This window comes from Gigantopelta aegis, chromosome 7, assembly GCF_016097555.1.
Source record: "Gigantopelta aegis isolate Gae_Host chromosome 7, Gae_host_genome, whole genome shotgun sequence".
Classification (NCBI taxonomy): Eukaryota; Metazoa; Mollusca; class Gastropoda; order Neomphalida; family Peltospiridae; genus Gigantopelta; species Gigantopelta aegis.
Window position 1 is genome coordinate 27223755 of NC_054705.1, and position 131715 is coordinate 27355469.

General features: G+C 35.6%; 4 protein-coding genes across 5 annotated transcripts; 1 reads left to right on the top strand and 3 right to left on the bottom strand.

The window, feature by feature from the left end:
• Nucleotides 1-5934: 5934 nt before the first annotated feature.
• Nucleotides 5935-45553, bottom strand: LOC121378133 (serine/threonine-protein kinase 3-like). 2 transcript variants are annotated; one of them, XM_041506234.1, is made up of 13 exons: nt 45454-45553; nt 35322-35405; nt 33100-33280; nt 30493-30555; nt 28304-28468; nt 25877-25982; nt 24985-25046; nt 23562-23699; nt 16247-16357; nt 14688-14772; nt 13729-13851; nt 10633-10835; nt 5935-10268 (listed from the first exon to the last, which is right to left on the bottom strand). In XM_041506234.1, exons 1-13 carry the CDS (start codon nt 45465-45467, stop codon nt 10110-10112), a joined length of 1494 nt encoding a protein of 497 aa, XP_041362168.1. In that variant the 5' UTR covers nt 45468-45553; the 3' UTR covers nt 5935-10109. The 2 variants fall into 2 exon arrangements, with proteins under 2 accessions (XP_041362168.1, XP_041362169.1); XM_041506235.1 differs by lacking the exon at nt 35322-35405 and adding an exon at nt 37078-37158 and having other exon boundaries at nt 45454-45549.
• Nucleotides 45554-55001: 9448 nt separating this feature from the next.
• LOC121377301 (tRNA-splicing endonuclease subunit Sen34-like) lies at nt 55002-75357 on the top strand. The gene is made up of 6 exons (XM_041505238.1): nt 55002-55140; nt 59278-59415; nt 61857-61957; nt 64755-64971; nt 72800-72961; nt 74529-75357. Exons 1-6 carry the CDS (start codon nt 55080-55082, stop codon nt 74714-74716), a joined length of 867 nt encoding a protein of 288 aa, XP_041361172.1. The 5' UTR covers nt 55002-55079; the 3' UTR covers nt 74717-75357.
• A 9467-nt stretch (nt 75358-84824) lies between these two features.
• Nucleotides 84825-85154, bottom strand: LOC121378010 (merozoite surface protein CMZ-8-like). The gene has a single exon (XM_041506107.1). It carries the CDS (start codon nt 85152-85154, stop codon nt 84825-84827), a length of 330 nt encoding a protein of 109 aa, XP_041362041.1.
• Nucleotides 85155-87539: 2385 nt separating this feature from the next.
• LOC121376798 (F-box only protein 5-like) lies at nt 87540-100592 on the bottom strand. The gene is made up of 5 exons (XM_041504573.1): nt 100316-100592; nt 97709-98427; nt 97209-97317; nt 93099-93248; nt 87540-90794 (listed from the first exon to the last, which is right to left on the bottom strand). The coding sequence occupies exons 2-5, from the start codon at nt 98425-98427 to the stop codon at nt 90558-90560; spliced, it is 1215 nt and encodes a 404-aa protein (XP_041360507.1). The 5' UTR covers nt 100316-100592; the 3' UTR covers nt 87540-90557.
• Between the last annotated feature and the right edge of the window lie 31123 nt (nt 100593-131715).

Genomic DNA, 131715 nt, shown 5'->3' on the forward strand with positions numbered 1-131715 from the left:
ATACAGAGCCAAAAAGGAGACGAAAACAAGAAATAATGTTCCTACATAAATGAGCAAGTAAGATGACTGGAATAACCTCCTAAAGTCATCAGCGAACTTCTAAAATGATGTGTTAGATCACTTTTGGACCAATTCAATAATAAACCAAACTTTAAATGCTTTTCACTATAATGAACTTCTGTTTTGGTCCAGGACATTATTGAATGAGCTGTAGGATGCTCTGCTTTTTGGTTGTGGAAATTCCACGAGGTCCGTGCAAATTGTTTGCATGAGTTTGAATGTTAAATTTTGGTCTCAAAAAGTCAACTTCAGTTGGATCATCATCGAAGGAGTGTTTGCACCACATTGATCTTGAACCCTTAACAAAGTGAACCTCACACAGGTCAGTCAAATATGCTAATGTTACCTTCTTTGATTGTCGTGACCTGTGTCCATCTTCCACTGCATAAAAATCACAATGATGCATTACCACAGTTTTAATGTTTTGGCTCCCTTTTTGGCACAATTCAACAAAATCGTCGAAAGTGTGGATTTCCTTACACTTTTTCATTTTTGATCCAATATTGCCATGTATGCTATCTGTTCGCATAAAGGTAGGTCCACTTTCAAGGTACCTCACAGTGATTTTCTTTGGACCCCATTCCTGATTTGTACACCAGACAAGAGCAGAAAACAGAGTCCAATTTTTGTTTTGCCCAGAACAATTATTTGCCCAGAAAACCACCGTGTCTTTCCCTGATAAGTTAATACACTTATGTAGGCAGATGCAACATTTGACGCAAGCCTTCCTGCCAAAGCACAACAAAATCTACATCTTCCTTCAAAGAGGCAAATGTTTCATTAAAAACAACTAAACGTGAAAAAAAGTTCTTTGGCAATAAAATTGCTTTTTGCATGTCAGCGGTGAACAAACTTTGGTTGTCATTGTTAGACTTAACATCCTCCTGATATTTTATCCTGGCATTGGTGTATCTGGCTCTGTGTTTTCGGGCATCCTCACAAACCACACACGTTGCTTCATTTATTCATTTATTTCAACTTATTTTCGTGCTTATATCCAATTACGTTTCAAGCACGCTGTCCTGGGCACACACCTCAGCTATCTGGGCTGTCTGTCTAGGACAGTGGGTTAGTTGATAGTTGGTTAGTCATTATTGAGAGAGAAGAGAGCGTAGTGGCCTTACACCTACCCATTGAGCTCTTAAGAACTCGCTCTGGGTTGGAGCCGGTACCGGGCTGCGAACCCTGTACCTAACTTCATAACTTCTGGCAGCAATGTGTTTCGCAGTCAAATGTGGGGTAACGTAGGGTTGACATGCGTGGATGTTATTTTTATGCAGTCTGTTACAAATAGTCTGACCAGACACTGTAACGCCAGTTGTAACACGGAGTTCTCTTGCGATTTGATTGGATGATTTACCTCGATTCCTCAACGTGTAAGTCCTAATGAAGCGATCGTGAACCGGATGTGTGACCCACATGAACGAGGCCGATCATCCACAATCGGCTAATGACTGATTGACACATTAAGTCTACGGGCCTCAATTCGCTGGGTGGTGCCAACTTGGAGCATGCCTACAGCCCTGAGATTTTGAATTGCTACATACATTATTAATTATAACCAGCATATTTAGTGAATATAAATTCAATGTAAGTACATTAGAAATTTACACAATCTTGCAACCACTTAAATGTATTTTCTAGTAGTAGATAAAATTATTTCCAATAATCATTTATGGGCATATAGTTAAAGATGTAGTCTTTAAATGTTAAAAGCAAAATTTAATAAAAACATGATTTGCAATAGCTGTCATTATGCAACTTTGAGATAGCACATTTAATACCGGTATAATAGATCACAAACTCAAAATGGTTCTTGACAGTTTTGCTCAAAAGTTACTTATAAATGTCTACAAATATTTTGTTTTCGAGAGGAATAGCGGTAAACCATCATCAGAAACAGTCCCTCACATATTGTAACAGCAATGGAATTGACATGTTGACCAAAATTTGTTAGTCTGTTCCAATAAAGTGCACAAATCACCTGTTTACCGACATATTTCTTTTTATTTCAAGAGTAAACACCACCTTGTACATCAATGAGAGCCAAAACAAGTTAATACTAAATTAGGTAAGCTATCATTAAATAGATATTTACAAAATATTTACTTGTCTGTTTAATATGTAAGACATAATCGAAGAAAATAATTTTTATTCTATTTCCGACAGCACTATAGTGTGTTTCGATATCGTCAATATCATATGCGAACCTCTACTGACGATACTGAAACACACAAGGGTAATAATCTCTTTATCATAATCTCAAGCATAATACAACTTCTTCTTTTTTTTAAACTGTATATAGTACGCAACTTTAATTCCAATCGGATATAACACGATATCCAAATGACGTGAGAATATGTGATGCGGTGTCAAGCTTGAATGACATCATTTTGGACATCCTTACATAAAAATAAAATAGTGCTTAACGTTTTTTCTTTTCTGAACGCTGACCATCTTTCAGTGTAAAGTTCCTATTGAAATGTTTTTGTTTGATAACTATGAAATCATACGTCAGTTACGGAGTGTCGCCGTAGTATGTTTGTTTAAATGCCAATAAATGTAGTGTCGTGATCTCGATTAATTTACATCTCATTTGCAAAGTTATTAAACAGTGAATCACGCCTTCAATATATATGGTAAAAAGAAAATTAAGTTTGGCCTTTTAAAAAAAAAAATTATGTGGCCTAATTAACCTAATGAAGCTCGGTGTCGGAGATGTTAGGTGATCGTCTAGTATTGCACACACACATAACCACAACACACAGTGAACTTTAGCCACCCAGTCTAAGTCATGTTCTTAAATTATTGTCAAGGTTGTAGATCTTTGGGACCAGACCACAATTGTATTTACTAAATAACTTATTTTAATGACCATACACAAATAAAAATGCGTAGACCCAGCCAAATCACTGTGTTTTGTCCATAATGTCCCTTAAGAAGCCACAGACAACAGGATGCAGTCGATTCGTCCACTGGACGATTCGTCCAGTGAAAATTCGTCCACTGAGGAACTCGAGACGATTCGTCCACTACACAAAATCAGTTCCGGATGATTCGTCCACTGGGTTTTTATTTCCCCAGTAGATTTCGTGCACGGCCTAAATAATGTGTACTACATGTACGTGGGGGCTAAATAAATTATTAGATATATTATACCCCGTATTTTATTTGCTGTGTCATAAATTTACAAAGGTGAAAATAAATTATATTGCATTAGATTACGCTTGGTAGATGTTTTTGTAACAATGCTCTGCAGACATAATTCACAGTTCGTGAACATTTTCAGTAACAATAAAGTTCAGACAAGTAAGTATCTCAATACAAAACGTTACAAACCCTTAAAACCAATAATTTTGCTAAGTCCTACGATATCTGGAGAGGGGATACAACCAGGACAGAACAGTTGGAACAAGTCCAGGAGAGGTGAAAAGAACGCACCCCAAGTCTGTGAAATTTGTCGTGACGTAGTCATTGTTGTGCTTCGAGCGACATCTACCGGTGACATCAGAATACAAACTTTCAAAATTATTTCAAGCAATTGGGGCATGGGGATTCCCATGGTATTTATCGATATAAAACCTCCTTTTTCACTCCATTTGATAAAAACGTGATCTAAGTGTGTTACAGGTTTGTAGATTAACCAAATTATAATTTATTTAATGTTGAATTCTAACTCTATTTTACTTTTTTGGTTATAGTATACCACAAAATAATGTTAAGAAACGATTACAATGTCAAAGAAATAACTATTAATATGTTTGAAAAAAAATGCAGTCATCGAGTGGACGAATTGTCCGAGGTGAGTGGACGAATTGTCCGAGGTGAGTGGACGAATCGTCCGGTGGACGAATTGTCTGTGGACGAATTGTCCAGTGGACGAACCGTCTGGGAAGCCAAACAATCTACTCTACTAGAAAAACGACGACATACGGCCCTCAATATTGACGTCCTTTGGAGCTTGACTCATAGAATCACCCCACCCCGTTTACATCAATGAATTCCACAGTATTAAACTTGGGAAGGGTACCCAGGGCAGTTGTATACCTGAGCTGTCATTATCAGCAGACAGGAGTCTTTTATATGCACTTTCCCAGAAAGGATAACACACAGCACTGAAGGTTGTACTATTCCAAATAAAATCTCAATGGCGACAATGTTAACATACGTCGCTAAAATACTAAATGTAATATATCTACCAAACTATGAACCCTACAACAGGGCGAAATCTTTCGTGGCTCATCTTGTAATATTTAGTTCTACATGTACACCATACATGATGAAATAAAAACTGCATTATCTTAGAACAACAAATACTGACACATTTATCCATTGGCAGGACTGTTAGTATTAACTGCAGTATGAAACGTTAGGTGCACTTCGAAATACAACTATAACAAAATGAATGTGAAAACCCCCAAAACAAACGACTGTTTTTTTTTAATAATATACATTATTTTATTAAACAATCCCATACATTTTATGGATACACTTGTACAAGTAGAATCATTCAAATATCTACATATCTACAAACAGTCATAATGGGTTTTATAAGTGCCATGAATATAACTTAGAAATATCATTCAATTAGTAATTATCACCTCAATGCTGAATATACATATTAATATATTCTACAAAATGCATTACACAGGATAAACGTTTTATAACTTGGACAACAATATAATTGTTAATTTGTAAAGGAAGAGTTACACCACATGAACTAATAAAGTTGTGTAGCACAAATTACATGAAATATAATCTGTATGCTCCTCTTCAGCTAACCATTTGCCATTTTCCAAACATTTTAACAGCTACCCGGTACATGAAACACTGAAAATGATCATAGTTCTTGTTCCGATTTATAACTAGTCGTAATTCAATTGGGTACAAAACTATGGATCAAATGCTGAATATCATGATTATGTAGCTGGCTGAATAAAATGTACTTTGAGGCAATATTTTGTTGGACCAACTACATTGTGACCCCATCTCAAATTTTTTGGCACACACACACATGCACACATGCAAACAAACATACAATAATCTATTTATTATTTGAACACTGTCATGGAAGTGCCCAAACACAGAGAAATACTGTTTTCTTTTTTATTTATCTTAAAAACCTATAGAAAGCAAATGATAGATTGCTGAAGTGTTTTCACCATGGTGCTGCATGGACCGTGGTAGAAAAAACCACAAACAAAAACGTGACTCTCTGTAACAAAACTGAGGTGTAAAGTACTAACTGAATGATGTTTCCATTAGTGTAAACCATCCTTTAAAAAAACTTTGTTTTGCTGTAACCCGACAAACAATTTTAACTATAAGTATATTTTGTACGTGGATCAGAAGAGAAAAATTGTTGTGGCATTTTTATTTACACCTCTGTCGGATTACAGTAAATATTTTTCTTTTTAAGGTTGGCCTTATAAAGTTGAATTGATGCTGTGCAATAAATACATAAGAGTTAGTAGGAAAAATATTCATCTGTATATAACTTATCACATACACCATCATCATCTGACAAAACATTTACATACAATATAAATACTAAACTGAACTATTACACTTTGTAATGCTCTACAATACACTGTATATTAGATGCCTAACAGTTGCTTTAAACAATGTCCTGGAGTGTTGTTTAACAAATATACATGTATCTCTTTCAGGACAGAATTTAAATACTTAATAATTAATTTTCACACCACACTAAAATAAGAAATTCCTCTCTTTGTCTGAAACAAACATCCACATACCTATATTAATAAATTTAGACAGCTTGATTCCAGACAAAGCACAATGCTGGAGTCTAGCATACTTGATTGCCCCCCCCCCCCCCCCCCCCCCACCACCACCACCCACAAAGCAGAGAGAGAGAGAGAGAGAGAGAGAGAGAGAGAGAGAGAGAGAGAGAGAGAGAGAGAGAGAGAGAGATTGTGCACTAATTACAAAGTTGACTACAAACCAGTGAGCAAGGCAAAATATAAGAACCTTCTCACAAAGATGAGACATTTAAAACAGTGTCTTCTATTTGTTGGCAGCCTCACAAATACTACACATAGTATCATTATATAATATCACATTCAAGTTTACATTCAGACTTGATCTAAATTTATACATCAACCAAAAGAAATGATAAATAAATCCAGCTTAAACCCAAATACACAATCACATGAATTAACAAACTTTCTGTGTAGCTTAGAAGCAAATAATTAATTATTCTCCAAAAGTATGTGAATTATTAATGTACTGTAATGAAACTACGGCTCCTGCAAACTAGATAGCATTTCTTATGGTGTTCAGTATATATGAAAATCATCATACACTATCATCCACATTTCCTGATTACAATTTGATGATACATGACGTGATAATACTGTTCAAAATAAGTCGGAGTCAGTTAAACATTAGTCAATATAATAGGAAGAGTTTAATATTGATACTAATACATGTAGTAGTGCATGGTAAAGGTGGAACAATGCTGTTACATGGCATGGCCATTTGTTTATGTCAGAATATAGAGGTATCCCACATGAGAGACCCAGATAGGCAAGAAAGATGAAACGTGTAAAATTCAAGTAAATGAATTAAAAAACATTCTGAGAGTACTGGTAAAGCAATACACATCTACTACCGGGCACAACACATTTTCATATCTTCTAAGGTAAAGGACCATAACTATGTGAAAATTGGATAAACTGCAATGAAAGTTAAAATTGATTTGTAAAAATACATACCCAAAATTTCAGATAAATATCTTGAGGCATTCCGAAAAAACAACACAAGAGACTGACAGACAGAACCTGGTTGGACCAGTAGGGGACTATTAATGAACAGAACCTCTGTAGTTCTCTAAACATGCATGATCTGTTGTGGCAAACTCAATCTGTGGTACAGCACTTAACCGTCAAATTCCTTGGACCCACTAATGTTGGTGTCACCCCATGATGTCACACATGTTCGATGGGAGTAAGGTCTGAAATCAGGGCTGGCCATAGAATTAAATTTTCACTGCATACTTATTCATATTGTAATTCACATAATCCCTACTTATTTTGAACAGAATATAACTGCTATCTGATGAAGACTAATAAGAGATTAATAGCACATTGTAAAATGAGACAACAAAATGGATAAATGGTGATTTTGATTAATACTTTCAACACAAAATTAAAATGTTTTGCAGTTTTACAGCAAAACTTATGAACTCACATGTTTTGAGAAAAACGACAAGTAGTTAAGTTGTGCCCAACTAAGGACTGGTTCATTGCAACAACAAGGTTATTACTTCAAAAAGACAATTTTAACATTTATTGTTTGTGCAAAATTGACTTGATTACTGGATGTCATGGGTTCTGGTTTCATGCTAATGAAGTTTCCATGGCCTTGCATGGTTTTGCCAATGGTAAACACACTAGCTGCAAATCAATTGTGCAATAATTCATTCAAAGATGACCTTCATTACATAGTACATTTGACGAAAAAGTGAGTTACAAGTCTGACGAAAAAGTGAGTTACTATGTTTTGCCATTGGGCAATGTCGCCGTCCACAAACAACGTAGAAGACCTGACACCAAACACCAGCCCAACAAATGATATATAAAAAGCTTCAAGTAAAATGATATGCTGGGTAACATTGAGATTTGAATTAAACTGAAAACATGTTGAAATAATGTCATGAGATTACTATTTTGTCCTTAGTTAATATGCAATTATAAAGTATACTACTGGGGTTTTTTATAATATATTTAAACAAATATATTTTCTATTAATGGCTAAATTGTTAATTTTACAAAGCAATTTCTTATGTTATTTTAAATTATTTTCCACATTATTTTAAATGTTGTGCGATATATCTTTTGCAAGCAAGCCTCTGAGAACTGAAAATTGGAGTTAACCTTTTATGAGCTACACAAAAAACAAATTCACATAACATGTGCAACCCATCAGAATGTCCTAAATTTAATATACAAACAAATAAATGTGTTTCACAAAAATAGACTTGCACTAGTGATACACAAACAAAATGATCATTCTTGTAATTTTCAGATCCGAATTTTAGTTTTAATATAACTAGATTTAGGGTTTTATTTTCATTATTAATTCACATCTTGCATTTCACTTCTTGTCATTGACACGACATGTAAGACTAAAATGTCATAACCAGTGACAGATTGAAAACAGTATGTACAAGTTGACAAAAACCTCTACACTGTTCACTGCATCATAACTTTAAATAAATTTTTAAAAAATGAAAGTAAACTTCTTTCCAAATTCATTATAATAATTAACTCATAAAGATAAATATCACCAAACACATTCCTTTTATCAAATCAAATATTTGTATCAAAGTAATATATTTCTAAACTTAGCCACTGTACCAACAAAATAACAGATGACAATTTTTTTGTTATGTATTAACTTTAGCTAACAATGTTAATGAAGTATGTCAAGAGTTAAAACTGCAACTCTTACACCAAGAGCAAATGTGTCCATCTTTATTGTGGGTTACTTTTCTGAATACCTGGTCATTTGTTTAAATGTCATAATCTAAAAAATATTGTATATAACTGTCTACTCTGTAACCAGCTGAAACCAACACATTTATCCACCATGGATAAGGTGTGTAAAGTGGGTCAGGGGTCGAAACTGGCTGAAATTCTTGCCAGATATTTAGTCCAGCAAGCTACAAATTACGCCACCCCAAACAAAACTCAGCCGGACGAGACATGATTAAATATTATAATAAAAAGAAAATTAACCTATTTGTGAGAAAAAATGCACAAAAACTACTACAGGGATGGGGGGTTAAAATATCGTCCAGCCCTTGGTGATGTTACATGGCAAAAACCGGTTTGCACAGCAGTATTTCAACCACTGTGGATCAGGTGTGTACACTGGTTACAATAATTATGGAATATGCCTACCATAATCCACCATCATTATTATGTAATAAGCCTTGCTTATCTCTTGTGAAACCACCTTGATCCGGATAACTGATGGAGATGCACATGCACAAGAGACAGTGATGTTTCTTTGTGAAGTTTTTGCTTATCTGCCACTTCCATTTACATAAACAGTGGTACCAAATGAAAAAAAAAATCAAACATTCTTTTTAATTTTCAGCTTGAAGCCAGTTAAATTGTTTTCTGTCCTACCATTTTCCAATATATTTGATACAATTTTAGTAGAATGCAAGGTTCGACCAGGTGGGTATGCCTTCTTCCGTTACTACTTTGCCATGTACTTTATTTTAAAACAAAAAGTCTGGACACTTTCACTTTACTCCGCAGAACTATTAACCACAAGCTAGACCACTTAGCCCGTGTGAAAACACCAGTTAAGGTGCAGTACTATATGTTCTTTGGTTATCAGAGCTAAAGAGGGGTGGGATGTAGCTCAGTGCTACATTGCTAGACTGATGTACAACAGGTCACAGGAATGACTGCCCTCAGTGGACCAGTCTCAGTCCCATGACTGATACAGCAAAGGCTGTGGTATGTGCTGTCCTGTCTGGGAGAAGAGCATCTTGATAAAAATCAATTGTTATTATTTGGTCGGAGCAGACCATCTGGCAGGATTAAATGCAGGGGTCGAAATTGGCCGACATTCCTGCCACTTATTTGGTCTGGCAAACTACCCATTTTACAGCCGGGCTAAATATGATTGATTCATACTAATGTTTGAATATAAGTCTGAAATAATCGCCAATTTTGAATATGTTGGATATGGAAGAATACTAGCGAGGCCAGTTTGTTGTGTGTTAAGATGATGTGGGACACATTAATAAGCTGGTTTTATTGCCACAAACAAGTACCAGCAGCGATATATTATACTGTTTCTTCTCCTGATGACAACAAGGCATACAAGTTTCTGTTGCTACAGGCCAGTCAGTGCTTCCACATTACTGCAGCCCACAAAACGAGCTGAAAACCGTAGACGACTCATGTCCAGCAGGAGACAGGGAAACCAGTAAGTGATTGTCTTCTTCCAGAATGTACCAGGTTCATCGCGAAGTAAAGAGATTTCCATAAACTATGATTTAACTATCAAATTGTCTGTTGTCTTTTCTTTTTGGCATCGATTGCTTCCAGTATGGGCTGTCTCTTGGCCTGGTACCGGGCGCGGAGTTCCTCGATCTCACGCTCCATTTCAGGTTCAAGGTCAACCAGCCTGGATTCCAGCTCCTCATAGGCTAAATTCCTCAGCTGAACAAGAGTGAACGAAACAAAATGTTATTATATAGTAATACTATGAATGATTTTGATAGGATTTTGGGTTTTTTAACTTAATAAAAGAAAATGTTAAATTCATGATTTACAGAAACTTACAAATTCAAAGCCTCCCATCCACGAAAGATCTCTGGAAATGGTGAGGTGAATAATATATTTCATGATTTACAGAAACTTACAAATTCAAAGCCTCCATCCACGAAAGATCTCTGGAAATGGTGAGGTGAATAATATTTTTCATGATTTACAGAAACTTACAAATTCAAAGTCTCCATCCACGAAAGATTTCTGGAAGTGGTGAGGTGAATAATATTATATTTCATGATTTACAGAAACTTACGAATTCAAAGTCTCCATCCATGAAAGATCTCTGGAAGTGGTGAGGGGGGGTGATCTGCTTCTGTTGTTGTTGTTGTAGAGGTCTGAGTGCGGCCTGCTGCTGCGAATGTGACGCGCGCGATTTCTCCTCCTGTTCCTTACGCTCAAAGTGATCGAGGTAGGCAGGACGGTATTTTTCTTTACCTGCAGTTGATGTGTTGTGTCCTGCATAAAACAAAGGAAAAGAATCTTAAGATATCTCAACACCAGGGCATATTTAAATTACGGCTATTTGGTGTCTAACATATGGTTATCTCAACACCTCGGCATATTTAAATTACAGCTATTTGGTGTCTAACATATGGTTATCTCAACACCAGGGCATATTTAAATTACGGCTATTTGGTGTCTAACATATGGTTATCTCAACACCAGGGTATATTTAAACTATGGCTATTTGGTGTCTAACATATGGTTATCTCAACACCTCGGCATATTTAAATTACAGCTATTTGGTGTCTAACATATGGTTATCTCAACACCAGGGCATATTTAAATTACAGCTATTTGGTGTCTAACATATGGTTATCTCAACACCTCGGCATATTTAAATTACAGCTATTTGGTGTCTAACATATGGTTATCTCAACACCAGGGCATATTTAAATTACAGCTATTTGGTGTCTAACATATGGTTATCTCAACACCAGGGCATATTTAAATTACAGCTATTTGGTGTCTAACATATGGTTATCTCAACACCAGGGCATATTTAAATTACAGCTATTTGGTGTCTAACATATGGTTATCTCAACACCAGGGCATATTTAAATTACAGCTATTTGGTGTCTAACATATGGTTATCTCAACACCAGGGCATATTTAAATTACAGCTATTTGGTGTCTACATATGGTTATCTCAACACCTCGGCATATTTAAATTACAGCTATTTGGTGTCTAACATATGGTTATCTCAACACCAGGGCATATTTAAATTACAGCTATTTGGTGTCTAACATATGGTTATCTCAACACCTCGGCATATTTAAATTACAGCTATTTGGTGTCTAACATATGGTTATCTCAACACCAGGGCATATTTAAATTACAGCTATTTGGTGTCTAACATATGGTTATCTCAACACCTCGGCATATTTAAATTACAGCTATTTGGTGTCTAACATATGGTTATCTCAACACCAGGGCATATTTAAATTTTGGCTATTTGGTGTCTAATATATGGTTATCTCAACACCTCGCATTATTTAAATTACAGCTATTTGGTGTCTAACATATGGTTATCTCAACACCTCGCATTATTTAAATTACAGCTATTTGGTGTCTAACATATGGTTATCTCAACACATGGTCAAGATAAAAGAAAAACAGAAGAAGATGAGTACATACATGTACATATACCATAACTTTTGGTGTACCAATTGTGGGGTACTGGTTTGAATGGGGAAAACCCAGGTCCATAGAGATGGATGACCCAAAGACTTATTGCACCTCAGGGGAGTGCGTTACCACTAGAGCTGGGTGGTATTGAAATTTGAGGTTTGGTATCGATATCAGTATTTTTGGAGTGATTTACCTCGGTATTGGTACGGTATTCCGTATCGACACGATACCGATATCGAGCGCTATTTTTGGTATACTTGGCTTTAAATGCATGCCTGTTAAGGACACCCGCTAATTTCATCTAAATACAATTAAATTCCATACACAAGGCTCTCGTCCGATTTATACCAACCCATTTTGCGTTCATCAGCTATATTATCAATGCTTTCCGGAAAATATTTTGCAATACCAAAATTTCGGTATTTTGAAATTTGCTCGGTACGGTAAATCGGTATTGACATAATACCGATACCAAAGGCATATACGGTATACCGCCCAGCTCTAATTACCACTGAGATATCTCCCACCCCAGCTATAAAACCAAATAAAACTGGGACCAATTTCACAAAATTTTATAAGCCTAGTTTTGCAAATAAAAGTAAATCTACAGTAATAATTTTTTTAAAAGAAGAAATTCTTACATTTACAAATATATAAACCATTTTTCTCTTATCCTCAGGTATATGGGACAGAGCTATATAACAACAATAGTTTTTTCGCATGAGTCCTTTTGTAAAAAAAAATCTGACAAGTCTCAAGAAAATCAAATCTTGAAGTGAGCCTTAGCGAGCTTCAAGGATTGATTGTCTTGAGATGAGTGTTGGAAAAATCATCTACAAAAGGACGAATGCCAGAACCATTTTTCTAGTTCAATGATTCTTATAATTTTAGTATATTATTATGAAATTCACTGCATTTTAGTTTTGTACCTTGACGTCATGACCCTTCTCTTAGCTGATATATATTACGTTACTAGAATGAATGCATGCAGTGTTACATATTACATGACGTCAAGTATTACCTTTGATTATGAAATGACAAGGTAGCAACGGCCGTCTATCTCCTAAACGACAAGACCAATTAACCAACGAAAAAGGCGCATTACCGTCGAGGGACGTGTGCTAGGTGGTTTTTCTACCACAGTTTTCTACTGGTCAATTGAGCTAGAAATTCCTATCCCATATGGGATATCACACGCTTGTGTTTAACGTGACGTCATTGGTAATATATGATATCATATTAATCTGAGATGGTGACATGAGGTCATTAGACACAGTTTTAATAGTTTGTTATTAAAACCTTCATTATTATAATATAAAAGCTATCTTGTTAATTTGTAGGGTTAAATTTAAGCCTCATCCCAGGTCAAAGTTTCCACCACCTCAGGTGTACTTTTTCTATCCCACAGTCTTATATTCTTCATCCTTACTATGATTAATCTTCCATAAAATATCACAAGTATTGTAACTGCTTAATATTGTCACAGTCCACACTAAACGGCTTCACAACTTATCTCAGTATTGTCATCTGTATATGTCCTCAGAGAATGTGTTTGTGTCTATGTTACGTATTTGCGGTACAACACACTATTTTACCAGTTTCATAGTTTTCTTAGACTTCTTAAAACTTACGGTACAGTGCTTTAAACATGCAAACAAACTGAGCAGCAAGAGACAGGTTAGTCCCAAACTGTCTGAAATGAGCACAGTGACCTACTTTTCATTGTACCATCATCACTGTCTTCATCTTCATTGATCACCATGGTACCCAGTTCCGACTGCAGCGTACTCGCTTCACTGTTCACAACCACCGTTCCACTCTCACTCGACACAAGCGTATCTAGAAGTAGAGAAAAATGATATATATGTATAACATTTTATTTGTTTTGTTTAACGACACCACCAGAGCACATTGATTTATTAATCATTAGCTATTGGAAGTCAAACATTTGGTAATTCTAACATATAGTCTCAAAGAGGAAACCCACTACATTTTTCCATTAGTAGCAAGGGATCTTTTATATGCACCATCCTACAGACAGGATAGCACACACCAGTCTTTGATAAACCAGTCGTGGTGCACTGCCTGGAACAAGAAATTGCCCAATGGGCCCATCAACGGGAGTCGATCCTAGACCGACCGAGCATTAAGCAAGTGCTTTAACACAGGGCTACATCCCACCAATGGGTTTATTTAAAAACATGGGCCTATTTCCAGTCAAATGTGTTAAAGGGAACAATAACATGTAAAAATCACAATAGGCAAAACATCACAGCATACCAGTATATGGTTTATTATTGCAGCACTAGCATGTATTAAAATTGAGGTGTCTTAAATTGTAATTTGTATTGGAAGTTGTGAGTGCAGAGTGTGGCTTTAAAGTATGTCATGCGATGAGTTTATTAAATAGAGATTATTAAACGAGCCTGTGTTGTACTGATTTTACTAAACAAGTGTCGGGATCCTTGTATTATTACACGTGTGCTTCATATGATTATTATTGACTCGGTTATGTTGCACCATGTTGCACTGTAGGTGTATTTGTAATTTGTATTAGTAGCTTTAAAGTTGGTCATGTGATAGAGTTTATTAAAATTGTAGATGTCTTTGTAATTTGTAATATAGAAGTTGAGACTGCAGCTTTAAAACTCATCATGTGATGTGTTTATCCTGACCTGTGTCACTGAGAGGTTTCATTGTCCCGGAATCTGGGTCATCTGTCTTCTTCACCATCGTTCCATCAGCTTCATCTTCATCACCCTGCAACAACCACCAAAATATCACATTTGAAGTTCAGTTTTAGTTTGTGTAGTCTCATGTTTGTCATGTCATGACTGTATCATCTAACCTAAAACAAGGTGTGGAAAATATTAAACATCACAGGTAAGCAAATTTAACATTTGGGATACAATTCAGTTAACTCTTAAACCATTTTGACAAAAGTTCAGGTTGGAATCAAAATTATTCCATATTTAATATTTTGAAGGATATATTCTTCACTAATAATTGATCATACAGACTTTGAAGAAGATGATGGTTGGGATTACTCATCGATGAGTCAAAGTGAAAATAAACTGGGTGAAAGTGTCATAAACAATGACGTCAATGATCATTATGATGTAGGGTTTTAAACAAAATATTATGTTTTTGTGTAAATTTTAATTGGGGTAATTAAGACTCACTAGGACAACAAAAACAGCCAATGATTAACAAATCAATGTGCTCTAGTGATGTTAAACAAAACAAAATTTAAGTTTAATTTATTATCTGCATTTGGAGTGTACTGCAAACTTTATAAACGCTCAGATGAAACGTATAGGTAAATGTAGCTACAACTGTTTTCATTGTTGCTATGGTCACCACCTTAGAGCATTTAAATAAATCAATATGCTCTAGTGATGCTGTTAAACAAAATAAACTTTTAGATGTTAAATCAAAGGAGAAAGAATGAAGAGATTAGCATGTGACCATATGGACGCAATGGAAGGTTATAGTCTTTTTCATTAGCTGTTCGGATGTCTCAATTATACAAGTCACAAGTTAATGGCCAGTATAAAATGTTACGTAACTTTTATAAAAATTAAAAAACAATTCATAGTCAGCGATAAGTAATGAAAAGTAGGTTACAGATGTGGTTAAAGTATTCCAGATTGCATATATATCATTCAATATTTTCATATACTTACCATTTTGACACCCAATAGCCGATGTGTATTTTTGTGCTGGGGTGTTATTAAAAATTCATTCATTCATTCATTCATGTATATCATTCTTTTACTCACAGCTTGTTTGGTTGCAGGTAGGAAGCTTGTGGCAAATGTATAAAAAATGCAGTATTGTTTGACTTTTTAAAACTTTTTTCTTATGACTAAGGAGAACACCAGCCTGAAAATGGCGTGTGTAACTCCTTTTTCATGTTTGATTACGGTTGGGAGGGTATAAATATCTTTACAATCTGGCTATGGAGCTCTGCCATGTCTGAATGATGGTGTTTTATTGAAAGACAAGTAGTGAGATGTCTGCAAGTGAGCTATTCCGTCATTCAGCTGTAAGCATGTTTCCATACCACTGGCACAACAAATTAGCTACCCCACTCCAGACACAGAATTCATGTAGCCTTTAACTTGTATGTGTCTAGTATTAGAACACTGGAAGGGGGACAATGCAATACGCGAGAAGTCAGGTTACACTACAGAAAGAAATGGAGTGACTCTGTTGTTAAAAAGCAGGTTACCGAATCATCTCCATTGAGGGACACCATGGCCTGCGCATCTTGTATCTCCTTCGCCTCCACAATCATCTTCTGCAGCACCGCACAGTTCTCTGACTGCTTGATAAACTCGTGCTGAAACCACAAGTAACCAAACAAGTTTTGACTCATTCTTTTGTGCTAAAATTACAATCCATACATTTCAGTATTCATTACTGACAAGTCAAATTATTCACAGTAAAACTGCTTTTTTAAAGAAATTTCTTTTATTAGTTATTCCAATAGAGAAAAAAATTAAGTCATTTTAATAATTAAAGCAAAAATCTTGTTGTTCTGTTAATATGTCCGATCATTGGGGAGAGAATTATGAATGTATGAATGCACAGCATGCAGTATATACATGTAGGGTTTGAACGTGTGTAATGCTAGTGAGATACCTTGTCTGCAGTACACTGAATATTTACAAGTGACAGTAACAATTCAATTCAACTCAATTCAATTTATTGCACAATACCAAACAAACTTGTGTCCGCAAACAGGAAAAAAAACCCAAAAACATACAACATAAATAACAACAACAATTAGTAATAATAACAATATTACTGTATAGGCCAGACGGAGACACACAAAATTTCTATTATATTTATAGGAATAAAATGACTATATAAATATAAAGTATATTATAAAAATAAAATGGTTAAAGTACTTGGAAATAATTAAATTAAATTACTGCTCCACTGATAGCTGGAACAAGAACTTTACACTTAGAAATACAGCTGTCAATAAATGTTAATACATGGTTAAGAATTTCAATGTCACCATTATTATATGGCATAATAATTGCTATTTACAGTAGAGAAGTCGGAAAAGGAGTAAACTTAACTTATCAAATAGTTGTTACCTTTCAACATAATAGATATGGTAGTCTAAAAAAATATGTTTTTCATCTTCCACAGCTTGGGAATTACAAAAAAGTCCTCTGTTCAATTAGTTTTTTAGGTTTACAGAATCTTCTAAGTTCCACATGAAGATTGTGTGCACTAATTCTCATTTTAGTAAATTGTCTGCGTTGTTCTAAGTTTGGTGTGTAGAGCAGGTAGTTTTCTAATTTAAACTCCGATTTAAATACACTGTATGTTCTGAGTTTAGAATCATTGTTTTGAATAGTATCTGACCAGAATTTTATATAGTTTGACTTGAGTTCTTGTTTCTACTTACGTGTATAAAGAGCCTTGACTGTCCCATATTTGACTAAAGCCGAAATTGATACACGTCATTTTTATATAAAATGTCCAGTTTAAATTAGATGAGTTATTAGAATAATATGACTATCACTATTGACGAACAATCATGTGTTCCCAATCTAAACCAGTATTTTGCTGCAAGGGGTAAGCATGTAACAAGAAGTGGGTGCGGGCCAAGTTCACCGCTTATAGCATCATGGGTGCTTTTTTTGTTAACACCAAGCAGGTATTTATAGAAGTTTATTTGAACACTTTCGAATAGAGTATTGTTACATAATAAGTTTGCTGTGAAAATATTTGGTAGATCACGAACATACAGGTTGTATAGTATTGGACTCAATACCCAACCTTGTTTAACACCCACATTAGATTGGAAACTGTTGCTGTAATGATTATTAACTTTAATAGAGTACTGGATAAACTTTTTAAAGTATTTAAAAAGCGACCACCTACATGTGTATGTCTGCAAGTAAACGTTTGTACATCAACGCATCCCTTGATATAGAATCAAATGCAGCTTTAAAGTCAACAAAGCAACAGAATAAATATTTCTTTGGTCCTTTAGTATATTTTTCAAACAAGGTCTTTAATGCACATATGTGATCAGCTGTACAACTTTGTTTTTTTAAACCAATTATCTGAGAAGTTGGAATTAGATTGTGCAACTCTGCAAAATCATGGAGCCTATAAATAGTATTATGTAAGATACTGCAAAACAGCTTACAAAGATTGCTTCCTACAGCGATACCTCTGTAATTACCTGGGTTGTATTTGTCTCCTTTTTTTATGAAGGGGTGTTAAGATGTTACATCTCCTTGAATTTGGGAAAATGCCGTTCACCAAAATGAGGTTGTAGATCTTACACAGTACATGGACCATTTGTGATTGACCAGTTTTTAGCATTTCATTTAAAATAAGATCTGGACCACATGCTTTGTTGTATTTTAAGTTTGAAATAGCCTTTACAATTTCCTGTTTAGATATAGATTTATTTAATCATTGAATATTTTATCCTTAGTTGAACTGACGTATTGATCCATATGTGAAGAAAGGTCACTGTCAAGAGTTGGTTTCTTCTCTATAAGTTGAGTAAAATGAGTAACCAACCCATTTATAGATAGGAATTGGATTTAAATTAGTGCTGGTTTTTTATTCTTTTAGGCCCGATTTCTCGTTGACCGCTCAAAGCAGCTAGGTTTAAACCTTCGGTCAAGATCAACTAAGCCTAGTTCATAATAAACCATGATTTATTTCACATCCTATTTCACGTGCGAAATCATTATCTCGCTCAACTAAACCAGGCCGTTCCATGAAGCGGACATTCCATGTACCCCTTCATATGTTCATGTTTTGTTTCTTTTTGCCAGTAATGACAGCTCATAGTAACAATTATACCTTATATGAATGAGAAATACTTATTTCTATTATTAGTGAACATAGGGATGTTGTCGAGGATAAAAAAACACACCCAACAAACAGCAGAAGTAACAGGGAAATAGAACGTGCGTGGACAACAATAACCACTAAATTCAATGTAATTCAAGGCACCCGAAATCGTACAACTAAACAATTAAAAGGATGCTGGAAAAAAGTCGCCGAGTCTTGCGTCAAAACAGCAAAGATGTATAATATTGTTAGAAAAGAGAACTGATTCATATTCTGCAGTTATAGTTGGATACTCTAGAAAACATACCGACTTTCAGACTTGCAGACAATCTGTATATTCAATATTGTCCAGATATAAAAAAAAATGTTTTGTTTAACAAACCACTAGAACACACTGATTAATTAATCATCGGCTGTTGGATGTCAAACGTTTGGTAATTCTAACACGTTTTCAGACGAAAGTTGGTACAGTTTCCATTAGTAGCAAGATATGTTTATATGCACTTTCCCACAAACAGGACAGCACATACCATGGCCTTTGTCTATACCAGTCGTGGGACAGAAAAACCCTAACATTTTAGTAACTCATTAAAGCATGTTCAAGTAATAAAAAACACTTTATAACAAGATGTTAAAACATTTATGACCAATTTACAAATTACGAATTGTTATAAACCTACATGTGACCTTGGGAGGGGTAAAAAAATGATGCTAAACGCATGTGTTATAGATCTTTGGAAAGGTATTCTAAAGCATAACATGACAGGAATATTTTCGTATTGAATTTCAAAAATAATATTTTATCACCCCCCCAACCCCCCACACTGCTGTTGAAAAATGCTTGTTTCGTAACATCTATCTCGTCTCCAGATAATGTTTTCCCTGTGTCATACTGCAATGACTAAAATGGAGGAACAGATAGCACGGTTTGCATTTGCTATACTCATCAAAGTTAAATCCGCACATACTATTTGAAATGACCCTGTTGCAAGAAACCTGAACGTGACCAATAGTTATTGCATAAGTGTAATGTTATGGCCCCTCTTTATATGTTGTAATTGATTACAAAAGATAATTTCAAAGTTATGCACACCTCCTTTGGTAAACCGGAACCGCTGCAGAAATTCTTCGTCACTGTATACATCAAATGGGTTAAACTGTAATCTAAAAACACGCGGTATGTTGAATATACGCCTATTTTCTAGCATTATTTCCATATCGTCAACGTCAGAGTCTGCCATATTTCCATGGATCAAGGCCTTAAACGCCCGATTTGGAGGTTTAACTTGAACCTGGTTCAAGAAGATTTTGGTCCAAGATTCAAATTTGATTTGCAACGAGAAATGAGAATTTTAGTTGAGCCAAGTTTGAACCGAGTTTAAACCGTGAATCAGGTTTAAACCGGCGACGAGAAATCAGCCCTTATTTCCAGAAAGAATGAGGGTTTACATCGTGCAAAGTTTCAAGTGGATTTAGTATACCTTGTCGATATAAATTCTTTTTATTAATCATTTTTTTATATTTAGAGCAAATATTTTTAAATTCAGGCAATAATTGAGGAGAGAATGGGTCTCTATGCAATTTGGAGCAAAATAATTTCACTCTTCTTAAGGATTGCACAATCTGAATTGTACCAATATTTAGATTTTCTGCTTTGTTTGTTTGAGCGCTCTCTGAAATTGTTCCTACATTGGCATTGCTTCTTTCATTTTCAGCCACTAATATTAGCAGCGTTTATATATACTCTTCAAAAAAAGTAGGGGAACCTGAAATATTAAGACATACGTTTTGACCACAGACATCCTAGTAAAGAGCGTTCAGGACTGTTTATCAATACACCGAAACACATTCCATAGTTTGCACATTTCCGTATTTTGTAATGTGTTTTTCAGTTAATGATATTCCTTATTAACAAGTGATAAATCAGTTGAAAGTTCTTTAATCTGCCATTTCATGGTAGATAGTTCATCATGCAGGCTTCTGTTTGAGTCTCGAAGCTTAGAACATTCTCGTTTTGTTTTACTCCATCTCAGCTTTAAATTGACTGCAAATGTTACAAGAAACATGTTCAGGCGTCACCGTGACCAGTTGAGTGAATAATGATGAAAGTTTGCATTCAAGAGATTCAGTTGAGACTTTTAGGCATTGATTTCCTTGTTAGCTGTTATGATATCCTTATCTGACAGCTCTAATTTCATTCAGATGTTTTCTTCATTTGCCTGATCTAAGCGACCCAGAAGCTTTCCTTTAATATCACAAACAGCAGATTTGACGTCACAAAGATTCTGCAGCTGTTTGTTTATATTAATCAGTCTCTGATAGGGAATCAACTTTATTTGAGTTGACAGGTAGTAAGTCCATTTGAATCAGCCTACTTTGCACAGCAACAGGCAAGACTGAGACACTGAGCAGTTGGAATAAATGCTTGATGGAGTTTGTGTACTAGCTGTATTATTACCTGAAACATGCGTCTCTTTATGGACACTATTGTCGACAATTGGGACATTAGCACCAAGCTCTGGGTCAACGTCTTTTGTGGTACAGGTAATAGAAGCTTTGGAAGCTGTACCCAAATTCGATGGAACGTGTGTGCAGTTCAAACACTGATATTTTCTTCCAGTACTACAAAAGTTGTACAGCTGATAAGTAGGTAAGCCAGTACATTGATAATGGGTCCAGCAGGAACAAATACTGCATTTTATCATGTGAGCATCATCCGACAACGTGGATTGAGGACAGTTTAATGTTGTTGCTTTACGACTTGTGTCGTTCTAGCTGGTAATTTGAATGCTGATCTTATTTATACTGCATGCAGCTGAAGGTAGGCTGTTTAACAGACTTGGGGGGGGGGGGGGGGGGGGGGGGGGGGAGTGGTGGTATTTGACCTATTCACGTTGTCGTGACTGAGCACAGCTGCTCCTTTATTAGCTATTGCATCTGCGGCTTCGTTACCGTGATCACTCGAATGACCATCTACATGTTGCCATTCAATTTGAATGTTGTTGGACCTGTCTGCAAGTTTACGCAATAAATAATTATTCTTTCTTGACTTCATTTCGCCAGATCTTGACCAATCACGTGAAAGGCTGTTGGCAGCTTGAATTACATATTCACTGTCAGTCTGTATGATAAGACTGGATAAGTTAGCACATGTAGCTTGTTTAATAGCTTTAATAGCTGCATAAAGTTCTGTTTGAGTACAGCTAGTAGAGAGAGTAGGGTTGTGAGTACATGTTTCAGGAGGTACAGAGAGGTCAATAGATTTGCAGTAATCTACAAGTGATAGATAGGCCCAGTAGTACTCCTGATGATATATGAACAAATATTTTCTCACAGAGGAAATTATTGACATTCATATTCTGTGATGTTTCATCAAGAGTAGAGTAACTTTTATAATTTATACATGCAAATTTGATCAACAAAATCTTTGCAACTATATTCAAAAATATTCCACAGATCTGGTGGCTAGAAATTTTCCTTCCCCCCACCCCCCGAGACTTTTGATAAAAGTTTATCTTCAACAATTGTTTGTAATGTCCCTCCATAGTACACACTATTATAGTATGTATTCCTCTATAGTACACAGTATTACAGTATGTGTTGTAAAATTTCAATATTGTGTTACATGTTACACTGTTTACATTTTTATATTGTAATTATTGTTATAATTTAAAACATCTTAATAGTGAAGTCTGATGGAATGGGTTTAACTGTCATATCACAAAAAGTAGGTTGCAGTGACCTAGTTATGGTAAGGTGACAACACCACCATCCCAAGAAACATGCATGCAAGGTTTAATGATCTTATATGCATTGATAAAGAAGATATGTCCCAGATAAGGATTTCCTATAGGTAGTACTAAACCAAATAACTTCCGGCTGGGTCAAAGTTCGAGGTGCACCGAACTTTTGATAGAGAAGTGAACACCACAAGTCCTGTGATTGGTTATAAATGTGAGTGTGTTGGTTGTAAAAAATAATAGTTTCATCTGGGTAAAACAAATTAGCAATTTTATTTCATCTAGTACCAATGTGTCAAGTAGCCTTGTGCTTGAAACATGTATGGGGTACCTGTAAAAAAAAGTACTCGAATTTTGTGCAAAACTAGGGTAGTCATAGACGCTACCCGTTATCTCAGAAACGAGCAGCTTGACTCCCATTTTTTTCTGATTCACTTTAAGTGTAAGGGGTGGTAGTATTTATATCCGTGGCGTTTATGTCGGTTGATACGTTGCAGGTAGGAGTTTTAGCCACATATGTTACTATTGTCGTCTATAGGATTTGATTTGGTAGTATACACCCTATAGCACATATTCAGTGCATAATAAAAAATATTATGATTTTGTCATTTTATTTAATTAAACTATACTGTTTGATTAATTAGCCATCACTCGATCATGCAAGTTCACAATGACCTTGACCTTGACAATAATCTCTGTACATGGCTCTGAATGGAGTTTGAATCAGTTTTAGCCACATATGTTACTATTGTCGTCTATGGGATTTGATTTGGTAGTATACACCCTATAATATGCAGTAATGCATGAAAAATAGGTCGTGGTGATCTAGTTATGGTACGTGATACACCATCATCCCGAGCTGTATTTGCATGCAAGGTTTGATGATCCTATATGAATTGATAACAAAAATATGCTTCAGAAATGAAAGGTTTACAGACAATGCCATGCATATAAAACATTGAGGCTCACCTCCAATAGTTCTGCAGCTGTTACCCGGTTCTCCGGGTTCTTCACCAAGCACTTGGAGACAAAATCAATGAACTTTGGCGACCACTTGTCAGGATTTCTGAATGATGGAGGCGGCTTTGTCGGGATCATAAATATTGCCTAAGACAAAAACAGATAAATTATGACTATTCAGAAGGACAACCAGAAGAGTAGCATTCCAAACAAAATGAGAGTAACAAATGATATCTGATTTATCAGCCCTCGATTTTAACTTTTCCATCTAGGTGCCTACTTGTATTTTCATATAGATAGTATGAAATGATTTAGTCGCTAAATGAAAAAAATGGTTGCACATATGACCAAATCGGTCAAAGTATAGCATGCCCATGCACCATAAAGTACAGCAAAACAGAGAAATATTATTAATTCTGCTAATTATCAAACTGATCTCCACTGTCAGTTTTTCTTTTCAGTATCAAGGTGTGTAGCAAGTTTTTAAGGAACAGCTGTTAAACTTTCCAGAAACATCCTAAGATGTTGAATCTTCTTTCAAATGCAAACACTCATTAGTCAATAGACGAGGCTATAACATAAAAGATAAAGACTGGGCCATGCTATTTGTAGTACTGGCCATGCTATTTGTAGTATGTTGCAAGCAAAGATGAAAAATATTTACTGAACATTTTCTGTGGCTGAACCTGAGGGTCGTCCATATAGTACATAGGCAAAAAACTAAATATTTTGTACCTCTGTACACATGGCATATGCAGTGGGCCCGACCCCCCCACCCTCCCTTCCCCTCCCTGTACGCATACACATCCAATAGCAATAAAATTGTGAACATACTCATATTTAAACCTCCTCACAATTAGAAATTTCATAAAAAGTATGACAGGCAAGTTTGTTTAGTAATTTATATTTGATTTTTTCATCAAGGTAGTCGTTTAACAAACATCAACTAGGCGTACTAAATTCTGCTCAAGGACAGATCAAAGGGACGTGTGCTGGGCATGCCCATCACCTCACTGAACATCAGTGTCCTAACAACCCAGTGTTTAACACATTAAGTGTGGAAAATAAAATCAAGAATTCTAAACATTGTGGGTGCACTGTGATGAACATCCATAGGTGCAACTATAAACAAATATATCAATATGCTGGTCAGTATGGGTGTCTTTGTGGACTGCATATTTATAATGCATGTTTCTGTACTTTGAAATACTTTAAAAGTTGACCTGTTTCTCTAGTAGAAACCTGCATCTGCCCCTGTTAGTTAAATTTTCTCTTTAATTTGGAACCATATAATATATTTAAACAATTAATAAGGAAACCTAACCTTTAGTAGGACTCACCCTCGATATCCAATAACTACATATTGACTAAACAGAAATTAATTAATCTGTATTGACTGTCTAGGAAATCAAAGAATAAAATACAGACATACCCTCATGGGATGAATATCACCATATGGCGGTTTACCCTCGGCCATTTCTAAAGCTGTAATACCTGAAAAAATAAAACATTTAAAGTCAGGGGGTTTAACAATTCCTGTAGATACCGATTAATTAATGACCAGCTACTGGATGTCAAACATTTGGACATTGTCACAGTCGTAAAAAAAACCTTCGTTTTTTCTTTTGCAGGTTTATATGCAATTTACCATAGACAGGACAACACCTACCAATCTTGAGGCAATGCATGGAATGGGGAAGAGCCTAATTAGTACACACAGGGGGATCAATCACTACTGACTAATATAGATCCTGCCCTCTCTAAAAAAAGACCTAATAAAAATAATTATAACATGAATTCACAATTTAATAATAATTCTTACATACCTATTGGTAAGAACATCATTTGTGTATTTTTGATAATACATATACACATGTGACAACATTGTAAAGACATTCGACTGGCTGCTCCTAGGTGATAACCAGGTCACCAATGCCATACCATCCAATAAACAAAAAAGGTAGCCCAAATAGATAATTCTGTGATGTACAAGTTAACCAGAAATTGACTTGTCTGTGATGCATATGTTAACTATAAGAGCTAGGGCCGTACATAGGTTTTAGTTGGAAATGGAGTTTAAAATTATTTTAAAACTGTTCTTGAATATATGTAAGAAATAGAATACTACATTCGTGTCCAACAGATACCATTTATATTACCACTCGCTTAAAAACATATCCATCTCGTTTTCACTCATTATATACATTTTAAAACAACTCGTAAGATAAATGGTATCTTACAGCCACTTAAATATGTAGTATTCTCTATCTACCTAAGTTTCACATAACTTCTACACAATATTTTGAAGTAAATTATGAACAAACCTAAACTCCATATATCTGCAACACAGTCATAGCCTATTTCTTGTATCACCTCAGGGGCCATCCAGTATGGTGTGCCTATCACAGTGTTTCGTTTTGCCATGGTATCCTGCAATGACAGAAATATAGCATTGGTATTCAGCAAGATATTAACATATTATGATTGTGAAATAACATGCTTATAACCATTGGCGTAGAGTGGCTTGCCAGTGCCCAGGGCAAGGCAAGTATTGCACCCCCTAACCAGTGGACCAATAGCACTCCCCGAGTCTCTTCTACCAGTCCAGAATTTTGCCCACGCTACGCCACTGCTTATAACAGGAAAAGAAATAAACATTTTATTTAAGTACAGACTCAACACATTTTAATTTACAGATACCCAATGTATATGGCATCTTAAACATAATTAAGGAACACACAGATAATGAGAGGAAACCCTCTGCCACTATGGCTTACTCTTTGTCGTTAGCAGCAATGGGTGTTTTATATGCACCATCGCACAGACAGGATAGTACACCAGGGCTTCCAGATTATGGTAGTCCCACTCTCGTGGCTAATGATATTCAATATTGGGCTAGTAAATAACTTTTACTACCATTCCCAATGGCTAGTGAAAAAAAAGTTGTCAAATACTTCATTTAAGTCTTATTTTGTAAATATGAATATCCTGCCCCCACTCATCCCCCCCCCCCCCCCCCCCAACCAATCTTGGGTGTTTTTTAAGTTCTATCTCCCTCTAGGTGATGTATCCGATTATTACTATAAGTAAAATTGTATTTTCTTAAAGTAAAGTAGGGTTAGTGAATTTTTAATCGTGGCTAGTATATTTTTTTAATTACTGATCTCAAGGCTAGTGGATGTTATAAAAATTCTGGAAGCCCTGAGTACACACCAAGGCATTTATTACATACCTATTCAATCTTACTATAGTGATAAAGGCCTTTTGAAACTGTGTAACTTTTAAATGGGGAATTCCCTTTTTCTTTTTACTGCAGTTAGTGCCTTTTATTTACTTACTTCATATATGATTTATAAATGACGTCAAATCGTATTTGAAACATTACACAAGGCTGCTGCAGAGTATGATTCTTAATGTTAAATGAATCCATGAAAGGAGTTTTGATCATAGATTTAACAAAGTGTTGTTATGACGTTAAATTAAAAACAGTTTTTGTAAAACATAAAAAAAGGTACCGGTATGTAATAAATACATAACTTCACATACGTTGTTTTTGCGTCCTATTTATTGCACTTGTTTATTTTGCGAAAGAACATACCACTCAACCGCTACGCGGTCTCGTGGTAATATTCTTGCAAAATAAACTCATACAATAAATAGGATGCGAAAACAACGTATGTGAAGTTCTGTATATTTGTTACACAAGTTATGGAGGACTGGTTGGAATAACAAATAACCTAATAGGCACACTGTTAGTTGAGTGCTTTGCCACTGGGCTATGCCTCACATATAATAAGAAGCACATGGAAAGTAATACATTTTATACAGCACACTTTTTGACAGACAGTATAGAGCCTAGCTGGTTTCAGTGATGTAAGGTTAAGCCAATCAACAGGATATAGCCCAGTGGTAAAGCGCTAGCTCGAGGCACAGTCGGTCTAGGATCGACGTCCGTCGGTGGGCCCATTTCTCGTTCTAACCAGTGCACCACGAATGGTATATCAAAAGCTGTGGTATGTGCTATCCTGTCTGTGGGATGATGCATATAAAAGATCCCTTGCTATTAAAGAAAAAATGTAGCAGGTTTCCTCTCTAAGACTTATATATGTCAAAATTACCAAGTGTTTCACATCCAATAGCCGATGATTAATAAATCAGTGAGCTCTAGTAGTGGTGTCGTAACAAATGTTTTGGTTTAGTCATCAGCCTTAAGATTAGTAATAGTAGGCACTGGGGCTCCCACTCGGATATAGTTCTAACACCTCAATGGGGAGTTGTACGTTCCACAACACTGACTTCTCTCCCAAGCACTACAAAATACTAGATAGCTTGCCATGGGCTAATAAAATATGTCCTGCTTCAACAAACTGGTGCGAATGAAATTTAACATCTAGGGATATGAAAACTGAAGTCAATGTTACTTTTCATCCAACAACTTGTTTCTGATTTTGGTTTTCGTGGATGAGAACAAAAAGTTAATGACACTACCAAAGCACATTGATTAATTATCACATACTGGATGTCAAACATTTGGTAATTTTGACATATAGTCTTAGAGGGGAAACCTGCTAAAAAAATTCATTAGTGGCAAGGAATCTTTTATATGCACCATCCCACAGACAGGATAGCACATACCAAGGCATTTAAATATGTCAGTCGAAGTGCACTGGCTGAAATGAGAAACAGCCCAATGGGTCCACCAACAAGGATCGATCCTGAGCGTTATCACACAGGGATGTCAACACACTTACTGTGAGTTGTCCGGCCACTCCAAAATCAGCCAGCTTTGCATGACCTTCCGTGTTCAGCAAAATGTTACCAGCTTTTATATCACGGTGGATCTTCCGTCTCGAATGGAGGTACTCGAGACCCTTTAATGTGTAGGACAGGATTGTTGATATTTCTTCTTCACTTAGCTGAAATCAATTATTATTTCATACATTACAGCTCAAATTAGTCTTCAGTTAACACATATTTTTGAGCCTTATTTCATGCCTGGTCACCACTTCAATAAACCATGTATCTACCCCTGAAAATAGTAGGGAAGCATAAAAAATGGAACTACATTTCTACATTACTAATAATTACTATCATGATTCCGACAAGTGTACAGAGTTCTATTTATATAGCCTTTGTATTCATTGAAGGCGGTAGTCTCCTAAGACTGAGCAATGTCCTTGATAGTATACACAATTCTAATACAACTGTGACATAAGCTTTTTTGCCATTGGTTAATTTTCATGATAAATTGGACAATAGGTGTACGCTGTCATGAGCAACCAGGATTTATCACGATGACAAAATTCCGAAAACTTGTACGATGTGCTGTCACTTGGCCGCATGTGTTGTGTCTTCGTTAGTATATTAATTCCACGCCATCCATTATATTTAAACATTGTCATAAATAAATAAAAATAATATTACCAACTTTAGATCAAAATGATGTTATTGTTCTTATTTTATTATTATTTCGTGCTATTGTAATTTTTAACACTTAGTTAGCAGCAATGAACACCCACCCTCCCCGAGTAAAGTCCGGTCCCTGATCGATCGCTGCAATAAATTCTATCATGTGTTCCCAAAATGGCACAAGCAGGTTCAGCAGAAATAATTGTATCACAATCTGAAGTACACCATTTTTGTTTAGAACAATAAAATTGATAAAGACGACAAAATGAAAATGACTTGATTTTGTGAACACAATTTTAAACAACATTAACTGCTTTAAAATATTGTAACATTTTGAAAAACTCGCGAAAATAATGCTTACCATTTCGTAAATGAATATTATTTTACGTATTTATAAAAACAATAAGTGTAAATATGTTGTAAAAGTTATAAATCTGTAGACCTACCCCATCAATGTGGTTTTTGGTCAAAATTAATCCAGGCAAATTCCTCAAAATAATTCAATATGAGGTTGAAACACCACTTCACAAACATAAATTCAAATCTTATGCATACGTTTTGCAACACAAATTAACAGCAAATAAAAAAATATTTTAGTGTATCCTGTATTACAATAAATCATGTTCAAAATACAGACTACAGTACTAATAAATTTGCCTTTGCTTCGCTCCTAAGTCAATGATGCCATGTCAAAGAAAAGAAAAAATATATTATGTCATAATTTTATATACTACAAACGTTTTCATTGAATATCGTAAGTAAGGTGAATAATTAATTAGATTTTAAAAATTTGTGGGATTTCTTTAATAAAAATACAATAAAATTGCTTACAAATGCTCCTAATAGGTGTAGTATTAGTCTCGTCCTAAATCTAAATTTTGTGATAAATCCGTATAGTTAACAACGAAACACAGTGATATTATCCCCTAATTACACTGGGATAGTACTATATATGGCAAAAAATAAAATCGCTTCTAAAAAAAATTCCCCAATGTGGATTTTAGCGGATTTTGGACATGATGTTCTACCAGAAAATATGCTTCGAATGATATCAAAATAATTTCTACACCACTTTTTTCCGGGTCAAACCCTTCAATGACCAGACTACTCTGGCAGAAACCCTGAATGGATAGATAAGATTCAAAGGCTTTACAATGGATAGATAAGGTTCATAGACTTTACAATGGATAGATAAGGTTCATAGACTATACAATGGATATGGTTCAAGACTTTACAATGGATAGATAAGGTTCATAGACTACACAATGGACATAGTTCAAAGACTTTACAATGGATAAGGTTCAAAGATTATACAATGGATAAGGTTCAAAGACTTTATAATGGATAAGGTTCAGACTTTACAATGGATAAGGTTCAAGACTTTAAAATGGATACGGTTCAAAGACTTTACAATGGATAAGGTTTAAAGACTTTACAATGGATAAAGTTCAATGCCTTTACAACATGATTTCTTTATTGCATGTAAAATGTGTTGACTAAGTGGAGATAACTCTACATGCAGCTTACTTACAGTTTTGTTTCGTAGTCTCATGATATCGGACACTGAACCTGCTCCACAATACTCCATGACGATCTAAGAAACAACAAAACACATCATTTCAATACCTAATGAATATATACAGAATACTACACTTGTTATGTCTAGATATAATTTTTATTAAATGAGTGAATTTCCCCATGTTACTGACCGAACAAAACTGAGGTCAAATACCATGGGAAGTTCACGAGTTTTGTAAAAATTATATCTAGGAAAAACTAGTGTGATATTTTATTTATTACCCATCTTCAAATATTTTTTTTTTAAAAGTCTGATAAAATTTTACTTCAAACTAGCAACGAGACATGTGAATGACCAGTGCTAAGACCAGGGAAGATGACACCGTCTCTTACCAGAATGACGTCACTTAAAAACTAATACGCACTTGGTGGTGCGTAGACATGTGTACAACACCCCCAGACATTCAACAAGTCAGTAATAGATCTATGTACATTATGTGGTCCGACACGAACAGGGCTCTACAATGTTTTCAGTCAGTCAGAAGATGGAAGAGAATTATTATATCTCTTCAATGGCAACTCAGCAGCTTTAAACCGTCTGCTTGGTGTCTAACATGATAATTTCGACAGAACTTAAAAAGAGGCTCAAATTAAATGTAGGCTGCTACAATATAGGCTACTTCTGTTTTCCCTAGATAGGACAGGACATACAACATGTTTGCTAAACCAGTCATGGGGCACTAGATGGGATAGTTAAAAACCAGATGAGTCCATCAATGGAGATTGACTTATGATCCATCACAGCTCTGGCGAACACACAATACTGGGTTACATTGTACCTGTACATCAGCCGCTTAGTAAGTAATGAGAAAGTAATAATACACACCAAGTGAAAACAAAAATTCCATGCAGGTCCTATACTACATTAACCTGAACCCGTACTTAAAAATCATTAAAGGTCCACAATCATAGCACATTATTAATACACAGTATATAAAACAAATACATAAACATTACAGTAGTGAAAATAAAAAACAAAAATACCATCCCAGTTATTAATAAAGTGACTTTTTGTAAAACGCTTGGGGAAAAAAAACTCACTGCTCAGTCAATTTGACCTCATCAGACCTGTGACAAAGCATCCGGCGGTCTGTTAGTAAGTCAACATGCCGACAGCAGAGAATAATTTTTGGAAAAACAGCTGATTCTTAATGAACGCTAGTTTGGACATTTTGGTCTCATAACATTTGTACATCTACTCGAATGGTATCTCGATTGGTGAGGAAGTGGTATATATACCTAGTTACCTAACTACACCTGAGAAGGACACAAGTTCAGTCCCGACTTTTGAAAGTGGGATATTAACATTTGACTGTAATAAAAATATGTGTTCAGATCAGAACGCATTTAAAACTACAAGCAGAATAAATAACATTATTTTATTGATCGATTAATATAACATAAAATAGGGATGTGAATTTATTGTTTTAGACAGATTGGACAACCCACACTATGTACATGTGTATGTATGATTTTATAAAATTTAATAGTTTAAAAAAAAAAAAAAGTTTGATGGGGGTGGGGGCGTTCTCGTGGGGCCCCTCCATACGGGACTGTGCATAGCTGTAACACTTTTCAAAGAAGCACTTTTGTGGGTTATATTTGTTGTATCTGTGAAATAGGTGTCATATTTATCGACCACCTTAAATAATTGTCATAATCCTCAGGGATGAAGTGGTCACTGCAGATCCTATCCATTATGCACGGTTCTGTTTAAGAACCACTTCCATGCAAACCTTGTGATTGTCGGTTTGTTTAAAATTTGGAAAAACTTTGATACATCCAAACACTAAACAATGGTTCACCATATTTTACATTTGAAAACTATCTCCAAAAGAACATTCCATCCATACAATTCAATTCAATAGAATAAAATTTTCGCGTTTTAAAAATACACATGTTCCACCTTCCCAGTAAAATGTCTGAAAGGCTACAAATCACACTTTTATGTTATGCCGGTTAGCGCGTCACGGGGTCATATGACTCAACTCTTGGATTTGACAGGTGTTTTGGCAAGTGATGGGAAAAACATGACTTTTTATTGCGAATATATTAAAAATGGGTAAATAAATCCAGGTAACCCATTTCCTTTTTACATAACCCAGTAATATCAAGTAAATGGTGCGGCTCCAAATTCCATTGCGAAATAATAATAGGTTGCACAAGTAAATGGTGCGGCTCCAAATTCCACTGCGAAATAATAATAGGTTGCACAAGTAAATGGTGCGGCTCCAAATTCCACTGCGAAATAATAATAGGTTGCACAAGTAAATGGTGCGGCTCCAAATTCCACTGCGAAATAATAATAGGTTGCACAAGTAAATGGTGCGGCTCCAAATTCCACTGCGAAATAATAATAGGTTGCACAAGTAAATGGTGCGGCTCCAAATTCCACTGCGAAATAATAATAGGTTGCACAAGTAAATGGTGCGGCTCCAAATTCCACTGCGAAAAAATAATACGTTGCACAAGTAACGCGCGAACGAAACGATCGGTCTCATAATTTTTAGAGGCTTGCATACATGTACTTTCATGAAATACAAAACTTTAAAAAACATACCCATAAGTCAGTGTTCTTGAAATAACTCCCGTAGTACTTGACGATATACGGACTGTCACACTGTTGCATGATGGATATTTCCTTGATGATTTCCTGCAGATCGGTATCCACGGGAACCTGTTTGATCGCCAACACCTGCCCAGACTCTTTGTGCAGAGATTTGAACACACTGCCATAGGAACTACAAGGACAATGCTTACAATTCAACTTATCATCCAAGTCTTACACACTGCCACACTACAAGGACAATGCTTACAATTCAACTTATTTATTCAAGTCTTACACACTGCCATAGGAATTACAATGACAATGCTTACAATTCAGTTTATCATCCAAGTCTTACACACTGCCACACTACAAGGACAATGTTTACAATTCAACTTATTTATTCAAGTCTTACACACTGCCATAGGAATTACAATGACAATGCTTACAATTCAGTTTATCATCCAAGTCTTACACACTGCCACACTACAAGAACAATGCTTACAATTCAGTTTATCATTCAAGTCTAACACACTGTCATACTACAAGGACAATGCTTACAATTCAGTTTATCATTCAAGTCTTACACACTGCCATAGGAACTAAAAGGACAATGCTTACAATTCAGTTTATCATTCAAGTCTTACACACTGCCACACTACAAGGACAATGCTTACAATTCAGTTTATCATTCAAGTCTTACACACTGTCATAGGAACTATAAGGACAATGCTTACGATTCAATTTATCATTCATATCTTACACACTGTCATACTACAAGGACAATGCTTACAATTCAGTTTATCATTCAAGTCTTACACACTGCCATAGGAACTAAAAGGACAATGCTTACAATTCAGTTTATCATTCAAGTCTTACACACTGTCATACTACAAGGACAATGCTTACAATTCAGTTTATCATTCAAGTCTAACACACTGCCATAGGAACTAAAAGGACAATGCTTACAATTCAGTTTATCATTCAAGTCTTACACACTGTCATACTACAAGGACAATGCTTACAATTCAGTTTATCATTCAAGTCTAACACACTGCCATAGGAACTAAAAGGACAATGCTTACAATTCAGTTTATCATTCAAGTCTTACACACTGTCATACTACAAGGACAATGCTTACAATTCAGTTTATCATTCAAGTCTTACACACTGCCATAGGAACTACAATGACAATGCTTACAATTCAGTTTATCATTCAAGTCTTACACACTGTCATACTACAAGGACCATGTACATACATGTATATATATTATATATGGATGGTGATAATAATAATATTAGGTGTTAAACAATAGAAACATTTATTCAAATTGTGCAAGAAAAAAGTGACTAAATTTATGCAGCTACATATACATGTACTAATAAATCAACAAACAATTACACTTCATATACAAGGTTCAAATAATACCGGTATATAAAATTATAAAATAAATCCTGGATTTTCATCACCTCCTACCCCAAGAATAAGGCCTGCCCCACTCCCCATCCCCACATTTTTATTAGCAAAAAAAAAGAAAGACAATGCTCGATATTAAATCTAGCATTTAATTTACAGCAGTCTAAAGTTGTTACTAATAAATGCAAAATGAAATTTACCTGTAGAAATATTAATTTCCATGCACTAGATGCTATCATGCACAGGCTATACACACATGCTTCTGACAATTTATAATGGTGCACATGGTGGACTGATTAGAATAATTCATCAGTGATTAATTTCAGTTCAGAAAATGAAAAGTAGATTAATTTGGGCATTAGACAAAATTTTCATACAGATTTCATTGAGTTGGCAACAATTAAAATATAAATCTGAGTGTAGGGAAAAACTTATCAACCAAGGAAAGGAGTATTTTATTTATGACAACTCAGTACATATTATATATGGCCGTTTGGTTTAACAATATATATTATGTTTATTTCAGACACACACAGAGAGTGCGAGAGAGAAAAGCAGAGAGGATGGATGGATGCTACTCCTTCCGAATGTATGTATTTTGCCATAAACAGGACAGCCCATACCACAGCCTTTAATACATACACTGGGTACCAGTTGTGGGGCACTGAATGGAACAGAGAAAAATAAAAAATAAAAGATGGTCAATCCTACATCAGTAGAGAAATTCTCATAATACTCAGCTCTAATATGGTTTAATATAAAAATGACGACGACAGAACACAGAATGTTTCCACCACCAGGGCACTTTCTTCCACCTTACCCTTCTCCGAGCTTGCCAACAATGTCGAAAACTTCATCTGGCGGACGAGTGAGGCACTCCTCACTCAAGCGGTACAAGCGTGCACTAGCAAATGACAAAAATAGGACGTCAAGCGAAAACAAACAACCAGGCAAAGCAAGCATGTCGTGGGTGTGACACAAGCGATCATGCAGCGCTAGCTGGGACTGGGGTGTCCATGGTACATCCATCAACTACAGGTATATGTGAGGTCATCCACAAACACTTGTTTGCTGTGGCCTACAGGTAGACTCTGAAAAATACATGCTGATTTATTCAGAACTCGATACTAATAAATAATATAATATAATTATTACTGGGCTCACATTGAAATGTTTTTTGGTTTAGCCAATTTTTAAATACATTGTTTAGTAATTACTTAAAAATTATTAAAATGTGGTTCATTTACTTAATATTTTATTAGCCAAATGTTAAATGTTGTAGTCACTTTATATACAAAATAGCAGTTGGCTAATTTGGCAATGAACAGGGTGAGGCCTGCAAAATGTGGACATGAAAATTATCTTTTCTAATAAATGTTGATATGGGAATCTGCCTGTACTTGGATGCCAGCAAACTGCCTGTTTTACAGGATGAGCTACATGTACCTGTGCACTGCAGGTTGGTGGATCAAGCTTTCAGCAGCAATAATAAGGATCATGCTCCACTACTGGATAAAAGAAGTCAAGCAGGTGATGTTGTGCAATAAATATAATTATGAAATATGCCATTGGATGTTTTAGTCATGTTCACTACTTGCAGTTATTCATGTACCTGCATGTGGATGTTCCTCACAGCTAGTTTAGAACATACGCATAAATGTATGTATGTCCAGTAACAGAATCTGACAACCAACACACGTATATGTGTTCAAAACATAAACAAATGAGAATGACTTTACAACAGAAAAGTGCATGCATGTCTAATATAGCTTTTTGTGTATACACTGGTAATTATTTTTCAATTCTGTGGTATAAATGTGGTAATTTTGTGATGAAGTCTTATAAACCTACACTGTACACACGTGTATCCATTGTATGACCTTTAAATTGCAGAATGACTGAATAAGTAGTGAAAATGATAAAAGACACAATAACATATACCGAGTCTTTGGAATTTATCCCAGCAATGCAATCACCAAATCTATAAGGTATTTATAAACTGAATATTGAATTACATGTATAAACTGAAACATGCATATTATAAATGTATCTCAAAACCAGATATATCTGATCCATGTTAAACATTATACAAAAGATAACAGTTAATTCTTCTTTATATACAGTAAAAGATTGGTTTAACAAATTATTTACTCGAACCATACCAAAAAGCATAATGGGATAAATTATTTGACTCAGTTGGCAGGGTGACTAAGTACTGAAGCTTAGAGAAATCTAAAATGTATATATAATTTACATTAACATACATAATGTAATTGCTTGTAAATATTTAGAACCTGACTTTATATAAATGTACACGTATAAATTATATATATCTTTCCAGTATTGAATTTAATATCAGATTATAAATTCACATATCTGTTTCAAAGTAAATTAGACTTTTAAAGCTTCTGGTATGAGTTAGTCACCCATAAATACATTAAATGTACAAATAAAACAAAATATGCCAGCACACTTTTCAGCTACCATGGTTACTGCAGGAGCTAAAAGAAAACATTTGGGAAGAAGTCTGGGAAACATGCCTAAAAAGGTGCGTAGCAGGGAGTCTACACACTTACCCTCGTCCTATTTTACAAATAATATCAAACACCTCATCAGGCTGCCTGGCCAGGTTCTCATCACTCAGCTTCACTAACTCACTGTCCAGGGGAGAGAAAACAACAATCACATACAGAAATTAATGTACATTTGGTGAAAAACACAACTACATGTGCAGGGTTCACAGACGTAAAGACCAAGCAAATTAAGACTTTCTAAACCTTTTACCTGCCACTTTCAAAGACGTTCAAAGACTTTTACACAGCGGTCAGACAACAGAATGTGATAAAAATACCAAATCAGTTTATGTTGCTGTCCATAGCAAGAAATTGGGCTTTTTTAAATGTATCATGACAGGTTAAACCTTGTAACTGGAAAATATCATGTGCATGCAGCTGTAAAAGTTATCATAATTGTTTTGGCTATGATTTGTCCATGACAGAATAATCATGTTGATTAAAGACAAATTGACAATAAAATAAAAGAATGAACACAAACCAAGAATTCAAAGAGTTTTATTTCAATTCAACGACCAGTAGGAACTCTGATGTGTGTATAAACTTGTATGTGCAGGTACACATGTATTAGATTTACTAACCAGCACAAATTATAAACTTGTATGTACAGGTACACATGTATTAGATTTACTAACCAGCACAAATTATAAACTTGTATGTACAGGTACACATGTATTAGATTTACTAACCAGCACAAATTATAAACTTGTATGTGTACAGGTACACATGTATTAGATTTACTAACCAGCACAAATTATAACACACATTGTTTTCAATTTTAATCTTGCCATGAGCAATACAGGCACAGCGGAAGCAAGTAGTCTCTAGACATTGGGGGGATGTGAGAGGCTGACTAAGATTGAGTGTGCAAATCGCCTGAGTTTGGCAATGGACTGTCAGGTTAATTATATTATTTTGCATTTGTAACCAGTGAGTTACCTAGCCCAATTTGCACTACAGTTCTGTTCTATAACAACATTAGAAATGTAGTTTTAAAAACAAACACAGTTTGCAATGTGGTATAATGTAGTACTTAGTACTACTAGTAGTGTATACATTTTTCATTGTCACTACTGACAAGCTAGGCACCATCGGAAAACAAGTTTGGAATACAACAGAAATTAGGGGCAGGACGTAGCCCAGTGGTAAAGTGCTCACTTGATGTGCGGTTGATTTGGGATCGATCCCCTGTGTCTACTGTTAATGCTAATTAGGCAAATACCTTATTCTGATTGGCTATGAACAATTGCAATGACCTAGACTGATAACTACATGTACATGTATAGCTAGCTAAAGAGAGTAAGTTGGCGGTCTATGTCATAAACATGTATATACTAATGTGTCTGTTGTTAATTGCTGTTTTAAGTCTTCTCAGCATTAAATTTTGGATGTAAATAAACAGCACCACGGTTGAAAATTAACATGAAAACCATGGTCACTAGCAGGGCCAGTTGAAGACAAATCTTACTGGCCCTTCTCAAATTCAAGTAGCCCTCCAATTATCACATTGTAATTTAAATGCACAGCCAAAATAAAAATCTTAATATTCTTTGTTGAATAATAATCATACGCTCACCGTATATAGTCTGTTTCCTTGAAAAGGAAGAAGAAGAAGAAAATGTTTATTTAACGACGCACACATTTTATTGACGGTTATATGGCATCAGACATATGGTTAAGGCCTTGAAAAGGAAACCGATCAGGGCTCACCCTGGATCAAAAATACCTGTAGCCAAAATATTAGCCAAATGGAATTTTTATTAGCCATATTGAAAATGTTTTAGCTAAAATTGTTTTATGCAGTACTGTATAGAGTATTTATATATGAATATGAAAATGCATCTTTTTCAGCTAATTGTATACAAACTGGAATAAATCTGAATAACAAAACCTCAATGGGGGTAGGGGCAGTTAATATATTACTTCAATTTTTCAGTGTGGGTGTGGGTGGGGTGATGCATTATCTTCAGAGTTGGAAGCCAGTACCCCGTACACACACACTTCTAAGGCCTATGACATTAACAAACATACAGAAATATTGGCATGGGTGTTGTTTTCTCTTTCTTCCTTTTTTTCCCAAATAAAAATTTAAGAATTTTGTTTTTTTTTAAATATAGAGCTCATTATTTCTTTAAATAGCAATCTTTGTTAGTTTGAATTGCTTTTTTTAATTAACCCATCAATTCCCCACCCCAAACAATTTCATAATTTGTGCCATGTTGTTGTTGTTGTTGATTTCAGCATCGTGCACAATACTTGTTGTAATTTCTGCTTGCAAAATACCTAGGCTAAGAATGCCGACTTCACAGTATACTCCATTTATTAAGTACCGGCCTCGGTGGCGTCATGGTAGGCCATCGGTCTACAGGCTGGTAGGTACTAGGTTCGGATCCCAGTCGAGGCATGGGATTTTTAATCCAGATACCAACTCCAAACCCTGAGTGAGTGCTCCGCAAGGCTCAATGGGTAGGTGTAAACCACTTGCATCGACCAGTGATCCATAACGGGTTCAACAAAGGCCATGGTTTGTGCTATCCTGCCTGTGGGAAGCGCAAATAAAAGATCCCTTGCTGCTAATCGGAAGAGTAGCCCATGTAGTGGCGACAGCGGGTTTCCTCTCAAAATCTGTGTGGTCCTTAACCATATGTCTGACACCATATAACCGTAAATAAAATGTGTTGAGTGCGTCGTTAAATAAAACACTTCTTTCTTTCTTTCCATTTATTAAAAAAATAATAATAATAAATAAAATTTATGGTCTTTTTAAAATCCAGCTAACTTATTAAATGTCACCTCACAGTCTTACAAATTTATATCTAAAATTATCTAACAAGTATGGTTATTGTAAACTAATTTTATTCAGTGTACATTTAACTGCAATTTGTATAAATACTGCATGTTCATTTCCCGCGATTGCGATCTGAATGCATGCTCTCAACCATGGATACGAAATTAACAAAGACAAAGGAAATAAACAAAAACTGCAGTTATCGGTAGGTATTCATTGATGCGAACAACTATTGTTTTTCTACAAATTTACATCAAGATTTACTTCTGTATAATCGTATTGTTTAAATCGCATTGTAAGATTCTTCCGACTAATAAAACATTTCTAAATTTAAACTTACATATTAAATATATTTTCTTGTTTAGAATATCAGTGTCTGTATATTCAATGCGTTTCTGGTCGTCTTGATATTTGTAAGAAGCCCAAACTGGATTTTGTCTTCAAATAATTTTGTACATATGAAAAAATATCTTTTCGGAAATAAAATTAAAATTAACCTAGTACAAATATTAGAACGATCAGAAACTAGTTTAATATACAGCTACTAATATTCTAAACAAGAAAATATGTTTAATATGTAAGTTTAATCACAGAAACATTTTATTAGTCGATAACATCTTAAAAATTATAGCAAACTCAGGAATGTCCCTTTAATGTCCACAACGATGTTTCTTGACATTTGGGTATCAGCCGACTCTGAAGCGTGACGTATATTCGCACCGAGAGCTGTCCTTAGTTCAGCCAACGTACATTCTTCTTGACGTTCATGAACTATTTGATTGGTGTTCGTCGTGTCCATTTTGGTTTAACGTGAAGCACACAAACCAGTCTAGTGAACGTTTTGTTTTTGCTCAGTTTGGCTGAACTGGCATGTATATTCAAATTGACACGCATTGTCGGTCTGTTTTTATTACTTTGGTTCAAAGACTTTACAAAGTTAAAATAATAAGTTACAGATCTTCCAGACATTGCTGTCATACATGTTCAATGCATGCCGTTAAAATTAATAACCGTGATTATTAAAATAAGCAAACATCATAAGGCCTACGCTGTATTCTTTGATGACACCGTTTCTTGTTACCGGTCGCGAGATCGCTATTATATTTAGTATTATTATTATGTTTGAGGTGTCGAATAGATTATGTAACCATTTGTTTACATCAGAAGACAGAAAATGGCGTAGCCAAAATTTTAGCCACTTACAAATTTTATTAGCCATTTTTTGTGCGAGCTCTGACCGATGAATTGGCATGTAACTTCATAATGAATACAGTTAAAATTCATATAATTAAAACATGTTATTAAAGGAAACATGACACGAGACCATATTATAGCTCATTTTAAAAGAAAAATGATATAAAAATAATATACAAATAACTTTATAACAATAAAATACGTGTAGTTAACTTAAAATGAAGAAATTACGCTAATCAGTATCAAAGTACGATTTATGCATATTTCTTCGTGAGCGTTCGGAAAAAAAGGGAAGTGACGTCAGAGCCGCTGTACTCTTCCATTGTTGTTAACTGTTTATATATGGAGTAAGGGGCTTACGATCTTTTCAGTCCAACAGTGCCGTACTGCGCGGCCTTTGGGTGTAAAAATAAACACTTTAAACGATCGGGATTGTCTTTTTATGGTTTTCCAAAGGATTGTATCTGAAGAAAGACGCGTGTATTTTATCGCAAAAGAAAAGATTGGACACCAACACCACATAGTACTTTGGTGTCAGCCTATTTACAGCCCGGAGCCCGAACGTTACCCGGAGACAAATACAGTACTCGGTTGCGAATGCCGAGGTGTACATTGTACATATTTGGCACAAAGATACACCTCAGCATGATGTATTTATATATGTTAAAACAAAAATGTAGAATTTTTTATTTATTTATTTTTTTTTGAAAAAAAAAAAAATGATTTTTCATGTTAGGGCTGTAGGCCTACATAACAAAATCTGTATTCACCGTCCGAAGAAGGAAACGTCAATAAGTAATTAAATATGGCATATACAAACATGGGATTTGGCATGAGGATACATCTCAGTACGATGTATTTAAATATGTTTTTAAAAAACGTGTAGTAAACAATAATAATTTTAAATAATGTTTTTAATCTTCGGGCGGAATACGTCACAAAAACGTTCCTCATCGCCCGAAGCCCCAAAGCAACACGAAGTTCAATACAAAATAAACCACTACTGTCGGTGTCGAAATAACTATTATGTTTCATCCACGGGCTGACTTGAGAATCGGAGTGTTGTTTTAGTTAATTGGTCCTTTCTTTCCGTGGCCTGCACATGTGATTCCTGATTGGCAGGTGTATATTGATGGGTATGAACCAGGTAAGTGATTACCACGGTCTAGACATACGTACAAAATACGTGCCAGTTTTTTTAAGATCACACGGTATTGTGGCGTAACCTGTCGCGACTATAGTACAATGTTAATGGACATTATCAGCCGCCCTGCTTCATTACTGTAAATAATGCTGTAAAACCCTTGATTAAGTAGACTTTCCCATCTAAAATTACAAAACTGACCAATTACGTAGTACCAAAGAAAAGAAAATTATCACTTGGGTATCGTGAGTGGTCGTTTTTACTCTAACGCACCCAACCAATAGGCCTAATAATATGCTACTTTTTTTTTATGAGAGAAAAATACTATAACCCCATTTCGTTCTATTGATGCAAATAGAAATATATTTAGTTTAAAAGTTGATTATACTCTCAAGTCATTTATGTTGTTTTACAAGCCAGGTTAATTAAAGTGAAGCGCCTTGTCGTAAATTAGAGCGTTTGTTTACACTGTGCATACAGATTTCATTATGTACAGCCCGAACATAAAAAATGCGATATTTTCTAAAAAAACCCACCCAAAAATGTTTGTCCTACATTTATATTTTTTTACATATTTAAATACATCATATCGAGGTGTATCTTTATGCTAAATATGAACAGTATACACCTCGGCATTAGCATCCGAGTTTTGGTTTTGTCTCCGGGTTACTTTCGGGCTCCGGGCTGTAAATTGGTCGACCGGTCTAGTCTGGCACCATCAGTTTCTCCACCCTCCGACTCGCTATCAGTTTTTTCTTCAGTATCACTGTTGTAAGTAAATGTGTGTCTTTCTTCATTTACTAACAGCTCATATTGATACAGCAAAACGTTTTGCGAACGAACACTCATTGTTTTGGTAAGCTGTGCAAGTCTTAGATTCTTTATGCGTGGTACGGACTAATGCTTTTAAGTGTAAGGTGTCAGATCAAGCGACGCGTCTCTGACGTCACGGACCTCGTGATTGCCCTGCTCATTAAAGATCGGCAATTTCCGCTAAGAGCTCGTATCTGGGGTTCTTTTATGGAGATATTTTAAGTAATTAATTTTTTATAATTTTTTTTTTTAGGTGATTCAATTTATAATTAATTGTACATGGTTGGTGCCAAATATGGTTTACGTGACATGTTTCCTTTAAGTTTTAAACCCATACCAACTAAAATAAAAAAAATTGAAAAAAAGAAAGAAATCCAGTATAAATAAAAAGAATTCTTTACAAATTACCATTAAATTATGATAATTAAATCTTATTTTTAATACGGGTGAAAAAATGCTAGAACAGCCGAGGTATACAGCCTGACTTGCACCGTCTCTGAAGTAAAAACAAATAATGCAATATAAAGAAAATAAAGGTAGAACTGCGCGTATACCGATTTACCATACCATCAAAATACCAATTTTTTTATATTGAAAAACATTATCCGCCATTTAGTAAAGCACTAATAATATATCTGACGCACACAAAATAGTTGACAAGAAGAGAGAGATGAGGGCCTTGTGTATGCAATTTAAGTTTATTTAGATGAAATAGCAGGTGAGAATTAACTCGGGCATTCATTTAAAGCCGAGTATACCAAAAATACTGCTCAATATCGGTATCGTATCAATATCGAATACCTTACAATAGAGGTAAATTACACAAAAAATACTGATACTGATCCTGAAATTTCAATATCACCCAGCTCTACAATAAGGGGAGGCTTAAAATTGACTCGAGCAACAGTTAATTTAGGCCGAAGGGACATAGAAAGTGTGGTTCTTTAGACTATGTCCGAATATTGTTACATAGTAACATACCCTATATATATCATTATACGGCTGGTATTCAAAACTTATGGCACCATGTTTCATCCGTTCATAGTGCAACAAATAGACACACAAACCAAAAAGGTATAACATACCATATTCACTAAATTAAGAAAAAGTAATGACTTAATGTGTGCTCTGCACTACAGTTAATTAGGGTAAACTGTCCTAATTTTGGACGTAGTCCTAACTTCGGACGTTCCAAATAAATGCTCGTTGCGCACAAGTTATGTAATATTCATGAATAAAAATTATTTTTAAAATGACCAATTGTCTTTGTGCATTTTTTTCTGCAAAAAAATTATTACCTAGTTGCTATCTTGCAAGCCCCCGGGGATTTTAAACTGAGCTTTTGGTCAACACAACTTTGACAGCTCGCGAAAGAAAAGTCGACACCTCCAATATTTCAGGTACGTATACACAATCAAATGATGCAAAGTACGAAATAACTAACAATTTACATAATTTGATTTATTTGCTATTAGCTTACTTTACCTGAAATCTCCCCTGAAAAAAAGTGTCCGATGTTTGGCCGTATCATTTGGCAGCCATGATCGCACGGAAAAAAACGAAGCCCATTAAGGCCATCTCCTCTGCGTGTGTGTGTGTGTGTAATACAGAATATAAACATTGCATTTCACACGCACTATGACCAGTATGTTCAAACATCTACATGTGTAGGATACAAGATCTTGGAAATTTGGCTCAATCACGCTTCCATGATGACCGACACAGATGTTATCTTTGATCTGGTTTTACAACGTTCCTTTCTGCGTTCAAATCGGTGTAAGTCTAAATGCTACATAAATTATTTGCCATGTGTAAAACGCCTAATACAAGTGGTAGGTACTTGCCAAATGGAAATAAATTGCATTTCTAACATACTGTCCATAATTAAGACGTCCTGTCCAATGTTAGGCCAGGTAAGTATGCGTTAGTAAAAGGGAATTCCCAAGTAGCCTCGTTCTCGATTTATAGTCGTGTGAGGCATTTAAGAAAGCCGATGAAGCCAGTCTATAGATAGCGCAGTATGGCAATCGAGACTAAGGTGTTGACGTGACGTCACAGTATTTTCAACAAGTATGTGTCCGAAATTAGGACGGTTTACCCTATCATGCCTATGACACTTGAAAGTTTGGGAATTTAACTTTTAGTATTACTTTAGTGCCTTATTACTGTCAGGCAACAATGATTAACCTAGTATGACTACTAGTAAGGAAAGCTATTATAGAAAGCAAACCGTAGAATTTTGAAATTCAGGTTCAAATGACGTTTAACTTTAAAATTTAAAGTGCCAACTTCACATTGGTCTGTCATGAATGTCAACATGGTCTACTGTCAAAAAAACACCGTGACCATCTTTGTCAGTTTGTGCGTCGGCTAAACACAAACAGTATGCCATATAAACGAACTCTAATCTTCAAACTAATACGTGAAGCGACTGGAATACCTTTGGTTGGACATCTTCGTAACTTGGTCACTTAAATTATTCTTAATTCATCAAACAACCAACATCTTGAACAAAGTAAGATGACTTCCGTCTATTTACCGGAAACAGTTTCGACCTCTCGAATAACCGAAACGTGATGATAAGGTCAGATTTGGGCGCACTACACGCGTAATTCAAGTAATGTTTTGTTTTCCATGTTTGTTTGTTCGATTGGTAGTATTCGATGCAGTAGATAATTTTCACCGTCGATTAAAGTATTTCGTTTGAAATGAGATATTGCATCAATACTTTATGAAATAAAATAAAATTTGGAGCACACATGAATGATTTTATTCCCTGTTACGGCACTGACTTACACGTTACGGTACTGACCTCCGTTATGGTACTGACAAACATCACATCTGAAATGTTGTCTTTCTTAAAGGAAACAAGAAGAAAATTGGACATTGAAATAGCAATACTATGCAAATTCATTCCTGAACCAAACAACAGCAAAATAAGTAAACAAAACATTATTAGGCAGTTCCATTCGTTTAAAATGCATCTTTAACACTATTCCCCCATCCCCCATCCGCTGTCAACATGCCTGCCTGTACAATGCATGTCCCATATAGGGTGATCCGCGAAAATATTTACCTCACATATGCGTCTGTATTCAAAGTTAACTAGGGGTGGGTCGTAGCCCAGTGGTAAAGCGCTCACCTCATGTGCGGTCGGCCTAGTATCGATTCCCGTCGGTGTGCTCCACAACTGGTGTAACAAAGGCCGTAGTATGTACTATCATGTCTTTGGGGTCATGCTTATAAAAGATCCCTAGCTAATCTGTATTTTGTGTGTGTGTTGGGGTGTCGTTAAACATCCATTCATTCATTCATACATAAAAGATCCATTGCTGCTAATCAAAAAAGGTAACCCTTTTTATGGCGACAGCGGGTTTCCTTTCATTATCTGTGTGGCCCTTAACCATATGTCCGACGCCATATAACCGTATTTAAATTGTGTTAAGTGGGTCGTTAAATAAAACATTCCATCCCTCCTTCAAAGTTAACTAAGTTAATGTAGATTTACTTGTAGTTTACTTTTATGATTCATATATACCAAATAAAAGGAGAGTGCATAGGTCTAACTTCACAATGTAAAAGTCAGTTTGAATATCCTACCCTATTTGACCACCTAGTCGATGCTAAAGAGGTGATACACTTAAATTAATGGAGTTAAATATTGCGTGTTGGCCGCAATAAAAGAAGAAGAAAACAAAAAAGAAAAAAGAAACAAAAAAGAAAAAGGAAATCGATTATGACCAATTTAATACATTCCACTATCCAGAACTGACACTGTTTAATGAAAAATGTTTTAATCAATATCCACTAGCTGTCCCAACAAGCCTTTTAATATCGTTTTGAAAGCGTTTTAACGTTAACACTCAATACCTTCATAGTATTACGTCATATTTGATTCCAAGATGCAAAACACAACAAAGCGTTCACATTTAATACCTAAACTGTTCCAGCCTATCCGTTTTAGCTGAAACGGTGTGAAAATTGTCCAGACGCTTTTTGGTTGAAACGTTTTCACAACGTTATAACAGCACTGTATAGGAACGATCAAAAACAATTTGTCGTTAAAACATTTCCAAAACGGTTCTTAAACGTTTTAAGACGCTGATCATGATGGGAACACCGCTTCAAAATGCTGACCGACAAGCACAACCTCAAATGCGTGTTCTGGTTTCAAGTGGTATGCAATGTAGGCACAATTGAGGACCAGATATAAAGTACGTAGGCCTCTGTGTCAGCAGAGTGCCATCAGTTTGGCGAATTAGCAGAATTCGTCGTACAAGGTGCCAGAAGTGAAGGCAATCAAAAGTACACTTCGGTAGATATTCAGAGGTCCACATACTTCACTATTGGTTTTCACCATCTCTATATTTATTACATTATGTCACACGTAACGAAGCCCATGTACTTTTGTAAAACTGCTGTATTTCGCCGCTTCACTTTCTCTTTATCTCGAATGCGTAAGCATAGCTTGGTTGTCACTAAAAAGTTGATCTAGTTGTACTTAATGCTACATAGTATTCAAAGAAACAAAACAGTTAAGCTTGAGTATTTGCTATTCTGTTGATCGAGATGTTAACTATTTTATCTGAGAGTTCACGTGAATATAAAGTTGCTTGGCCATCTTGGTTAAACAATGTCAGTGCGACATGTAGAAAAAAATCTTCATATTAATATTATATATGAGGAGTTGGGCGAGGATGGAAGGAATATTACACAATATCAAAGATTTTGGTACAGTGGGATCGAGCGTGAGGGTGTATGCTAATTAAAGTTATGAATTTTTGTGAACGTATTCTGTACATGGTGTCTTGTGTCAGTAGCCTGCTGACTAACATTACCTAAGATTTTATCGGCCCTCGCAGGCAAATTAATTTCAAAACAATGAATTTAAACGCTGGCACAATCAGTTGATACACTAGTAGGCTACTTGATATCGGTAACCTGAACAGAAACGATGTAATAGCAGGACACACGTACAGTACACGTCAAACTTTTGGACTAATCAAAGACCCAGAACAACTCAACATTGGTGTGTCCTAGAGTGCCCGATCTTGTTTTCGATAAATTGTATTTGGGTATGAAGCTACTTACAGAAACAACATGCAATGCCTTTTTCTTTCTTTCTTTTTTTGTAAAGGAAAAAATCATCTTCATTTGACAGTCCTGTATTAAAAGAATGGCAATTATTCTATATAAAGTTTATTGCATTAAGTATTATAAAACACTTACAGCAAAGCATAAATAATCTTAATAATTCAGTGACGGTTGCAGTTTTATAATGAGAGGTTATAAAATCAAACATACCTTTTGTCGTAGGTACTGTAAATTAAACAAACATACATTATATTTTGACGAAAGCAATCTTCCGTAACAAAAATAAATAAATAAATAAATAAAGGAACAAAAACAAAAACAAAACACAAAAACACAAAAAATACACACATACGCAAAAAACAAATAAACAAACAAACAATAAGAAACACAACAGTCGACGAAGATATTACATTTTTAACTACAAAAGCGAACTACCTCCATCATATTTATTCGTTAAGCACTGAATTTTAAAGTCATTGTGAAGGTCGATGGGGGTGGGAGGAGGATACGATTTCCAACATCCTCCTCTAGGACAGGGTCCGTCCCAGAAAATCTGGTATAGTTAAGCAGCTATAAACTTCTTATACAAAGTTTCCTGCCATTTCAAAAACATACTGCATTTAAGATTTTGAGAAGTTCGATTTAATATGTGAAATGGTACGAATACTTTATTTGGTAGTTTTGAGTTATTTCGGTCTAATATAGTATACTATTATATAAAATTACAAATATTAATATCTATTTTGCACTTTATGGTACCCATTATGTCAGTCATTATATAATAATGTTTCAGGCCCGTAACATTATGTCAGTACCGTAACAAAGCAATATGTTACGGTTATTGACGTTACTGTACTGACTACATTTTACAGAAAGGACACTATTTACTTAAAATGCATGGCTGTATACAATGTTTCATGGTGCCATAGCCAACACGCCATTCCTTTTTACATAGTTATATGGTCATTTAACTGACAGACTCACAGAATCCATTGCGAATCTGCGTTACGGTACTTACAATGAATAAACATGCCAATTCCACATTTAGTAGCAAATTGACCAAAACTTTGTAATCACACAAACGATTTTGTCTGCGGTTCTCGTAAAATAGTGGTTATGACAATTTTCAAATGATCAGACAATAACTTGATTTAAATCAACATAGGTTGTATTAATGTTGCTTCTGTTAACGTCGCGGTACGGTACTGACAAAGTAACATTTGTCACAAAAATATTTTTAGTAAATGAAATTGATATTTGCATGCTGTAATGTGAAAAAAACTTTTAATAATATTTAAAAACTTATTTATTTGTTAATTATTCACCCATATCGATGATAGCCCTGACAATATATCGCTTCCTCCTATACTGGCGACATGTTTTTTTGTTTTTGTTTTTTTTACTATATCTTTTTTATTTCAATCACATTCATAGATAATTTTTAAAAACAAAAGTTCTCTTTATAATGAATTGCATTAAAATGACATTTTGTTATAAATTTAACACTAAAAACATAGTCATGAACGCAAACTCTTTAAACTACATGTATTTGACCTCATTTTGTGTGTTTGTCAAATTGTGAGGACATATTTAGTACCGATGAAGTGTCAAATCGTCCAATAATATTGTACATTACACCAATGCAAAATATTTTTCACTGAGAAATTATATATATATATATATATTTTTAGTAGTATTTTGTTTTGAAGGGTGGCAGGTTGTTTTTTACCCGAGTTAAAGGGAAATGCCCGATACTGGGTAATAACGTTTATTCATATTTGCGTTATTACCAACAGCTATGTAGGGTTCGTTACACGTTACATGGATTATAACTAATATTGTGAGTAAAATGATGGAAATACTTTTTGTTTTTGAAAAGTTTATTGTCCCCAGAAAAGAAATACGGTAATGTCAGGGTTGGGGGCCCTGGTATCACCACCTTACATTAATGTTATAGGATACACATTATATAATAATACAGATAATATGTTATGATATTAATAAACGTTACCACAAAAAAGGAGAGAAGAAGTGACAGATGGAAGTAAAAAAAAAATAGAAAAAGAAAAATAACATTAATAATATATATTTTTTTTAAAATTAATAATAATGAAAAAAACCCCGAATAAATGAAAAAAAATAAAATATGATAATGAAAATAAATAAATAAACAATCCCTAGCGTTGTTGCCGGCTGATAGGTTGCTCAACAGTGTACTTTACATTCACCTATATATTTGGTTGGTTTTGTCATAATATAGCACCGTATTTTTGAAAGATCATAAGTACTAACTATCTATATGGCTAATATATCCCACTTGTTTGTGAAATGGTCATTATTTGCATAAATATACTTTTCAATATTTCTATTATATGTTTTATTATACTTGTAGCTTCAGAAAATTTAGGATTTCGATTGGCATATTGACAAATATATATGTATTTTTTTACATAAGACAATGATGTGGTTTAATAAAATACTCTGTAAAGGATTCCCAAGTAATATATTGATTATATTAAGATTTACAATCAAACCTGTTTTATTTTTAAGCCACGTTTTGAATTGTTGCCAAAACGTTTGATAAAGAGAGCAATGAAAAAATAAATGTTCTAATGACTCAGCTTCTTCACTGCAAACAGTACACAATTTGTCACTTTGTATACCACATTTCTGTAGGTAAGTATTTGTTGTCAGAATGCGATGCAGAAGTTTGAACTGGAAATTCCGAGTTTTAATATCTATTGTGGTTTTTCGTGTCATTTCAAAACATTGAGACAGAAATGTTTCAGTAATGTCATTATTAAGTTTTTGTTACCATTTGCAGCTCATGTTAGACATGGATGACTGAATTTTATTCACATATAAATTATATATGACTTTACCATTTTTATTTTTTTGCAATCTTGTTACTAAAGAATCATCATCTAGGGTATCAAAATTTATTTTCAGTCCTCTTATTCTATGTAACAGGTGTTTCGGAATGTAGTTAATTAATCTGAAATAAAGCAAATATTTACCATTTAAATTTTAAAAAATTTGTAGCGATATAAAATTTTGAATATCCCCATTTGGGGAAAGAATATCTTTATATATTTTAGGCCTTTGTTGTACCAATTAAGAAATAGTTTGATTGATTTGGGAGGGATAAAGTTTAGCAGTGATGTTCGCTCTGAAAACCAGTTGTTTTTGCCATTGCGAAATCAGATAAGACGTCTTTCCAAAATAAATTTGGAATGCATTTTGAAATTTTAACTAATTGATCTTTTTGGAAAGTAAATATATTTTTACCCCCAAATTCTAACAACAACGTTTCTGTTAGTTTTTGCCACAATCCATCTGAAATTAATAGTCATTGTATCCACGTTACTTTCATATATTTACAAAAAGATAACGGGTCTATCATTTTGAGCCCGCCATTTGTATAATCATTCATTAACATTGTCCGCTTAATTCTGTCCCTCTTACCGTTCCAAATAAATTTATATAAAGTAGTGTATTTAATTTCTTGAAAAACGTTTTATCTGGATCGGGAAGAGCGACGAATAAGTGTGTACAGAGAGGAAGAATTTGAGATTTAATTATAGTTATTTTTCCATTAATTGTTAGACCTATAGTATCCTTCTTGTTTTTGTTGATTTTGCTGACACGTGATAGCAATATTAGCATAAAAACTAGGAAGAAAATGTTTTTATTTAACGACGCACTCAACACATTTTATTTACAGTTATATGGCGTCAGACATGATTAAGGACCACACAGATATTGAGAGATGAAACCTGCTGTCGCCACTTTATGAGCTACTCATTTTCGATTACCAGCAAGGGATCTTTTATATGCACCATCCCACAGACAGAACAGCACATACCACGGCTTTTTATATACCAGTCGTGGTGCACTGGCTGGAACGAAAATTAGCCCAATGGGCCCACCAACGGGGATCGATCCCAGACCGACCGCGCATCGAGCGGGCGCTTTACCAATGGGCTACGCCCCGCCCCTAACATACAAACAGTTCATAACCAGCGAACTTGAGAAACAATATATTGTGTAGAATAATGACTTAATATTGTAAGTCACTAGGCCCTTATTTAGTTACAAATCATGAGAATCTTGTGAGTAGTATTGTAAAAATTAGCTCTGAAAGGCTGGCGACATCAAAATAAGACTTTATCTGATAATGACCCATATATGTCACAGTTTTGTAAAATAAAATGGAATTTTAAAGATTTTTCAGTTGTCTCTAGGCATTCAGTATGACTAATGAAAACTGCTAGTCTGCTATATATCAGACCTATCTTTATAACCTTTATATTTAATTCATATACAAAAAGTACTTGGAATACAGAGACTATAATTCAGATTTATTCATGTGGACGACTGAGGCATATCTGATACAAATTGCAAGTGAATCTGAAACCGAAGAGCGTTGAGCATTTGTTGATTTGAAATGAATTTGACCCTAAGTTATTACGATATCTGCAGTTTATTTCACGTGATGAATCAAATAACTGTTATTAACGAAACCAAAAATGTGATTTAAAAACCATTTGAAAGCAGCAAAAAACACGCCAGGATAGCGCTAAAGAGGGATGAATATTTCAAAATGTTCTAGAGGAGGAACCCATACCCCCTGACACAGGCTTCGCGCTCACGGCGCTAGCCTCGTTGTGCTCCTTCCTCCCTCTACACGAGTTCCGTCTAATTCAAACTCGATCCTTCCCACTTGACAGCATGCTGGTTACGAACCAGCAATGGCCATGTCACCCCAACCACCCTACCCTCACCCCACCCCTATCGAATCACGTATTATTTTCCCCTTTTACATTTGCCTGTCGCCCCATAAAACGACTCTTAGACAATGTTGGCCCCTCCCCAATATGGGTGCATCCCCGATATGAAATCGTGGCTACGCCAGGTTACATCTCTATAGTCCGAAGGTTCAGTGGCCCGACGGTTCAGTGTGCACCATCCAACAGAGAGGGTACAACATAGGCTACATTAATATCCTATAATAAATTGTAGGCCTACACAGACATGAAATATCTATTGTTTATTAGAAATTTGTTAGTATATATTAAGTTTGCAATGATTAATTTTGCTAATAATTTAGGTTAAAAGCCGTCAATTCAATAATGTTCAACTTCTAACTTTTTTCAAGCTATAATTGGATTAACTTGTGACATAATTCTACATCTAAAAAGTTGAAAATATGTAATTAATATTTGCCATTTCTTATTTTCTGAAGATGCTGCCAAAAACAGCAAAATAAAAGAGGCAGAAGCGGAACTGCATCTTAGAAATTGGTTAAGATATGAATCGGATCGAAGTGTGTGGGGGGGGGGGGGGGGCGCAAAAGGACGCATAAGAAAAGGAGTGAGTTTTTGTCATCATATTTCTCTATTTCCAGTTTATTATTTTATTAGGGCTATTCCTTTTAAAAGGCATAGGGGTATGGCCTGGACCCCCTACCTACACATTTTCAGTATTTTTTAATAATGGTGAACATAGCAGAATCTGTACAAAAACATCTCTCCCCACGTTTAGAAAAATCTTCAGGCTTACCCCCACCCATTTTAAAAAGAAATAGCCTTTATATCTTTTTAAACATATTTAATGTGTAACACTGAATAAGATAAAAAAAAAAAAAAATCAAGAACTAAGACACAAGTAATGTCCATCAGTATGGAGCAAAATAAGAGAAATTAAGCCTTTAGTTGTATATCACATCTGTATGTGGCAAGTCATGTAATAGCTAGGTTATTTAGTTTTAAAATTATGAATAACTACTTTCGTGGGGCGGGACGTAGCCCAGTGGTAAAGCACTCCTTTGATTCGCGGTCGATTTGGGATCGCTCCCCGTCGGTGGGCCCATTGGGCTATTTCTCGTTCCAGCCAGTGCACCACGACTGGTATATCAAAGGCCATGGTATGTGCTATCATGTCTGTAGGATGGTGCATATAAAAGATCCCTTGCTACTAATGAAAAATATAGCGGATTTTCTCTCTAAGACTGTCAAAATTACCAAATGTTTGACATCCAATATCCGATGATTAATAAATCAATGTGCTCTTGTGGTGTCGTTAAACAAAACAAACTTTAAAACAAACTAAGTACTTTCGTTTCACTCGAGGGAAATGTTATTATACTAGTATGTTATTTATTGATAACAGTAATAGTTTGAACAAGGTGACATGCATTTTACGTACACTGATTGCATATACGAACAACATTTTTATTCAGTGGTATACTTTAATTTTAATAATTTCAGGTGTATATTTAAGACTAAACAGTTGAAATCCTTTTAGTATGACATCTTTATCTTACAGCATTTGTCATTGCCGCACTTGAGGAAGAGAGGCAATGTTCGAGGCCATCAGCCATGGAGACATCGTCGGAATAAGAAAAAGATTATGAACAAGATTGATACGTAGTACCATAATAAATGTTACAACTGTACTTTTGTTTTTCTTAATTAGATTTTTTCCAATGTTGACACAACGTTGGGCCAACTATATAACGTGGTATAAAAATGTTGGCACAACGTTGGTATACATCGTTGGTGCAACGTGGAATTAGCAACAGTGGGCCAACGTTGGCCCAACGGTCAAAATTATCGTGTGCCAACGTCGGCAGTCTACGTTGGGGCAACGATACGGTTTATGTTGGGCTAATTAAACTTTTTTTTTTAACTATTAAATGTTATAAAATCATACACACATACAATGCAATGCTGGCTCCCTCCCCAATATGGGTTACCCCCCACCCCCCCCCCCCCCCCCCCCCCCCCCCCACACACACACACACACAATATATATAAAATCCAGGCTACGCCAGTGGTTGGACATCAAATAACCTACTTTAAATACACATTCCCCTTCTTACCCCATTGGTGGGTGCTCCTGCGAAAAAGAAGACAATCTCATGCAAGAATAAAGAAGAATGGCTGCGCCCTTTAACTAAATTATTATGTGATGGAAAACTTAATCAGCTTGCACCTTTCTAAAGGAAAAGTGTTTGTTTGGAATGCTGAAGGTACAGACACCGCATAGGTTACATATGCTCTGGCAGGCATTGCCAGATCAATGCAACGTCCCTAACTGCTTTTAGTTTATCAAAATTAACCTTGTATGATTATGAGTAATATGACAATGTATGCAGGTTGAAGTTCTAATAGACCAAATCAATTCCTATTGCCGATAATGTTAACGTTTACTAATAAAACTGACATAAGCAGCGTTTCAAAACACCCAGGAAGTACAGCAATAGAAAGTGTGGCACCTCACATTTAATCTACCTGCAAGAAAATGGGGGGTCAGGTATCATTTAAGAGATTTAATTAATGTTTTTAATAGCACCCGTCATTTTTGCTGAAAATTGCAGTTCCATTTTTGGGGGTACCCCGCATTAGTTTCAACCTCTGGGCCCGTGCTTATAAAACTTAAAGTCTAGACTTTAATAAAGTCCACACTTTAACGTAATGCTATTTCAATGGCGTTGCCATGACGTTAAAGTCTGAACTTTATTAAAGTCTAGACTTTAAGGTTTATAAGCACGGGGCCAGGTATATTCTGCATAACAACTGTATAACAAATAAAAGTGTATTTATTTATTGTCAATGAATTACTGTATTTGCACAAATAATCAATGTCACATATTTAATATTACTACCAATCACACCCACAGCTGCTTTTAGGCCTACTCTGTAAATATTTGACGTTGCACATCAAACTTTGACACGGAACTCTCTTCTTTGGTACTATGCAACCTGCAAATGCACAAGGTTAATCTGGTGAAGGCATTACACCCAGTGTTCGAGATTAACGGTATCCCGATATCCCGGGGATACAAGAATTTAATTTTGGATAACCCAGTATCCCACCAGGATACCATATAATATATATTTTTTTTTTTAATCTTGCGTTTTTATGTTTTGCTGAAACAAAGAAAGTCGAAAGTTAAGTAACAGTGTCGTCCAAGTTTGTTACGATGTTATTTATGAATTTCATTCAAGTGGGATACTAAATTCTCAGGTGGGATACCAGATTTTGAAATGTTAATATCCGACTGGGATATTGATCAAAATTTTTAATCTCGAACACCGACGCCTATAGCTAGATGTGACCATTCAGAGCAATTTTGCTTGGAACGGAATTGCAGTCAAAATAATGACTACTAGTTCATCAAGATTAACGTTGACTGCAAGTCGAAATGCAAGCACAAGTCAACGTTAATCTGCCTAACGGTTCCAAGCAATTTTGCTCGGAACGGAATTTTGGTCAAAATAACGCCTTCGGTCTAAAATGACATTTGCGAGATAAATGGACAATAACACCTGCAAATCTAAAAACTCCATATGATTATGTCCACTGAATCATTTTTCTACAGAACTAACTGTATATTTGGTATTTCTTGAAAAAATGCCTGGCTACAATCTAACTGTAGACCCTTGAATCGTCAACTTCGCCTGTTCCAATTGCTAATAACATCATTAGCTTCCCGGGGATTCCAGGTCGTTTCGCCCTAAAACCATTTCGAACCCTGCGTTGTTTCGCCCTTAGTCCTATTCACCCAGGATTGGTTCCCCCTAAATCTCATTTGTACCAAGTCGTTTCGCCCCCAAAATAAATATATTTATTATAGTTATGAAGTCTTTTTTTTCTTCTCTTTATTCATTATTCATTACCAAATACTAGTTAATTTTCTGTCTTTGGATATTAATGCCTTATCAGCAGTTTACTTTTTCTCAGCTGAAACTGGGCGAAATCAACATACCGAACTCAGCATTTGAACCTCAGCTGGGTATGTAGAATAGTTAATAAGAAACCACAGCACATCAGTAGTATGCAGTGTGACTTCATAAATTAAATGAGTCATGTTGTGAATATATTATCTAAGGCCTGTACCTATTTCATGAGTAAATGATATTGGAAATAAACAAAATTATAACATTTTTATTTGTAAATATAGACACGCAATATAAATTTTAATATGTGATGGATCACCAGTTCGAGGGAAATATAGCTAATAACACAGACGGGACCGATACTTTAGTTCGAGTGAAGGCTTATAGTCGATCCTGGACATGTTCAACCCATCAGTAGTTAATATAAGGGTTTACCGAATAAAAAACTCGGGACTTTGCTTTTGGTTCGAGCTTTGCAGTGTTTTCGACCCTTCCGAGGTCGAGCCAACGAGATTCTACTGTACTAAGTTTTAAACTGTTACTTACCTATCTTTTTCTCAGTTTTCTTCTGAAGAAGTCGGGGGGGGGGGGGAATCAAACATATTTCTCTCTTATTTGTCAGTACGTTAAAATTTACTGTTGTCCCTTGCTCGCCACGAGGAGGCCAGAGAGTTCAACAAGATATATACCAAATTTAATGTGTGCCTTGTTGAGTATTTTCCATAAGTCAAACAGAAATAATTTGAGTTTGAGCTGCACTGTCCTAATGGGATGGCAACATTCCTTCAGCTTGTTGATGGTGCACATGATAAAATCACGTGTAGTATCGGTCACATGTTTGGTGAACAACATCCTTATGAAATCGAAAAAAGTCATTTTGGGGCCATTTTCAGTGAAAAGAAACCTCAATGTAGGTATACTTTAAAACCCCTGATAATGGTTTCCAGGAACATTCCATTTTCCTTCTACAATATAAATGCTTCCTGCCGACGATCAATATTTGTGTAAACTTACAAAGTCACAGAATATCAGGCTCGTTGGAACAAACGTGTTATTTATTTATTTATTTGTATTCTTGTTTGTGGATTTTCCTTTACATCTGCTAATGAAATAAACAAATTAAAAAATGTTGTTCGCAGTTTTACAGTCGTATGTATTTATGATATGTTTGAATGTTTATCCATACAGAACAAGTGGGATGTTCCGCCTGCAATCTAATTAAAATTAGCTCCACTGCTACATGTGGATCTAACAGCAGCCCGTTGGAGCTCGTGTCCAATTGACCTTTTATTCGACCAATCAAAACCTTACTTGAAAAATCATGCCAGTGATTTGAAAACATTTGGGATTATTCCGAGGGTATATGAAATAATTTGGGTGAATTACGAAGTATGCCGGAAACTAATTTCAATATAAAATTTTATATAAAATTCGTTTCAAGACAGAAAAAAACCGTGATGGTGTAGCCATAAAATCTGTTTATACTAGTATACAATCCAGAGTTTATTACTGCACTTTTTCCTCTGTTTTTTCAATGTTGAAATAGATCAACAAGTTCGGCTATTGCATAAATAGTCTCGCCCGATATTTTTAGAATTTGTTTGCTCCCGAATAACACAAAAAAAGGCGAAGTGTAATTGGTCGACATTTAAATTGTTATTTATAGATGAAATGTTACCTGGACATGGGAGTCCACGCAATGCTGTTAGATCTACTGGTGAGACCAGTAGAGCTAATTTTAATCAGATTGTCCCGCCTGTTCACTCCTATTCGCTCAGCGAATTAAAAATATTTTAAACTTTTGAACACATTTTAGTCATGGTAGAATGGAGATAAAAATACCCTGAATTGTTTAGGTAGGTGATCTTGGATTGGACATCGATAAATGTTACATAATTTACAACCTCACGTTTACACGTTCGGTTGTAAATGTCATTTATCGGTGTTCAATCCACGATCACCTACAAATGTACCTAAAAAAATTAAGTTTTAAACTTGTCCACTGCATACACATGTATGTACATCCACAAATCTACTTGTCCACCAATATTTTCACTTGTCCAAATAAGTGGTTTGTTTTATTCAAGCACCAGGACAATGTTTTTGATTGCTCAAAATGAAAATAAATGGGAAATGTTTTACTTGTCCACTGGACAATCACTGAGGTACATTTTACTTGTCCGAACAGATTTTTACTTGTCAGGACAAAGGGTCAAGTGCTTATTTTGAAGACCAGAATACTACTCACTCATAACATTCATAATGCAAAATAGATATATTAATTTTAATAAGTATTCTTATGAATTCTAACTTAGCTTAATATGATGTTTTTGAGATAAAACTGGAAATTCTATTTTATTTGGTAAAACAACAATAAAATTCCCCAAGTCAAAGCCATGGGCGTCATGTCAAATTGTAGAAATAAAACCCTGCCCTCATGTACATGTGTATATTTAGTAATTGTATGTTTGTTCTCTTGACAACAGATGCATGTACTTTGAGAGCAGAGTGTCGTGTTGTAGGAACGCTGGTTGGCAGTCTCCCACGAGCACCGCGACAGAACATCCATCTCGGCCTGCCTCTACAGTTAATGCCAGAGGAAGTGACATTACTTCTCAGAAAAGGTATTCATGAAGTTACATGTGTATAGCTTGAAATCTTTAGTGCACATACATGTAATGAATAAAATATTGATTTAGAATCCTTGTGATTGAAAATCAGAACAACAGAATTACCATAAACCCTTCAATACCTAGGCTTCTAATAGTTCTGTTTTTTAAAGGCAGGCTTCTTTTTTTTCACATGCAAAGATTCTAACATAGCTTTGTTATAATGTCGTCATCTAATGTAAGTTACTACATTGTAAGCTTCCAGACCTTTTTCTATATGGAGAGACCTCTTATCTCACTGAGAAATGACAAATCCTTCTCCTTTCCTGTTGCTTTTGTCATGTAGTTGAAACCTTTTGATGTCATGCAATGGAAGTGACAAGTATAGGGCGGCTGCTATTCAAGGCAGGCCTCTCTATTTTTCTATATGCTTTGAGACCAAGGCAGACTTCTGTCCAACTTCATTGCAGGCTTCTATTCAAGGCTCTTTGGTATTAGCATTTTTTTAAATGTATCGGTGCACAGAGTCAAAAAGATGTTTTGGCAATATTCCTGCTCGGATGAATCACTGTCAAGTATTTTGCCATTAGGAGGACTGTCATGTTCCAGGATGACACATCCTACTTCTGACATCCCAACACTGATTAGATCAATCTACAACATCATAGGAAACTTTAGAATGTGCTGAGTGTTGTTACATAAATATTCCTTTCCTTTCCAACCACACAATATTAGGGCCTCCACGAGTCCAAAATATAGGACTTGAGTACTCGAGGGTCAAACTGGAGCATATGGCAAAATGATGTAAAATGTATCATTCAATGAGAATGCTCTTCCTTGCACAGTACTTGAATGTTAACTGGATATAGGCATGTTAATATGTTATCTTATCCTATCCCTTGCACGGGTACTCGAGTCAGAGTCTGTGAACACTTACTAGACTTGACCCATGCTCAAGTACTCATGGAGACCGTACACAATATATTATAGCACTATCATAGCTCAATAGACTTTTCTCTTTCAGTCAACATATATTTTCATTTAATCTTCTTCTTTTTTTATAGAGTGCAGGATCTTCAATGTAGCTCAGTTGGTAGAGCGCTCGTCTGAGGTGTTTGCATTGTAGGATCAAACTACCTCAGTGTACTTGTTCTCAGATTAGTTTTTTCCCCTCACAACCAGTGCACAATGACTGGTATATCAAAGGCTGTGGTATGTTCTGTCCTGTCTGAGAAAGAGCCCAAAACGATCCCTCGCTGCTAATGGGAAAATGTAGATGGTTTCTTCAAAGACTTCAAGTCATAAATGACATTTATTACATGCCTATTCAATCTTACTATAGTGATAAAGATATTTTTAAACCATGTAATAAATTTATTTTGTATTACACATATGTGCAATCTGGACCGGAAATTTTAAATGGGGAATTCCCTTTTTATTTTTACTGCAGTTAGTGCCTTTTATTTACTGATGTCATATATGATTTACAAATTACGTCACATCATATTTGAAACATTTACACAAGGCTGCCGCAGAGTATGATTCTTAACGTTATGCAAATCCATGAAAGGAGTTTTGATCATAGATTTAACAAAGTGTTGTTATTACATTAAATTAAAAACCATTTTTGTAAAACATAAAAGAAGGTATGTAATAAATACAGAACTTCGCATACGTTGTTTTCGCCTTCTATTTATTGCACTAATTTATTTTGCGAAAGAACATACCACTTGACCGCTACGCGGTCAAAATAAACTTGTGCAATAAATAGGAAGAGAAAACAACGTATGTGAAGTTCTGTATATCATAGTTTCAGCCCATGAAAATGAACATTAAGTTTAGTTAATCTACAAAACCTGTAACACATCTGGATAATGTTATAATAGAGTGAAACTAAAGTACACGTGTGTGATATTTAAATGGAGAAATACCGTCCAAATATAGAGTTTGGCATGTTATCATAACTGTTACTTCCCAGAGGTACATGTACACAGATGTACGTACATTTTTAGAATTATGAATTTTGTATTTCAAGGTATAACAAAACCCAGCATCACCAGGAACACTTCAGACATATGAAAATGGATATTCTAATTTCTAAACAATAAAATTTTGTCTCACACTGGGACAAATTTTGTTTTGGCCATTTCTGAAAATTATTCAAAAGCAGTCAATTAAACAAAATTGATTGAATGTTGTAGCCACTTTGTATGAAAATTAACAATTGGCTAATTTGGCAATGACATGGTGACTCCTGAAAATATAGGTAACTTTTAATCTAAGTTTTTAAAAAAATGGCCCTAATAGTGAAAAATATGTTGATAATGTCAGAGTGTTTAAAAACTAGCTTCTGTCACTTTAATAATAAAATAAATATCAATGTGCTCTAGTGGTGTTGTTAAACAAAGCAAACTTAACATTTGTTTTTTATAATGTATTAAGAATCTATCTTTCAGGTTTTGCCAAGTTGGTTGATGATGATGTATGTGATGGTTCAAACGATTCAGAAAAAGTTGTAGCTTTCAGTCAAATGAGAAAAGAACAGTATGAAGCTCAGGTAATGACATCTACTTATAATGTACTTGTATTAATTATTAGTTCACTTAAATTATCTCCTTTGAAGAGCTAGGCCGATGTTTTTGTTTGAAGGACAGTGTGCCTGCAATTCAATTTCATCATTAAAACATCTTATAAATTACTGTAAAACAGGTATTATTTGTGTGTTTGTAATTTTCATGTTTTTAATTTAACCGTGGAAATTACACATGCGCGAATAGGCCTAATTACTAGAAGAAGAAAAACTGGAAGAAAAAGCAAACCAAAAAGAAGACAAACACAACACAGTACATGTACTTACAATACTTGTACTACCAATGTGGTAAAACAAACACAACACAGTAAATGTACTCACAATACTTGTACTACCAATGTGGTAAAACAAACACAACACAGTACATGTACTCACGATACTTGTACTACCAATGTGGTAAAACAAACACAACACAGTACATGTACTCACGATACTTGTACTACCAATGTGGTAAAACAAACACAACACAGTACATGTACTCACGATACTTGTACTACCAATGTGGTAAAACAACAAACGCAACACAGTACATGTACTCACGATACTTGTACTACCAATGTGGTAAAACAACAAACACAACACAGTACATGTACTCACAATACTTGTACTACAAATGTGGTAAAACAAACACAACACAGTACATGTACTCACAATACTTGTACTACCAATGTGGTAAAGCAACAAACACAACACAGTACATGTACTCACAATACTTGTACTACCAATATGGTAAAACAACAAACACAACACAGTACATGTACTCACAATAATTGTACATATTCACAGAGCTGAAATCAAGAAAAGTTATAGAGCTAAAATCTTAACAGAAAATCTATTCATACAAAGACACCTAGTGTCAACATCCTGTATTTCACCTGAACAAGCGAAATGTATATTTAGATCCAAAGACAACACTGACAGAAGTACTATCGACTATTTAATACCCATATAGGCAGTGAGATGCTGATGAATATATTTTTTATCTTTCTTGTATATTATATAGTTTGTGTCATGTAAGAAGTTTAAAGTTTAAGTTTCTAAACTATTTAAACTATGGGTAATAAATACAATAACTCACCCGATACTCAGAATTACCGATTATCTGTCGATCGTGAAATTAATGTTGTCAGTCACTTGCTAAAGCTCATGACTGACAACATTAATTTCACTCGGGGCAGATAATCTGTAGTTCCTCATAACTCGTAAGTTATTGTCTATATCATGGATATTTTAGCACGGTTTTTACCTGTCACTTCGTGTGTCAACAACCACAGGAACTTGTAACGAGGGATGGTGGAACTGGGACAAAAGTGTACATGTTTTGGGTTTTTTTCTCTTGTTTCTGTCCTTCTCTACATAATTAACTTTTAAAATCTGACTAATAATGTTAGGTACTTTTATTACCACTTCATGGCTCATTTTTTAAATCAAAAATATAGTTACATTGAACTTTTTAAAAATATACAAATGTAATTAATTATAATATATAATCCTGCTTTGTCAGAACTTTATAGAAAGTATGTTGCCTTCGTGCCCCTCTTTTGAAGGAAAAGTTTGCCTTGGTGCCCAATTTTTTTTTATTAAACCGAAGGCAACAGTTGTCGTGCCCCCCCTCCCCACCCCCACCCCCCAAAAATTCTATCCCTGTGTCTGACGTGCCATTCCAGGGCTACTGTGGACAGAACATACCATGATCTCTGACCTGCCAGTCATTGGCTTGTAAACAAATGACCCATTCAGAGCAACATATTATTACCTAGAGACTTTGCAAATTAGCATATACCTTTAAATTTGCATACCATTATTAACCGGGTTAATACACTAAATTATCACATGGGTTTATGACATGGATATCATGGGTAAGTTATAGGATAATTTACCATTATCTGTAAAGCTTTTTTCAGGTAGTACTAAACCATGCCTCTGAAAATTGCGGAATGATCGCTTCACTCACACGTTCGCGCTGGTCTAGTTTTGCGTAACACATTTTTTGTTATCACTAGAAAAAATAAAGACATTAAAAATATGTTACACTAACATTTGTCACTGTTCAACTTCAGATAATTATATATGAAATGGGATACCTGAAATTTTTTTGCATAGCCCATATTTTGATTACGCAAACATTTAATTCCCACAGGCCTACTAAACCATATAACTTCCAGCTGGGTCAAAGTTAGAGATGCACCGAACTTTTGATAGATAAGTTAACACCACAAGTCCTCTAAATGGTGATAAATGTGAGTGTTTTGGTGTAAAAAAAAAAAATATATAGTTTCATCTGGGCAAAAATTGTATTTCATCTAGTATCACTGTGTCAAATAGCCTTGTGCTTGAAACATGTATGGGCTACCTGAAAAAAAAGTACTAAAATTTTGTACGCAACTAGGGTAGTCATAGATGATACTCATTATCTCTGAAATGAGCTTTATCCCCATTGTTTTCTTATTTAATTTAAGGGTGAAGTGTGGTAGTATTTATATCTGTGGTGTATATGTCGATTGATATGGTGCAGGTAAGAGTTTTAGCCACATATGTTACTATTGTCATCTATGGGATTTGATTTGGTAGTATGCACCTTTTATATACATTGTTTGCCACAAATAGAACATGATCTGTTACACCTCAGCTGATATTTACAGTCCAGTGCTTAATTTTAACAATTTCACAATACACTGACATTTACATAATATTAACAATATATTTTTATAAATAAAATAAGTAGTCAATAATACTGACACCAAATGTTTATTGTTAATTTTAGATAAATCTGTTTCGTACAGAAAGAAGGAAAGAAATATCTCGAAACAGAGACAAAATAATTGAAGGGAAGAAAGCAAAATGGCAGAAGATTTCGGAAGAAAGAAGAGCAGCAGGAATGAATGTGGATATTGATTTCCCTCCGGAAGAAGATTTTCACCTGGAGAAGATTGACATTCCACCAATAGGGAAAGATAACTCTTTGGTGCAGTTGTTTACAGGTATACTGTTGGGGTGATAGGGAGGTTGTGCAGCATACTTGTACACAAATTTTAATTAATATTGTTGCAATACAAACTGTGGTGTCCCTGCCTCCTCAGTGTATAGTAGTTGTTAATTACTTGTTATACACTCTGTTGTCACTTTAATGCAGAGCTCACGCTGTCTGTAGCCATATTAGCCGTTGGCTAATTTTTACATAAAATGACTTAACAAAATTTGCAAGTGGCTAAAATTTTGGCTAAGCCGTTTTCTATCTTCTGATGTGAACAAACGGTTACTCAATATATCCAACACCTTAGATATAATAATAATACCAAATATTTAATCAGCGTATGGTAATAGCTATCTTGTGACCGATAACGAAAAACGGTGTCAACCAGAATGCAGCACAATAATGTTTTCTCCAATTTTAATAATCATGGTTATTCATTTCAATGGCAACATGTATGAAAGCAAACTCTGAAAGATCTGTAGTTTGTTATTTAAACTATGTAAAGTCTTTGAATAAAAGTAATAAAAACGGACCGACAATGTGTATCAGTTTCAATACACATGCTAGTTGAGGGCTGAAAAACAAGTAGGCTATCCTTGGCCGAGTTCAGCCAGACTGTCAAAAACAAAATGTCAGCTAGACTTGTTTATGCACTTCATGTTAAACCCAATGTCCACGTCGGAAACGAATCGGATAGTTTGCAAATGTTAGGAAAACGTTTGATGGCTGAACTGCTCTCAGTGTGCATATAGGTGTCACTTGACAATCAACCGAGACTGCATGTGTCAAGAGACATTGTTGTGGATATTAAACAGTATGATTACACACAAGTAAAGCTTGATGTAAATTTGTCCCAAAAAAATGTAGTTCTTCACATCATTGAATACTTAATTGCTGTTTTGTTGGGAAACGAATATGCAGTATTTATACAAATTGCGGTTAAACATACACTGAATACAATTAATTTACAATAATCATGACATTTGTTCAATAAAATTGAGACATGCTGGCTAAAATGTTCATAGTTAATAAATAAACAATCGATTGACAAACTGGTTATATGTGTGTAAACGAACCGGAAGTGACCAGTTGTGTGTATTGTCCTTTGTAAGTTAAATTAAATTAATAATAAAATAATACCTTTCCTTTATTTACAATGATTACTTTTATAAAATAAATGTAATCCTGTTGGAAATTAATAAATAATATTGTACTTTTTGAAGAAACCGTTGAAGCAGACATCAAGACGAGTTCTATTTTCAGCAATGATGGGTACGTAGATGTTTTGATATCTTGATTTAGTTTTAGATTACAACTAAACAAATAAAAGTAGTAAATTAATTGTACAAGACAATATAAGAATATTATCTAACAGAAAATGATTATATAAATTAATATCTTAAACAATTGGACTTTAATTTGACTGAAAACTATTTGGAACCGCCCTCACTGGCTCACACCATAGTAAACAACAAAATCCCATTTTGTGCTTAGAACTCCTATGGCATTGAAATTAACTTCAATTAACATTAACTTCAATAAAATATATTTTGTTTAACCTATTTCTGGCTATAACAGAAATAGAGGTAATTAATACCATAATTGCAAGATAGACTTACGTTACTGATTTACCACGTTCATCTATTCATCCGTTTTTGATTTTGCACCAGGAATTATCTCCCCTCCAGTTTAATTATAAATTCATCTCAAGCACCTTTATATCACACAGAGAAGAATACAAATGTATTTATGTAAATAAATCTAGTGTTATTTATAAGCGTTGTTGATCTTGCTCTTTTTAGTAGTGTGTTATTTATGTCAACAAAGCTTATTTATTGTATAAATATCTTGCCAATCGGTGCGTGGAGCCTTTGACCAACTAGTAGTAGTAGTTGCACTTAGAAATATATAACCGATCAAGGCAATGCTACCATGTAACCCACACCACCCCGAACCGGTGACAAAAATATATAAATTTGTAGAATGTGAGGTGACATCTCAAACATTGGCTGGATTTTAAAAAGACCATAAATTTCAATTCATCTTTTTAATCAAAAATAACTGACGTAAATGGAATAGTTGTAATAAAGTGAAGTCAGCAAGTTAGGTGTTTTACAAGCTGAAATTAACAACGAGCATTTAACACGACGCTGAAATCAACAACAGCTACAACATGGTGCAAATTACAGAATTTTTGAGGTGGGAAATTGATACAACCCAAAACCCTGTTCAAACCATTTTATTGCTATTTTAAAGAAATAATGGGCTCTATTTAAAAAAAAAAAGAAGAGTATTGACTGTCAAATTTTTATTTTGAAAAAACAAAAAGAAATAAAAGAAAAAACAACACCCTCCATAAACATCCACCCACTCCCATACTTCTGTATGTTTGTTGATTTAATGTCATAGGCCTTAGTAGTGGGTGGTTGCAGAGGGCACTGGCTTCCAACTTTGAAGATAGTGTATAATCACCCCCCCCCCCCCCCACACACACACACACACCCTGAAAAATCAAAACAATATATTAACTTGCCCTACCCCCATTGTTGCTGTCTTTGATTTTGATCAGGGAATATCGTTTTGTTATTCAGATTTATTTCAGTTTGTACACAATTAACTGAAAAAGGTGCATTTTTATATTCATATATGAATACTTTATAGAGTACTGTACAAAACAATTTTGGCTAAAACATTTTCATTATGGCTAATAAAAATCCCATTTAGCTAATTTTTTGGCTACAGGTATTTTTAATCCAGGGTGAGCCCTGCTAAGCCTTATGCCATTACAACTATCCATAAACTAATGAGAGAATCATATCTGTGCTGAATTAACAGCTTGTATCTGCCCTAGTGCACTGGGCATGTTATGTCAATACTTTTCTTAACGTGCAAGGCGAGTTGCTTCTCTCTATGTATCATATTTAAAATGGCGGGGGACTTTTGACAGTTGTTGTTGGATGATTTATTTTGTTAATAATGACACACGTACTTCAATCGTGATTTAGTGAGTACAGTAGGTTATACATTTTTGGTTTGTGTGCCCATTTGTTGCACTATTTTGGTTGAGAAACGTTTGAAACATGGTGCCACAAGTTTTGAATACCGGCTACATGTAGGGTATGTAACAAGGTTCAGACGTAAAAGAACCACACATTCTTCTACGTCCCTTCGGACTAGTATCTGTCCCTGATGAATGCGGCACTTGCCTATGGAGTGTATTTTCATTGGAGGATGGTACACAGATAATGCAATGGCCGGAGTGATGGAAAAACATATATTTAAGGGCTTGTATCAGGGTTCGCACACGTCATGGAAAACAAGGAAACTTGGAAAGTCATGGAATTTGAGATTTAAAAATCCAGGTCTGGAAAACTATGATTTTCAATAAAAAGTCTTGGAAAGTCATAATATTGCTTCCGCCCCTGACTCTACCCTGAAGAAAAAAGAAGCCCCATAGATAAAATTTTAATAAAATGTATACATGTAGTTCTTAAATCGGTAAATCCAATCATTGTCTAGAAGCACAAGTCCTGAACTGGTTTCGGCTAGAATTAGTCAATTGACTGGTATTTGTCTCCCTATTATTACAGCATTATGTTGCAAGTGTAATGCATACGTATAATTAGTCATCCAACTGGTATTGTAATGCTTTAACTGTTCTTTGCCGCCTAAGCTATGGCCCAAAACACACTGGAGCTGTGCCTGGGTCTGGGATGGCGAGTATGGTACCAGTCGAAAATGAAATGCGCACTGTATCAAAAATGACAAAGCACAACGCATCTGTGCTGGCGAGAACTACAGATCTGACAACAGATGACAAAGAACATGTGCTATATTTTCACATTACCAGACTGGCAGCTGCAGCCTGTGCTAGCCGTATTTTAATTTATTTTTCTTAATAAACAACAGGAAAGATGCAAATAATTATTGTTGGTGTTTACAGAAGAAACTATATCTAAAGATATTAGCGCAGTTAATATATATTGAAAACACACAAGAGTTACAGATCCAGATGTCAAAATACATGGTGTCTTTGGTGTGTTTTGGGCATAAACTAATTTTAGTAGTGAGACTACTCTTTTTAAAGCAACTAAAAACATTTTTCAGGTATTAATTGATGTGTCAAAACACATTAAAAAATCTATGTTGGCTACATCGGTTATTTACTTACCGATCAGGACATTTGCATGCTCAAACCCATATAAGTATGATTATCGAAAAACAAAAACCCAACTCAAAGTCGATTTTTGAAAAGTTCTCCATTTTCGGCTAATCAGACAAGATCTGAAGGCATTACATCAAGTCACGTGAACAAATAAAGTGACTAGAAAATGGATTTTGATGTAAGACTTTTATTACCACTTTTTATCATAAAATTGTTATATTTAGGCTTGTAAATGATGCAACAAATAATAATATGCCATAATAATACAATAATATTACATTTAAGGTTGTTATATTTGGCGATAAAACATATCTCTTTGATCCCCATCAGCTAAACAGATGACTCCCTCAAAGGATTGCGTAATTTTTAGAAACACATTATAACTTCACAAGTTTACCATCAAAATTTTAAAAACAATTATTCTGAGTAGGTCATACACCTATATACATGAGTTTCCACACCAGGACTGTTGGTGAGCATAGTGCCCCAACACTCTCACCTCCCCAAACAAATCCTGCAGCTGTCAGCTCTTGCCCGGCACTCAAAATTAACATGAAAACCATGGTTACCAGCAGGGCCAGTTGAAGAAAAATCTTACTGGCCCTTCTCAAATTCAACTAATTTTCTTTGTTGAGTAATAACCATGTATAATAATAACCATGTACACAGTCCGTTTGCGTCAAAAGGAAAATGATGAATTGGCATGTAACTTCATAATGAATAAAGTTAAAATTCATATTAAAAAACATATTAGTAAGTTTTAAACCAATACCGACACAAATAAAAAAAAATTGACAAAGAAATCCATTATAAATAGAAATGTTTCTTTACAAATTGCCATTAAATGATACAGTTGCAAGAAGGATGAACTCTCAAGTAAAGAATTTCTTCGGAAGTGGCTGTCCTTCTATAGACAAGGCACTAGATAAAGATTGATGGAATCATCCACTATTTTGCAGGGATACGGCCCTGAATTCCTCATTACGGTTTTGTCATTCAGATTACCTTGGAGGTTCCATCAATTGCCTTAAGGTAGTACTAAAACAAATAACTTCCGGCTGGGTCAAAGTTTGAGGTGCACCCAACTTTTGATAGTGAAGTTAACACCACAAGTCCTGTGATTGGTGATAAATGTGAGTGTGTTGGTTGTAAAAAATAAATTGTTTCATCTGGGCAAAAAATGTATGTAATTTTATTTCAAGTACCACTGCTTGAAACGTGTGGGGTACTTGAAAACAAAAGTACTAAACTTTTGAGCGGAACTAGGGTAGTCATAGAAAAACTCTGAAGCTGAAATGAGCAGCTAGACCCCCATTTTTTTCGGATTCACTTTGAAGGTGAGGGGTGGTAGTGTTTATGTCGATTGATACGCTGCAGGTAGGAGTTTTAGTCACACATGTTACTATTGGCGTCTATGGGATTTGATTTGGTAGTATACACCCTTAAAACCTGTATCAGAAAATATTTAATCTTTGCAGTTTTATAAATATATATTTGTTTATTTACACTGAACTTCCAAAAAAAAAAAGAGAGAGGTTTTTTTCAGATGGTATGGTTTTAAAATTTAATAAATTAATATGTTTTAATTATGAATTTTATATTTATATGCCAATTAATTGACTTTTGGAATAATCTCTGTAGTAATGGAACATTTCATTGTTAGTGTGAGTTAAAACTACAAGATAATGTTTTTTTCACAGAATAAAATACTAGTAAGCTAATTAAATAGGATTACTTTGTACCATGACATTTAATAATGTCAAAAAGTAGGTTTACTAGAAAATTATGGTGTATCCAGTCCATTACAATAAGCCGACGACTTTAAAACACAATTCAAGTGTCTGCAGTACGTTTTGAGCTATATTTCTTTACAGCCCCAGACCAAAATCGTAGAAGCTGAGACTGAGTCTGGTCAGTCTGGCGCTGTAAAAATACATGTACATGTATAATACATGTTTTATAATATTGTCTCCTGCCAGATCTGTAGTTCGCACCATATTGTCATATTGGTAATTCGATTCAGTTTCAGTGCATTTCTTTTTTAACTGGTACCATCCTCACCAGACTCTAAAATCGATGGTCGCCCAATGGACTACCTTTGTAAAATTCTTAATCGCCCTTAGCCAATAAAGGTCATCACGGGCTACTGGGCAACTGCTAATTTTCAACCCTCCAGGCTGTAACCACACCCACAAACAAATGACCAGTACAAAATCAGTGACCCAGCTTCGGTTACGCTTGCGAGTATTGGCCAAAATTAATGTATGAATCTTTTGCTGCATCTAAAGATTACTTTTTTTTTTTACTAAGACAAAGTCTGGTATATTTGTACTTTGAACATATGTAATTTGTATAATCATAATGCGTGAAAGGAATTAAAACGACCAAACAAAAGAGAAGTTTTTAGTTGCTTTAATCAAATAACCGCATGTGAAAGTTCATCACTAAAATTTAAACGATAAGCATATGGTCATGGAATTGTGTTATTTGGGCCATAGAAAGTCAACTTGAAAAAGGTGTACGAGCCCTGTTGAATCTGCTACTTCTAGGGAATTTGGGATGTGTGCTTCCCGGAGAAAACTGAATTTCAGAGGTTCTAGTCACAAAAATGGGGGTGAGGGATAACCTTACCGGTAATCTGGGATAACCTTGCTACTAATGGAAAAATGTAGCAGGTTTCCTCTTTAAGACTATATGTTAGAATTACCAAATGTTTGACATCCCAGTAGCCGATAATAAATAAATAAATGTGCTGAAGTGGTATTGTTAAACAAAACAAACCTTTGATTAAATCTGGAATAAGGTTCCCAACCTGGGGTGACAATAAATCTACGTGTTTGATTATATAAAACAAGTGTCAGTGTGTCTCTGGGTGTATTTACAAATAATAGCTTAATTTCTTAAATACCTTGAAAATGGAGAGGGCTGTAATTCAAGAACATGGAACAATTTTCACATAATTAATGAAATGAAATTAAAATAATATACAGTCAAACCTGTCTTAAGCGGCCATACAAGGATATAACAAAAACTGATCACTTAAACAGGTGCCTCTGATTACAGTTTGCCACATTTACAATCTTTAAAATGTTTAGTGTTCTTCCTTTTATCAACTGTACTGCCAATTAAAGGAGGTATGCTTTTGAAATATGACCATTAAAAATTGTTTGGACTGAAAAAAAGTGACTTCTAAAGGCAAGTGACCACTGATTACAGCAGGCCGAAAGGTCAGGTTTGACTAATTTAAAAAAAAAAAAAAAATAGTAATGACATAAAATAAAACTTTTAGTAAATCTATTTCTTTTAGGGGCAGAACATATCACAGTGGTAAAGCACTTATTTGATGTATGGTCGGTTTGGGTTTGATCCCCATCGGTGGGCACATTGGGCTATTTGTCATTCATTCCAGACAATGCACTATGACTGGTATATCAAAAGCAATGTTTGTGCTATTCTGTCTGGGATGGTGCATTTAAAAGATCCCTTGCTACTAATGGAAAAATATAGCAGGTTTCCACTCTAAGATTATATGTCAAATTGCCAAATGTTTGACATCCAAAAACCGATGATTAATAAATCAATGTGCTCTAGTGGTGTTCTTAAACAAAACAGACAAATAAACAATGGTACACAATTCATTTAGATGATCCTTTGTATCTTGTGATTGCAGAGAATCCATGGAGAGTAGAAGCATCTTTGGCAAATGATGGTTGGAAGTTTCCGTCAACTGATGCCGAGTGGCTGAGGTTTAGGGTGTTTGAAAATCTGTGGGAACAACAGTACTATCTGACAGTTGGTGGAAAGTTCGGAGGAGACTTCTTGGTGTATCCTGGTATAATTCACTTTTGTTTGGATCACTAACTGGTGTGCTGTTCTCATGTTGATTATAATCATACTGATCACTTTGGTTTTAGTGATGTGTAAAATGTTAACTGTATTTAATCCTAGAATCTAGATGTTGAAATATAATCCTGTGAAGTGTACTGGAGGCTGGATTTGTTTTACTGGTTACATAAGAAAAACCGATACTGAATAGGATTAAAGTTGCTCACCCTGGCACTGAAAATAACACAATTAGAGAAAATTGTTGGGACTATTCCAGTAAACACAATCAGTGCATAGTCCTAATACTTTTTAAGTTTACATATATTTTAACTGATTGTATAACTGAAAGTTGATCAGTTGATGCAAATCTCGACCTCTGTTGTCATGTCAGTGCAGTGTAGCTAGAAATTGAGAAACGGCTTCATTTTCACAAAATTATTTTAACTTGATCCATTGTCTGAATTTTTTTGGGTATGGTGCTATGTAATTGAATGCAACCAGGGTGGTACGGGGGGCCTCCCCCAGAAAGAAAATGGGTTAAGTTCAGGGTTAGAGTTAAGAAAATCATACAGTAATGATAAAGAGTAATTAATTTTGTCAAAAGGTTAACTTAAAAAATAAAATCTTCAAAACATTTGGGTATGGTGCCATACCCATTTTACCCTCTGGCAGAAACCCTGTAGGTGGGTCAACAATTTACTAAGTTGACCATTTAGGTCCTTGGTCCTCATGTTTACTATTCAATTCTTTCTTGAATTATTTATTTTGTAAATCCATTATGTTTCTTGTTACCTTTGTCATTGCTATTGTTTGCCGCTGTAAACCTACTGTCATTGGGCTAATCAAAACTTGAATTTGGCAACCATGTTTCTGATCAAATTCGGCTGTTGCTTATTATTTGGGGGTCTGCCTTGAACCATGGTTATAATAGCTCAATATGCGTGTCATACAAAACAAGGGGTGGAAGCCTGGGAATCATGGGTGAGAGACTTTAATGCTTTCTACCTTTGTTTGACACCCAATAGCCAATGTATTTTGTGTGCTGGGCTGTCATTAAACATTTATTCATTTAAGAATTGTCTGTTATTTCTTTTACATTCATCAGGGTTTGAACAAACAAAAAATCATCTGCAGACTGTGTGAATTGGCGAAGCTGTTCTCACATAATTTTGCAGATGATTTTTTTTTTCATACCCTGATGAACATAAAAGAAACAACAGACAATACTTATAATTAAATTTGAATCATACTTGCTAATAATAACCCTAAAATTTCATATTTTATTTTGAATTATTTTTTGTTTCTTAAACAATAACCTTCAGTAAGACAAAATACCAATCTAAAGTGACATCATCAGATACATTGTATGACGTTATGGTTCGCTGATCGAGAAATGAACAAACTCTAGTTGCTATGGCTCGACCAATAGGATGGCGTTAAATTGTAATGAATGTAACAGAAATTTAATTATTCATTCTTTAATACTTTCTGAAATCTGGATTGTAATTTGTGGATATTATTTTTAATGTAACAAAAACATTGGTGCAAAATGTTTTGTCTTTTCCTATTTTCAGGTGATCCTGCAAGATTTCATTCCTTCTACATTGCTGTGTGTAAACCGTTTAGCTCACCCATCCCAGCTCTTAACATTGTCGCACTTGGTCGCCTGGGATCAAACGTGAAGAAGACAGTTTTGTTGTGTTCACTGGACACTAGTAACAGAGTGGTGTACACATCACTTCAATGGAGCGGAATCAGCTGATAGAGAAAATAAACTCACGCTTCACACGGCTGCGTATCATTTGATGAAGCAATCTTAGCCCAAAGATCACCGTAACCTTCTGACTACTGCAGGCGAGATATCTCGCCCGACGTCACGCCAGTCGACATACTGTACACTCTATACAGTGCATTCCCCAATTCATATATCCCGTCGTTTTGCACAAGACACTGGAAATGTTTTTTTTAACATGAAGCATGCTAGCTTTCAGTTATAAAATACATTGGAATTGTAAGTTCAAAAAGTGGTTTTCTGCAAGACTTTTCGCTTGACAACAATGCCATTTTCAGGAATCAATAGCTGATTGTGACAGCTAATTTGATAATAAATTTGATAGTTTTACCAACAACGAAAATTACCAAATATTGGGATATGAATAGTACTTTGGTTTTTTTTAAACATTCTGGTCAGAAAACCACTATTAGCAGGAATAATACATGTATATACTGAACAGCTGGCCACAGATGCCAGTAAATAAACTTGACTTTTTCAATTGTTTTGCCTAATTTTAGTCAACATTAACTGATCTAAAATATCATAAAAATTTATAAAAACCCACAAAAATAATACTTACCGATTCAAATATGAACTTTAGTTTTATGTATTTATAAAACATTTAAGTGAATATATATGAGTAAAAATTATAACTTGTACCCACTCAACTTTGTTATGAAACATGCATTTTGTGATATGTATGGTACATGTATCAATGATGACAAGAAACACATCAGATGTATGCAAATGGATAATCTAAACAACAACAGGTTGATTTCAGTTACATGTGATTATAATGTGATTATAACACTAAGATTGCTTCATCAAATGCGGCCCTGAAAAGTTATCGAATGTTAAGCTGTATAACATGGAAAGTCATTGGAAAATGAAAATTGGTTCATAATTAATTTGCTCTCATTTAAAATATCCCAATGTGTATAAGACAATTGACAGGTGACAAACTAGTGTTCTGGGCTTGCTATACATGATCCGTCCCATGTACTGGTACATGTAGGTGGGGCTCCAAACGTTTATGTACTCTTGTATACATGTATGATACCTTGTTGAACATTGTACATTGCCAAAAATGAACCTCTGACATGATTCTGTATAAATGTTGTGGAAAATACAATGTTTACTTTTGGTATTTTAAGTAAATAAATATAATCTTACATGTTAATTATCTGTTTTGCATCGCACAAGTTAGTAGAACTACAATTTCCATTTGCTTGTTTGTTCATGACTGTATTGGAGAATGGGGTTAATGGTATGGAATGAGTTGAAGAACGTCATGGCGAGTATGATGTAGTTAACACTAAGGATTTGTACTCGGCAGGGTTTAAGCTGGACGCCAAATATTAATAGCACTTTGGAAAATTTGTTCAGATAATCTGTAGCCAAATTCAAATAACATTTACTTGGAACAGAATTATTTTTTATAATAGCTACATGTATACACACACAAATGATACAGTTTCGAATGAGCTTTTTGGCGAATTGGTGATGACATATTCACCAAATTAAACTTTTACGTCACATTTGGCAATTTGGCAAACAATTGCTTAAACTGACCCAGTTTTTAAAACAATTGCACTTAATGTATGTGGACTGATTATAGAATTAAAAATAATTCTCCAGGACAATAAGTAACATACATGACCCCTCCATAGATTAGATACATTTAGTATGACCCCTCCATAGATTAGATACATTTAGCATGACCCCTCCATAGATTAGATAAATTTAGCATGACCCCTCCATAGATTAGACAATTTATTACCCCACTTTGGTTCTACGGAAATGAATAATCTAAACAATAAAATATAAAGTAATGTTTGATTTTAGTAATCATAAACGGCTCTAATAGTGAAACATATGCTGTAGTGTTTAAAAACTAGGGTCTGTCCCTTTAATATTCCTTCCATGGATTGACTTAATGTTAAGAATCATACTCTACGGCAGCCTTATATAATGTTTCAAATATGATGTGACGTCATTTGTAAATCATATATGATGTCGGTAACAAAAAAGTGCTAACTCCAGTAAGATTACAAGGGAATTCCCCACTTGAAGGTCCAGATAAATTTATCACACAGCTTGAAAATGTCTTTATCACTATAGTAAGATTGAATAGGTATGTAATAAAATACTATTATTGGTCAGTCAAACCAATGACATTGTCGATACTAAATAAAACCTTATCATGGTTTGGCAAACATACACAATGACATCACATAGTTTAACTGTCTCTGAACATGAATGAAATTCAAAGTGACTGTAATACTCAAAACGGTATGAAAAGTGCTTTACATGTATGGATATGCAAATTAAAAGGCTTTTAGAGAAAAAAATAGGTGAGGTAATAAATACAGTAGCCAACTATTACCAGTTATCAAATTTATGTCCCTTGTGAAATAATTTTTGTTGGTTGCTAAAGCTCGTGACAAGTAATAATTATTTCACTTGGGACTTAAATTTGATAACTGGTAACTTGTTTATTATCCTCTATATATCTGTTGAAATCAACGTGTAACCTAATGGCCAATGATAAAATAAGTTCCTTTTTTTTTTTCTTTTTTTTTTTTTAATTGTCCCCAGAAATATTTGGCAGTGTCAGGGTTGAGGTGCCCTGAGCTCACTGACGTACACATATTTTAATTATATTTCATATATATATATATATATATATATATATATATACTCTTCAAAAGAAGAAACGCAAAACCACATTGTCGTAACATTTGGAGAATTGATTTAATTATTGAATGGTGAGTCCGATAATTACCAAATGTTGCAGGATTGTTCACAATTCACTCTAGTCCATTGTGAGTAAGTGATAGGACACACCACCAAGGTCAAGGTCATCTGGAGTCAATACCGGGTGTGGCCTCCGCGTGTGTTGACAACTGCCTGGCACCGCCTGCCCATTGAAGCAACCAGAGTACGGATGACGTCCCGGGGGATGGTGGCCCACTCGGCCTGCAAGGCTGCTGCCAGCTCGGGCAGGGTCTGGGGCTGTGGTTGTCGCTGTCGGTCCAACTCGTCCCATAGATGCTCAATTGGGTTCAAATCCGGTGATGTCGATGGCCAAGGAAGGACATTAATGCTGTTGTTCTGTAGGAAAGCTGTTGTGAGACGTGCTGTGTGAGGCCTGGCGTTGTCATGTTGGAACACTGCGTTGGCGTTGGCCATACCTGGAACGATGTGTGGCCGGAGGATCTGGTCAATGTAGCCCTGTGCATTCAGGTTGCCCTGCACGTGGACCAGGTCAGTTCTGCCAGTGTGTGAGATGGCTGCCCACACCATGACACTACCCCCGCCAAATCTGTCCACTTCCTGCACGCAGTTTGCCGCATAACGTTCACCACGACGCCTATACACGCGACATCTTCCATCATGACGTCGGAGCAGAAATCGGGACTCGTCACTGAACCACACCTGTCTCCATCGCAGTTGAGGCCATTGTCGATGAATCTGGCACCACTGCAGTCGGAGTCGACGGTGTTGTGGTGTTAAGATAACATCTCGAACTGGACGTCTGGCACGAATTCCTACCTCACGTAGGCGGTTCCGTACGGTCTGGTCGGATATCCTGCGCAAACCTGGTATTGCTGCGGCTGTGGAGGTGGCAGTAGTCAATCGTTCCCGAAGGTGGCGTACCCGGATGTAGCGGTCCTGCCCGGGGGTAGTGACCCGTGGTCGACCGGATCTAGGGAGGTCACGTGTTGATCCATGTTGCTGGTAACGGTCCCACAGTCTGGAGATAGTGCTTGGGGACACATGGAATGCCCTGGCAACGGCCGTTCTGGATTCGCCTGCGTCTAGTCGGCCGATGGCATTGTTTCTCTGCGGTTCACTGAGACGTGGCATGTCCTGGATTGTCAACTGTCGGCCAGATACAGAGGCCAGGCAAGCGAACACCCTGCACTTTTATACTGTCGGTGTTCATGTTGCACATGCAGACAACACACGTGCAGTGGTGACATGGTTTGCACGTGGCTGCGTTTTTGCGAATATTCACATTTTGGAACTTTATTGTACAGTAGCTGCGTTTTATCGAATGTAACCGTGGGAATGTGTTTGGGACATGCAATGACCTTATATTCACAAAGCATGAGTTATAACCCATTTGTACCCTTTTGTGTTTCTTTTTTTGAAGAGTATATATACACACACACACTGTATATACAGACTATTTACATGTACACAATGTTCATATTTAAAACATTACTGTATTAAAAAAAAAAAATCATCCACTCACCTACTCAGTTTTTAAGCAGAATACACTTATGAATTTCTAATTTGTTTTTAATTGTCCGTTGTAATGATCGTAAGTTCAATTTTAGTTTTTGCATTTTTATAGAATAAATATATTTTATATTAATAATCATCCAGTTTACTACACTGCTGTTTTGTTCATTAGGCAAACCTAAGATAACTATATGTTTATCAAAAGTAATATGTTCACCCTTAGTATTTGTTATCCAATTTGTAATAGATTTCTATAGTTTTTTAACAAAATGACAATCATAGAATAAGTATTCCATTGTCTCTGGCAGCAGATTACAGAAAGTACATTTATTGGTATCTATATAGTGAATAGTATATAAAAAAATGGTTAGTTGCGAGTATTCGATGCAATATTCTGTACTGAAACCACCACAAAGTTGTATCTCTAGTACATTTAAAGGGTATGCTATAATATATTTTCCATTCCCTTAATGAATAGTTAAAACCTTTTTCCTGATATTTTAATTGTGATTTTGATATTTGTGATGTTTTGCATAGCAGTTTATATTGTTCCTTGCAACCTTATTTCTCTTTTAAAATCTGCTTTAACTTTTGTAGATAAACTGGTTTATAATTAGGGAAAAAATTCAGAGTTTGACAATTTAATTTTCCATATTTTTCAATGAAACATTTTACTGCTTTAATTAAAGACATATAATCTAAAAAATTCGTTATTATATTATACTTCACCATAAATTCGTCAACAGTTAGAAAGCCACCATGTACACCAATTAAATCATTTATAAAAATAATTCCCTTTTCGGCATACTTTTTGTTCTTTACTTTTCACAGGATCGAATCAATAGAATTGAAATTAAAACATTTATGGACTCAGTCATTGTAGACTTTTTATATTAGGGTGAGGTGGTAGAAATGTTTGTAAATTTTTATATTACCGAACAAGTTTTTGTCCTGCATATATCGCAGTCAAGAATCAAGTGCTGTGGACACACTTCAGTTATCTGTGCTATCTTTCCAGGTTATATGTAGTTAATGAGAGACCAGCTGTTTACAAATGGTAGTAGACTGACTTCTAAGAAAGCATTTCCACTACAATTGCACAGACACACACCTGCACATTATCCGGGACAAAAAATGAATGTAATTTGTGTTTGTTTCCACTGAGCAAGGATTGCACAGCCCATAGTGGTCAACAGAATTGTTACATCCAGATCAATTAGAACATGTCTGTGGTCTCTTGCTCTAGCCAGTGCACCATGACTGATACATCAAAGGCTGTGGTTTGTACTATCCTGTCTGTGGGATGGTGCATATAAATGATCCCTTTCTACTAATGGAAAAATGTAGCAGGTTTCATCTTTATGACTGTGTCAAAATGACCATATGTTTGACATCCAATAGCCGATGATTAATAAATCAATGTACTCTAGTGGTGTCGTTAAACAAACAAACTTAACCTTTAATTCATCTGTGTGTGGCCAATGTATCACCTGTAGCGCTCACCCGGTGAAATATCAACTGATAGTCTCATTGTGACAAGGCAGTGTTTTATGTATTATGCAAAATGAAAATATAATTTTGGCCATTCAAAACATTACATTATACAGTAAGGATGGTACCAGTTACGGTATTCCAACAGGGATGGAATAAAATAGCTATGGAAGGACTGTGCATCTGAGCTGAATATGGAAAGTAGATGAGGCCATTAATTAAATGTTGGATTTTTATCAAAATGAGAGCAGGGGATAAAATTTAATTTTTTGGGGGGTATTAAAAATAAAACATCAAGAAAAATATTTTTTGGGCCAATAAAAGGGGGAAAATGGAGAAGGCCTTTATTCTTGGAGGGCAGGAATAATATAATTGTTTTATAATTGCCTAATAAATATACAACTAAACATGTAATGGCAATTCACTGTAACCACACAAAGGCCACGAGATAACTCATCTGAATGTATCTCAACCTAATCTTAAAAACCTCTGCTTATAAAGTCCCTTTTTTGACTTTGATAGACAAGGTTAGACTGGGAAATACTAGTACCACAGATGCATTTAATGGAGTACACAACCTGCATTATTATTTGTTTTCTTTATTATTATTATTATTATTGTAACAACATAAAAAATATTCGCATTTTGAGTTTGTTTTGTTTAAAGACATCATTAGATGACATTGATATTAAAGCTATACTGTCACGGATTTAAGGACCTTATTTCTCTAAAAATGAATAATAACAAAAAATTACATTAATTGTTGGAAACCAAATCTAGCTATTGTATCACCGTAACTGAACCATGGTGGGGTGAAATCCATGTTAACCCTCTTGGCAATTTTAGTTTTTGAATTATGGACCATTGCCATAATTCAATTATTTTTCAAAATATCATTAATAAATAGAGTATGGTGGTTTTGAAGATGGCTGAATAAAGTACATTTAGGGACAAATCAAGTTAGTTTTGTTCAAGTAATACTTTGTTAGACCATTAAATAGGTCAGTTGGCTTTGACAATATGCCTTTAAAAAAAATTATACAAGCCTTGGAGAAACCCCGCTACATTTTCCAGTTAGCAGCAAGGGATCTTGTATAATATATGCATTTTCTCATGAGGGACAGCACATACCACAGCCATAACCCCCTTTTGATACCAGTCTTGGTGCACTGGTTGAGGGGGAAAAACCATTGGTGGGTCAATCCTACAACACAAACACCTTGGAGGAGCGCTATTTACGGTTATGTGGCGTCTGACCAGATATTGAGAGGAAATCTGCTGTCGCCACTTCACGGGCTATTTTCGATTAACAGCAAGGGATTTTTTATATGCACCATCCCACAGGCAGGATAGTACATACCACGGCCTTTGTTACACCAGTTGTGGAGCACTGGCAGGAATGAGAAATAGCCCAATGGGCCCACTGACGGAAATTGATCCTAGATCGATCGCAGTACCACTGCGCTACGTCACGCCCTGACTGAGTTCGATCCCACCCATTTGCGTTTTCAAGTGATGCTGCAATATAAATACAGGATAACATTAATGCACAATATCAGACTGGCTGGGACAGAAAGGGGGTGGGGGAATAATTTCGAATAGCAATTGATGAAAAAAGTTAATAGAATTTTTTTCAAAGAAAGTTAACAAGCCAAAAATAAGGAATTGACTGCTCAGCTGAATATTTATATACAGTACATGTAATTCAGAGCATTTTAGGACAGTCCAAAATCCATGATAAAATTCAAGTACAGATCCAAAGTATTCTTATCCAAATGACTTCCCATCATAAATATGATCCATATCAGGAACACCTTTGAAAACATGTTGATGACTAATCAACGAAACACACATTTTCTTTAGAACTAATAACAGGCTTTATTAAGATTGTTAGGTCATCAGCTGGTATTGGAACAATATTTAAAAGAACATACAACAAACAAAAGACTCAAATAAAAATATTTATTATATTAACATTTTAACAGGATAATTATTATTCACAAATTAAAACATCACCAGATTTGTTGGCTAAAATTAAATTAAAAGCATTGGCAATCGATAAAAAAAAGAAACCAGAGTTAAAAATCATATTCTTAATTATGGAAGTAATAATATGCTGGAACATTATTTTATCTCCAGCTTCAACTGTTTATTCTGTTTACACATACTTCTCTTATATAGTAATTTTTAGAACTATTTTTCTTTCTTTAGTGTTTTGATAGTTAACTCATAGAACAATGATATACAGCAGTTAATCTGTATTATACATTTGAATGTCATATCAACAAAACTGGAAATACACATACATTCATAAAAAGAGTACATGCACGGAATATTTAAAAACTAGAAGTCTGTTCTCGTTATTTTTTTTCCCCAAGGTAAGGTTACTGACTAAATTATTTGTGTTACAGTGGGCGAGTTACATTTGACTACTGTAGTGCTACGCATCAAAATCGGTCTAAAACAGTAGAGAAGACATGCATTTCATTTTTGAAATATATTTCCATGTCAGTTATGTAACTTTAAAATCATGCAAATCACCAGTTGATTACTTGGTGAAGCATCACATTCTAAAATAAAAAATACCACATTTAATTTAGTAGTCAAACTGAAAATCAGTTAATTTTTTCAAAGTACATTTGGACCATCAATGTAGCACAGAACTGTAGTCCAAGTGTTTTAGATCAAGTAACTCGATGCTATGCAATTTGAAACAGTTGTTCATGTGAACCAGCTTCTGATTACTTAAGATTTTGAAATGTTTCTTGACAATTTTCTTGAAATGTTTCTGAACAATTCACCACATAACTGATAGGTGGGTCGTGTGATTTTGAAGCTACATACAGCCAGTCCCTACTAATTGTGGGTTGTCAGTTATTTCTTTTACGTTCGAGGTGTGAACAAAACACAAACATTTACAAACTGTGAATCGGCAAAGCCACTCTCACTTCAGTTATTCAGCCTTGTACATGACCAAGTTTGATATAAGCCGTTAGAGAAAATACATGTACATGTGTATGTACTCCCAGAACAGCTCTACAACTTGAAATAATAAAGGAATGACGGTGACTCATACATAGTTCCACTTTTAAAGTCACATGCAATTAGGACTTCAGGGCGCTCGTTATAAATGAGTTGCACTATACATGTAGTTACTAAGTAAATAATAGGTGTACTTCAGCAAGTAAAATACATTTTGATATGTAAAACATTTTATTGGTCTTGTTGTCGTCACATACGTATTCATTAGTCCTAATCCTATGTGATTGTGTACACATTTACACAAGAAATTAGTTTGTAAAAATCTGACAAAAGATGTACATCTCAAAAGCAGTTCACATTGTTGAAACTTGTGTGTATTAAGACTGGTACCAAACACATTCAGTTTGACATCTAAAATGCTAGATCAGAGTTACAGAGAGCATTATGTGCTGGTAACAAAATCAATATATTTTGCAGTTTTTCGACTCTAATCCGTTTCTTTAATCTGTTTATTGTGAGATAGCATTTCCTGATTTTCAAATAATGTTCAAATTTGTGCAAAAGACTTTTGTACAGTGTACGTCTTCAACATCACACTTTGTTAGAGCCAACCTACAACAATTTGAATACATGTATAAGACTAGTGTCATGCTGATTTAGGTGTCCTCACAGTACGATTCCATCGCATGCGACAAGTCGGTGCAACTAATCTCATAATTAGAATGCCCCATAATGGTTCTTTCAGAATGTAAAAAAAAAAAAAAATGGACGGTGTATTTGTGACAGATATATATATATGGAATATGGAAATCTGGGAGTAATGCTGTTTGACAAGGAGAAAAACTGAGCAATTATGTATGCCACTATGTGCATGGGTAAGAGTGGGGGTTTTTTGTTCGAGAGAGAGCACCCGTTTACATCCATTTATATATACATGTATAGTGTAATTATAATTCAATCAAAACACTTGGTAAAAATATAAACCCCGATACATACACAGACCACTATACAAGTTTGAAAGACATTAGGGCAGTGTGATGACATATACATCAATATGACGTGGGGTGGATGATGAGGTGTACATGGATAGGACACGTGGGGGTGGATCAACAGATGATGAGGTGTACATGGATAGGACACGTGGGGTGGATCAACGGATGATGAGGTGTACATGGATATGACACATGGGGTGGATCAACGGATGATGAGGTGTACATGGATAGGACACGTGGGGTGGATCAACGGATGATGAGGTGTACATGGATACGACACATGGGGGTGGATCAACGGATGATGAGGTGTACATGGATACGACACGTGGGGTGGATCAACGGATGATGAGGTGTACATGGATACGACACATGGGGGTGGATCAACGGATGATGAGGTGTACATGGATAGGACACGTGGGGTGGATCAACGGATGATGAGGTGTACATGGATACGACACGGGGTGGATCAACGGATGATGAGGTGTACATGGATACGACACGTGAGGTGGATCAACGGATGATGAGGTGTACATGGATACGACACATGGGGGTGGATCAACGGATGATGAGGTGTACATGGATATGACACGTGGGGGTGGATCAACGGATGAGGTGTACATGGATATGACACGTGGGGGTGGATCAACGGATGATGAGGTGTACATGGATATGACACGTGGGGGTGGATCAACGGATGATGAGGTGTACATGGATATGACACATGGGATGGATCAATGAATGATGAGGTGTACATGGATACGACACGTGGGGGGATGAACGGATGATGAGGTGTACATGGATAGGACACGAGGGAGTGGATGAACGGATGATGAGGTGTACATGGATACGACACTTGGGGGTCACTGGATCAACGGATGATGAGGTGTACATGGATAGGACACGAGGGAGTGGATGAACGGATGATGAGGTGTACATGGATAGGACACGTAGGGGATCAGATAACTTAAAGAGCTTGCTGTTGCTGTAACATGTTTACAACTAACAGATCCTTTTTGATCACTAAAACTACACATTAAAGATATTTTCCTGTTTAGAATAGCAGTGTCTGCATAAACTAAGTTTATTGTCCTAATATTTGTAGTATGTACAAATAATATATATATTTTTTTTAAAAGACAAAAGAATATTGATTGCTACACATTAGCACAGGACCTCAAACACATTGGTATTCTGAAAAAAGTTTTATATATATATATATATATATATATATAATTCGTCGCCATAAAATCTCAGAAGCATTTTACAAAGTACATTTTAAAATTATTTAATGTTTGCTGTTGACAGTTTATATGAAATGTGGAATCCATAAAAATATTCCATATCTACAGCAAGGTATGGAAATCATAAAGTACCTTCTTTTCTTAATTAGCTGACGTGATACAGGGCTTGAAATACTGTCATGTGAAAATTTACCTGCTATATCTAATTCAAAATCACAGGTCATTTTCCAAAAGACTAATTCAAAATCACAGGTCATTTTTCAATGATTGTCTCATGTGCTATTTATCCCTCGTTCCCTTGTAATTTAAAAAAAAAAAAATGCTCTAAAATATATCTCTGAGGTCCTAATTTTCCATACACTATCTCAATGCCTCTCCTCTACCCGTGCGTTCTTATTTTCAGCAGGCCATAATCTTCTTAGCAGGACTGGTTTTGGTCTTCTGCTTTAAAAAAAAAATGACAGCATGCCATATTTTACGCCCTACGATAGTAATGCTATTTATCCTATAACTTACCCATGATATCCATGTCATAAACCCATGTGATAATTTGGTGTATTAACCCGGTTAATAATGCTATGCAAATCTGCAAGGTCTCTAGGTCTCCAAACAGACCTGTATACCTGAGCGTAACATTTTCAAATATTTAGTTAAAATAATTTGTCCTAATTGTCATATTACCAAAGGCAGGGACTTTAGTTCTGTGATTTACTAAAAATTGAATTAAAATGTTATGTTAGAAGTGCTATAGGATAAATAGAATTCGCTACTCATGTTTTTTAATATGTAAAATATCAACCTCGTCTAGTTAATCGGTATTTGTCTCGGCAGAGCCTCGACAAATACCGATAAGGGGGCATACTTTTAGTATGTACGCATTTTGAGGGGGTGGGGGGGTTGAAAATTTAAGAGCCATTTTGCGTACGGCGGCGGGGGATTTATTAGGGTAAAATTAATATATATATATATAGTTAATTTGATTATTTACTGACGTTCTAGATCGTCGGCACCTGTTTTGTTCGCCATACTAACCCTTTGCATCATTCCACTGCATGACCTTTGTGTCATTTGACACACACATGCATGGCCAAGAAAATGGCCTCCGGTGGTGATAATTATGACAAATATTCCCAACTTTTGAAATGTATAAACCCAACCAAGAAGGCGGGCGAGGTTCAGGAACTTGCTGCGGCCGAATGGAAGTTGCTGAAGGATGACGATTCGGCCTTTCCTGCCTGCCCCAGTACCAAAAAGGTCTTCTAATTCAGGGCCAGTTATTCCTGATCCGAAAGATGTCCGCCCAACAGATATGTATCCAAATCTATGGGAGAGAATGGCTTTGACATCGCGTGTACCCCAAGTACTCAAGATATACAAGGCGATCCCGTATGATTCATACTGCCCTACAATAATGAAGGACATTGATGGGCGTGTGTGCAAGAAGTGTGGAATCTATTTCCCCATCAATAGCGTCAGTGACCAGGCATCGCCGTGGAGGAGGGTGTACGGTTGAAACAATGGATGAAGGGCCGGATGCCTATGAGGCCATTCATGATGATCCTGAACACCTCAACGGCGACGCAGTCTTAACTGAGGAAGCAGAGCCTGTATTTGCACCGCCGATCTACAGAAATATTTTTGAGGCCCTTGGTGTACCTTGGGAGGCATTGGATGAATAACACTACAAATTTTCTCATTGATCTAGGCAGTCCTATTGTTTATCAATATTTTGTTGTCATGTGCCCCAAAAAGTTGTACCTACTGGTACTAAGTTCCGACTTTTAGGTTTATAGTTCCGAGTTAGTTCCAGTTTTATAGTTTTGTGATTAAATCATTAAACATGAAAAAAAAATTGTAATTAAAACAGAGCAGACGTTCCGGTTTATAATACATTTAGAAACATTTTATTCGTCGTCAAGCGTTGTTTAATACATTTGTACAATGAGCAGTATTCATTAATTATAGTATACCATGATGACATCGACGGTGGCATTGTCTACATTTACTGGTACTGACTGACGATCTTTTGCGTATGTACGCAAGGGGGGGGGGGGGGGGGTATGGGCACTGGCGTATGCAAAAAATCGGAAAATTGTGTGTACGTACTAAATGGATGACCCCTAACATAAGACTAGGTTGATATTTTCCATATTAAAAAATACTTGTGACGAATCCTCTATATACAGATTTCTTCAGCCAATAGACACACTAGCATGGGATCAAGTGAGGCACAGTGCAAATGAATGTACTGTGTTATTTGTACGCATATTATAATACTTGCAATAATCTTCTAAGTGAAATAACGATGGGTTTTAAAATTAAATATACTATTACTAGACAATATAAAAACTTTACAATACTAGCAATAATACTTACAGGTACTTCTAAATTAAAAATGCATTCATTATAAATAATAAAACACATGTTCATTAAAATGAGTTCATAGTAATTGATATAGTGTCTAACTAGCAATAAATACAAGGGTGCCCCACTGTTTAGTGCCACCCTGCCAGATGACAAATCAGTCAACTCGTGCTTTTTGGTTTTAAAAAAAAAATCATTCTCTCATGTTTACCCTGGGTGGGAATTGTGAGAATGGAGCCATGAATCCCTGGTTTGCCACAAAAAATCATATCGACAGATATAACAAGACCACAACCTAGGTAGACAACCTTGCTAACAAGCTACTAGTACAATGGCAAGGTGAGATATACACCATAACAAACCAATATTAAAAGGTAGTTTGATTAGACAAGCATTCTGAGAATACTGCTAAAGCGGCTTGTCACATGCGATTTGTTGTAGTGACTAGAATTGTGTGTGGGAAGACATTACGTTATAAAATTAAATGACGTTAAACAAAGCTTGTCAGTTTAAAAATATTTTGCGGGAAATGTAAGTGCCTACAAATTCCACTGAAATAAAGAAAACATGAATGTAGACCATTTACTGATGGTATTATGTAACAAAACAATTATTGACCACATCTCGACAGCAATAGGTTTTATGAACCCATGAAATCTGGACATTTTGATATGTTTACATGCAGGTGAAAAAACACGGAAGTAAAAAACTAAACAGTTGTACTTTAATGTGATTTGATTGGCTGAGAGCTTACGATCTGTCGTGAGAAATAGAACATGTTCTAATCAGTACGATTACGACACGACTTGTCGCTCCGGTTTGTATGTTCTCATAGTACGATTCCGTCGCATGCAACAAGTTGGTACGACTAATCGCATAATGAGAACGCCCCTTAAGCAATGCATGTCTCCACAAATGTTCTGATCTCCAAAGTTCAAGGGTCATATCCCTGTGAAATATAAGTAAATTCCATTTTTGACAGTTAAGTTCCTTGAATAATTCCCATTGATAAAAGGTCAAACTTGATCTGAACATAACTGTCAAAAATGGGTAAATCTTTATGAAACTTGGATCTGTAACTGTCCATGATAAAGCAGCTCAATATCTTGAAACATTGACAGCCGGACAGAGACAAAACCTAGTCCCCTCCAGTTGGACAGGTAGGAGACTAATAAAGGTCGCCAGGTCTGTTTTACAAACAGGCTGCCAATTTGGCAAGATCATGTGCTTCCACGAATCCCAGATTTTGGGTTGGAAATGTAAGAGATGGAATCCTAAAACATCTATATTAAATCATGTTTGTGATTCTGGTGAAGTTAAAAAATTTAATAATCCCCAAATTCAATATCTGATAAACCTTAGTGTGAATTCAATTGGCGGATTACAATGGTTTAAATACTGGTATCTATAAATACACAACTCCTGCAATGGCCCACGGCAATAGGCAATGCTGCGGAGGTTTTAGTTCTCTGCAGCTCTTTTTTGCCTTGGACTATTCAGGCTCTTGTTTCCAATGTTTTTTGCCATGGACATTTTCTTAATTGCAGGGGTTGAGTACAGTATTGATAAAGCAGTTACACTGCAACAACACAGGGCCCAATGACATTTGTGTTATCTTCGGCATACTATGATTGTAGTAAGTCATAATGATCTACATAATTTGTCAATTGGTAGTCAACAGTCATATTAGCATGCTTTTCATTTACACTTGAAGAATTCAATTTCATTCTGGTTGCTATACGATCAGTATTTCTTTGGTTTAATTTTAATTTCTTTTTGTGCAGGTATATCCAGTTGTAGTTCAAGCATGTCATCTTGGGCTCAGCTGGAAGTCAACCGTCTTTTAGGAAAATACAATGTTTACACAAATACACACAGGATGTCAATTTGTCATTGTTCACTCTTCTAGATGAAATGATGGGTATTCTTTTAACATTTCCACACAACTGAATCATATGATGTTTGTGGATGGCAGTTTGTCAGAATATATCCAACATGCACATGTGTAAAATGACTAGTACATACTCTAAAATGTAATGCACTGTAATCAACTGGTTTCTTTTCATCTCTTGCTTGTACAAGTGAATGTGCAATGTAGTAGTACATGTCACCACTACATGTAAACTGTTGCACTTGAAGGACTAGTGTGTTCACATGGTCTCAAACACTTACACTTCACCAGGTGAACAAGCAAGAAACCAAGTCTGATTGTCAGTGTTACATGATCCGTTCACACATTTTCTTTACAATATCACAGAAGTGCTCACTGAATAAAACCACATACTCTGGTTGTACAACCTCCTACGTTCTGGCATCTCCTACACTCTGATATACAACCTCCTACATTCTGACATAGATCTCCTACACTCTGATATACAATCTTGTACACTGATGTACATTTGCTTCATTTGGCCACCATCTGATTTTCACTGTGGTTGAAATCGATGCAAATGTGTAATCAGTCACATTTAGATGAAAAGGTGGCAGCAAGTTCTGCCTCTGCCAGTGCTATAAGCGTTTTAAATTGCGTTTGCTCTTCTTCCCTCCAACATTGTCCGTCTTGGCCTTCTTGCAGGCGACGGGAACACACGGTCGAGCTTGGTGGTATTCCGTCAAACACTTGATACAGAAATCATAGCTGCACTTGAAGCAGATGCCCCGCTCCTCCACGGGAACCACTTTGGAAGCAAAGTGACACTTTGGACAGTGGCAGAGTCGTTCTTCATGCTGCAGTAACTGAGCAGCCTAAAGTTGGAAATCAGAAAAATTAGTGTTATTACTATTAGTGTAAACACATTGATCCTATTTTGGAAGTCCAAAATTATCCTCAATTTTCTTTCTTTTAAAAATTTAGAATTTAAATAATGCCAATTACAAAGTAGTTAGTTACCACCTACTAGTATAGTATATAGACATTATTATGCAAGCGCTTTGTGTTCTACTGATTTTATGAAACGAGTTATTTTTTTAATGCATAACAAGGACTGTCTCAAAATGTTTCAACTACAACTAGAAGACGACGACGAAATGACGTCATATTTCACATGCACAGCCTGAGCTAGGACGGTGGAAGCAACATCATGTTATGACATTGCTTCCCAAAATTATGTCATTACACTTGTTTTACATGTGTGCTTTGTATGGTTTTTATTAAACATGTGGATAATAATACTTAGTTGTATAATAGAAGACAATTTACTAAGTTTATAGCCATTCTAAGATGTTTCCATATAAACAAAGCCTAAATCTACATGTTAAATACATTTTCTTGTTTAGAATACCAGTGTTTGTATAATCAATTGTTTGTGGTCATGTACTAATGTCTGTAGCAGTCAGTTTTCATTTTTACATAAAAAGGTATCACTGAATTAAAAAAGAAAAGAAAGATAAGCAAGCACAATAACATATAATAGTGAATTATTTAACTAGGTTTCTTTTGCTTGTACTAAAACTGAAAATAAAATCTGCAAAGATTTATTTTTAAAAAAGAAGAAGAAAAAATAAGTGCAAAGAAGTTTGTGTGCATTGTAGTTCTGCTGACAATTTTGTCCTGATAAAAACGTACGGAAATTAGCAATGTTGAATCATTTTATAATTCTTGAAATTAACACGTTTACTTTTTTCAATTTTGATGACTGGGACGAAACATACGTAAAATGTTTATTCTCTCGGCGGATTAATCACTGAGATCAGTCCCTATTTTAGGAGGTTACAATTTTTTGGTCCCGGCAAGAAATGTGCGGGTTTTGTGTAGTATCCAAACAGCACCTATCGCCCATACAAACATGTGTTTAAACACTAAGGCATATTTTTCACCTAGACCCCTAAAAATGGACACTAAGTTTGGTTAATTTACAAACCTGTAACACATTTAGATACAACAGAGAGAAACAAGAGTCTGTGACATTGAAATGCCCTTAAAAATAGACTGAAACGCAACAATCATTACTTCTCAGACGCAAGCGGATTTTTAAAAATATGAAAAATGCATTTTGTGGTATTAGAAACACCAGGATAACCAGAAACACTTTGGTTGTACAGAAATGCATAATCTAACCAATAAAATGTAAATAATGTTTGATTTCAGTGATCATAAACGGCTATAATATTAATAGTAAACAAAAATATGCCTTAGTGTTTAAAAATTAGGGTCTGTCAAGGGAATCGAGTGCTGTGATTGGCCGAAATACTTTACAGGTCATTGGGATTACCAGCAAGGTGTGGAAATGTTTATATCTGTACTATTTAAAAAATAATAATAATAAAAAAATCGAAATGAACAATGGTTCGCAAATTGGGAAACGGTGCACCGAACCGTGGGCCTAAACTGCGATTTTTGGTAACATCGAATAATCGTCCCATCCCTAAAGACAAGCATTCTCAGAGTACTACTAAAGGCAGTGTTCGAAATAAGCACTTCTTCCGTTTGTCCTGACAAGTGAAAACCTATTCGGACAAGCAAAATGTACCTTGTGGTTGTTCAGTGGACAACTAAATATTTTCAGTGCAGTTTCATTTTTAGCTCTGTGAAAATGTGTAAATTGCCAAGAAAGTCAAACTTAATCTGCTACAGAAGACAATGAAGCTATATACAAAATTTCAGCTCAACATAATGAGGCATTGCCAAATAAATGTCTGGAAAACAAAAGTTTGTATATCCTAAGTTCAGAGGTCATAACTATAAAAAATGGGTAAATCACAATGAAAGTAAAACTTGATCTGCAACAGTTCATCATAAAGATATCATATATACTCCAAATTTCAATATCTCGAGGCATTGTGAACAACAAAACAAAATGTCTGTAAAAACTATGTGGAACAGACAGAAGGTCAGAGACGAAACCCAGTCCCCTCCAGTTGGATCAATAGGCGACTAATAATAGGCAGGTCAAAACTTTATCTCACCCACATGGCAACCAAAATGTTGTACATATCTAAGGTTAAATGTTAATCCAGTTTGCTAAGTGAAAATAAATGTTACATAAAAAAAAAAAGTAACAAAATGTTCAATAGCACACTACATGAGTATGTCTTAATTATATGACAAACCTTAGAAAAAGAAATGTCTTGTTTGTTTGGAGAAATTTCAAGAAATGGTGGCTTGGTCTGTAATTCAATATTCTGCACACAACCCAGTGTGGCACCGGAATTCGTCAAACCGCGATGTTGCCGATCTGATAACTTCCTGCCATAGTTTTCCTAAAACAGTAATGTGAATCACATTGTTATTTACAAAGGTAAATTAAATTACCACTAAATTTACAGTGTAAGAAACCAACTCTGTACAGATAATAAAACGTTAGTAGCAAAATATTTATTTTAGGCGCACTTTGATTTATAAAATTAAAAAAAATATATATTAATTTTGGACACTTTACTTAACTTTCATGAAACACCACATACTGATATTGTGCAACAATGACATTGTGTTTGTGTTATAAGATTGCAAGCACCTGTTTCGATAGTTTGTTTATCAAAGTATTTTATTTCACATGACAACCTTTGCGTCAAGTCTACACTTTGAAGGTGCATATTGTCACAAAATTAAACATTCATAAACACGAATGAACCATTACACTCGGGGATAGAAGGTAACGCTTGCAAGTAGAAATCCCTGAGGGTGAGTACAAGTTAAATGTCGCTAGTCCCCCAGGCGAGTAATACTGGGCAGTTGTGACCCAGATTCATGATGCGGAGAGTCTATTTTGCCAGTGAAACTTGTTAAACATACAAACTGTAGATGTATTTCATCAAAATAAATTGCCATGACAGATTGACAAAGACAAAAAGTATCGCAGTTTTGTTTGGTCTTGATAAATCCAGATATTTACTGCAAACACAATCGGAACTTTCCGGTGTTTGTTTCCGAATTCCGAAAATTGCTGTAATATTCAGATTATAGATGAGGCATGTTCGGAAGGGAATTTTTTATTTATTTGCGTGTGTGTTGGTGCTTTGTGTTCATTTCGTCAGTAATGAATAAACTCATTATAATAGATCATGTTGGCATCGATCGATTTTAACTAGCTGCTTCCAAACATCTCGAGTTTACCAGTGGACATCCGAGTGTATTAGGACAGCATAAAATAATTCAGTAACAGTAAAGATAATTCCTGAGTTGTATGACTTAAATTAATTTAATATTATAATTGCTATTATTTTTTGTAAACACCCCACCCTTTGCTGCCGCCTTTGTGGGTGTAAGTTAAAGAAACAAAAACATTTACTGAATGACGACCAAGTTGGTGTACTTTACTGTAATGTTTATCATATGTAATTATGATCTTTTAAAAAGTATTGTTAGCCAGAAACTTGTGACAATAGCTTCTAAATAAGAAATCTCCATTAAAGTTTAAACAAATACGAAAACTAACCACAAATGACAACACATTTGAAACTTATTCATTTTATTATGGATGTCCATTATATTTGCACCATTAAAGATAAAGTACAAGCAATATAGTAATGTGTGTTCAATCCTTGAATAACTTGCTAGATCCCATACAGATTTTGTCTTCTCAAACTGCTTCAATAATGAAATGGGGGTGGGGGTGGGGGGCTAGTGATTTTTCCTGGGGACTAGTAACTTTCCTCAGCTACTAGTCCACCGGGCCAGTGAAAATATTCCTACAGTTTGTATGTTTAACAGGTTTCATTGGTAAAATAGTTTACTGTCTGCATCGTGAATCTGGGTCACAACTGCCCAGTATTACTCACCCAGGGGGACTAGCGCCATTTAAATTGTACTTGCCCCCAGGGATTTCTACTCGCCTGGGGTGAGGGGGCAAGTGTTAGCTTCTATCCCTGTGTAACACGACATTTGATCTACCAGTTACGAACGGCTGTCAGTGTTAAGTTAATTGATCTAGAACAGTATCAATGTTGTTGACAATAAAAATCTGTCATTACAAAGGATTTTATTTCAAACGTGGGATGCCATAACAAAAATTATCTGAAAAACCCGACATAATTTCACAGAGTTCCAAGAGTAAAAATAATATGACCCCGATAGCTCTGATTGGTCAATATGCCAGTCTATTTTTAAATGCTGTATAGCAATTTACTAAAAAAAAAAATATTTATGATGTAACATTTACTTTTAAAAATTTCAGTATGAGCCAGGATGCGACTTTTTATCCAGTTCATTTGTACATCAAATACTACTAATGAAACAGTTTTTTTTTTTTTAAATCAATGATATTTACTTGTTTTAAGTGTTTTTATCATCAAAATAAGTGCATAAAATCCTAATTAATTCAACTGTCGTGTAAAAAAAGGAGAAAGTTCTCATACAATATTCGTATAATATACTTTTATTACCAGTGACCATACTGTCAACAACATTGTTTATCCTCATGTTGCTAAGTGGTGATTTTTCTCTTACCTTTACAATGCATACATGTACAAACTTAAAAGATGAAGTATAGGTATAACTTTTTCATTGGCTGCGGCATCAACTTTTGCATTTAGCTCAACATTGATTGTACAAATGTAGCTACATTTCTCATAAATCACATGTCCTGCATCAGTAAAGATTCATTTATAGGTCTATCTTTGAATGTTTACCTCAGTGCACGTCAACATTTGTTTCTCAACTTTATTATTTTAATTTAATTTTGTGAAGTTTAATTTTTTTAATGTTTTAAAAGCATTTTTAACATGCATTTAGATAAATATCTACAGATGCACTATCAATGTCACTGAATAAGTTTATGGTAGGCCAGACATTTAATTCTGCAGAATTCTTGTTTGCAATTTACCATATATTTTTGAATTAATATATTATTATATTTTGCCTTTTGTTGGTATTTTTATAATCATCTGCTTTAATTGGAATTCAAAATATGAACTCGTCAGTACAGAAATTATAGTTTTTGGACAGTTTCTTCTTTCTGTTCATCATTATCCGATAGACCAAACTGTCAACAATGTATATTAATATAAACTGTTGATGGTTGACAATAGCAAAAATCTCAATGACACAATTGATTTGAATCCCCCCAACCCAAGTTTATCTTCCACATGTATATCTTTATCAATTACATCCTTCACTGGAGAAATGTTGGTTTATACATTCCAATTCATGTTTGGATACCTGTATCTGCCAAGGAATAAACTTAAGATTGTATTTGAACAATTCTTTGACACAATATTCATTGTATGAGTACACCATTTTGGACTCCCAAAATGGAATATTTGGTATATAAATACAATATTCATTAAACTGGTGGATTATTAATAATTCATTGTTTGGTCAAAACACAGAATCATAGAATTAATTGATAATAATATTTTTGTATCTACATAAATCCATGTTAAATATTCAAACATGCTCCCCCGAATGTCCAGGTTCTCTGTTTCCGATTCTTGATGGTGAGAGCAAAAATATTGAAAATAAAAATAATTTCTTTTAGGTACATGTGCATTATCTTGTCACTTTTGCCAATTTCTCTATATAGATATTTAATACATTTAAAAAATCTTTACTGAATTTAACCTGCTATCTTGAATGTCACGTCCTAGCTCAAAGTTTGAGGTAGTTATTTTAATCATTTAACACAACCAGTCATCATTATAACTTTTATACTTGGAACATAGAGAAGAATTAAAAAGGATTTTATTTCTGAAAAATAGTTTTTAAATAAAACTAACTTTTATATGTCAAATCAGCCAGGACGTGACATGTATTTTGACATAACAGTAATGAAATATTACCAAAAAACAAATGTCACGTCCTGGCTTACAAAAATATTTTTTTCAAATAAAACCCATAAAACAAAAGTAAATTGGCAATAAAAGTACATTTGTATGTGCTTACGGGTGTCAACTTTAAGCTATAATAAAAACTTAGTTTAACAGATCATTTTGAAATTTGCACACCAGTGTTTTCAGATTTGTATAGCAACGATAAGTACCAGACATATATTAAAAGTTTGCATGGACGCTACCGTTCTCGCCACATGTTTTATGTTTATGGTATTATTAAACAGGTCTTTCTATCAGCTACATAAGGTAAATACTGGCAATCAATATACAAAATTATTTTACGTATGCTGTTTGTTAAGTAACGTGCGTTAATTTTCATTCGCCAGATTGAAATTATGTGCGCTGTACAAGTGCACCCGCGCACCTTCAAAGATAAGGTCTGATTATGTGTACCTTTCCTGTGAAAGCTGCTTTGTTTTTCTTTACAAACTCGAGCCTCCTCCTGTCTGCACTCGGCATCCCTATACAGATCACTTTCCACTGACGGCTCACCTTACACATGCTGAAAGTAATCATAAGGTCATTAGTGTTTTTTAATTTATTTTAATTATTATTTGTCCGTTTTAACATCTCAATTACATGTACACAAATATATAAACACACCACTTTATAAATTGGAAGTTACAATGACAGAATTTTTTATGTGAAAAACAAATAGTGGAGAATGGGTGGGACTAAACATAAAATAAGTATTTGATTAATTTATGAAACAAAATGAAAAGGTGCTAAATAAATACGATATATTGAAAACGTGCCTACAATAAACAAGGCTATTAAAGGTATGTAGTATTCCACATGTTTCAATATGAAAGAACAATACAAATATAATGCAAACATGTATGAAAATTATGAACATCATGTTACATGTATGTATGTATGTATATTTAATTTACCGACAAAGATCAGCTGGTTCCAGGAAAGATAGTATGAGGCTGGTGTCAATACTTCTTAAGTGCAACTCTGCAATGATGTCCACGTGGTCCAGCCCAATCTTACGACCAATCAACCTATCAGGTTCTCGGGGAGAAAAATGTTTGAGAAATTTATCAAAGCGCTCCGGCTCCTCAGGTGAAAGTGCACTCAACACTCTGGCTTCTTCACGTTCACTTGAAGTGTATGGAGAAACACGGCTGTTACACTTACTGCCACTCTCGCTGTCGAGATCAAAACTGTCCATCGACATCTCTTTAAACCCACTACAGAACTCATCTTCGGGAATATCAAACAAATCAAAGTCTTTCAAACACTGTGTGGAACATGGGGGGTTGCAGTCTGGGGGGCACAGAGAAATGGGACTGTAGAGATGGAGGTTGGGGGCTGAGCGTTGATCAAGTGAGACTGGCGTGTTATTCAATATGATTTCTGCCGACAGGCGACCGTCACTTCCGTCGTGATCAGACAGAAACGTTAAGTCGCCCAGGGAATCTACATAGCCACTGTCGTGTTCGAGGAGCCCAGCACTGGCTGGACTCATCTTGTCACCCTTGAAGATTACACCCATGGGTTTCGATCTCGCACACACCGGTGTGCTCGTACTCAGTGACGTCATTGGACCAAGGAATTCCTTTTGTTTTGTAGGAAAATGACTTTCTGGCATCTTATGGGCATCCATCTAAAACAAAAAGTTACAATTTTGGTTTAGACTTTAGAGTTAGGATGTGTGAAAAATAAGGACCTCTGAGATGTAATTTAGACAGAGATGAATGGGTAACACTTATGAACACAAATCCAGAAATTTTAATATTGGTGGTTGGGTACCTGCATGTACTGTAATCTTTCTAAAAATTATTACAATATATCCATTAATTTCCAAGATTTTAGGGTATGTAATTTTACACTTCCAACACTGGCAGAAAGCCTGGGTACTGAGATTAACTAGGGCTAAGACTAGAGTTGCACAATGGTAGGGCTTCTAGATTATGGTAGCCCCACTCCCATGGCTAGTGATATTTAATGTTGGGCTCGTAAATAACTATTTTCTTGCCCGACGGCTACTGTAAAAAAAAAAAAAATTGCAGTGTAGTCTATTTTGTAAATATGAATATCCTGTCCCCACCCCAACCCCCCAATGTTAGTGTTTTTAAGCTGTATTTCCCTCTTTAGATGACGTATCTGATTATTACTATTATTTAGTAAAGTAGGGCTGGTAAATTTTTAATTGTGGCTAGTAAATGTTTTGTCACTGATCCCATGACACTACTTTTCAGATATTTTGCTTTATAATAGTGTAAAAATAAGCCCCCCCCCCCCCCCCCCCCCCCCCCCACTTTTTGTCACCTTCGTATGCCCCTGCATGGCTAGTGAATTTTATAAAAATTCTAGAATCCCTAACATGCACGAGCAACATGCAAATGAAACCATCGCTCTCGCAATTTTCAGAGGCCTGCTTTGTACATAGTTTATGGACAAGTTACTTTGCCAATCATGTGCAGATTGAGAGAGTTCGAGAGTAACCAGTAAACCCAGTAATTGGTGTACCAATTGTTAATAACGTCCACTCATAAGTTGATTCCAAATGCTTCATGGTTACAGCTATGAACAAACAAACACTTCGAGGAAAACACAAGTGTAAACTTAAGTTCAACCAGCCCTTTAGCAAAATGGTGTGGAGTGTAGCTCAGTGGTAAAGTGCTTGCCCGATTCAGTCCATGGGTGTACATGGGGGGGGGGGGGGGGGGGTTCGACTTTTTTTATAATTTAATATATCTGACATGTATTATTATATTTACTCAACATAGAAATATATGCCCAATATCTCTGCAATCTATTTTGGAACCCCCCTTTTCAAAATCCTATGTATTGGAACCCCCCTTTTCAAAATCCTATGTACGCCCATGCAGTCGCTCTAGGAGAGATCCCCATTGGGCTATTTCTTGTCCAGTCAGTGCACCATGACTGGTAAATCAAAGGCTGTGGTATGTGCTATTCTGTCTGGGATGGCACATATAAAAGACCCCTTGATACTAATTTAAATGGAAAAAGTGGGTTTCCTCTCTAAGACAATAGGCCTATATGTCAAAATTACCCAATGATTAATAAATCAATGTTCTCTAGTGGTGTCATTATTTCATACCCTGCATATATGAATATAATGAGAAATCTTTCCCAATTTTAGTATATTGATCAGAATTTTGTAAAGAGGACACCTCACCCTAAATCGAATATTTTACCTAACTCTGTAAAGTATAAATTTCAAAAAAAAGAAGTTAATAAGTAATTATTATAATATTGGCGGGAATCTGTCATGCAATGTTGAAATAGCATATTTAAGTCGATGACTGCCAGGTGCTTCTGTGTCGTCAAATTTCTACATTTAATCATTTACTTATAAAATAAAATCTTAAAAGTATAAACCATACAATGAAAAGCCAGTTTTAAGAATCCAAACCAAGTATCAAAGCTATATAAATTTACAACGTAGTTGCGTCAGCACAGACCAGTTCATATTACTCAATGGCAAGCAGTTGCAAAAGGCGCGACTCGCCCCACCCACCACTCACCTCAACATCAAAATACACGCAATCAAGAGAATGTATAAATGTTTTGTAGTAAAAGAGCAATAAATTATAGCAACGGTTAAATAACTAACTGAGTATAACGGTGCGCATTAAAGTAAATAACGCTTTTCATAAAATATTTTTCCGTCACTCAATAACACCAAAAGACGTGCCTTATTTTTCTTCGCTTTTCAAAACTCGTACCCTTTCTCAAAAGGGACCAATCAACGTTAAGGTGCTGATGTTGTTTATTTCACGAGACTTCGTGACGAGATTAACCTTTTCACTTCCGGTATATACACAAGTATGTGGAATTGTTTTTATTATCACTGTTTTATTAGTTTATAAATGAACTGTTGAAATTACGTTTGGGAAAATAATTGTTTATGCTTTAGTCGAACTGTAGCAACCAAATCTAGGCAAGAGTTCCTTTACCCCCCCCCCTCCCCCCATTATAAAAAATATATAACATTAGCCAAATCATTAGGCTTAGATGATGATTTATGATTAGGGTTAGTTAGGATTAACTTTAAGGTTAGAATTAGGGGTATGGGTTGATGAATATTTATAAGGGGGGAAATTCGGAACTGTTTTCCCCATTATGTCCATTTAAATAATGTCCTAAATTTAATTTGCAAGCGGAAAATAGGATAACCTAAATTAGATTTGTGTGAACGACGCGCGGACGAAACGATTGTTCTCGCAATTTTCAGAGGCATGTAAAACACTGAGCAGTTGTGTTTTAAACAGTTTTGGCTTCAGCAAAGTTAAGTCCTCTGAAACAGGTGATGTAGTGAACAATTACGATTGATGCATGCTGCTGTTCTTGACACCCATGTAGTAGGGATGGGATGGTTCAGATTTTTATTTTCGGTTCAGTTTTTCAGTATTTGCTCCAGGGTTCTATTTATTCACCATACTTTCTACAAGTGCTCAAGGGTGCAGAAATAGAAAATATTTCACTTGCCCACCAGACCAGAACCAACTAAACTTTACTAGCTCGCCAGAATTGTTACTAGTCTGTCAAACTATAGAACAATATATTAAAGGGACACACCCTAGTTAGGGCTAGTTGTTAACCATTACAATTTACAGTGTTGTTTTTCGCTATTAAACCCATTTTTTGCACTTTACTTACATTTTATTATTTAGAATACACATTTCCATTCACCTGAAGTGCTTTTTGGTAATCCTGGTAATCCTGATGTTTGTAAAACCACGAAATGCATTTTTTGTATTTCTTAAAATGCCGCGCGCACTCGAGAAAAACCCGTTAAGCAAGCGAGGTCCAATCTATTTTTAGAGGGAATCTTCCTGTGTAAACGTCACAGACATTGGTATACCACGTGACCGTTATCATTTTGGTTCGGTTTGTTTTCTCGTGCACGGTTCGCGCAATCAACATCCGATTTGTTGTCGTTTGCTTGTTGTTCATTTGTGAAATATTTCTTCACAGTTCGTGAACATTTTCAGTAACATAAAGTTCAGACAAGTAAGTGTCTCAATACAAAACGTTACAAACCCTTAAAACCAATAATTTTGCTAAGTCTTACGATATCTGGACAACCAGGACAGAACAGTTGGAACATGTCCAGGAGAGGTGAAAGGAACGCATCCCAAGTCTGTGAAATTTGTCGTGACGTAGGCATTGTTGTGCTTCGAGCGACATCTACCGGTGACATCAGAATACTAACTTTCATAATTATTTCAAGCAATTGGGACATGGGGATTCCCATGGTATTTATCGATATAAAACCTGCTTTTTCACTCCATTTGATAAAAACATGAGCTAAATGTGTTACAGGTTTGTAGATTAACCAAATTATAGGGTGTGCGGCTTTAAGTGTTTAACAATATTATATTAGCGTAGTTGTTAAACAACATTATTAGCCCAAATTATGCACTTTTGGTTCAAAGCGATTCCTTTTGTTCAAATATAGGGGAAAGCATGTAGATTATATTTTTTAAAGGATGTAAGATTTTCTAGCGATATTATTCGGATTCTGACCTGTCAAAGTTATGTCACGTGATATAAATCTGGGGTTCTTTGAATACCTGTTTAACGGACACTGAACTCAAGATTTCTTCACATCTATACATTTAATATCATTGATCACACCCAAACCATCAAACCAAGTAAGATTTAAGCCATTCAGTTCAATTTTATCTACTTATACCAAGAGTAAGTCATCATCTTTACATACTTATGATATGAAAACTAGGTCATCAACCTCGTCAAAGGCTTATTCCAACACATTTTAAAACATATGAAAAAGTTTTATAATATTATGTACTATGTTAATACAGAAAAATACAAATGCAAAAATGGACTAATCATGGACATTTCTGAATGATTTCTTACTCTTGACCACGGTCCCCTCCACAGGGACAAAGGGCAGTACACTGAAGACTGGCTGTGACACACTTGCACCTTGCCTTATGTACAGCCTTTCATACATCCACAGCAGATCAACATGAGTCCTCTGCCTGACGTAAGGTTGTTGACAAAGGTTTCCATTAATCATGATTATTCAATAAGTTTGTTTTGTTTAACGACACCACTAGATCACATTGATTTATTAAACAATGGCTATTGGATGTCAAACATATGGTCATTTTGACAGTCATAGAGAGGAAAGGAAGGAAATCATTTATTTAATGATGCACTCAACACATTTTATATGGGGTCGAACATATGGTTAAGGACCACACACATATTGAGAGAAGAAACCAGCTGTTGCCACTTCGTGCACTACTCTTTTCGATTTGCAGCAACAAAGGCACCGTCAAGTATCTTGACATCAACATCTGGAGGTCCATTCTGTGCAGTGTCACTAGTTTCTCTTGTGGAGGTGGATGAACATGCTGATAGCAGGTTTTTCTCAGCATGAACATGTGGCACAACTATGACATCTGCTTCATCTGAATTAGACATTATATCATCAAAATGTTCTGGACTCATTTCTTCAGTGGGCAAGGGATAAGTGAGACTGAGGCGCTCAAAACATTGGAGTAGATCTGACTTTGTCCCTGACCTCATGTGTCCATTTTTGCTGACAGACTGAGGTGTTGGCTGATTCTCATGTCTGTAAAATTCAGGAAGATCACCGTTTCTGGTTTGGCAGGCCTGGTGAACAAAAAGCAATCATTCCGCAGAAAGGTGATACATGCTTTCTGCGAGTCTTTATTCTGCACAAAGACTTGCATCTTGTTGCGTGACAGGGGTGACGTTACTGGTGTGGCACAAGTCTCTCTCACACAAAATCATCATATTGTTTTTGTCCAATGGTGATACTGTCATTGACTGTGGTTACTTCTAAGGTATGTCCACGATGAATTTGGTGTCCATGGCAAATAGAATACCGTTATCATCAAAGTGATTTCCTACTTCCTCATAAGCAGTGAGTCAGCAGCACATCTCTTTTAAACTCCTGTTGAACTGCTGTTGATTGCTCGTGGTGTTCTCACTTTGTTGACTGTGAATTTGATGTTTGCTGTTCAAAGTTGAGCAGAAGGTGTGCAGTTTTGGGTCCTGCCACCATCCACCTGAAGTGCTGCTAGGTTGGTTGTCAGTCCAACTGCACCTCCATCACCAGAAAATTGCCATCAAGTTTTGTTCACAACAAAGGCACAAAAACAAAAAGCTAGATGCACAGATGGATGTTTTCTGATGAGGTCACACAAATGCACAGAAAGCCCATGTGCATAGTGAACATGGTCCAGGGCAAAAATCCAGGGCATTCAGCAGGTCAGTGCTTCTCAGTCCGAGTCTTGCACCATGCCTCAGATGTTTCATTCTTGTTTTGTCTCTTGCTGAAAGTGGTTTCTTTTAATATATGGAGTGCTGCTACAGTAATCTCACAGCAGGTCTTGTCCTTGTCACATGTGAAACCTTCAGCAGGGAGTTTGCAACAACTCCTCTAATGACTCCAGCAGAATCCAGTATGCTGGTCCAACCGCTTCCATCTAGCCAATCACCTAGGACTCGTAATGCAAACATTTCAATGTGAAGTCCCCCTAGCATTACTACAAAAGAGTCTTCATCAAGTTCCTCTGGCCAAGACCACTGAATCTCCTTAGCTATAGCATATAATGGCTGTTCCATTGTGATTAAGTACTGGCACTTGCCCAGGATTTACCTGTTCAGTACCGGCTTTGATTATATGCCATAACACACAGACACACACACACACACACACACACACACACACACACACACACACACACACACACACACACAAACACACAGTGGCGGATATAAGGGGGTCCCCAAGGGCCCTCCGCCCCACCCCCCCCCCCCTAATGTTTTTTAGTATTGTTTAAATTTTCACATAAGAGAATCCTTCAGGAACATTTGTTCGGCAAATGTCATTGCCCCCCCCCCCCCCCCCCCAATCCCACCCCACAATGACTTTTCTGGATCCGCCACAGACACACAATGCTTACTACAAGCACACAATTTCCTTCTTGTTTTTATTCACAAAAAAACGGCTATTTAAAAGGTATGCATCGCATATTTACAAAGAAACAACAAGAGATGGATTTTAGACACTAACGGTATGCCATAGATTTGCGCCTCAGATACACATTACTATTTCGCTCAGTTAGCGCTAATTCCGGCATAATTTAGTGGAAATAAAACAACTGACATGGATCAAACATGAAACAAATTCAGAAGTATAATTAAGTTCCAGTTAGCTAAACAATGAACAAAGTTTGGTTTTATCAGTAGGCACTACATGTAGATAAAGTTCAAACTGACCGGAAACACGTCGTATATGCGAGGGTCGAGTGACATGGTTTTTTTTACCGACTGGTCTTATTATTAGTAGTACAGCATTTACCATGTTACAAAGCTGTAAAATTTAACCTTCTGAAACAGAATACACACCACCGGTAGATTAATTGAAAATAAGGAGTATAAACTACTCGTCATTTCAGGTAAACTTATGTTCAAAACAAAGCACCACCATTCTAAAACAAAGGAATTTATGATGAACGTCTATGGATGGCCGTGCGCATAATTTTCTCTTTATGAACTTTAAACGCTAATATCTTTTTTTAAATGGCAAATAAAATCTTGCATTCTTTAATATTCTAATCAGTAGGGTCAGTAATAGTTGCAGTATGAAATATGCTTTGAACCGTTACCTGCAAACTGACTTCGCTTAACAACTATACTATTATACACTCTCTTAACTTCAAATGATAGATATATAGTTGACATTTTAAACATTGTTAATTTAAGGACACTTGATAGACCAAGTGACCAACATCACATGGCAAACGAAATCAAGCCTCAAACCTTGATTGACAAAATAAATTTTAAAATATTCTGACATCGACAAAAGCATTTCAAATTTCTTTCATATAGATTTACAAAATTCAAGTGACATCACACAAGTATTTAACAGAACGATCTAGTTAAAATACATTTGCAAAATACAGCGTAAACAAGACATTTTTAAGAAGTATTGACCTTTGACAGGTTATTTTTGGAAAGCTGTGCCAGTTCAGGGCCCCATTTCACGAAACATCGTAAGTTACGTCTGCTACTAGCAGTTGTGCCGGCCGTGCGTTTACACGTGTTTGGCATCAATTTCACGCAGAAACTTACATCATTACGGAAGCTGGAGTATTTTAAAGACAAAAGAAAATGAAATATGTGCTCTTCTAACTATATTTTTTTAACTATAATAGTAATAAGAATCGAAGATTTACGTTTACGTGCAAAACGTAACTTACGATGTTTAGTGAAATAGGCTCCAGAACTCCTAAGTGGTCTATTGTCAATGTGATACACATATTTTTGTGTATTACATTATAATTCTGAACCATTTGTTTGAATGGTTTGGAATTCTGGCATAGCTAATGCGCAGTTGCTGATTCGATGCAAATTTGCATTTTTACCATACCATGTTAACATGTTTGGTCTGAATACTTGGGCAATGTCTCCCATGAATTGAGTTCAGAGCGTTGGCAAAATAATTTGGGGGCGACTTATATACTAGTCTGGGGATAGTCTCCCATATTATTTTTTGGGTAATTCAGTTGTCTTTAGATGCATTCTGGAGTGCATAATATATGGGTGTCATATACACCTACAAGTCTAAAGAAAGATATATGTCAAGACATACATCTTTATTGTTTATTATTATTTTGATAATGTCAAATCTTTGATGAGAAGTTTATTTTTTCAAAGTATGGAATAACTCAGATAAGCACAAATACATAATATATAGGCCTACTGTTGTTTATATAACTAAACACAAGGTGCATAAAAAGGTATCACTGATTTAAAAAAAAAGGAAAAAAAGATACGCACGCTCAAGTACATGCACATAATATATAATAGTGAATTTTTTAACTAGATACTAGATAGTATTTTGGGTGGTTTGTTTTGCTTGTACTGCAAGTGAAAAAAAAAATCTGCAAAGATTTATTTCAAAAATAAAAAAAAATGCAATGTACCGTAGTTTGCATACATTGTATTTCTGGAACTGTGGATAATTTTGTCCCAAAAAAAACGTGTGGAAATTAGTGATGTTGAATTGTTTTAATATGACAGAAATTGGGCGCCATTTTATAATTCTTGAAGTTAACACATGTTTTGTTTTTTTCAATTTTGACGACTGAGATAAAACATACGTAAAATGTTTATTCTCTCTGGATCAATCACTGAGGTCAGTCCTTATTTTGGGAGGTTACATTTTTTATGGTCCTTGCAAGAAATTTGTGGGTTCTGTGCAGGATCCGAATGGCACCTATCTCTCATGCAGACATGTCAGATTTAAGGGAATTGAGTGCTGTGATTGGCTGAAATACTTTATGGGTCATTGGAATTACTAGCAAGGTGCAGAAACATTTATGCATGTACTTTTTTTTTTTTTAAAGACGAAATTACCCACAGTTCACAAAGTGGGAAATGGTGCACCAAACTGTGGGCCTAAAACAAAGATTTTTGGTAATATTGAATAATCATCCCATCCCTACCATGCAGATACATTTCTATGTACCCACCAGTTTACTGCTCATTTGATGCAGATAAATTAATGTAGTAATAAAAAAAAAGTTATTTGCATAAGAACTTTCTTTTTATAAACATCAATTGATGTACTTTAGAACCGAATGTTTATACCCACTAAATACATCTGTTTGACACCCAATACCTGTAGCTGATGTCAGGGCTCAAAATAGCAGTCTGTAAAAAGTAGTTAAGTTTTTAGACCTTGCAGGTGAAATAAAAATTCACTTGCTAAAATACCCTCAAAATTTTGGTCATTTTTGACTAGACAGATCTATGTATGTAGAATTACATGTATCTCATTGCTATTTAGCTTATATAAATGATTCTTTTACATTTTAATTCTATAATATTCAAAAATACATCACAAAGATTCAAACTTTCCACACATTATCCCTTCCCTACCCTGTGCCGTCTTATTTTCAGCACACCATATAATATGTATTTGTTTCTTATCAGGACTTTTCTTTTGACCTGCTATTTAAACAAATGAACAGCAGGCCATATTTTGCTTCTATTTCAAGCCCTGAATGTGTATTTTTGTGCTGCATTGTCATTCAGCATACACATACATGTGTAGGTCTTATTTGCCTTGCAAATCTACACATTAATTTTAAAGGAGACTGGACACCAAAAGACATGTAGTGTGTAATGGATTAAGTTAGCGTCAAAGACCGCATTACTCTAACGCCCGGCTCGCTACGAGGCACCGGTCAGCTGCACGTCTTAGGTTTGGGGTAAAAACAGAAGTGGGCGGGATTATGCATAGATCTGAACGAAAGCGAGGCAATACGTCATCGGTGAGAGTTACCAAGCAATACCGGTACACGTGTTGATTCTTTGGTTGTGCCTTTTAGTCGTCTTTTTTTCTTTCTTTTTTGTCTCCAGGTTTATGGAAATTTAATTTACAAGATAATTAGTGTTATTATATACTGTTGACGTAATTATATGATGGTTAACGGCGCAGTGTTTAACTGCAACAGTAACATCAATGCACCCCAAGAAACTGCCAACATCATGGTTTCGATTTAAAAAAAAAACGAAAGTTGTTTTAAAACAATACGCATTATTGTCGTCGAACGGGCAGGTTATGGTACATTTACAATGTGAAAATTAAAACAAGTATGTATTTAAGATATACATTAAATAAAGGTATTGCAATTTGTTCACATACAAATATTTAAACTTCACATTTATTTACCTATAAATTACCAAATTAATTTTCACCGACAGCCCATAACGACTCCATACTAACGTCTCTTGATCTAGTTGGTTTGTTAACCTTATAACAAAACACCTTCAAAACGTGAATTATTATGTTAGTTAACAATGTTTATAGTCAGTTCAGTATATTGTCATTAAAATTAAAATGCTAACACGTTGGCAGGAACAACATATATACTGTGGCCAGAAGGAATGATGGTTAATTAGTTTTAAAGCTAATGTCGATTATTAAAGCATAATAAAATTGTACTTTTCAATGCTTTCTGTATGTCATATTAAAACACTCTACACCAAATAATTATTTTAATACCTACCCTGTGTTTCTGCCAGAGGGTGCGGAGGGTAAACTTACATGTATGTACTAAAAAATCTCAGAAATTAATGTGTGTGTGTGTATGTGTATATATATATATATATATATATATATATATATATATATATATATATATATATATATATATATATATATATATATATATATAATGTTTTATTTTTTCGATAGATTATAGTAACATAATTGCTGTTTAAAATTTATAAAAGTGCATGAAATAAAATGTTCAATAAAAAAACACATTTCAAACCTATAACCACCCAATATACTCCTTTGAATATATTTAGTTTTTACAGGCCCGCAGGAACGACTTGGGGGAAGGGGGGGCCACTGACGGACCGGGTATTAACTCTATATCAGATTTTGGTTACAATGGCAAAAATTAATGTGATAAAGGAAAGCTCACAAGTGGAGGGCACCCCCCCCCCCCCCCCCCCCCACACACCCCACCCCCACTCCCCCATCCCCATCCCCACCCCCACCCCACCCCAGTTCCTACGGGCCTGTTTTATTACGTACCCTCAAATTATTTTCTGGCAGAAAACCTGGTACCTTTGGCAGAGGTTGAAACAATTGGTCGTCTAATTTTCGACTGTTACCATAAAATAATATAAATAATCACTTTTGGCATCTAGCAATTTAAACCAAAATTAACAATAGTTACCACATGGAATAAGCATCATATATTATTTTGTTTTACCTGTAACATATTTTCATCAGGACTTCCTTCTTTCTCCATGAATGATTAAAGAAAATAACACTGGATATATTGTAATTTTTTTTTTTTTATTTCAATATATAACAAATGTGTTTTATGTCAGTATGTGGAGCAAATTACCTGAAACAGTTGGTTTGAAATCATGATTACAAATTCCTAAAGATAAAAGGACCTGGTTCCTAACCTCACCCTCTACATAGTATCTACATTTGTATAGGCCTGTAGGAACGATATTTGAAGTGGAAGAGGGAGGAGGGGGAATACAGTCTCTAGTGAGGGATACAAACTAGATTTTTATCTTTATATCATCTTTATTTATGCAAAGTAGTGAAAACTTAAAACATACATTTTCATCCTAGAGTGTGTGGTGGAGAACACGCCCCTAGGCCCACCCCTTCCCAGTTCCTACGGGTCTGTTGTATTTTATATTAATAAATGCAAAGACTACATAATAATATTGTCGATAAGACATTAGTTGTAAAGTGATTGTCAGTATGTGGCAACAGTATAATATTTTCCAACATTTCTGTGTTTCTGTACCCGGCTGTGGACAGTTTCGGCAGACTGGTAATACATTTTCTTAATAATTAAAAATAACTTGGAGGGTAACTAGTTAAGAGAAACAAAGTTTTTTGTTAAATTATTATATCTTGCTTTGGTGAGGAGGGGATGCTTTTAGCAAATTTGCGAAATCAGTGTGTTATATTTACATCTATGCTGAACAAGATTTATGATGAAATATTATTAAATTTTGTGTGCTTTTCTTCTAATTAGGTCCATTTGCTTCAGTTTACATTAAAAATGTCATAAAAAATTATGTTTAAAAAAATGCTTGTATGCTAGTATATGACCGTGTGGCTTCCTCATCTTCGTCGGCAGTTGATTCATCCGAATTTTCGTCTAAGACAACATTTCCAGGATTAGGGACAAAGTCTCTGATAAGTGGTTCAAACTGATACGGTTTGATGCCATTAGCACAAGCTGGACACAATTCTTCGTCACTCGAATCGCTAAGTTCGTCCATGCTGCTTGGTAGTTTCTTCAGTTTTCCTCTCATCGATGACGTCACGGGTCTAGACATCAATTGTCAACAGTTTCCGGCAAACATCGGAAATCGGCGGAAAACCCCCCCAACCAAGACTGGCACGCTTAACTCAGTCAATAAGGGGAGTGCGGTAGTTGCGTGTTGTGGTTTATGACAACAAACAATTCATTACGCCGTATATATGGATTGGTGTCCGGTCTCCTTTAAATTAATCTTACATTTGTATTATGTTATAGATTGACCAAGCCAATGGAACAAGCCAACAAAGACGGACAGGCTCCTGCCAAGCAGCAAACCATGATATACATCTGTGGTGGTAGGTTTTCTTTAAAGGCGCACACCCTAGTTTGAGCCCATGAAAATGAACACCAAGTTTATTAGTTAATCTACAAACCTGCAAACACATATAGATAAGACTATAACAGAGAGAAGCTAGTCTGTGATGTTTAAATGGGGAAATACTGTCTAAAAATAACTAGAGCTTGTCTCGATAACAATTACTTCTCAGACGAACATGCATTTTTTAAATTATGGAAAATATATTTGGGGATATTACAAAAAATGGGATGACCAGAACCACTTCAGGTGTACAAAAATGAATATTCTAAATAAATAAATGTCAATACTTTTAACTTAATTATTAAAAATGGCTCCAGTAGTAAAAAAGTATGTTGTGTTTAAAATCTAGGGTCTGTCCCTTTAAGCAGTGATACATTGTAGCTGTATGTTAATGTGCCTGGGGCTACCTACCACTCATACATTACAACCTGGCACTTCAACCATTTTAGGCGGTTTGCCTTGCACTAACATTTTGTCAGTAAACAATTTAAATTTGTCATATACATGTACCTGAATGTGTGTTCAACTCATAACCAAGCAGTGTGCAAGCAGCACTTTATATTTACTTGCCAGTTGGTTAGTAAGGTACTGACAAAATAATCAACTTGCCACAAGATGAGTTATAATGACCATAGCAGAATTTCGCTAGCATAGGCAAGTATTTTACTAGCAGTATTGTACCCTGCCAAACTTGCTCTTGAAAGTGTGGTGTAAAACTTGAATAACATCTATATGTACATGTAAATAATATTTTCCTTCACAAAGTATACAAAATAATTGCTTGGTCAATGGCCTCTTACATCGGATGCCTACAACACTGGTTTTACTCCACACTAAAGTTTATCTAAACACCACCTTGTAGCAACATGTTATTTCTCATTCCAGCCAGTGCACCACAACTGGTATATCAAAGGCAGTGGTACATGTATGTGCTATCCTATGTGGGATGGTGCATATAAAAGATCACCTTTTACTAATGGAAACATTAGTGGTGGGTTTCCTCTTTAAGACTATACATCAAAAGTACCAAATGTTTGACATCCAATAGCCTATGATTAATAAATCAATGTGCTCTGTTGATAAGTAGTGTATATTTTTGCAATATTTCAGAGTGTCACCAGGAAAATGAAATTCGAGCGAGAGATCCAATCCGATGTCGAGAATGTGGTTATAGAATCATGTACAAGAAACGAACTAAACGAAGTATCCTTTACAGCATATTTCTCACTCCAGCCAGTGCACCACAAGTGGTGCATCAACAGCTGTGGTATGTGCTATCCTGTCTATGGGATGGTGCATATAAAAGATCCATTACTGCTAATCAAAAAGAGTAGTTCATGAAGTGGCGACAGCGGGTTTCCTCCATCAGTATCTGTGTGGTCCTTAACCATATGTCTGACACCATATAACCATAAACCATTTCCTTCCTTTACAGCATGCCAAAACAAGGCTTTAATGATTGGCTAAAATAATACTACTTTTAATTATCTAACAACACAAAATATCCTTTACAGCATGCCAAAACAAGGCTTTAATGATTGGCTAAAATAATACTACTTTTAATTATCTAACAACACAAAAGATCCTTTACAGCATGCCAAAACAAGGCTTTAATGATTGGCTAAAATATTACTACTTTTAATTATCTAACAACACAAAATATCCTTTACATCATGCCAAAACAAGGTTTCATGAACACCAGTTAGCATCACTGTTATGACAGTGATTCATGAGTACATGCACTTTTTCTGATGAGCTCTGTCCTGTGCTAGTTTTGATTTAGTAAACTAGTCTGGGAGTGGCAGTCCTCTTCGTGGCAATGCAAGAAGGATGGAATCTCCAGTAAAGGATCTCATTGGCTGTCCTACAGACAAGCCAGTGGATAGAGAATCATGGAATTGACCACTATTTTGCCAAATGTCCATTCAACTCTGCACTGTGCAGCCCTGATCATGTGTCGTTGCAGTTTTGTCATTCAGATTGTAATGATTGGCTAAAATGTTACTTCATTTAATTATCTAACACTCATTTCAGTGAAAACTTTAATATGTGGCCAAAGAGTACATTTTTCATGTTTGTTTTAAATAAAGATTCTTGACAGGAATACCAAACAAATAAATTTGGGAACCATTTTTCCATCACTAGTTAGTAAAACATCCATTACAGATTAAATTTCATTGTAAATTTCCTATTTGTGTTCTGAAGAAAGAAAAACTGTCCCACTTTTTGAAGTTGAATAGCGGGAAATGTATGCAATGCAGAATAGTAACATTTTTGCACAAAACCAGATTGTTGTGTATTGATGGCACAATTTTTATTTTGATATAAATCTTATATATACTTTAAAATTTTTGCGTGATACAAAGCATTCAGCATCTACTATACATACTAAAGTTATGTTCGATAGACCCACCATTTTCTTTTGTACAGAATGAAATACACTTTTAGAATTCTTAGTATTATTTTTGCCCCAACATTTTCCATTTTAAAGCTCTTCTGCAGGGGAAATTGTTCGACAGCCACTGTTGACTTTCTTGGAAAAACTGTGTCTATAGTGTTGTAGTTGGACACATAATAAAATTTTTTTTTAAAACACTGGGGCAAAAAGAACACAAAGGAATAAAACAGTGTTTTTTTAACTTGGACAAAAAAAAGATGGGCTGTGTAGTACATCTTTGAGATTTGGATCAGTTGGTTTGAAAATATTTGTGACAAATAAGCAGAAAGCAGAAAATGCTAGATAAAATGAGCAGTTTTAAGTGTTCACTTAAATAGTTTACTAGAATTCCTTAACCCATTTTTAGTGATTGTGTTTGATGCTCGATGATGAATTCCAAATGTGACCATCACAGTTTGGAAGAGACCTACAGCAGATGCTGTGTGTTATTGGCTGTGTATTTCAGACTCTTTTACACCAGCAGACAAACACATGGAGAGTGCACAAGAATGCCAACATTTTTCATGGGAGAAAAATATTTTTCTGTTTTATAGTATATTATCCAAGTATTGATGTGTGTGGTTTTAAGTGACACGTTTGTATAAATTTCCCAGGACTCTGTATTGTATTAAAGTAGGACTCAACTGACAGGTTTCTTATTTGATTACAAGATGAAAATACTATTGGTATATGCTCACTTTACAAAGTAAAGAGTAGTTTCTAATTCCAAGGCATATGTTTTTACTTCAAACGCTCATACTTTTGACACTCGTACAATGTAAAGAGTAGTTTCTAATTCCAAGGCATATGTTTTTACTTCAAACGCTCATACTTTTGACACTCGTACAATGTAAAGAGTAGTTTCTAATTCCAAGGCATATGTTTTTACTTCAAACGCTCATACTTTTGACACTCGTACAATGTAAAGATATTCTACAGATGTCATTAAACATTGGCACTGAAATTTATCCATGTTTGCCCATAACTTCTGTTTGACAATTTCCTTTAAGGAAAGTTGTTTCATTTGCATGCCAAACATTTCTAGAAGGGCAAGCAAAGAACATGATTGTTTGTTAACACATATACATGTAGTTCCTAATTTTTGTACAGTGCATTTTAATGTTCCAAAATTACCAATCACTTAATAATTCTGTGAATGCATAGCCGTTTTTGTAGTTCCATTATAAAGTAAAAAGGTCAAAATGATTGGAAGAATTCTTGTTGATTTATTAACAAATTTGATGCAACATTCTATCCCATTAACAAGCATATTTTGTCATGTTCTTGTACAAAATGGTGTGTATGTATTATGCTGTGGTCATTAGAAGTGAATATCGTATTTCCCAATTCACCAGTTGTACGTGAAGAGCATTTGGCAAAATAACTCGTGGAAAAAATGACGGAACAAACCCAAATCATTCGGGATTGGAGTGACAGCACAGATTGTCTATAAATCACTTGTACGCTCTCCACTTGGTGAAGTGGTGTTTAGAATTTGGAAGTTGTAAATTCACAATATTCCTGAGTACCAAATGAATGCAGCTTTAGGTCCTGCATGCAAGGATTTGAAGTGTGTTTCAGGTGCTATGTTCACCCATTTTACATCAATACATCTTATTTAGAAACCAGTAGCCATAGTAACTGCACCTCCACCCCTGCTATTGGCATCTTCTGATGCCTGTGATCGTACATGACATTATGTATCTCTACTTTTTACATTTGAAACTTTTAATACTATTTAAAACCTTCAATCTGGATTCAGAACACGGTTAATGGATTTTGATGTATGCTACTGCTATAAAAATAAATTGCAACAACAAAGCTAAATTTTGTTTTATTTAAGTTTTTAATGGTCGTTTAAAATTGTGCTTTTTATTAATACATACATGTACACATACTGTTTTAGATTTGGTCGGATCCAAAATATAGGATTAATTGCTTTATTGGAATGCAGGTGTATTTAAAACTGTTGGAACAAAATCATCTGTAATTCCAAAAGTTTTTAAAACTATTGAACAAAATCATCTGTAATCCCAAACGTTATTGGGCATTTCTGATATTCACGCCAGTTTTAATTATAGCATACATGTATCTTACCATAATTTCACTTCATATCAATATTTCGTAAATGGTAGTATTATTTTAAATTACACTATTTTCTTCAATCACAGTTAAATGCATTAATATTCATAAACAAAAACACTTTGCATTAAAACTTTTCCAGTGTTCTGAAAACGGGAAGTGCCATGCATCTAGTTTATTGTTATTCTTGGGAGATGCAAAGTTATATCATTCTAATACAGATGTCATTAAAATTTTAAAATATCTACAATACTATTATTAACAAACCCCCACCCCCCCCCCCCCCACCCCCACCCCCACCCCCCCTTCCAGTACTTACCAGTGATGAGCAGACAATGCCCTTTTTATGTCGGTATGTTTTAATTTTTTGCAACTGCATGTAGGCAAAATAATTCAGTGGAGCAACATTTGTCATTGTCCTTAAAGTGACAGACCCATTTTTAAACACTACAACATACATGTATTTCACTATGTTTTTTGATAGTTTAAATTAGAAGTACTTACATTTTATTATATACCTATTCAATCTTACTATAGTGATAAAGACATTTTGAAACCGTGTGATAAATTTATTTTGTATCGCACACCTGTGCGATCTGGACCGGAACTTGTAAATGTAAATGGCTCTTTTTATTTTCACTGCAGTTAGCGGCTTTTATTTACTGACATATATGATTTACAAATTACGTCACATCATATTTGAAAAATTACACAAGGATGCCGCAAAGATTTAACAAAAGTTTTGTTACGATGTTAAATTAAAACCCGTTTTTGTCAAACATAAAAGGAGGTACGTAATAAATACAGAACTTCACGTTGTTTTTGCTTTCTACAACATATTTTTCACTTTTACAATCATTGTTTTTTGATAATTTAAATTAGAAGTACTTACATTTTATTATTTATAATATTAATTTCCGTGCACCTGAACTGGTTTAGTCATCCAGCGTTTTGCAATACTCCAAAATGAATTTTTCATAATTCTAAAAATGCACATGCATCTGAGAAGTAATGGTTATCAAGACCAGCACTACAGTAGTCTATTTTTGGATGGTATTTGCCCACTTAATTATCACAATCTTTAGCTTCTTTCGGGATGCAGTCGATTCGTCCACTGGACAATTCGTCCACTGAGGAACTCTAGATGATTCGTCCACTACACAAAATCAGTTCCGGACGATTTGTCCACTGGGTTTTTATTTCCCCAGTACATTTCGTCCACGGCCTAAATAATGTGTACTACATGTACGTAGGGGCTAAATAAATTATTAGATATATTTTACCCCATATTTTTTTTGCTGTCATAAATTTACAAAGGTGAAAATAAATTGTATTGCATTAGATTATGCTTGGTAAATGTTTTTGCAGGCTCATTACTGCTTAAGCTTGTTTCACCAAGTTAGATCCAGTAGCGTCTAAAACAACACGCCTTATTTCAAAGCTGCACCGCTAACTAACTGTATGGACGGAATGAATGAATGAATAAATGAATGTTTAACGACACCCCAGCACGACAAATACATCAGCTATTGGGTGTCAAACTATGGTAATGCAAACAAATAAGGTGATGATCAACATCAATATAAAAATTCAAGATATAAATTAAAAAAGTGTAAAGAATTGTGAAAAAATACAAATATCACAGATAGATACTGACTTTTACTCAAAATTTCAATTTGTGCTGTATTGGCCATTCTCAAAGAGAATGTTACACCCCTGCACCACGGTGAGGTTACAGCATGCTCAGGGGTGTATCGACGGATGCAACGACTGAAGCATAGGACCCGGCAGGGAGAATTCTTTGCCATTTGGAGACGCTACACCAATGATGAAATTACTGCCAAAGAATTGATTCGTGCTGTTGCGAGATTATCCATTCATTAGTCGGTTGACTGTTGGACGTTTCTCTTCCAGTGATATTTGAATGGATAATCTCCTAGTGATTTGTGCAGTTAACAACAATGAAATACCATTCATCGATTCTACACCGATTTAATTGACCAAAAACATTCGCTTGTTCATTTCTACTAATGTCAAATATGTTAACTTTTGAATGACATTTGTTGTTTCGTTGAATTGTTTTTTAATGTACATTTAATTAAATTAGAATTGAAGACGACAAGTTTTTATTTTATTTTGAGGTTATTAGGCATATGGAGATAACGTGACGAGGGAGGGTACAGTGGATAAAATTTACGCCATTGAAGGAGAACATGATGGGGGGGGGGTAATAAAGTCTTTTGACGCGGAGGCTTGCATTACCTATTTACCACATCGTGTACGACCTAGTGGACTAATCGTCCGTGGACGAATCATCCACATGATAATGAATACAAACAGTTAATAAAAACTGGATAGTAATGTTGAATTCTAACTCTATTTTACTTTTTTGGTTATAGTATACCACAAAATAATGTTAAGAAACGATTACAATGTCAAAGAAATAACTATTAATATGTTTGAAAAAAATGCAGTCATCGAGTGGACGCATTGTCTGTGGACGAATTGTTCAGTGGACGAACCGTCTGGAAAGCCTTCTTTCTGCTATGACCTTATTCAAATGTGTTGCAGGTTGGTAGATTAACTAAACTTAGTGTCCATTTTTACAGGCTGAAACTAGGGTCTACGCCTTCAATGCATGAATTGTTAAGTTTCACTAACCCAAAAGACTAAAAAAAGATGACATGCTACAATATGATTATGACCTTATAATTTGATTTAAAATGTAAATTCACTTCATGACTGATCATAATACACTATTCAATAAGTAAAAACAAAACATAAATCAGCTAAAATAAGTTTATTGTCGGTATACAATATATAATTCTTCATGGAAAACATTAATATTTTGTCATTACAATGCAGAATACCATATTATAAGAGATTAAATTGAAAATGTGAAAAATGTTCAGGGTACCGTACATGAATTAGTAGAATTGGTGAGTGTGTGTGCACAGGCATTTGGGTCCTCGTTTGAATTTCTAGGTGATTGAATAGTACCAGTTGATGGAACACTCATGCATGCTGTGCTATATAGAGTAGAAACTCCAGCCAGGACCCAAACACCTGTGTGTGCGTGTTCCTGTTCACGCACGGGCACACACAACTCTGAATTAAATATTCTGGATCAATATTATACAAGCAATTACCCAAAGTTATTTAATCAATCCCAAATACTGCTGTTTTTAAATAACAGACTTAATAGAATTGCATTAAAATAATATCATTTGTATAATTATATTATTAAGTAGGATGTATTTTTAAACATTAAGGCAACCCAACACTGTACATGTAAAAAGAAATGAATATTTTAAGTAAGAAACTCAATATCAACCTCAAATACATTGCAGTGTTGTAAAAAAACCAACCCACAAATGTATACACCAAACTGAATTAGACTGTCCAGTATATTTCAGCAATAAATGAATGACATTCAGAAAATCTAACATTCAGGTATGAGGCAAAGCAAATATGTAAATGCTGAATAACGTTTCAGAAGATCCATGTTGTTAAGATAAAATAAAAAAATATATTAATATATCTCACAGGAATTATTTTTTAACATTTATTTTATAATGTACCAAAATGTCATTTAAACCACATACATTGGGGGATGAGTGTCCGCCTATAAGGTTGTCTATGTCCATAAGCATACAGACTCGCATTTTTACTTTGAATATTTAAAAACATCTATTAAGGTATATAAATTATATAAACTGACAATCAAAATATTAAAAGAACCAAAAACAATATAGGTTCTATGAAGATTAGATGGGTCTCAGTGTCATTTGATGTATAGTAATCAACAAGAACAATTGTACATTGCTGCATTTGGGTGATGTTACATCAATTAAGTTTACATTGCCTGTGAAACAGGATACTCATGCACATACGGGTATAAAAAGGGTGCCATGGTGAAGAGAAAAACGGCTAGGCCAAGTGATAATAACCCTTGGTATGGCGCAGTTGGGAGCAAGTTATGCTCATGTCATAAGAATTAAGAATTGTATGAAACTTGACGATCATGCAAAATTAGAAGATGACTGGCAGGCCTGCAAATAGACCAGAGTGAAAAACTGAATCACAACAGTCAAACTGGTCAAAGGCCATGGTATGTGCTTTCCTGTTTGTGGGACGGTTGATGGCTGAACATGTATCTACAGATGTGGGAATGAGAACGGCTCCTTGTTTTGTTCAGGATACCATACCGTTTGGAGGTGGTACTATTATTACTGGTCTTGCAGCATCAGTCAGATCTTGTTTCATCAGGACAATGCAACACCTTGTGTTCTGCAACAGTTCTTTGCTGTAAACGGTGTCAATGTTTGGCCATAGTTTGCCTGTTCACCTGATAAGTCACCCATAGAACATCTGGGATTATCTTGCCCAGAGAATCCAACACTCCCAATCTTCCACTGAATAGAGATCAGATGGTACAGACAATGAGAGAGGAATGGAGGCATTGAGAGAGGAATGGAGGCATTGCGAGAGGAATGGAGGCATTGCGAGAGGAATGAGGCAATGAGAGAGAAATGGAGGCAATGAGAGAGGAATGGAGGTATTGAGAGAGGAATGAGGCAGTGAGAGGAATGGAGGCATTGAGAGAGAGGAATGGAGGCATTGAGAGAGAAGAATGGAGGCAATGAGAGAGGAGTGGGGGCAATGAGAGAGGAATGAAGGCATTGAGAGAGGAATGGAGGCATTGAGAGAGGAATGGAGGCAATCACGAGAGGAATGGAGGCATTGAGAGAGAGGAATGGAGGCAATCAGAGAGGAATAAGAGGAGTGGGGGCATTGAAAGAGGAATGGGGGCAATGAGAGAGGAGTGGGGGCATTGAGAGAGGAATGGAGACAATCAGAGAGGAATAAGAGGAGTGGGGGCATTGAAAGAGGAATGGGGGCAATGAGAGAGGAGTGGGGTCATTGAGAGAGGAATGGAGGCAATCACGAGAGGAATAAGAGGAGTGGGGTCATTGAAAGAGGAATGGGGGCAATGAGAGAGGAGTGGGGGCATTGGAGAGGAATGGAGGCAATGAGAGAGAGAGGAATGGAGGCAATGAGAGAGGAATTGAGGCATTGAGAGAGATATACATGTATGTATGCAGCATTATTATTTAGCTATTGATTGTTATAGTTTAATTCCATAATGCTCTAAAATACATCTCGGAGGTCCACATTTTTCACCCACTATCTCGAGCACTCGCCTTGCCCTGTGCCATCTTATTTCCAGCAGGTCATAGTTCTTCTAAGCTGGACATATTCGTCCTGCTGTTTATACAACATAACAGCAGGCCATATTTTACTTCCTGTTTCCAGCCCTGTAATGTACATGCACATGGAAGACACACGCTATTGAAACACTGACATTCATTTACTTAAAAAGTTATGCTCATGTTTATTCACACTTTGTCATGAGTGATGTTATATGAAATCACACATTTTACCCTTAGTGCAGTTTGTGAACTGTCATGTTCACATTTCATAATAATTACTGTGTATACTAGTGTTTCATATATCACCAATTGATTACACTTTTTAAATATAATACTTACATCAACTTGTATTTTGGGTTGATTTTACAAATTCCAAAAAAACTGATCAGTATATTTCTTTTGATTGTCAATTTATATAAATGAAGGACCATCACATCGTTACTGCCGTCCAGAAAAGAGGAATGATACTGAATCAAAATAAAAAACCAAACACAAAATAACAACTACTGTTACGTAGGAACAATCTGAAATATTTGTCAGAAACCGTTACACAATCTGTATTGCTTCGGCAAAATTATCTGTATAGCTTTTGGTAAACATGCAGGCTCTATAGTTTGGGTAAAAGTCTGTATAATGTAGGTAATCTTATAATATGGCTTCTGCATGGGCCCATTCCATGAATGGGTTAATGCCCGCATACATGTATGTCTTTGGGGAAAAAAAAAAAAATGTTGATAAAATATTCTTTACCAAATCAACCTTTTTGATTTACACTTTTAGCAAGACAAACAGCCACTAAATAGAAAAATAAAACAAGTACTATACTATAACACATAGTAACTGTATACACAATGGCTACACCAGCCAATGAAAGGGAAGACTATATATATATAAACATGACAAGCTGTAAGTTAGAAATAACATTTATTGCTTTCACAAATATAGATGATAAATCTGCGTATAATGTCAAAATTACTGAAAATGTTCCCAATAGCAAGTGTAAAAATAAATGAAAAATTATTAAATAAAAATTTAAAAATTAAATTATTATATACATACATGTAACACAAATTAAATATATTATTATACATGTATATTATTAATTTGTGGGGTGTGGGTATCTAGGGCACAACCTCTGACTTTGCTAGAGAGTTCTGTCCACGACAGGATTATTAAATTAAACTCTGCTGCATTAAATATATACTACAGTGGCCATCTTGGATTCAGAGGTCTGGATGATCCCAAAACACAATAATAACTGTATTTGTAATAACAGAATTAGGTGAAAATGCCACCTCGTTCGTCCATCTAGCTCATCTGATGCTAGAGATATTGTATTTTATGTTTTTCAAGATACCGGCCATCTTGAATTTTGAGGTCAGGATGATTTCAAAATTCTACAATAACTATTCCAGTGGCTTTGCAATGCCAAAATTAGTGGAAAATGACACTTGATTCGTCCTTCTAGATGATCTGATGCCAGAGATTTTATATTAGCATCGGCAACCATTTTGAATATTGTAATCTAGCTGAGTTAGCCGTCACTTTTCAGCGGTACAAATCCATCAAAAAGAAAAGTAACAAAATGGTCATGGATTTCAAGAAAATGACCCTACTATATATATATTAATTCTCTAACATACTACAAAATTAATGTAGTATCATAAACCTCATTATACACTCTGACTCTTAAAAATTATAACAACTCTCATCATAATTACGGCCTACATGTTCAAAATTCTGTTTGTCATATGTTTTGTTACGGTTTTTTTCTAACAATGCAGAAAGTGGTCACAGATCTGATCAGTGAGATGTTAAAATTACCAACAGCCCTCAGAGATTTTAGATTTTATGGAAAACACTTTTTTAATTCTTGGCCCTCTGATCATCAGAACCCATCAGAAATGGTTTGTTTGGTCATTTAAGTATGGTAATGGTGGATTTTATTACATGAAAATTGTTAAGAGACTTTCAGTTTTGCCAACATCCTACCAAAAAACAGATTCCTTAAAATCTGAAGGCTTGGACCAAACCATGAGAATAACTTAAATAGCTGTGACATTATACTAATTTATAGCTGCATGTGAAATGTTTAAAGCACATTCAAGTGAAATATGATAGATACAGCACCATTTAGTATGAACTACATGAGTATTTCCTGTCTTTTAGAAAAGCTTTGTATGTGTATGGTATACATGTAGATCTCTCGACATTTTATGAGAAACTAAGGCACTTTAAACAGATCTAATCCATTAATTATATTAAAAGGTACTTAACACCAACCCTATTCTAGTGCCCGATTAAATTAACAACCACCAGCAACAGAGATATTGCACATAAAGAATACTGTGTATGCATCAACAGTACGAATGTGTAATAAACAGAATTGTCAAAATAATCTGGCAACCAGCGAATTTCAATGGCTATTGTAACTGCCACACCATACATATTTTACAATAAATGATGATTTATGTGTACTTTATTTCAGAAGGCATTCAACATAACCTACTTTGAAAGAAAGAAATATGGTGTTTAGGTTATGTGAAATGATGCAGATAGCAACCCATAACAAACATATGATGGCACAAACTAAATCATATGGCAAGAAAGCTGCTTCTGCCTGGTGGCTAGTCTCATCAACCAGCAATGTTTGGTTGTTTAACAACATCACTAGAGCATATTGATTTATTAATCGTCGGCTATTGGATGTCAAACATTTGGTAATTTTGACATAGTCATCAGAAGAAACCCGCTACATGTTTTCTAATGCAGCAAGGGATCTTTTATATGCACTTTCCCACAGACAGGATCAGAGCCGGTTTAAGGATCCGCAGGGCCTGTAGCACAAATAACAGTGGGGTCACCTTCCCAGGATATATATTTTGCAACCCCCTTGGGGAGAGGGGACAAATGACCTGGGGAAATAAATGTACACATCACTACGGGGCCCCTTAAAGCACAGGGCCCCGTAGCACGTGCTACATGTGCTACTAGGATAAACTGGCTCTGGACAGGATAGCACATACCACAGCCTTTGACAACCAGCAATGTCTGCTGTGCTGCACTAATGTGCCACTGGAAGAGAAGAATGGTTGATGTAATGATGAATCGATCTACTTTAACAGAATACAAATTTAAGTTCAAGACAATTTCTTTCTATTAAGGTAAATACTAGGAACATTTTCAGTATTCTTAACCATTACATAATATGTACAAAATTGCATAATAAGTATAACAGATTTTGTTGATAAAATATATTTAAATTTTACATGTAACAAAATATAAATACACTAACATCATTATAATATGTACACAATGTTTTTACTATCAGTAAAAATGGTAATTTTTCACTTCAAGCAAAGTTACATTCATTAGTAATTAATTTTCTACAAAATAAAGTTGGTTCATATCGGTCTGTTTTTCAGAAGACAAAAATGTATTTACAGACTCAATGACTTGATTCTGTTTGTCTAGAATAAATACAATGGTAGAAAGAAATATTTGTTTTATGACATCTCAGCATATTTCAAGCTACAGTTGTTTTGTTTTAATTAATATCTAGAATATGGCCATTTCAACACTTGGCAGTGGGTTAAACTCTTTTTGTTTAATGACACCACTAGAGCACATTGATTAATTAATCAGCGGCTATTGGATGTCTAACATTTGGTAATTCTGACAAAGGAAAACTGCACATTTTACTAATGCAGGAAGGGATCTTTTATATGCACTTTACCACAGACATGCAAGCACATACCGCAGGCTTTGACTAGTTTTGGTGCACTAGTTGGAATGAGAAAAAACCAATCAGTTGAATGGCTTCACTGAGGTGGTTCGATCCTGCAACGCCAGCACCTCAAGCGATGGTAGTAAGAGGAAACCTGCTGCACCTGTATAGCTAACTCCTAGCAAACAGCAGCAAGGGACACTGTATATGCACTTTTCATAGATATGTGTACACATATCATTAGCATGAGCAAAACACAATGGCTCCACTGAGTGAGGTCGACACTATGGCCCATCACACATCAAGCAAACATTCTATCATTGAGTAAAACAACAGCACTGAAACAGTATTTGGTTCTCTTTGTCAAGCATGTACTGAACACTCCAGAATATTTCCAAAAACGGTATAGTATGTTACATGGATCAGTTAAACACATCTTCTGAATAAATGCATGTACATGTAATACTTATAGCACTTGCAATCTATTAGTTGTGTTTAAACATTTCAACTTGGTTAGATGCAGAACCTAAAACTACAGCATGACGGCCAGTTCAGAGTTGACACCAATTATAAGACATTCATTTCTGAATATATCATCACCTACAAATTAGTCAGGAACTATTTTACAGTTCCTAATTCACTAAATAATTTTATCTAGAGATGGGTAAATGCTTATACTCATGATCAGTTTAAGTGTTTTGATTGTATTCCTAAAAGGTACTAATAAAAACCCAGTATGTATCATCAAAATTCTAGTGTTTGTCAAATGGGTGTCATTAAGATATTGTTTTGAGCTTCTGAATACATTGAGATGAACAAAAATCAACCAGGTCCCGAGCTTTTTTTGTTTGTTTGGGGTTTTTTGTTGTTTTTTGTTTGTTGTTTGTTTGCTAACATTTTCATGTCTCGGAATCAGAAAGAAAGAAAGAAATGTTTTATTTAACGACACACTCAACACATTTTATTTACGGTTATATGGCGTCAGACACATGGTTAAGGACCACACAGATTTTGAGAGGAAACCCGCTGTCGCCACTACATGGGCTACTCTTTCCGATTAGCAGAAAGGGATCTTTTATTTGCACTTCCCACAGGCAGGACAGCACAAACCATGGCCTTTGTTGAACCAGTTATGGATCACTGGTCAGTGCAAGTGGTTTACACCTACCCATTGAGCCTTGCGGAGCACTCACTCAGGGTTTGGAGTCGGTATCTGGATTAAAAATCCCATGCCTCGACTGGGATCCGAACCCAGTACCTACCATCCTGTAGACCGATGGCCTAACCATGACGCCATCGAGGCCGGTCGTCTCGGAATCAGAGTCTGGACTCCTAATCTAAAACTTTAAGTGAAGACTTGAGTTTCAGACTGTGTCAGTGCTTATCAAACTACTTAAAAGAGTCTCTCTCGACTTAATAGTATCATTAATACCATAAATAACATAGGCAGCCTTTAAAAAAATATTATCTGCACTGCAACATGTCTGTTGTCTGTGTTGATTTGAGCATTATTTATGAAACTTGTTATTAAATAATAAAAAAAGTTTTGGTTAATGATGATGTATTGTGGCATATTTTATTTCAAAGTTAAAGTTTGGGTGGCTAGCAGTCTCAAACTGTAGACTCTAAAAGTTTTATAAGCACAGGGCCAGATGTACTGTAATCAAAGTTAAAGTTTGGGTGGCTAGCAGTCTCAAACTGTACTCTAAAAGTTTTATAAGCACAGGGCCAGATGTACTGTAATCAAAGTTAAAGTTTGGGTGGCTAGCAGTCTCAAACTGTAGACTCTAAAAGTTTTATAAGCACAGGGCCAGATGTACTGTAATCAAAGTTAAAGTTTGGGTGGCTAGCAGTCTCAAACTGTAGACTCTAAAAGTTTTATAAGCACAGGGCCAGATGTAGTGGGAGGGACGTAGCCCAGTGGTAAAGCGTTCACTTGATGGGCAGTCCATCTAGGATCGATCCAAGTTGGTGGGCCCATTGAGCTATTTCTTGTCCCAGCCAGTGCACCATGAATGGTATACAAAAGGCTGTGGTATGTGCTATCCTGTCTATGGGATGGTGCATATAAAAGGTCCCTTGCTGCTAATCGAAAAGAGTAGCCCATGAAGTGGCGACAGCAGGTTTCCTCTCTCAATATCTGTGTGGTCCTTAACCATATGTCCAATGCCATATAACAGTAAATAAAATGTTTTGAGTGTGTCGTTAAATAAAACATTTCCTTCTTCAATATTCTAAGCAAGTAAATTCTAAGTTTCAAACAGAATGAATGAATGAATGAATGAATGAATGAATAAATGTTTAACGACACCCCAACACAAAACAAATATATCGGCAAGTTTCAAATAGAGGTATCTGTAGCACCAGTACTTTCAAGAGGACCAGATGACTCTATACAAGAAATACAGGACCTGTGCAAGAACTCTATGTAATTACTAGTCTGCGCAATTGGCCAGTCTAAAAAGAGGATTCTTATGAACCTTTTTGGTGATATGCCCAAACAAAAATTGAAAGCTTTTTAAATAGATTGTACAAGCATATCTCACAAGGTAGTAACTACCATGTTTCAAGCTATTTGGAAGCTTTTTACAACCATGCAATCAGCTTGTTGCATGCTTGCGACTGGTTTGTTAATGAACTAAAAGTTTCAAATGAACAAAATGTGAAATAAAATGCATACAACAATAAAAAAAAATTTTTAAATAGCATACTTTATATGTACATGTGTATATACTACAACTATATCAATTATCTTTATGTGATTAATCATTGTTCTAAAACTCACTAATTTTATATACAATACAGGAACATACACAACCATTCCTGTGGGGTTGGGAAGGAAGGGGTGGTGTGCAATTAAATTCTCACATACCATAAACTTATTCCATGTCACCCTCAGCTGCATGCATATTATTTATCTCAATGCATGTTTTAAAAAATTAATGATGACATGTACAAAGATTCATTTAAAATGTCTGTGTTTTTTCACATGCATTTTGATAAACATCCTTGGGTGCAACTATAAACCAAGTTGTTGGACTCAGTCCACCATGGCTGCCAAAAAAGTAATACCTACAGTGTATATCTCACCTATTTAGGCGAGACAAATTGGACTGAAAGTAGCAAAAATTAAAAAATTGTCAAGTGTACATATGGTCATATGGTAGGATTTTAAATAGAAATAATGTTTCAGTGTTGTCCATACACATCCATCAGCTCCACACACCACACCATCCCCTGGTATGGTCCAGCAATATCAGCCATGATGACACACACCACACACCATCCCCTGGTATGGTCCAGCAATATTAGTCATGATGACACCACACACCACACCATCCCCTGGTATGGTCCAGCATTATCAGCCATGATGACACCACACACCACACCATCCCCTGGTATGGTCCAGCAATATTAGTCATGATGACACCACACACCACACCATCCCCTGGTATGGTCCAGCAATATTAGTCATGATGACACCACACACCACACCATCCCCTGGTATGGTCCAGCATTATCAGGCATGATGACACCACACACCACACCATCCCCTGGTATGGTCCAGCAATATTAGTCATGATGACACCACACACCACACCATCCCCTGGTATGGTCCAGCATTATCAGCCATGATGACACCACACACCACACCATCCCCTGGTATGGTCCAGCAATATTAGTCATGATGACACCACACACCACACACCATCCCCTGGTATGGTCCAGCAATATTAGTCATGATGACACCACACACCACACCATCCCCTGGTATGGTCCAGCAATATTAGTCATGATGACACCACACACCACACCATCCCCTGGTATGGTCCAGCATTATCAGCCATGATGACACCACACACCACACCATCCCCTGGTATGGTCCAGCATTATCAGTCATGATGACACACACCACACACCACACCATCCCCTGGTATGGTCCAGCAATATTAGTCATGATGACACCACACACCACACCATCCCCTGGTATGGTCCAGCATTATCAGCCATGATGACACACACCACACACCATCCCCTGGTATGGTCCAGCATTATCAGCCATGATGACACACACCACACACCATCCCCTGGTATGGTCCAGCAATATTAGTCATGATGACACCACACACCACACCATCCCCTGGTATGGTCCAGCATTATCAGCCATGATGACCACCACACACCACACACCATCCCCTGGTATGGTCCAGCAATATCAGTCATGATGACACACACCACATACCATCCCCTGGTATGGTCCAGCAATATTAGTCATGATGACACCACACACCACACACCACATCATTCCCTGGTATGGTCCAGCAATATCAGTCATGATGACACACACCACATACCATCCCCTGGTATGGTCCAGCAATATCAGCCATGATGACACCACACACCACACCATCCTCTGGTATGTTCAGCAATATCAGCCATGATGACACACCACAGACAACACCATCCCCTGGTATGGTCCATCAATATCAGCCATGATGACACCACACACCACACACCACACCATCCTCTGGTATGTTCAGCAATATCAGCCATGATGACACACCACAGACAACACCATCCTCTGGTATGTTCAGCAATATCAGCCATGATGACACACACCACACCATCCCCTGGTATGTTCAGCAATATCAGCCATGATGACACACCACACACCACACCATCCCCTGGTATGGTCCATCAATATCAGCCATGATGACACACCACACACCACACCATCCTCTGGTATGTTCAGCAATATCAGCCATGATGACACACCACACACCACACCATCCTCTGGTATGTTCATCAATATCAGCCATGATGACACACCACACACCACACCATCCTCTGGTATGTTCAGCAATATCAGTCATGATGACACACCACACACCACACCATCCTCTGGTATGTTCAGCAATATCAGTCATGATGACACACACCACACCATCCCCTGGTATGGTCCAGCAATATCAGCCATGATGACACATCCACAGCACATTCAAATTTAGCACCTTTCACGATGGCACTACACCTGTCATTGGTAATATATACAACATGCGGATTTCACATAGCAGTAAACAGTTTACTTCACTTTATTATAAAGTTAACCTTTAAACACAAATTAAAAATTGCACAAAACTATTTGAAATTTCCAGAGTTTAAGCTGACATAGCAATATTGCTAACACTGTCAAAAATATTTGAAACCATATTGCTGACACTGTCAAACAATATTTGAAACCATATTGCTGACACTGTCAAACAATATCTGAAACCATATTGCTGACACTGTCAAACAATATCTGAAACCATGGAACAGCAACTGGTTTTACACTAACAAATTAGCCGGACTAAGGTAAGGTAAGGTTTACAAGACAAATTTCAAGTATTTTTACCAACAGTATGTAGTGCAAAAGCAAACTGAGTGTTTGTTGGTTACAGTTTCCACAACTCATGCCAGATAATTTTACTAAATAGCATTGTAATCCACTTTAAAAAGATTGCTTTTGCATCATTCTTCTGGTTTCTGCACTTTTTATTGTACAGTAACTCTATATTTGCAATTTATTTACTAATCAAACTATTATGAACATCATTTAGTATCAAATACATGGTTAAAACTTGTAAAAACATCTTGTTAAAAATATTGAGATGAGGCACAAAGAAAACAATTAACCATGGAGGATTTTACATCCTGATTATTTGTAGTGGAAGCCATTTTGAAAGTGGATCCATCAATATGTAGAATGTGTTCATTATAACCCAGTGACCCTATCTAAAAGTGGAGCCATCCATATGAAGAACATGTTCATTATAACCCAGTGACCCTGTCTGAAAGTAGAGCCATCCACATGTGGAACACGTTCATTATAACCGAGTGACCCTGTCTAAGATGATAAATCATTCACAGTGTCCACACGTGACAAGTTACATTAGTTCCATATTGTTTATAAGATCACAAGCCATTCTGGTGGCACACCACCGTTAATTATTCACCGCAGTTCAATACAATTTCCATGTGAGAATATATTCTGAGTAAAATACAACACCATCGAGAGGCTCATGAGACTACTAGTTTTAGGGAGTGCTCTCCCCGACAAGTAATGTGTACAAAAATCAACATAGATTAACGACAAATGTTTCCCCGTTACTCACCCTAATGTTGCTATTATAGAAGTGCCACTACACCACTTGCACAGTTGTTATCAGTACTACATATAGCAAGTATCTTCAAACCAATGTGTTATTTCAATACTACATATAGCAAGTATCTTCAAACCAATGTGTTATTTAAATACTACATATAGCAAGTACAGTCAAACCCGCTTATTTGCATACCCTCGGTGCTGCTCGATTTTATGCAATTAACCGGCTTAGTTGATTAACCGATAGAGTACCGACTTTCACTTTGTAACAGCCATCCAACTACAAAGTGGCATGGGAGACAGTCTAGCATAATGCGGTACTTCATACTGGAACTATTACAGTTAACACATGTCACATGCAGTTGGATATATATAAATGTAAAAAAAATATATCTATCGATATATATAATTAGCATGACATTTTTGTTTTAATCTGCCAGACCAGAAATCATTTTTAAGAAAAGCAACCAACAACATCCGTCATTGGGCGTCGTTTTCTAAAAACACAAACTTTGTGCATTAAAAAAAAAAACACTGACCATCCACTAGTGTAAACAAAGTGTATTAGCCATGTAGTTAATGAGATAAACTTGAAACAACAGAACCATCAAAAAGTTCACGTGTCATCGGTGCACGTGTTTACAAAATGACGTCAGTTTCCGGAATTACCGGGCTGTTGATTGACCGAATGCGCCTTACTATAGAATTACGTGAACTTGTATGAATTTGCTGGTATGGTGTTCTTTCCATCCCAAAAGATATGGCAAGCTTTGGTATTATTTGTGATCCCCAAATAATGACTTTGCTATTGTTAAGCAATTAAAGTTAAGCTCGGCTAGTGAGTTGTTATCAGTTCCAGCAGTCTGCATTGCATGCATGACCGGTCTAACACAATTGACTGACCTTCATGGTGTGGTCCGACTGATTGGTGTCTAACAATATAGCAGAAACTTAGGGACGATCCATAAATAACGGTCTTTGTTATGTTTGTTTTTTTGACGACCTCCCCCACCAGTCTTTTTTTTTCCCGCTACATTTTCCGGGAAGCAAGTGATAAATCGTTTCTTTTGCGTTTAACAGATATAGCGTACACTGCATCTAATGAATAAGTGAACAAC

Bases quoted from the DNA above. Each gene is read 5' to 3' on its own strand.
- LOC121378133 (XM_041506234.1), bottom strand. The intron at 30,556-33,099 runs GTATGTTTTTTA...GTTGTTTCTTAG, and splicing joins TCAAGAACACTGACTTATGG to ATCGTCATGGAGTATTGTGG. The intron at 10,836-13,728 runs GTAGGTCACTGT...TGTTTTATGCAG, and splicing joins TGATGATGGTACAATGAAAA to GACACAACACATCAACTGCA.
- LOC121376798 (XM_041504573.1), bottom strand. From the start codon at position 98,427: ATGGATGCCCATAAGATGCCAGAAAGTCATTTTCCTACAAAACAAAAG. The intron at 93,249-97,208 runs GTACACATAATC...TTACTGTTTTAG, and splicing joins AAGCAGCTTTCACAGGAAAG to GAAAACTATGGCAGGAAGTT. The intron at 90,795-93,098 runs GTTTGTCATATA...TTCCAACTTTAG, and splicing joins AAGACATTTCTTTTTCTAAG to GCTGCTCAGTTACTGCAGCA.
- LOC121377301 (XM_041505238.1), top strand. From the start codon at position 55,080: ATGGAAAACTTAATCAGCTTGCACCTTTCTAAAGGAAAAGTGTTTGTT. The intron at 59,416-61,856 runs GTATTCATGAAG...TCTATCTTTCAG, and splicing joins GACATTACTTCTCAGAAAAG to GTTTTGCCAAGTTGGTTGAT. The intron at 72,962-74,528 runs GTATAATTCACT...TCCTATTTTCAG, and splicing joins AGACTTCTTGGTGTATCCTG to GTGATCCTGCAAGATTTCAT.
- LOC121378010 (XM_041506107.1), bottom strand. From the start codon at position 85,154: ATGTACACCTCATCATCCGTTGATCCACCCCCACGTGTCATATCCATG.